The 138532-nt window shown below is 55.6% G+C and overlaps 9 protein-coding genes across 13 annotated transcripts; 5 read left to right on the plus strand and 4 right to left on the minus strand.

Moving 5' to 3' along the window:
• Positions 1 to 6: 6 nt before the first annotated feature.
• On the plus strand, positions 7 to 4458 carry PLP2 (proteolipid protein 2). The gene is made up of 5 exons (XM_064737745.1): positions 7 to 95; positions 2353 to 2505; positions 2995 to 3090; positions 3540 to 3627; positions 4073 to 4458. Exons 1-5 carry the CDS (start codon positions 9 to 11, stop codon positions 4090 to 4092), a joined length of 444 nt encoding a protein of 147 aa, XP_064593815.1. The 5' UTR covers positions 7 to 8; the 3' UTR covers positions 4093 to 4458.
• Positions 4459 to 5361: 903 nt separating this feature from the next.
• On the plus strand, positions 5362 to 13361 carry FTSJ1 (FtsJ RNA 2'-O-methyltransferase 1). The gene is made up of 11 exons (XM_064737749.1): positions 5362 to 5508; positions 6545 to 6698; positions 7149 to 7218; positions 7642 to 7738; positions 8733 to 8811; positions 8914 to 8966; positions 9086 to 9139; positions 9252 to 9354; positions 9450 to 9533; positions 11955 to 12058; positions 12785 to 13361. Exons 2-11 carry the CDS (start codon positions 6578 to 6580, stop codon positions 13304 to 13306), a joined length of 1287 nt encoding a protein of 428 aa, XP_064593819.1. The 5' UTR covers positions 5362 to 5508; positions 6545 to 6577; the 3' UTR covers positions 13307 to 13361.
• A 30-nt stretch (positions 13362 to 13391) lies between these two features.
• PQBP1 (polyglutamine binding protein 1) lies at positions 13392 to 22580 on the minus strand. 4 transcript variants are annotated; one of them, XM_064737750.1, is made up of 7 exons: positions 22485 to 22580; positions 21148 to 21336; positions 19913 to 20024; positions 16764 to 16873; positions 16107 to 16199; positions 15379 to 15439; positions 13392 to 14523 (listed from the first exon to the last, which is right to left on the minus strand). In XM_064737750.1, exons 2-7 carry the CDS (start codon positions 21212 to 21214, stop codon positions 14373 to 14375), a joined length of 594 nt encoding a protein of 197 aa, XP_064593820.1. In that variant the 5' UTR covers positions 21215 to 21336; positions 22485 to 22580; the 3' UTR covers positions 13392 to 14372. The 4 variants fall into 4 exon arrangements, with proteins under 4 accessions (XP_064593820.1, XP_064593822.1, XP_064593821.1 ...); XM_064737752.1 differs by having other exon boundaries at positions 22465 to 22485; XM_064737751.1 differs by lacking the exon at positions 22485 to 22580 and adding an exon at positions 22392 to 22413.
• Positions 22581 to 22866: 286 nt separating this feature from the next.
• PRICKLE3 (prickle planar cell polarity protein 3) lies at positions 22867 to 43087 on the minus strand. 2 transcript variants are annotated; one of them, XM_064737747.1, is made up of 9 exons: positions 43038 to 43087; positions 41774 to 41850; positions 40088 to 40268; positions 36475 to 36588; positions 34401 to 34538; positions 29645 to 29860; positions 25806 to 25989; positions 24412 to 24696; positions 22867 to 23027 (listed from the first exon to the last, which is right to left on the minus strand). In XM_064737747.1, exons 1-9 carry the CDS (start codon positions 43077 to 43079, stop codon positions 23017 to 23019), a joined length of 1248 nt encoding a protein of 415 aa, XP_064593817.1. In that variant the 5' UTR covers positions 43080 to 43087; the 3' UTR covers positions 22867 to 23016. The 2 variants fall into 2 exon arrangements, with proteins under 2 accessions (XP_064593817.1, XP_064593818.1); XM_064737748.1 differs by lacking the exon at positions 25806 to 25989.
• A 753-nt stretch (positions 43088 to 43840) lies between these two features.
• LOC135460809 (5-aminolevulinate synthase, erythroid-specific, mitochondrial-like) lies at positions 43841 to 68826 on the plus strand. The gene is made up of 11 exons (XM_064737743.1): positions 43841 to 43911; positions 46732 to 46826; positions 49414 to 49539; positions 50876 to 50953; positions 55225 to 55432; positions 58348 to 58532; positions 61125 to 61304; positions 62367 to 62531; positions 64222 to 64490; positions 66850 to 67009; positions 68216 to 68826. Exons 2-11 carry the CDS (start codon positions 46739 to 46741, stop codon positions 68368 to 68370), a joined length of 1614 nt encoding a protein of 537 aa, XP_064593813.1. The 5' UTR covers positions 43841 to 43911; positions 46732 to 46738; the 3' UTR covers positions 68371 to 68826.
• A 475-nt stretch (positions 68827 to 69301) lies between these two features.
• On the plus strand, positions 69302 to 77338 carry LOC135460815 (vasopressin V2 receptor-like). Its single transcript, XM_064737754.1, has 4 exons — positions 69302 to 69307; positions 71934 to 72350; positions 74076 to 75036; positions 76709 to 77338. The coding sequence occupies exons 1-4, from the start codon at positions 69302 to 69304 to the stop codon at positions 76852 to 76854; spliced, it is 1530 nt and encodes a 509-aa protein (XP_064593824.1). The 3' UTR covers positions 76855 to 77338.
• An 11127-nt stretch (positions 77339 to 88465) lies between these two features.
• On the minus strand, positions 88466 to 107470 carry SPATA16 (spermatogenesis associated 16). Its single transcript, XM_064737744.1, is given in 13 exon segments — positions 88466 to 88672; positions 92463 to 92540; positions 94266 to 94430; positions 97604 to 97716; positions 97943 to 98083; positions 98458 to 98605; positions 102205 to 102289; positions 103476 to 103565; positions 104370 to 104515; positions 105542 to 106015; positions 107099 to 107175; positions 107357 to 107422; positions 107425 to 107470. Coding segments are annotated over 13 exon segments (1836 nt in total).
• An 11926-nt stretch (positions 107471 to 119396) lies between these two features.
• On the minus strand, positions 119397 to 123803 carry LOC135460808 (zinc finger protein 3-like). The gene is made up of 3 exons (XM_064737742.1): positions 123726 to 123803; positions 120789 to 120933; positions 119397 to 120635 (listed from the first exon to the last, which is right to left on the minus strand). Exons 2-3 carry the CDS (start codon positions 120838 to 120840, stop codon positions 119878 to 119880), a joined length of 810 nt encoding a protein of 269 aa, XP_064593812.1. The 5' UTR covers positions 120841 to 120933; positions 123726 to 123803; the 3' UTR covers positions 119397 to 119877.
• Positions 123804 to 126326: 2523 nt separating this feature from the next.
• Positions 126327 to 132241, plus strand: LOC135460807 (zinc finger protein 551-like). Its single transcript, XM_064737741.1, has 3 exons — positions 126327 to 126382; positions 130458 to 130523; positions 130676 to 132241. Exons 2-3 carry the CDS (start codon positions 130502 to 130504, stop codon positions 131851 to 131853), a joined length of 1200 nt encoding a protein of 399 aa, XP_064593811.1. The 5' UTR covers positions 126327 to 126382; positions 130458 to 130501; the 3' UTR covers positions 131854 to 132241.
• The last annotated feature ends 6291 nt before the right edge of the window (positions 132242 to 138532 follow it).

The raw sequence follows: 138532 nt of genomic DNA on the forward strand, positions 1-138532 counted from the left end.
GTCCCGCCATGGAGTCCAGCGGGGCCCAGAGCTGCCCCGCCACCTGCCTCGCCTTCAGCCGCACCCGCAAGGGGCTGGTGCTCATCGGCGAGATCGTGAGACACGGGGGGCACCAGGCTGGGGGACCGGGGTGGGGCATAGGGGGTGGGGGATCCAGCGGAGTGGGCACCGAGGGGGCGGGGGGGACACACCGGGACATGTCTGGGTCCTGCTGGGGGCGGGGGTGGGCCGGGATGCCCCGGTCCCTGTTCGGAGGGGCACGGTGACTCGGTGCCCGGTTCTTTGGGGTGCGGGGGACACGCCTGGGCGCTCAATGGAGGCCAGGGGGATCCGTGAGTCCCGGTTTGGGGCGGGGCAGAATGTCTGGGATCACCGGTTTTGGGGGGGGGGGGGGCAGCAGGATACCTGGATCCCCGTTTTGGGGGGCCCGGGGACACCCCGACACGTGGGTCCCCGTTTCTGTGCAAGGGCGGAGGAGCGGGATGGCGGGAGCGCGGGTTTGCCCGGGTCCCTGCTTTGGAAGGGATCGGGGGTACCGCGACACCCGGTCCCCATTCGGGGGCAGCGAGACCCCGGCTCCCCTCGGGGGATGCCCGGCTCCCGAAGCGCTTGGGACGACACGTGCAGCGCGGGAGCCGGGTGCCCGGGGGTGGGTGACACCCCGCAGTGTCCCCGTACCGTGGGACACCGCCGGCACCGCTCCCCCGCCGCTCCCGGTGCCGTTTCGGGCGCGTGGAGGGGCAACGCCCTGGGAAAGGGGGGTGGGGCGGGGAGGGAAGGTGAGAAGGGCGGGGCCGGGGGCCCTGGCTGGGACGGCGGGAGGGAGCCCGGATGTCTGAGCCCTGCCCGGGGACAAGCGGGGTTCGGGCGGTGCCCGGCGCGCCGTGCCAGCCGTTATTGCGCCAGCCCGGGCGGCGCTGGCCGCGTCACGGCGGGAGCGGCCCCTTTAAGGCACCCCGACCTCTGCCCCTTTAAGAGCCCCCAGCCCGGCGGGCCCCACCCACGCCATCGCCCCTTGAAGGGCGGGTGGGGGGGCGTTGTTGTGCCGTTGCCATGGTGACCGTTGCCTGGAGACGGCCCCGCCCCGGCGCTCCCACAGCGGCGCCCTTGTCCCGCCGCCCACGCCGGGACGGGGCCGGGACCCACGGGGGAAACGGGGAGGGCCCACAGGGGGCGCTATGGGGGAAGGGGGTTCTGTAGGGGATCCTATAGCGGCCTGTTGGGGGCGGGGTCTATAGGTGACCCCACAGTGGCCTACTGGGGGCACTGTGGGGGGTTGAGGGGGTCTTACAGGGGATCCCACAGTGCCCTGTCAGGGGCGCTGGGGGTGGTGGGTCTATTGGTGACCCCGCAGTGGCCTATTGAGGGTGCTAAGGGGGTCTATAGCGTGACCCCACAATGGCCTATTGGGGCGCTATAGGGGAGCTGTCTATAGGTGACCCCACTGCAGAATCAAGGACATGCTGTAAGAGTCTTTAAGCAACAGCCCAAAACCTGTAGGGCCCTATAGGAGAATGTTCAGGATCTCTATAGGGGCCACTACAGGCGTTCCCCTGGCAGCCATACATGGGGTCTGTATGCAGCGCTATAGGAGTCTCTGAGTGCACCAGAGGGTCCCTACTGACCCTTAATGTTCCTTTAGGGAGCCTGGGTGGAGCACACACACCAGGCCTATAGGGCACACAGCACACACCCCATAAGGGCTGTGTGTGTAACAGGGTACACATCTCTGTGGCTGTGGGGGGATCCCCTATGGATCCCATACATCCCTGTCCCCAGGTGCTGTGCCTGTACAATGGGGTCTCTGTGGGTGTGGGGTTATCCCCTATAGATCCTATCCATCCCCAGGTGCTGTGCCTGTACAATGGGGTCTCTGTGGCTGTGGGGGATCCCCCATAGATCCCATCCACCCCGAACAGGTGCTGTGCTGTATAACGGGTTCGTCTCTGTGGGTGGGGTGACCCCCATAGTTCCCATCCATCCCGTCCCAGGTGCTGTGCCTGTACAATGGGGTCTCTGTGGGTGGATCCCCATAGTCCCAAGTCCAACCCCAGGTGCTGTGCCTGTAAAGGGGTAGCTCTGTGGTGTGGGTGGATCTCCCATAGATCCCATCCATCCCGGTCCCAGGTGCTGTGCCTGTACAATGGGGTCTCTGTGGCTGTGGGGGATCCCCCATAGATCCCATCCATCCCCGTCCCAGGTGCTGTGCCTGTACAATGGGGTCTCTGTGGGTGGATCCCCCATAGCTCCCATACGTCCACACCCCAGGTGCTGTGCCTGTATAACGGGGTACAGGTCTCTGTGGGTCTCTGTCGGGGTACCCCCCATAGCTCCCATCCGTCCCCTCCCCAGGTGCTGTGCGCGCTGACCCTGGTGTGTTTCGCGGCGTCCCGCACGGGCTACGTGGGGTTGGCAGTGGTGGAGTTGGTGTTTGCTGCGCTGGTGCTGCTGGCCTGGAGCTGCCGCCTGCCGCAGCGCATGCAGCTGCTGCACTGGGGCTGGAGCGTGAGTGCCGGTGCAATGGGGGGCTGGGGAGGGGTTTGGGGAGATTGCAGGGGTTTGGGGAGCACTGGGGGGCTGGGGAGGAGTTTGGGGGCATTACAGGGGGTTTGGGGGACTGGGGGGGGTTACAGGGGTTTGAGGGGCACTGGAGGGGCTGGGGAGGAGTTTAGGGGGATTACAGCAGTTTAGGGGACTAGGGAGGGGTTTGGGGGGATTTTAAGGGGGTTAGAGCACTGGGGGCGGTGATGGGTTGGGGCCTTGGGAGGATTACAGTGGGTTTGGGGAGGAGTGTGGGGGCATTACAGGGGTTTGGGGGGCACTGGGGGCTGGGGAGGGGTTGGGGGGCTGTGGGGAGGGTTGGGAGTTCCTTCAGTGGCTGGACCCTGGGGATTGGAGGTTCCCAGAGTCTGGGGGTACCTGGGGGGAACCTCTGGAGGTGGGGTGTCCCCAGCAGGTTTGGGGGTCTCTGAGGGGTCCCATGTGTGCCCCCAGGACTTCACACGCTGTGTCATTGGGGCCGTGCTCTTCCTCATCATCTCCCTCATCGTCATCGTTGGCCACCACAACGGGGCCGGCATCGCGGGAGCGGTGAGGGGGGAATCTGGGGGGCTGGCTTGGGGGGCTCTGATCCCCCCTTGGTGTTGGGGCTCCTGACCAGGGGGTTGGGGGGTACGGGGGGGGGTTGAGGGTCTCTGACCCTTCCAGGTGTTTGGGCTCCTGGCTGAGAGGTCTTTGTGGGTGTGTGTGGGGACTTGGGAGGTACAAAGGAGGGGTTTGGGGGTCTCTGATCCCCCAAGTCTTGGGGCTCCAGGCTGGGGTGGGGGGCTTTGGAGGTCTTTGATCCCCCTGCCCCCCCAGTCTTGGGCTCTAGGCCAGAGTGAGGGGGGTTTGGGGGTACAGGGGGAGCTTGGGGGTCTCTGAACCCCCCAGTCTTTGGGCTCCTGGTCAGGTTGTAGGGAGGGGCTTGGTTGGGGGGTGAGGGGGGTTTGGGGGTACAGGGGAAGTTGGGGTGTCTCTGACCCCCCGTATCCCCCCAGGTGTTCGGGCTCCTGGCTGGGATCCTGCTGGGATACGACGCCTACATCACCTTCCCCCTACGGCAGGGCCACACGGCCGCCCCCACTGGTGCGTACTGGGAGCACTGGGAAGGGGCTGCTGCATGTGGGGGGGTACTGGGAGCACTGGGAGGGGATTGCTGCCCCGTGGGGGGGTACTGGGAGCACTGGGAGGGGATTGCTGCCCCGTGGGGGGGTACTGGGAGCACTGGGAGGGGGTTGCTGCCCCGTGGGGGGGTACTGGGAGGGGATTGCTGCCGCTGTGGGGGGGTACTGGGAGCACTGGGAGGGGATTGCTGCCCCGTGGGGGGGTACTGGGAGCATTGGGAGGGGATTGCTGCCCCGTGGGGGGGTACTGGGAGCACTGGGAAGGAGCTGCTGCCCCGTGGGGGGGTACTGGGAATGGGCTGCTGCCCTATGGGGGGGGTACTGGGGGGAGACCCTGGGGTGGGGGATCCCCAGAGGGTTTGGGGGTCCCTGGGGGTGTAACCAATCCCCACTTTGTCCCCCTCCAGAGTCCCCAGAGGGTGCCTGAACAAGCCAAGACCCCCAACGGAGCCCTCCCCAAAGCTCCCCCCGCACAGGGGGACCCCCAGCCTTAAATTATTGAGGGGTCCCGACGCCTGGGTCCCCCCGGGGGGGGCAGGGGGTCCCTCAGGGGTTGCCCCTCCCTCAAACGCCTTTGCAAGTGCCTTGAACTGCCCGTGCCTCAGTTTCCCCCTGGGGAAACCCCCTCAGGTGTAAAGGTGCCCTTGTCCCTCACGGGTTTTGGGCTGCCCGCCTCAGTTTCTGGGGCGCCTCCATTTGTTTTTGGGGTGTTCCCCCTCCCCCGCCACTCCCCCAGCCTGCAGGAGGCTTTTGGGGGCAATATATTGGGAAATAAAGGGTTTTTATTACTGCATTGCCGGTTCCGGTGTGTCTGTCATAGTAACAGCCTGTGGGGGATGTCTGTAGATCTTGAGGGGACTCGTCCCAAAATGGACCCCAAACCCCACAGAGCACAGCACACCCCAAACCTTCCCATCACAGTTCTGCCTGGTGAGAAAATCCTCTCCCCTCATGGAAAAAGGGCGGGAGACTCCCTTGGCCCAGAGAAAAGGGAAGGAAAACCCTTCCCTCCTCTCCTCATGAAAAAAGGGAGGAAACTTTTCAGCCCCTCACGGAAAGAGGGAGAAAACCCCTCCACCCCTCATGGAAAAAGAGCGGGAAATTCCCGAACCCCTAATCACGAAAAAAGGGACAAAACCCTTCCAGCTCTCACGGAAAAAGGGAAGAAAAATCCTCCATCCCTCACGGAGAAAAGGGGAGGAAACCCCTCAATCCCTCACGGAAAAAAGGGAGGAAACCTCTCCACCCCTCACGGAAAAGAGCGGAAAACTCCCCGTCCCCTCACGGGAAAGGGGAGAAAACCCCTCCACCGCCCAAGGAAAAAGGGAGGAAACCCCTCCACCCCTCACAGAAAAACGGAGGAACCCCCTCCAGCCTTCACGGTAAACGAGAGGAACCCCGTCCAACCCTCACGGAAAAAGGGACGAACTCCCTCCACGCCTTACGGTTAAACGGAGGAATCGCGTCCAGCCCTCACGGAAAGAGGGAGGAACCCCCTGCACCCCTCACGGCCCCGCTCCCCTCACAGAAAAAGGAAGGAACCCCCTCCACCCGTCACGGCTCCTGTACACCGAAAGAAGGGCAGAAAAATCCCCGCTCCCCTCACCGAAAAAGGCGGGAAACCCCCACACAACTCGCGCCCCGCCCCGCGCATGCGCAGTGCCAAAAGGAGCTCCCCTCAACCCCCCCACGCGCCCTCCCTTCACGCTTCCCGCCGCGCGCACGCGCCCCACGCCCGCTGCCCGCCTCAGCCACTGCCGCCGCTGCGCCCTCACCTCTTTCCGCCGCGTCCGTTCCTCTTTCCTCCCGCCGCTGCTCCCCGGTCCTTCCCCGGCGCGTTCCGGTAGGGCGGCGGGCAGGAGGGGCCGGTCCGGGCGGCGGGGGGGGAAGGTTGTGAGGGGGAGGGGGAGAGGCGCGCGCCGGGCTGGGCGGGGCTGCGCGTGTGCAGCCGATGCGCCAGGGGGCGGTGACGCCGGGGTGGCGCATGCGCAGTGGCTCGGTGAGGGTTTGTGGTGAATGGAGGATTTGATTTAAAATTACCGCGAATTAAATGAAATTAATGGGATTTGAGGGGTTTGTAGTGGTGTGAGCATCTCCTGGGCACCCCACATAACCCGTAGGTGTGGGAGCCACAGGATCTCCCTGGATCCCCCCATTTTTTTGTGCCCCCCCATATAAACAGCGGTTTGTTTAGGGTAGGGCCAACAAATAAACGGCAGAACCGATAAATAAATAATAGGGCGCACAAATAACGAAATGTGTGGAGATTGCAGCGCCACGGGTAGGGGGTGTTATAACCCCGGCTGGGGCTGGGGGTGCCCCCGTTTGTGGTGTCCCCGTTTTTGGGTTTCCCCCGTTAGGGGGTGTCCCTGTTTGTGGATTCTCCCCGCTTATGGAGTGTCCCCGTTTTTGGTATGTCTCTGTTAATGGGGTACCCCCGTTTATGTGTCCCCGTTTTGGGGGTGTCCCCGTTTATGGGCATCCTCGTTTATGGTATCTCTGTTTACAGTGACAGGTACCCCCTCTTAAAGGGGTGTCCCCGTTAATGGGGTACCCCCGTTAATGGTGTCTCCCCTGTGTTTGGAGTGTCCCCGTTAATGGGGTGTCCCTGTTTTAGGGTATCCCTGTTAATGGGGTACCCCCGTTAAGGGGTCCCCCCCGTGTTTGGGGTGTCCCTGTTTTTGGAGTGTCCCCGTTAACGGTGTCCCCGTTAATAGGGTATCCCTGTTAATGGTGTCCCTGTGTTTGCGGTGTCCCCATTAATAGGTGTCCTTGTTAATGATGTCTCTGTTAATGGGGTGTCCCTGGTAACGGGGTGCCCCCATCAATGGGGTGTCCCTGTTAATGGGGTGTCCCCGTTAATGGGGTGTCTCTGTCAGTTTGGGGGTGTCCCCCGGCAGTTTTGGGGTGCCATGGGGCGCTCCTCCAAGGACAAGCGGGACATTTATTACCGGCTGGCCAAGGAGGGCGGCTGGAGAGCCCGCAGCGCCTTCAAACTGCTGCAGCTGGAGCAGCGATTCCAGCTCCTGAAGGGTACGGGGGGAACTGGGAATGGCAATGGGGGTACTGGGAATGGGAATGGGGGGAGTGGGGGTAATAGGGGCGTGCTGGAGGAGTGGGGGATTGGGGGGTGCTGGGGAAATGGGGGGATTGGGGGGAATGGGGAAATGGGGGGGATTGGGGGAGAATGGGGGGATTGGGGGAGTGGGGGGAACTGGAGGAATGGGGGAGATTGGGGAAATGGGAGGAGTGGGGAGAACTGGGGGGACTGGGAGGAACTGCAGGGATTGAGAGAATGGGGGGAAGTGGGGGAATGGAGGAACTGGTGGGGGTGGTCCCAGGGAGCATTGGTGTAACTGGGATCACTGGTGTAACTGGGATCACTGGTGTAACTGGTTCTAACTGGTGTAACTGGTCTCACTGGGCTCCCGGGGGTCTGGGATCACTCTGTAACTGGTCTAACTGGTGTAACTGGTCTGCCAGGGGTCCAGCGGGCCGTGGATCTTTGTGCTGCCCCCGGGAGCTGGAGCCAGGTGCTGAGTCGGCACCTCAGGTGGGACTGGGGGCACTGGGAGGGACTGGGGACAATGGGGGCACTGGGAGAGACTGGGGACACTGGGGGGAACTGGGAGGGACTGGGAGCACTGGGGGGAACTGGGAGCACTGGGAGGGCACTGGGAGTACTGGGAGTATTGGGGGCACTGGGAGCCCCAAACTGAGGGTCTGGGGGTGCTGGTTTGGGGGTCTTAGGCTGGGAATGGGAGCACTGGGAGTCCCACACTGGGGGTACTGGAAATCCTTTTTTGGGACCCAACTGAACTGGTGCTGCCAACTGGGTGAACTGGGAGGACTGGCATTCCCAGTTTGGAACTGGAGGGAGCTCAGAGAGGTTTGGTTGAGGGTCCCGGGGGGGCACTGGGGGTTTGGGGGGTCACTGGGGGGGTCACAGGGTTCCCATCCCCCCCTGCCCCCCCAGGGGCCCCGAGGGCTCCCCAGCCCCGGTGGTGGCCGTGGATCTCCAGGCCATGGCGCCGCTGCCGGGGGTGCTGCAGATCCAGGGGGACATCACCAAGGTGGGGACACCCCCAAAATCTCCTGAGCCCCCCCAGAACTCTCTGACCCCTCCCTGAGCCCCCCCAAACACCCCGAGCCCCCTAAATTCCTTCTGAGCCTCCCCATGGCCCCGTCATCCAGGGGGACACCCCCAAAAACCCCCTGAGCTCCCCATAACCCTCTGAGCCCCCCCCAGTTCCTCCTGAGCCCCTCAAAACCCCCTGAGCCCCCCCAAAAACCTCTGAGCCCCCGCAGATTCCCCTCGAGTCCTGCTATGGCCCCCTCATCCAGGGTGACAATACCAAGGTGGGGACCCCCCCCAAAACCCTCTGAGCCCCTCAAAACCCTCTGAACCCCTTTGAGTCCCCCCAAATCCCCTGAGCCCCCCAAAACCCTCTGAGCTCTCCTATATCCCCCCCATCCATCAAGGCCATCACCAAGGTGGGGACCTCCCCCAAAACCCCCTGAGCCCCCCAAAAAACCCCCCTGAGCCTCCCCAAACCCCTCTGAGCACCCCAAAACCCCCTCTGAGCGACCCCAACCCCATTTCTACCCCCAGACTCAATTGCCCCCAGACCTCAATTACCCCCCAGACCCCATTTCCCCCCCACCCAAACCCCGTTTCCCCCCGTGCCCCTCCGACCCCATTTACCCCCCAGACCCCATTCCTGACCCCCCAGACCCCATTTCTGCTCCCCAGACCCCATTTCTGATCCCATTTCACCCCCAGACCACATTCCTGAGCCCCTGACCCCATTCTTGCCCCCATTCCTGACCCCATTCCCCCCCCAGGCCCCCAGACCCCAATAACCCCCCAGACCCCATTAACCCCTTCCTGCCCCCATTCCAGCCCCCCAGACCCCATTAACCCCTTCCTGTCCCCCAGACCCCAATATGCCCCCAGACCCCATTAACCCTTCCTGCCCCCAGACCCCAATACCCATCCCCAGACCCCATTAACCCCTTCCTGCCCCTATTAACCCCTTCCTGCCCCCATTGCTGCCCCCATTCCAGGCCTCCACGGCCGAGGAGATCCGGCGCCACTTCGAGGGGCACCCGGCTGACCTGGTGGTCTGTGATGGAGCCCCTGACGGTGAGTTTGGGGGGCCTGGGCTCGAGGAGGCACCTGAACCCCAGAAACCCCCCAAAAAAACCCCCCCAAAAAACCCTCCTGACCCCCAAACTGCCCCCACAGTGACAGGGCTACACGACCTCGACGAGTACATCCAGGCCCAGCTGCTGCTGGCTGTGAGTGTGGGGGTTCAGCCCCCCAAACCCTCCCCCAAAACATCCTGGGGACCCCCCCAGAGCCCCCCAAACCCCCCCAACCCCCCCCAAGTCCCCTTTTGGGGTCTCCCCTCCTGCAGGCCCTGAACATCACCACCCACGTGCTGAAGAAAGGCGGCACCTTCGTGGCCAAGGTGAGTCCCCCCAAAACGAGGAGGGGTCTGGAGCCCCCCATCCCCAAAAAGGGGGTGCTGCCCCCCCTCGGCGGCCCCAAAAAGGGGGCGCTGACCCCGCTGTCCCCCCCAGATTTTCCGTGGCAAGGACGTGACCCTGCTCTACTCACAGCTGCGCCTCTTCTTCCCCGACGTCACCTGCGCCAAGCCCCGCAGCAGCCGCAACTCCAGCATCGGTGGGGCCCCCCCAAACCCCCGGGGACCCCCACACCTGACTGGGGACCCACCCTGAGTGTGGGGGACCCCCCCTGACCACCCCCTGTTTTGGCAGAGGCGTTTGTGGTGTGCCGTGGCTACAGCCCCCCCGAGGGCTTCGTGCCCAGCATGGAGAATCCTCTGCTGGAGCCCGAGGCTGGTGAGGGCATGGGGGCAGTTTGGGGGGTCTGGGGGGCACTGGGGGGGCTCTGGGGGCATTTTGGGGGGTCTGGGGTGCACTGGGAGGTGTCTGGGGATGTTCTGAGGGATCCCTCATGGGATTTTGGGGTGTTTGGGAGATGCCTGGGGGCATTCTAAGGTGTCTGAGGGGGATTTTGGGGTCCCTGGCAGAGATTTTGGGGGTCCCTGATGGGATTTTGGTGTGTCTGGGGGGCACTGGGAGATGCCTGGGGACGTTCTGAGGGATCCCACGGGGCTTTGGGGGGCCCTGGGGAGGTTTTGGGGGTCCCTGATGGGATTTTGGGGTGTCTGGGGCTATTGGGAGATGCCTGGGGGCATTCTAAGGTGTCTGAGGGGGATTTTGGGGTCCCTGGCAGAGATATTGGAGGTCCCTGATGGGATTTTGGGGTGTCTGGGGGGCACTGGGAGGTATCTGGGAACGTTCTGAGGGGTCCCAGGGGGAATTTTGGGGGTCCCTGTGGAGGTTTTGGGGTCTGTGATGGCATTTTGGGGTGTTCACGGGTCATTGGGAGATGCCTGGGGCATTCTAAGGTGTCTGGGGGGGGATTTTGGGGGTCCCTGGGGAGATTTGGGGGTCCCTGGGGGGCATTGGGAGGTGTCCGGGGACATTCTGGGGGGTCCCTGGGAAGGTTTTGGGTCCTGGTGGGATTTTGGGGTGCTCAGGGGTCATAGAGAGGTGTCTGGGGATGTTCTGAGGGGTCCTGGGGGGCATTTTGGGGTCCCTGATGGGATTTTGGGGTGTCTGGGGGGTCAATGGGATGTGTCTGGGGACATTCTGGGGGTCCTTGGGGGGATTTTGGGGGTCCTGGGGGAGTTGGGGAGTCCTGGGGGCATTGCCAGGGGTCACTGAGGGGTCTCTGTGGGAATTCTGGGGGTTCCTGGTGGGATTTTGGGGTCTCTGAGGGCCATTGGGGGATCCCTGCTGTTTTGTGGGGGGGAATTGGGATCCCTGAGGATTTGGGGTGCCCCAATGCCCCCCTTTGGGGTGGGGGTTGGACTTGGGGTGCCCCATCGGATTTGGGATGCCCCAGTGGGACTGGGGTGCCCCACTGGATCTGGGGTGCCCCAGTCAGATTGGGGGTTGGATTTTGGGTGCCCATGGGATTTGGGATACCCAGTGGGATTTGGGGTGCCCCAATTGGATTTGGGGTACCCAATGGGATTTGGGGTTGGATTTGGGGTGCCCCAGTCAGATCTGGGGTGCCCTGAGGATTTGGGGTTGGTATTGGGGTGCCCCAGTGGGATTTGGGGTGCCCCAATGGGATTTGGGGTTGGATTTAGGGTACCCAATGGGATTTGGGGTGCCCAGTTGGATTTGGGGCTGGATTTTAGATACTTGATGGGATTTGGGGTGACCCCCAGTGGTATTTGGGGTTGGATTTGGGGTGCCCATTCGATTTGGGGTGTCCCAGTCAGATTTGGGGTGCCCAATGGTAATGGGGGTGCCCCCAATGTTATTTAGGGTGCCCATTGGATTTGGGGTGCCCAATGTCATTTGGGAATGGATTTGGGGTGCCCAATGGGATTTGGGGTGCCCAGTGGGATTTGGGGTGCCCAATGGTATTTGGGGTGCCCAATGGTATTTGGGGCTCTCCCCAATGGTATTTGGGGTTCTCCCCAGTGTTATTTGGGGTGCCCCAGTGGGATTTGGGGTGCCCCAATGGGATTTGGGGTTGGATTTAGGGTACCCAATGGGATTTGGGGTGCCCACAGTATTTAGGGTGCCCAGTTGGATTTGGGGCTGGATTTTAGATACTTGATGGGATTTGGGGTGACGCCCAGTGGTATTTGGGGTTCTCCCCAATGGTATTTGGGGTGCATAATGGTATTTTGGGTTCTCCCCAATGTCATTTAGGATTGGATTTGAGGTACCCAATGGTATTTTGGGTTCTCCCCAGTGGTATTTGGGGTTGGATTTGGGGTGCCCAGTGGTATTTGGGGTGCCCAATGGTATTTTGGGTTCTCCCCAGTGGTATTTGGGGTTGGATTTGGGGTGCCCAGTGGTATCTTGGGGTTCTCCCCAATGTTGTTTGGGGTGCCCCAGTGGGATTTGGGGTGCCCAGTGGTATTTGGGGTGCCTAATGGTATTTTGGGTTCTCCCCAATGTTATTTGGGGTGCCCAGTGGTATTTGGGGTGCCCAATGTCATTTGGGGTTGGATTTGGGGTGCCCAGTGGTATTTGGGGTGCCCACGGTATTTGGGGTGCCCAGTGGTATTTGGGGTGCCCATGGTATTTTGGGTTCTCCCCAATGTTATTTGGGGTGCCCACGGTATTTGGGGTGCCCACGGTATTCGGGGTGCCCAGTGGTATTTGGGGTGCCCATGGTATTTGGGTGCCCACGGTATTTGGGGTGCCCCCCAATGCCACTCGGTGTCCCAGGTCTGGCCCTGTCCTGTCTCTCGGGCCCCTCCCGGGTCATCGTTCCCTTCGTGGCCTGCGGGGACCTGAGCGCCTTCGACCCCGACCGCACGTACCCGCTGCAGGTACTGGGGCAACTGGGATGGGAAACTGGGGAAACTGGGATGGACTGGGATGGGAAACTGGGATGGGAAACTGGGGCAACTGGGATGGACTGGGATGGACTGGGATGGGAAACTGGGGAAACTGGGATGGACTGGGATGGACTGGGATGGACTGGGATGGGAATGGGGAAACTGGGATGGGAATGGGACCTGAGCGCCTTCGACCCCGACCGCATGTACCCGCTGCAGGTACTGGGGAAACTGGGATGGACTGGGATGGGAAACTGGGGAAACTGGGATGGACTGGGGAAACTGGGATGGGAAACTGGGAATGGGGCTGGGAATGGGACCTGAGCGCCTTCAACCCCGACCGCACGTACCCCGTGCAGGTACTGGGGAAACTGGGAATGGGAAACTGGAGGGACTGGGATGGGAAACTGGGGGAACTGGGAAACTGGAGGGGGCTGGGGAGAGTGGGAATGGGGGATGGGACTCGGAATGGGAAACTGGGGGGACTGGGAATGGGACTGGGGGAGGGACTGGGAAACGGGGGGATTGGGGGAATGGAGGGGACTGGGAGCACTGGGGGGGACTGGGAGGGCCTGGACCATACTGGGAGGGACTGGGCCATACCGGAGGCAGTGGGCTGTACTGGGAGGCACTGGGTGGTACCAGGGGGCACTGGGCCATACTGGTCTGTACTGGGCTGTACTGGTCGCCCACCCCACCCTGTGCCCCCCTCCCCAGCTGGAGCCGTCCCGCCCGTACCGGTACACGCCGCCCCCCGCCCCGCCCATCGCCCCCCCCTACGCCCGGGCCTGCCGCCTGCGCCGGGGCGGGAAACCGGGAACGGACACGGAGGGGCACGGGGAGCAACCGGGAACGGACACGGAGGGGCACGGGGAGCAACCGGGAACGGACACGGGGGGGCACGGGGAGCAACCGGGAACGGACACGGAGGGGCACGGACAGAAACCGGGAACGGACACGGAGGGGCACGGACAGAAACCGGGAACGGACACGGGGGGGCACGGGGAGCAACCGGGAACGGACACGGACACGGGAGAACAGGGAGAGCAACGGGAGGAACAGGAAGGAGCCTCGTGCGAGGGGATGGGTGTGCAAGGAGCCCCCCAGGAGGACACGAGTGTGCAAGGAGCCCCGTGTGAGGGGGACGGAGCCTCGTGTGGGGTGGGTGTGCAAGGACCTCCTCAGGACGGGGAAGGAGCCCCGTGTGAGGGGCTGCACCAGCTCCGTCTTTTGGACTGAAACTTGGGTGTGCAAGGACCCCCTGGGTGTGCAAGGACCCCCTGGGTGTGCAAGGACCCCCCCCAATAAATCCCCCCTGCTCCACTCCCGGGGCTGCAGCGCCTTTATTGCAATGAAGGGGGGCTGCGGGATTTGGGGGGGACCCTCGAGGGTTTGGGATGACCCCAAATCTGGGGGGATTTGGATTTGGGGGACCCCTTGTGGTGTTTAAAAATCCCCCTGGGGTTTGTGGGAACGCCCTCAGCCTTGGGGCGCCCGGGGGAACTTTGGGGCTCCCTGGGGAACCCCTGAACTCTGGGGGGCCCTGGGGTTTGAGGGGTTCACCCAGGCTGGGGGCTGAGAGTGTGCCCGGAGCTTTGGGGGTTCCTGGGGGGGATGGTGATGGTTTTGGGGTGCCCCATTTTGGGGTGTCCCATTTCGGGGTCCCTGGAGCTTTGTGGGTTCCTGGAGGGGCTGGTGAGGGTTTTGGGGTGCCCCATTTGGGTGTCCCCATTCCAGGGGGCCCCATTTTGGGATGCCCGAAGCTTTGGGGGTTCCTGGGTAGGCTGGTGAGGGTTTGGGGGTGTCCCCAGTTTTGGGGTGCCCAGAGCTTTGTGGGTTCCTGGAGGGGATAGTGATGGTTTTGGGGATCCCTGGAGCTTTGTGGGTTCCTGGGTGGGCTGGTGAGGGTTTTGGGGTCTCTCCGGTTTTGGGGTGCCCCAGTTCCAGGGTGCCCCATTCTGGGCTGGGATGATGGGGGGGTTTTGGGGTCTCCCCAGTTTCGGGGTGCCCATTTTGGGGTTCCCGTGTCAGTCCTTCCTGTGTGAGGCCTCGGTGTTGGCGCGCAGCAACCGATGTTGGGGGTTCCTGGGTGGGATTACGGGGGTTTTGGGGTCTCCCTGGTTTCGGGGTGCCCATTTCGGGGTCTCCCCCATTTTGGGGTGCTGGTATCAGTCCTTGCCCCGCGAGGCCTCGGCGTTGGCGCGCAGCAGTTGGGGGTTCTGGGGGGGGGTTTATTGGGGGTTTTGGGGTGTCCCCGGTTTTGGGGTGTCCCCGGTTTTGGGATGAGGGTTTTGGGGGGCCCCTGTCAGTCCTTGCCCCGCGAGGCCTCGGCGTTGGCGCGCAGGACGGCGCCCGGGCTGGGGTACGGCCGCTGCTGGAACAGGGGCCCGGCCGCCGTCGTGTCCGCGCCCGTCTTGGCCTCGTTGCGCTTGGGCAGCCCCGTGGACCAGGTCCCGCTGGGGGGCACCGCGAGTGGGGGTCAGGGGGGCACCCCAAAACCTGGGGCACCCCCAAATCCCCCCAAAACCCGGGGCACCCCCAAATCCCCCCAAAACCCGGGGCACCCCCAAATTCCCCCAAATCCAGGGCACTCCCCAAAATCCCCCCCAAAACCCGGGGCACCCCCAAATCACCCCCCAAATCCAGGGCACCTCCCAAAACGCAGGGCACCCCCCAAATCCCCCCCAAAACCTGGGGCACCCCCAAATCCCCCCCAAAACCCAGGGCACCCCCCAAATCCTCCCAAAACCCAGGGCACCCCCCAAAACCCAGGGCACCCCCCAAATCCCCCCCAAAACCCAGGGCACCCCCAAATCACCCCCAAAACCCAGGGCACCCCCAAATCCCCCCAAAACCGGGGCACCCCCAAATCCCCCCCAAAACCCGGGGCACCCCCAAATTCCCCCCAAAACCCAGGGCACCCCCCAAATCACCCCCAAAACCCGGGGCCCCCCCAAATCCCCCCAAAACCCAGGGCACCCCCCAAATCCCCCCCAAAATTCGGGGCACCCCAAAACCCAAACCCCCATCCCAAACCCGGGGCGCCCCAAAATCCCCTCCCCAAACCTGGGGCACCCCAAAACCACCCCCAAATCCTCCCCCCAAACCCAGGGCACCCCAAAACCCCCCTCAACCCCCCCCCCCCAAACCCAGGGCACCCCAAAACCCGAGGCACCACAAAACCTCCCCAAACCCGGGGCACCCCAAAACCCGGGACACCCCAAAATCCCCCTCAACCCCCCCCCAACCCCCCCCAAACCCCTCCCCAAACCCGGGGCACCCCAAAACCCCGAGCACCCCAAAACCCGTACCGGGGCGCGTCCGAGTAGGCGCTGGGGTCCATCGGGTCCAGCTCCTCGTCCTTGCGGCCGCCTGGGGGGCACGGGGGGGTCAGCACAGCCCCAGAGCACCCCAGAATCCTGGGGGACCCCCCAGAATCCCCAGGACCCCCCTCGCAGCCCCCAAAATCCCAGGGGAATCCCCCAGAATGCTCAGAGCCCCCCAAAATCCTGAGGAATCCCCTAAAAACCCGAGGAACTCCTCCCCCAGAATGCTCGGAGCCCCCCAAAATCTTGGGGGAATCCCTGCCTGGAATGCTCAGAGCTCCCTGAAATCCTGGGGGACCCCTCCTCAGAATCCTCAGACCCCCCAAAATCCTGGGGGAATCCCCCTGGAACACTTGGAGCCCCCCAAAATCTTGGGGGATCCCTCTTTGGAATATTCAGAGCCCCCCAAAATCCTGCGACCCCCTGGAATGCTCAGAGCACCCTGAAATCCTTGGGGAACCCCCAAAATCCTGAGAGACCTCCACACCTAAAACACTTGGAGCACCCCAAAACCCCCAGGGACCCTCCCTGACCCCCCAAAATCCCAGGACTCCCTAAACCACCCAAAATCCGGAGATCCCCTGGAACGCTCAGAGCTCCCCAAAATCCCTGGGGAACCCCCTGAAATCCTGAGGGACCCCCCTGCCAAAACGCTTCAAGCACCCCAAAACTCGTGGGGACCCCCCCAAATTTCGGGGACCCCCCCCCGGTACCTTTCTTGCCCTTGGGGTACGGGGCCAGCTCCTCCCGCCGGTGCCCCCGGCGCTCCCGCGGCGCCTCCTCCTTCTCGGGGGGCTCCTCGGCCTCTGCGGGGGCATCGGGCGTCAGGGGGGACCCCAAATCCACTGGGGGGCCCCCCAAATCCCCCTCAGGGTTGGGGGACCCCGGATCCTCCCCAGGGTTTGGGGACGTCCCCCAGTTCCTCCCATGGGGTTTGGTGACTCCTCACATTCCCCCGTGGGGTTTGGGGGATCCCCCCCGGACACCCCTGCAGGGTTTGGGGACCCCCCAATTCCCCCTCGGGGTTTTGGGGACCCCCGAGATACACCCGTGGGATCTGGGAACCGCCCAGACCACCCGCCCGGGGTTTTTGGGGGCCCCCATCAGGTTTTGGGGACACCCCCTGGGTATGGGGACCACCCCAGGTTTTGGGGTTCTCACCAGTTCCCCCACCCAGTTTTTGGGGCCCCTCCCGGTTTTAGGGACCCCCCCAATTTTTGGGGTCCCCCCCCAGTTTTGGGGTCTCCCCAGTCCCCCCCCCAGGTTTTGGGGTTCCCTGCAGTTTCCCCCCCCAGGTTTTGGGGCCCCTCCAAGCTTTTGGGGTTCCCCCGGGTTTTGGGCCCCTTCCCCCATTTCGGGGTCCCCCCCACCTGTGCCCCCCCGCGCTCTCCGGGCGGGTTTGGTGATGACGGAGTTGGGGTCGCTCGGGGACAGCCACGACACCAGGTCCGTGTCCACGTTCCAGTAATAGGGCAGCCCGCTGTGGGGAATGGGGGGGTCCTGTGGATCCTATAGAGCCCCATGGACCCCATAGAGCCATGGGGTGCCCCATAGAGCCCCATAGAGCCCCATGGACCCCATAGAGCCCTATGGATCCTATAGAGCCATGGGGTGCCCCATAGAGCCCCATGGACCCCCATAGATCCTATAGAGCCCCACGGACCCCATAGAGCCCCACGGACCCCATAGAGCCCCACAGACCCCATAGAGCCCCACGGACCCACAGCCAGGGACAGCCACGACACCAGTAATAGGGCAGCCCGCTATAGGGAATGGGGGGGGTCCTATGGATCCTATAGAGCCATGGGGTGCCCTAGAGAGCCCCATAGGCCCCATAGAGCCCTACAGATCCTATAGAGCCCCATGGACCCCATAGAGCCCTATGGATCCTATAGAGCCCTATAGATCCTATAGAGCCATGGGGTGCCCCATAGAGCCCCATGGACCCCCATAGATCCTATAGAGCCCCACAGACCCCATAGAGCCCCACGGACCCCATAGAGCCCTATGGATCCTATAGAGCCATGGGGTGCCCCATAGAGCCCCATAGAGCCCCATGGACCCCATAGAGCCCCATGGATCCTATAGAGCCCTATAGATCCTATAGAGCCATGGGGTGCCCCATAGAGCCCTATAGACCCCATAGAGCCCCACAGACCCACAGCCAGGGACAGCCACGACACCAGTAATAGGGCAGCCCGCTATAGGGAATGGGGGGGGTCCTATGGATCCTATAGAGCCATGGGGTGCCCCATAGAGCCCCATGGACCCCATAGAGCCCCATGGATCCTACAGAGCCCTATAGATCCTATAAAGCCATGGGGTGCCCCATAGAGCCCTATAGACCCCATAGAGCCCCATGGACTCACAGCCGGGGACAGCCACGACACCAGTAATAGGGCAGCCCGCTATAGGGAATGGGGGGGGTCCTATGGATCCTATAGAGCCATGGGGTGCCCTATAGAGCTCTATAGACCCCACAGAGCCCTATAGATCCTATAGAGCCCCACGGACCCCACAGAGCCGGGGACAGCCACGCCCCCAGGGCCGTGGCCACGCCCCAGTAATAGGGCAGCCCCCTGTGTGTGGGGGGGGGGAAATGGGGCTGTGGGACCCCATAGAGCCCCATGGACCCTACAGAGCCCCATAGAGCCCACAGAGCCCCATGGACCCCACAGAGCCCTATAGATCCTATAGAGCCCCACGGACCCCATAGAGCCCTATAGACCCCATAGAGCCCCACGGACCCCACAGAGCCGGGGACAGCCACGCCCCCAGGGCCGTGTCCACGTCCCAGTAATAGGGCAGCCCCCTGTGGGGGGGAATGGGGCTGGGGGACCTATGGACCCTACAGGGCCGTGGGAAGGATCCTATGGACCCTATAGAGCCCAGGGGAGGTTCTATGGATCCTATAGAGCCATGGGGGCCCTACAGAGCCCTATGGACCCTACGGAGCCATGGGGGGCTATGGATCCTATAGGGCCATGAGAAGTGCCTTATAGAGCCCCATGGACCCTATAGAGCCCTACAGATCCTATAAAGCCATGGGGGGCCCTATAGACCCCATAGAGCCCTATGGATCCTACAGAGCCATGAAAGAGCCCTATGGAGCCATGGGGGGGATATGGATCCTATAGAGCCCTACAGATTCTATAGAGCCATGGGGGGCCCTGTAGACCCCAGAGAGCCCTATGGGGATCCTATTGAACCATGAAAGAGCCCTATGGATCCTATAGAGCCATAGGGGGCCCTATGGAGCCATGGGGGGGATATGGATCCTATAGAGCCCTACAGATTCTATAGAGCCATGGGGGGCCCTGTAGACCCCATAGAGCCCTATGGGGATCCTATTGAACCATGAAAGGCCCTATGGATCCTATAGAGCCATGAAAGAGCCCTATGGAGCCATGGGGGGGATATGGATCCTATAGAGCCCTACAGATCCTATAGAGCCATGGGGGGCCCTACAGAGCCCAGAGAGCCCCCTTTGGATCCTATAAAGACATGGGGGGGGAGGGGGGCATGGACCCTATAGAGCCATGGGGAGGCCCTACAAACCCTATAGATGCCTATGGACTCTATAGATGCCTATGGACCCTATAGAACCATGAAAGAGCCCTATGAACCCTGTAGAGCCATGGGGGGAACCTACAGACCCTATACATGCCTATGGACCCTATAGAGCCATGAGAGGGCCCTATGGAGCCATGGGGGCCCTATGGACCCTACAGAGCTCGGGGGGGACCCTACGGACCCTGCAGACACTGGGAGGGGCCATATGGACCCTAGAGATGCCTATGGACCCTATAGAGTCCTGAGGAGGCCCTATAGAGCCATGAGAGAGCCTATAGACCCTATAGAGCCCAGGGAGGGACCCTATAGAGCTCAGGGGGGCCCTATGGACCCTACAGCCCCTATAGGTGTTCCTGCAGCCCCTATGGGTGTTCCTGCAGCCCCTATGGGTGTTCCTGCAGCCCCTACGGGTGTTCCTACAGCCCCTATAGGTGTTCCTACAGCCCCTATGGGTGTTCCTACAGGCCCTGTAGGTGTTCCTGCAGCCCCTATGGGTGTTCCTGCAGCCCCTATGGGTGTTCCTACAGCCCCTATGGGTGTTCCTGCAGCCCCTATGGGTGTTCCTGCAGCCCCTATGGGTGTTCCTACAGCCCCTATAGGTGTTCCTACAGCCCCTATGGGTGTTCCTGCAGCCCCTATAGGTGTTCCTACAGCCCCTATAGGTGTTCCTGCAGCCCCTATGGGTGTTCCTGCAGCCCCTATGGGTGTTCCTACAGCCCCTATAGGTGTTCCTGCAGCCCCTATAGGTGTTCCTACAGCCCCTGTAGGTGTTCCTGCAGCCCCTATGGGTGTTCCTACAGGCTCTGTAGGATTCGGGAGGTCCCTATAACACCAGGGAGGTTCCTAGAGCCAGCAGGGAGATTTCACCAGGATGGGAGGGGTCTCCCTGGGTGGGAGGGGTCTCACAGGTGGGGGAGGGGTCTCCCTGTGTGGGGAGGGGTCTCACCAGGTGGGGTCGATGACTTTGTACCATGGCGGCATCAGCCCCTCGAGCCGTGAGGCCTCGTAATCCACGTGGGCATCGTCGTAATCCTCAGCGATGATCTCCTCCTCGGGCTCTGGGCGGGGCATTGCACTGACCACACCCACCATCCCAAACCCCGCCCACTGCCACGCCCACTGCCCAAAGCACTGCCACACCCACTGCCCAAATCCTCAGCGATGATCTCCTCCTCGGGCTCTGGGCGGGGCTGTGAGCATGGCCACGCCCACCATCCCTGACCCCGCCCACTACCCCAATCCTCAGCAATGATCTCCTCCTCGGGCTCTGGGTGAGGTATCAGCATGGCCACGCCCACCATTCCTGACCCCGCCTACTGCCAGACTCACTGCATAAGCCACACCCCCTGCCCCAATCCTCAGCGATGATATCCTCGGGCTCTGGGTGGGGCATCACACTGACCACACCCACTGCCACGCCCACCACACCAACCCCCACCCACTGCCACGCCCACTGCCCAAACCACACTCTCTGTCCAAAGCCCACCCCAAATATCTGGTGTAAATCTCAGGCTTTGGGGTGTGGCCATCAGCCTGACCCTGCCCACTGCCACACCCACAGCCACGCCCAATGTCCCAGCCCCCCTCCAGTGCTGGGCAATGGGCTGGGGTGGGGCTGGGATGAGATCCCCGCCCACAGCCCAGAGCCACACCCACCAATGAGCCACGCCCTGCCCAGAGCCACACCCACAGCCCAGAGCCACACCCACTAATGAGCCACGCCCTGCCCAGAGGCACACCCACCAATGATCCACACCCCCTGCCCAGAGCCACACCCACAGCCCAGAGCCACACCCAATGAGCCACACCCTGCCCAGAGCCACACCCACCCATGATCCACACCCCCTGCCCAGAGCCCCGCCCACAGCCCAGAGCCACACCCACCAATGAGCCACGCCCTGCCCAGAGCCACACCCACAGCCCAGAGCCACACCCACCAATGAGCCACACCCTGCCCAGCGCCACACCCATAGCCCAGAGCCACACCCACCCATGAGTCCCACCCTGCCCATAGCACCACCCACAGCTGAGACCACCACCCACAACTCAGAACCACGCCCACTGCCAATAGCCCCGCCCACTACCCCACCCCCACTTGGCAATCATTACCCGGGGTCTGGGGGCGGGCACACCCAGGCCACGCCCCCAGCCCCCACCCACCGAAGCCCCGCCCCCTCTCACCGGGCTCCACGTGCTTGAGCAGCCCCCGCTTGGCCAGGCGGGACTGGAGAGCCACGGGCAGCGGCATGGCCGGGGAACGGCACCGGGAATGCACCGGGAACACCGGGATCAGCACCGGGAATGCACCGGGAACACCGGGATCAGCACCGGGAATGCACCGGGAACGCTGGGCACAGCACCAGAGTCAAACTGGAGATAACACCAGGACACGGGGGTCAGCACCGGGACAGCACCAAGAGACAGACTGGGGACAGCACCGGCTGGAGGCACGGGACACCGGGGAGTCAGCACTGGGACAGCACCGGGACATGGGGGTCAGCACCGGGAATGCACCGGGAACACTGGGGACAGCACCGGGACACCAGGGACAGCACCAGACAGGGCTCAGCACCGGAACAACACCAACGGGAGACACGGGACAAGGGTCAGCACCGGGATAGCACCGGGACAGCAGCGGGAATGCACCAGGAACACTGGGGACAGCACCTGACAGGGGTCAGCGTCGGGATACCGGGGAGTCAGCACTGGAACAGCACCGAGAATTTACCGCAGACAGACTGGGGGCAGCAGCGGGAATGCACCGGGACACGGGGGTCAGCACCGGGACAGCACTGGGGCAGACTGGGGACCGCACCGGCTGGAGGCACGGACACCGGGGAGTCAACACTGGGACAGCACCGGGACAGCACCAGGAACACCGGCTGGGGGTACGGGACAGGGGGATCAGCACTGCGAATGCACCGGGAGCACTGGGAACACCCGGGAACACACCGGGAACCACGAGGAACAGAACGGGAACACACCGGGAACCCCGCAGAGCCCCGGACCCCGCTGCGGGCACAGCACGGAGCTGCTCAGTGCCGGGACCCCCCGAATGTTCCCGGGACCCTCAGAGCCCCCTCGGTGTCCCGGAAAACCCCTCGGGCACCGGGGAGAGGCCCGGAACCGGCAAAGGAGCCCCGAAACCTCCCGGGAACAGCGGGAACCCCCGGAACCACCCCGGGAACTCCAGTTTGGTCCCAGTTCCCCCAGTTCAGTCCCAGTTACCCCATTTCGGTCCCAGTTCCCCAAGTTCGGTCCCAGTTCAATCCCAGTTACCCCAGTCCGGTCCCAGTTCAATTCCAGTTACCCCAGTTCGGTCCCAGTTCAATCCCAGTTACACCAGTTCAATCCCAGTTCAGTCCTAGTTCAATTCCAGTTACACCAGTTCAATCCCAGTTCAGTCCCAGTTCAATCCCAGTTACCCCGGTTCGGTCCCAGTTCAATCCCAGTTATCCCAGTTCAATCCTGGTTCGGTCCCAGTTCAATCCCAGTTACCCCAGTTCGGTCCCAGTTACCCCGGTTCAATCCCAGTTCAATCCCAGTTCGGTCCCGGCTCCCACCGGAAGCTGCCGCCGGCCTCGCACCGCTCACGTGACCGCGCTGCCCCTTTAGCCCCGCCCCCGTTGCCCCGGTAACAGCCGGCATTTCCGCTGACCACGTGACCCCTTTCGGCCAATCAGCCGCGGGCTGGCGCGGGCCCTCGGCCAATCAGCGCGCGGGAAGGCGGCGCGCGCGACGCGGGACCCGCATGGGCGCCGCCATGTTGGGGGGGCGGCGGCCCCGCGCTGTTTTTGGGGGGTCTCCGTTCAAAATGGCGGCCCTGGGGGCTCCGGGCCCCTTCCGGGCTCACCCCGAGCCCGCCGCGCCTCCCTCCCCACGGCACCGGGGCTCCAAAGACACCGGGAACCGAACGGGGGCTCTGCCCCTTTATTAAAACTGTGCTCGAGGGGTCAAAGGTCACCGGGCACGGGTCGGGAGGTCCCTGAGGCGGCCACGGGGGTCACAGTGCAAAGGTCACGCCCCGGAGGGGGGGACAGAAGTCAAAGGTCAGCAGAGCCCTGAGGGGGCAGAGGTCAAAGGTCAGCAGCAAAGGCCCCAGAGGAGAGCAGAGGTCAAAGGTCAGCAACAGGAGGTCACCAGGAGGTCCCTGAGGTTGGGGCCACCAAGAGAGGTCAGAGGGCCAGCACAGGGGTCAGCGGGGTCACAGAGAGGTCAGGGGTCAGAGAGAGGTCAGGGGTCACAGAGACATCACAGAGGTCCCACAGAGATCAGAGGCTGCAGGCAGAGGTCAGAGGTCACCCAGAGGTCAGAGGTCACAGGGTCAGGCCAGGCGGCAGCCCCGGGAGCGGGGCCGGGGGCGGGGCTGGGGTTGGTGGGGGGGGTCCGGGGAGGCCCCGGGGGGGCGGAGCTGTGGAGGGAGGGGGATGGGCTCCCCCAGGAATAGCCCCTCCCACGATGATGACGATGATGATGATGATGATGAAGGCCAGCGGGGGCGGGCCCGGCCCCTCCCCCTCCGCAGCGCTGGGGGGGAGCCCCGGGGGGGGGAGGGGCCAGGCCTGGAGGGGTGAGGGGAGGGGGCACAGGGGGTGGGGGGAGGGGAGGGGCCGGCGCCCAGGTCGGGCAGGGAGTGGCGGTGGGAGGAGGGGCCAGTGGGGGAGGGGCCATGGGGGGAGGGGCCGGTGGGGGCGGGGCCATGGGGGGAGGGGCGGGGCGTGGCCCCCAGCTCGGGCAGGGAGTGGCGGTTGGGACCCCCCCGGCGGAACCGGGGCTGCCAGCCTGCGATGGAGGGGCCGGTCAGCCCAGTTAGCCACAATTAACCCCAGTTAACCTCCCCAGTTAGCCCCAGTTCATCCCAGTTAACCTCCCCAGTTAGCCCCAGTTAGCCCCAGTTAACCCCCCAGTTAGTCCCAGTTCATCCCAGTTAACCTCCCCATTTAGCCCCAGTTCATCCCAGTTAACCCCCCCAGTTAGTCCCAGTTCATCCCAGTTACCCTCCCCAGTTAGCCCCAGTTCATCCCAGTTAACCTCCCCAGTTAGCCCCAGTTCATCCCAGTGAGCCTCTCCAGTGCTGCCCCCAGGGCTCCCAGTAATCCCCCCACTGCTCCCAGTTCCCCACAATCCCAGTCCCCCCCAGTGCCCTCCAGTCCCTCCCAGTTCCCCCCAGTGCTCACCCAGTTCTCCCCAGTGTCCCCCCAAGTCCCTTCCAGTTCCTCCCAGTCCATCCCAGTTCCCCCCCCAGTGCCCTCTGTCCCCCCCCACACCCTCTCAGTGCTCCCCCAGTCCCTCCCAGTCCCCTCCTGCCCCCCCCCCCATTCTCCACCAATGCCCTCCCAGTCCCTTCCAGTTCCCCCCCAGTCCTCTCCCATTCCCAGTTCCCTCCCAGTCCCCCCCATTCCCCCCCAGTCCCTCCCAGTGCCCCCCAGCCTCTCCCAGTCTCACCAGCCGGGGGTGCCCCTCCCCAGGATCGCCTCCGGGGGGCGCTGCGGTGCCCGAGGCTGTTGCTGTTGGGGCTGTTGTTGCTGTTCCCGTTCCGGGTACTGCCGTTCCCGTTCCCGGTGCTGTCCTTGTCGTTGCCGGGGGCACAGCGGGGGGAGCAGAAGATTTGCCCCCCCCGGGGCAGGAAGGGCCGGCCCAGCAGGGGGCGCCCGCAGGGGGCACAGCGGAAACAGCCGGGGAGGGGGTGCCAGTGCTGCCCCCTGTGGGTGACGTGGGGGTCCTGCAGCTCTGGGGACAGACAGGGGACAGTGAGGGACATTGGGGACCCACTGGGGACAATGGGGACAGTGAGGGACACTGGGGGTGCCAGTGCTGCCCCCTGTGGGTGACGTGGGGGTCCTGTAGGCCTGGGGACACACAGGGGACAATGGGGACAGTGAGGGACCCCCACAACCCCCCCCCCCGAATCCCCTTAGGACCCCCTGGGACCCCCAAAACTTCCCTGGGGACCCCCACACTGCCCCTGGGGACCCCCAAACCACTCCTGGGACCCCTAAACCCCCACTGGAGTCCCCCTAAGTCCCCCCTGGGACCCCCAAACCCCTCCGAGGACACCCTTAGGACCCCCTGGGGACCCCCAAACCCCCCCGGAACTGCCAAATTGCCCCAAGGGACTCCCTCAGGACCCCCCGGGACCCCAAACCCCCGGGGACCCCCAAATCTTCACCCAGGGAACCCCAACCCACCCCCAGGGACCCCCTAGGACCCCCAAACTGCCCTGGGGACCCCAACACCCCCCCCAGGGACCCCTAAACTGTCCCTGGAGTCTCCAATAAACCCTCCTGGGGACCCCAAAGCCCCAGAAGGACCCCCAAACTGCCCCGGAGACCCCCTTAGGAGCCGCTGGCAACCCCCTACGACCTGCTAGGGACCCCCAAAACTTCCCCTGGGGAGCCCCAAACTGCCCCAGGGACCCCCAAACCCCTCTGAGGACCCCCCTAGGCCTCCCAAACCTCTCCAAGGACCCCTTTAGGACCTCCTGGACACCCCCAAACCTCTCCAAGGACCCCTTTAGGACCCCCTGGACACCCCCAAACCTCTCCAAGGACCCCTTTAGGACCCCCTGGACACCCCCAAACCCCTCCAAGGACCCCTTTAGGACCTCCTGGGACCCCCAAAACTGCCCCTGAGGACCCACAAAACTTCCCCTGGTGCCCCCAAATGCCCCATGGAGACCCTGAAACTGCCCCTGGGACCTCCTTAGGACCCCCAAACCACTCTGGCAACCCCAAACCCCCCTTGGAGACCTCCATTAACCCCCCTGGGGACCCCCAAGTCCCCCTTGGGACCCCCCAAACTTCCCCCCAGGGACCCCCCGTGCCCCCCCCGCCCCTCACCGATGGGGTCCCCGCAGGTGTCGCACAGGTGGGCGCGGCGGGCGCGGCAGGGGGGGCACAGGGGCTGCCCCTCCCCCCCGGGCACGCTCTGGGGGTCCAGGGCCCCCTCGCACTCGAGGCAGCGCAGGTGGCGCAGGTGCCAACGGCGCCCCCCGGCCTCGGCACAGGGACCCCCGAAAATCAGCTGGGAACGGGGGGGAAATGGGGGGGTCAGGGACACAGAGACCCCAGAGCCCCCAAAAATCAGCTGGGAACGGGGGGGAAATGGGGGGTCAGGGACACAGAGACCCCCAGGGACCCCCCCTCCCAAAATCCCCTGGCCTCGGCACAGGACCCCGAAAATCAGCTGGGGAGGGGGAAATGGGGGGTCAGGGACACAGAGATCCCCAGGGACCCACCCCCCAAAATCCCCCTGGCCTCGGCACAGAGACCCCCAAAAATCAGCTGGGAATGGGGGGGAAATGAGGGGGGTTAAGGGACACAGAGACCCCAGGGACCCCACCCCCCAAAATCCCCCTGGCCTTGGCACAGGACCCCGAAAATCAGCTGGGAGGGGGAAATGGGGAGGTTAAAAGACACAGCCCAGACCCCCAGGGACCCCGCCCCCAAAATCCCCCTGGCCTCAGCACAGGGACCCCCGAAAATCAGCTGGGAATGGGGAAATGAGGGGGGTTAAAGGACACAGAGACCCCCAGGGACCCCCCCCAAAATCCCCCCGGCCTCAGCACAGGGACCCCCGAAAATCAGCTGGGAACGGGGGGGAAATGGGGGGTCAGGGACACAGAGACCCCCAGGGACCCCCCCCCAAAATCCCCCTGGCCTCAGCACAGGGACCCCCGAAAATCAGCTGGGAATGGGGGGGAAATGGGGGATCAGGGACACAGAGACCCCCAGAGCCCCCCAAAAATCAGCTGGGGAGGGGGGAAAAGGGGGGTCAGGGACACAGAGACCCCCAGAGCCCCCAAAAATCAGCTGGGGAGGGGGGAAAAGGGGGTCAGGGACACAGAGACCCCAGAGCCCCCAAAAATCAGCTGGGGAGGGGGGAAAAGGGGGGTCAGGGACACAGAGACCCCAGAGCCCCCCAAAAATCAGCTGGGGAGGGGGGAAATGGGGGGTCAGGGACACAGAGACCCCCAGAGCCCCCCAAAAATCAGCTGGGGAGGGGGGAAAAGGGGGGTCAGGGACACAGAGACCCCCAGGGACCCACCCCCCAAAATCCCCCTGGCCTCAGCACAGGGACCCCCGAAAATCAGCTGGGAACGGGGGGGAAATGGGGGGGTCAGGGACACAGAGACCCCCAGGGACCCACCCCAAAATCCCCCTGGCCTCGGCACAGGGACCCCCGAAAATCAGCTGGGGAGGGGGGAAAAGGGGGGTCAGGGACACAGAGACCCCTGGGACCCCCAGAGCCCCCCTAAGAGACCCCCCAGTGCCCCCCAAAAATCAGCTGGGGGGCACCAAGGGGAGATGGGGGAGAGGGGGGGCCGGCCCAGCACCCAAAGAACCCATCGGCCCCCCAAAACCACCCAGAGCACCCCATAACCACCCCATAAGCACCCACAGCACCACAAAATTCCCTGATAACCACCCCATAACTGCTCCCAGCACCCCACAACCACCCTCAGCACCCCATAACCACACCCCAACACCCCATACCCACCCCATAACTGTTCCCAGCACCCCATATCCACAATGAGCACCCCATAACCACCCCATATTCCCCATGCCCACCCCATATCCCCCACACCCTGTCACAGCCAGGGCAATGGTGTCACATGCTGTCCCCATGGTGCCGCCCCATACCCACACTGAGCACCCCATAACCACCCCATAACTGCTCCCAGCACCCCATAACCCCCTATAACCACACTGAGCCCCCCATAACCACCTCATAAACTGCCCATAGCACCCCATAACCACTGATAGCACCCCAAAACCACCCCATAACTGCCCATAGCACCCCATAACCACACTGAGCACCCCATAACCACTCCGTAACCGCACTGCAGCACCCCATAACCACCTCATAACTGCTCCCAGCACCCATAACCCCCTATAACCACACTCAGCCCCCCATAACCACCTCATAAACTGCCCATAGCACCCCATAACCACTGATAGCACCCCAAAACCACCCCATAACTGCCCATAGCACCCCATAACCACACTGAGCACCCCATAACCACCTCATAAACTGCCCATAGCACCCCAAAACCACCCCATAACCACCCCAAAACCACCCCATAACTGCCCATAGCACCCCATAACCACACTCAGCCCCCATAACCACCTCATAAACTGCCCATAGCACCCCAAAAACACCCCATAACCACACTGAGCACCCCATAACCACTCCGTAACCGCACTGCAGCACCCCATATCCGTCCCTAACTGCTCCCAGCACCCCAGAACCACTCCATACCCTCCCTCAGCACCCCATGACTACACTGAGCACCCCATAACCACCCCATAACTGTTCCCAGCACCCCATAACCACACTGAACACCCCATAACTGCCCCTTAACCACCCCATAACCACAGTGAGCACCCCATAACTACCCCATAATCACATCCCAGCACCCCATAAACACACTGAGCAGCCCATAGCCACCCCACAACTGCTCCCAGCACCCTATAACCACCCCATAACCACAGGAGCACCCCATAACCACATCCCAGTGCTCCATAACCACCCCATAATCATTGACAGTACCCCAAAACCACCCATATCCACCCCATAACCACTCATTGCACCCCATCCTCATCCCATAACCACCCATCCTCACCCCACATCCCCCGTATCTCGTCACACCCGGAGCAGTGGTGCCGCCCCACAACCACCCTCAGGACCCCATAACCACACTGAGCACCCCATATCCCCCATATCTCATCACAGCCAGGGCAGTGGTGCCGCACACTGTCCCCGTGGTGCCCCCAAAACCATCCTGAGCGCCCCATAACCACTGATAGCACCCCATAACCACCCTGAGCACCCCATAACCACTGATAGCACCTCATTGCCACCCCATAACTGCCCATAGCACCCCATAACCACAGCCTGAGCACCCCATAACCACAGCCTGAGCACCCCATAACCACTGATAGCACCTCATTACCACCCCATAACCGCCATAGCACCCATAACCACCCTGAGCACCCCATAACCATCCTGAGCACCCCATAACCACTGATAGCACCTCATTACCACCCCATAACTGCCCATAGCACCCCATAACCACCCTGAGCACCCCATAACCACCCTGAGCACCCCATAACCACTGATAGCACCTCACTACCACCCCATAACTGCCCATAGCACCCCATAACCACCCTGAGCACCCCATAACCACCCTGAGCACCCCATAACCATCCTGAGCACCCCATAACCACTGATAGCACCTCACTACCACCCCATAACCACCCTGAGCACCCCATAACCATCCTGAGCACCCCATAACCACTGATAGCACCTCATTACCACCCCATAACAACCCTGAGCACCTCATAACCATCCTGAGCACCCCATAACCACTGATAGCACCCCATAACTGCCCATAGCACCCCATAACTGCCCATAGCACCCCATAACCACACTGAGCACCCCATAACCATCCTGAGCACCCCATAACCATCCTGAGCACCCCATAACCATCCTGAGCGCCCCATAACCACTGATAGCACCTCATTACCACCCCATAACTGCCCATAGCACCCCATAACCACCCTGAGCACCCCATAACCACTGATAGCACCTCATTACCACCCCATAAGTGCCCATAGCGCCCCATAACCACCCTGAGCACCCCATAACCACCCTGAGCACCGCACACCCCCCGTACCTCATCGCAGCCGGGGCACCGGTGCCGCACGCTGTCCCCGTGGTGCCGCCCGCACAGCAGCCGCGCCCCGCCGCTGTCCCCGGGGCAGAAGTAGATCAGGTCCACGAGGGGCTGCTGGCACTGCTGGCACCGGAAACAGCGCGGGTGCCAGCACAGCCCGAGCCCGGCCCGCGCCGCGAACACGGCCAGAGACCCACCGCGCACGGCGGCTCCGCACTGAGGGAGAAACGGGAAACGGGGGGGAATTGGGGTGTGATACCCCTGTTACAGCCCCCCATCCATCACAACGGGGTCAGGGCCCCACCGCGCACCGCGGCCCCGCACTGAGGGAGAAACGGGAAACGGGGGGGAATTGGGGTGTGATACCCCTGTTACAGCCCCCCATCCATCACAACACGGCCACGGCCCCGCCGCGCACGGCGGCACCGCACTGAGGGAACAGTGAGATCAGGGGGTACCCCGAAATTTGGGGTAACATCCCCGGTTATAGCCCCCAATCCATCACAACACGGCCACGGCCCCGCCGCGCACGGGGGCACCGCGCTGAGGGAGCAATGGGGAAACGGGGGGCTGGAATTTGGGGTAACAGCCCCGGTTACAGCCCCCATCCATCACAACACGGCCAGGGCCCCGCCGCGCACGGCGGCTCCGCACTGAGGGAACAGTGAGATCAGGGGGTACCCCGAAATTTGGGGTAACATCCCCGGTTATAGCCCCCATCCATCACAACGGGGTCAGGGCCCCGCCGCGCACCGAGGCCCCGCACTAGGGAACAACGGGGAAACGGGGGGGGAATTGGGGTGTGATATCCCGGTTATAGCCCCCCCATCCATCACAACAGGGGGTCAGGGCGCGGCCCCGCACTGAGGGAACGACGGGAAACGGGGGGCTGGAATTGGGGTGTGATCCCCCCCGTTACAGCCCCCCATCCATCACAACAGGGGCCAGGGCCCCGCCGCGCACGGCGGCACCGCACTGAGGGAGCAACGGGGAAACGGGGGGCTCGAAATTTGGGGTAACAGCCCCGGTTACAGCCCCCAAACCCTCAGCCTGGGGGGGCCAGGGGGCGGCCCCACACTGCGGGATACACGGGGAAATGGGGCTGGAACTGGGGGGGTGAGACCCCGGTTATAGCCCCTCACCCATCACAACAGGGTCAGGAGGCGGCCCCGCACTGAGGGAACGACGGGAAACGGGGGGCTCGAAATTTGGGGTAACACCTCCGGTTATAGCCCCCAAACCCTCAGCCCAGGGGGTCAGGGGGCGGCCCCACACTGAGGGATACACGGGGAAATGGGGCTGGGAATTGCGGGGTGATACCCCCATTTTACAGCCTCCCACCCATCAGCCTGGGGGGTCGGGGGGGGCCCGGACTCGGGGTGTGATCCCCCCATTCACAGCCCCTCATCCATCACAACAGGGGGGCAGGGGGGGCACAGAATTTGGGGTGTGATGCCCCCATTCTACAGCCTCCCACCCCTCAGCCTGGGGGGTCGGGGGGGCCCGGAATTGGGGGGTAACACCCCCGGATATGGTCCCCCATCTCTTAAAAGAGGGGGTCACAGGGCGGCCCCTCACTGCAGGGAAATGGGGCTCAGGGGAGGCACCGGGATTTGGGGGATAACACCCCGGTTATAGCCCCCAACCCATCACAACAGGGGTCTGGGGGGCACCAGGAATTGGGGTGCAACCCCCCCATTTACAGCCTCTCACCCCTCAGCTGGGGAGTCAGGGGGTGCCGAGAATTGGGGTAACACCCCCGGTTATAGCCCCCATCCATTACAACAGGGGGGCAGGGGGTACTGTAACCCCCCAGTACAGACCCCCACCCATAACCCTGGGGGGGTCAGGGGAGGCACCGGGATTTGGGGTACAACACCCTCGGTTACAGCCCCCCACCCATCACAACAGGGGGGTCAGGGGGTGCCCTGAACAGGGGTCAGGAAATTTGGGGTGTAGCAGCCCCATTTTACAGCCCCCCACCCATAAACCTGGGGGGGTCAGGAGGGCACCCCCACACTGCGGGGAAACAGGTCAGGGGGCTGGAATTTGGGGTGCAACCCTCCCTGGTACAGACCCCCCCCCATAAACCTAAGGTGGTCGGGGGGGGCCGGGAATTTGGGGTTTAACCCCCCCCCATTGTAGCCCCCCATCCCTCAGCCTGGGGGGGTCAGGGGGTCGGGAACTGGGGTGTAACCTCCCCATTTACAGCCTCCCACCCCTCAGCCTGAGGGGGTCTGGGGGGCACCGGGAATTGGGGTGTAACCGCCCGGTTATAGCCCCCTACCCATCCCCACAGGGCTCAGGGGCCCCAGGAATTTGAGGTGCATCTCCCCTTCCACCCAGTTATAGCCCCCCACCCCAGTTTTGCGCTTTTCTTCACCATTTTTGGGCACCCCCACAAACATTCCAATCCCCGTTCCCCCCTTTTTGGGGTTCCACCCTCACAATGGGGCACCCCCTGCGTTTGGGGTGCTGAGAGTGAATATGGGGCGGTGATGGGGTGGATGTGGGGTGGTTATGGGGTGCTATAGAGTGGATATGAGGTGGTTATGGGGTGCAGTGGGTAGTTATGGATGGTTATGGATGATTGTGGGTGGTTATGGGGTGGTTACGGTGTGCAATGGATGGTGATGGGGTGGTTGTGGGTGGTGATGGGGTGGATATGGGGTGGATATCGGGTGCAATAAGTGGTTATGGGGTGGATATGGGTAGTTATGGGGTGCAATAAGTGGTTATGGAGTGGTTACGGGTGATTATGGGGGTGCAATGGGTGGTTATGAGTGGATATGGGGTGCTATGGATGGTTATGGGGTGGATATGGGTGGATATGGGGTGCAATGAGTAGTTATGGATGGTTATGGGGTGGTCATGGGGTGATTAGGGGGTGCTGAAGGTGGATATGGGGTGGTTATGGGGTGCAGTGGATGGTTATGGGTGGTTATGGGTGGATATGGGGCAGTATTGGTTCATTGGGTGGTTATGGGGTGGGTGTGGTGGTTATGGGGTGCAGTGGATGGTTATGGGTGGTTATGGGGTGCAATGGGTGGTTATGGGGTGGATGTGGGTGGATATGGGGCAGTATTGTTCATTGGGTGTTTGGGTGGATTGGATGGATATGGGCAGATATTGTTCATGGGTGGTTATGGGTGGTATGTGGGGGTTTGGGGTGCAATGAGTAGTCATGGATGGTTATGGGGTGGTTATGGGGTGCTGAGGGTGATTTTGGGACTGCCAGGACCCCCCCTCACTGCAGGCAAACGGGGGCTCAAGGGGCACCCTGAGACTTTGGGGTGCAACCCCCAAAACCAGCACCCCCCGCTTTTGGGTGCCGTTTTCAGGGTGTCATTTTTAGGGTGCTCATTTTAGAGATGCCATTTTTAGTGTGCCCGTTTTTGGGGTGCCCATTTTAGAGGTGCCATTTTTGGTGTGCCCAGTTTTAGACTGCCCATTTTGGGGGTGCTCTTTTTTGGGGTGCTCATTTTTGGTGTGTTCATTTTTGGGGTGCTCATTTTTGGGTTGCTGTTTTAGGCTACCGTTTTTGGGGTACCCGTTTTCCACCCGTTTTGGGGTGCCATTTTTAGGGTACCCATTTTTGGAGTGCTGTTTTTAGTGTGCCCGTTTTTGGGGTCCCATTTTAGTGGTGCAATTTTTAGGGTGCTCTTTTTGGGGTGCCGTTTTTGTGGTGCATGTTTTCAGCCCATTTTGGGGCACCATTTTTAGGGTGCTGTTTTAGGCTGCCATTTTTAGTGTGCCCGTTTTTGAGGTGCTGGTTTTGGGTTGCCCATTTTTGGGGTGTCTGTTTTTAGGGTGCCGTTTTTGGGGTGTCCGTTTTCAGCCTATTTTGGGGTGCCATTTTTAGGATGCTCTTTTTGGGGTGCTGTTTTAGGCTGCCATTTTTAGTGTGCCCATTTTATGAGGTGCTGGTTTTGGGTTGCCCATTTTTGGTGTTCATTTTGGGGTGCCCGGTTTTGGTGCTCATTTAGGCTGCCATTTTTAGGGTCCCCATTTTAGTGTGCCCATTTTAGTGTGCCCGTTTTTGGGGTGCCATTTTTGGGGTGCTCATTTTAGAGGTGTCATTTCTGTGGTCCCGTTTTAGGGGTGCCCATTTTTGGGTCTCGTTTTGGGTGCTGTTTTAGGGGTGCCCATTTTAGAGGTGCCATTTTTGGGGTGCCCATTTTCCGCCCATTTTGGGGTCCCCTTCTTGTGTTGCTCATTTTTTGGGGTACCCATTTTTAGTGTCCCCTTTATGGAGTGCCCATTTTTGGAGTCCCATTTTTGGGGTGCTGTTTTAGAGTGCCCATTTTTAGTGTGCCCATTTTTGGGGTGCCATTTTTAGGGTGCTGTTTTAGGCTGCCATTTTTGGGGTGCTCATTTTAGAGGTGCCATTTCTGTGGTCCCGTTTTAGGGGTGCCCATTTTCTGGTGCCCATTTTTGGGGTGCCCATTTTCTGCCCATTTTGGGGTGCCCATCTTGGGGTGCCCATTTTTGGGGGTGCTCATTTTTGGGGTGCCCATTTTTGGGGTCCCGTTTTTGGGGTGCCCATTTTCTGCCCATTTTGAAGTGCCCATTTTTGGGGTCCCGTTTTCGGGGTGCTGTTTTAGAGTGCCCATTTTTAGTGTGCCCATTTTTGGGGTGCTATTTTTAGTGTGCCCGTTTTTGGGGTGTCATTTCTGTGGTCCCGTTTTAGGGGTGCCCATTTTCTGCCCATTTTGGGGTGCCCATTTTTGGGGTCCCGTTTTCGGGGTGCCCCCACCTGCTGGCACACGGCCCCCTCGCTGGTCAGGGGCAGGGCCCGGACGCTCCCTTGGCCCAAATTCTCCCGTTTGCGGCGTTGGGCGAAAAGTTTCAGCTCCCGACGCTCGGCCTCGTCCAGGTCGTGGCAAAACTGGGGCTGGGGAGGGGTGGGGGAACCTCAGACCACCCCAAAATACCCAAAAATCCCCAAAATACCCCCAAAATATCCCAACACTACCCAGAGACACCAAACCCACACCAAAACTACCTAGGAACACCAAATCCACCCCAAAACCACCCTCGAACAACCCAAATCACTCCAAAAATACCCTTGAACAATGGAAATCCACCCCAAAAATGCCCTCAAACAACCCAAACCCAACCCCACCCTAAAAACACCCTTGAAGAACCCAAAACTGCCCCAAAAACACCCTCAAACAACCCAAAGCCACCCCAAAAATGCCTTAGAACAACCCAAGACCACCCCAAAACAACTCAAAAATACAACAAAACATCCCAAAACACCCTGAAATAACCCAAATCACCCAAAACACCTCAAATACCCCAAAAATCCCCAAAATACCCCCAAAATATCCCAACACTACCTAGAGACACCAAATCCACCCCAAAACCACCCTCGAACAACCCAAATCACTCCAAAAATACCCTTGAACAATGGAAATCCACCCCAAAAATGCCCTCAAACAACCCAAACCCAACCCAAAAGCCCCTCAAACCCAAACCCGCCCTAAAACCACCCTTGAACAACACAAAACTGCCCCAAAACCACTCCTGAGAGACCCAAAACCACCCCAAAAATCCCTTAGAACAACCCAAGACCACCCCAAAACAACTCAGAAATACAATAAAACATCACAAAACACCCTGAAATAACCCAAATCGCTCAAAACACCCCAAATCACTCCCCTAAATAGCCCCAACCCCCCCCAAAAACCCCTTTCTACCATCCAAAACCACCTCAAATACACCAAAACCCCCTTTGTTGCATTCAAAACCACCCCAAATTCCCCAAAACCCTCACCAAAATCCTCTTTGTACCATCCAAAACTGCCTCAAACACCCCCAAAACCATTTTGTACCATCCAAAACCCCTCCAAATACCCCAAACCCCCACCCAAAAAACACTTTTACCATCCAAAATCTCCCCAAATTCCCTATAAAGCCCCCCAAAAACTGCTTTGTACCATCCAACCCTCCCCAAAAACCATTGCGTACCCTCCAAAATCTCCTCAAATACCCCAAAATCTGCCCCAAAAACTGCTTTGTACCCTTCAAAACCACCCCAAATACCCCAAACTCCCCCCAAAACCCATTTGTACAATCCGAAACTGCACAGATTAAGCACCCCCAAAGCCCACTTAAGAGCATCCCAAAACCCCCCAAAAACCACTTTCTGCCATCCAAAGTCTCCTAAAATACCCCAAAATCTGCCCCAAAACCACTCTGTGCCATCCAAACCCACTCCCAAATACCCCCAAAACTACTTTGTAGCATTCAAAAATGCCCAAAAAACCACTTTGTACCGTCCAAAAATGCCCCCAAACCCCCTAAAAACCACTTTGTACCATCCAAAATCCCCTCAAATACCCCCAACCACCCCCCAAAAAACACTTTATACCAACCAAAACTGCCCCAAATTCCCCAAACCTCCCCCAAAACCACTTTGTACCATCCAAACCCACCCTAAACCCCCCCAAAACCACTTTGTACCGTTCAAAAATGCCCCAAAACCCGCTTTGTACCATCCAAAACTTCCCCAAATTCCCCAAAACCCTAAAGACCACTTTGTACTATGTAAAACTGCCCAAATACCCCAAACCCCCCCCCCAAAAAACCACTTTGTACCATCCAAAACTGCCTTAAATTCCCCCAAAACCCCGCAAAACCGCTTTGTACCACACAACCCCACCCCGAACATCACTTTGTAGCACCCCAAAACCGCCCCAAATACCCCAAACCTGCCTTTAAAACCCCCAGAAAAAGCCCCAAAATCAGCTCCAAACGGCTCAGGACGCCCCCAACCCGCCCCCCGGACCCTCCCGGTGCCCCCCGGTGCCCCCGTTCCCGCTCACCTCGAGGTCGTGCGGGGGCAGCTGCCGCAGCAGCTCCCGCAGCCGGTGCCGCTCCCCGGGGCTGCGAAGCCGCGGCACCAGCGCGGGCGGGAGCAGCGAGAAGTACTGACACACCTGAGGGGGCGGGGCTTAGTGTGGGCGGGGCTTAACGGGGGCAGCGAGAAGTACTGACACACCTGAGGGGGCGGGGCTTAGTGTGGGCGGGGCTTAATGTGGGCGGGGCTTAACGGGAGCAGCGAGAAGTACTGACACACCTGAGGGGGCGGGGCTTAGTGTGGGCGGGGCTTAACGGGGGCAGCGAGAAGTACTGACACACCGGGGAAGGGCGGGGCTTAGCGGGGCGGGAGCAGCAGAAGTACTGACACACCTGGGGAAGGGGCGGGGCTTATATGGGCGGGGCTTAACGGGGGAGCAGCAGAAGTACTGACACACCTGAGGGGGCGAGGCTTAATGGGGCGGGGCTTAATGTGGGGGGCTTAACGGGGACAGCGAGAAGTACTGACACACCTGAGGGGCGGGCTTAATGTGGGCGGGGCTTAACGGGGGCAGCGAGAAGTACTGACACACCGAGGAAGGGACGGGGCTTAACGGGGCGGGGCTTAACGGGGGCAGCAAGAAGTACTGAGACACCTGGGCAAGGGGCGGGCTTAGTGTGGGCGGGTCTAACGGGGCGGGGCTTCACGGGGCGGGAGCAGCAGAAGTACTGACACACCTGGGGAAAGGGGCGGGGCTTAATATGGGCGGGGCTTAACGGGCGGGAGCAGCCAGAAGTACTGACACACCTGAGGGGGCGGGCTTAGTGTGGGCGGGGTCACGGGGCGGGGCTTAAACGGGGCGTGAGCAGCGAGAAGTACTGACACACCTGAGGGGCGGGGCTTAGTGTGGGCGGGGCTTAACGGGAGCAGCGAGAAGTACTGACACACCTACAGGGGGCGGGGCTTAGCGGGGCGGGAGCAGTGAGAAGTACTGACACACCTGGGGGCGGGGCTTAATGGGGGAGGGGCTAACCGGGAGCAGCCAGAAGTAATGACACACCTGGGCAAGGGGCGGGGCTTAGCGTGGGCGGGGTTAAACGGGGCGGGGCTTAAAGGGCTGGGAGCAGCGAGAAGTACTGACACACCTGGGCAAGGGGCGGTGCTTAGTGTGGGCGGGGCTAAATGGGGCGGGGCTTAACGGGAGCAGCAAGAAATACTGACACACCTATAGGGGGTGGGGCTTAATGGGGCAGGGCTAAACAGGGCGTGGCTTAACGGGAGCAGTGAGAAATACTGACACACCTGCACAGGGGGCGGGGCTTAACAGAGCGTGAGCAGCAAGAACTGACACACCAGGGCAGGAGGCGGGGCTTAATGGGGCGGGGTACCTGGGGGCGGGGCTTAATGGGAGCAGCAAGAAATACCGACACACCTGGACAGGGGGTGGGGTTTAATGGGGCGGGGCTTAACGGGAGCAGTGTAAAGGACTGGAACACCTGAAGGGGTGGGGCTTAATGGGGCGGGGCTTGATGGGAAATGTGAGAAGTACTGGCACACCTGGGGGCGGGGCTTAATGGGGCAGGGTGTAACGGGAGCTGCGAAAAGAATGGGCACACTTGGGTGGGGCGGGGCTTAGCAGGGTGGGGCTTAGTGGGGTGTGGCACAAGGGGTGGGGCTATGTGGGAAAAGTACTGGGACACCTGGAGAGGGCGGGGCTTAGCAGGGCAGGAGACAAAAAGGGCGGGGCTAAGATGTTTGCCATGGGTGGGGCTTCAGAGGGGTGTCCAATTATGGGTGGGGCTTGGAGGGGTGTGGCCCAGTGGGCGGGGTTTGATGGGACAGGTGTGAGAGGCACAGGGTCACTGTTGGGGAAGGGGGTGGGGCTTAAGTGCGTGAGACTGGGCAGGGTGGGGCTGATTGGCTGGGGCCTCATTGGGGGTGTGGCTTCACCATAGGGTGGGGCAGGTGACAAAATCTTGAGCAGGGAAATTGGGCGGGGCTTCACCAGTGGGTGGGGCCTGGAGGGGGCGTGTCCCACAGGAGGGTGGGGCTTTCACAGGCTGGGGCTTCACTGGGGGTGGGGCTTCAGAGGGCAGGGGTGAGAAACCCCTGAGGGGAGATGGGGCGGGGCTTATGGGGCCAGGGCCTCAACAGGGTGGGACCTGCTGCGCAGAGGAGCTTCCTGCAGAAGGGGCGGGGCTTCAGAAGGGGGGTGGGGCTTGATTGTAATAGCATGGCCTGGGCAGGGGGCGGAGCTTGGCTCAGGCAAGGGAGGGGTCTGTGGGGTGGGCGGGGCCTGGGTAGGACTGGGGAGCCCCAGGAGGGGTCTGGGGGGGGTCAGGGCTCTATTGGGGGGGATCCCAGGGGATGTGTGGTCTGTGCAGGGGTCAGGGGGTTCTGGGGGGGGTCAGAATTTAGGGGGACATGGATGGGGGGGTCTCCATCTCTTGGGGGTTTTGGGGGTCCCGGTGGGGGTGGGGAGCACAGATGGGGGGGTTCTCCATCCCTCAGGGGACTTTGGGGGGTCCCGGGGGGGGTTGGGGCCTGTGCAGGGCTCTATGGGGGGCCAGAACATTTAGGGGGGCACAGACAGGGGGTCTCCATCCCTCAGGGGATTTTTGGGGTCCCAAGGGGTTTTGGGGTCCCGGGGGGGAGGGGTTCAGAACATTTTGGGGGACATGGATGGGGGGGTGTTCCATCCCTTGAGGGGTTTGGGGGTCCCAGGGAGAATCTGATCATTTTAGGGGGCACAGATGTGGGGCTCCCCATCCCTGGGGTGTTTTTGGGGTCCTGGGGGGATGGTGGGGGCACAGATGGGGGTGGTCTCCATCCCTCAGGGTGTTTTGGGGTCCCGGGGTGGGGTCAGCACATTTTGGGGAGCACAGATGGGGGGTCTCCATCCCTGGGGTGGTTTTGGGGGTCCCAGAGGGGTTTTGGGGGTCCCAGGGGGTGAGAGGTCACAGATGGGGGTCTCCATCCCTTAAGGAGTTTTTGGGGTCCCAGGGGGTGTTTTTGGGGTCCCGGGGCAGTTTGGGGGTCTCGAGGGTGTTTTTTGGGGGTCCCTGGTGTGTTGTTTTGGGGGTCCCTGGTGTGTTTTTGGGGGTCCCTGGTGTGTTGTTTTCGGGGTACCTGTGTGTTTTTTTGGGGGTCCCTGGTGTGTTTCTTTGGGGGGTCCCTGGTGTGTTTCTTTGGGGGTCCCTGGTGTGTTGTTTTCGGGGTCCCTGGTGTGTTTTTGGGGGTCCCTGGTGTGTTTTTTTGGGGGTCCCTGGTGTGTTGTTTTCGGGGTCCCTGGTGTATTTTTTGGGGGGTCCCTGGTGTGTTTTTGGGGGTCCCTGGTGTGTTGTTTTCGGGTCCTGGTGTGTTTTTTGGGGGTCCCTGGTGTGTTGTTTTCGGGGTCCCTGGTGTGTTGTTTTGGGGGTCCCTGGTGTGTTGTTTTCGGGGTATCTGTGTGTTTTTTTGGGGGTCCTGGTGTGTTTTTTTGGGGGTCCCTGGTGTGTTGTTTTCGGGGTCCCTGGTGTGTTTCTTTGGGGAGTCCCTGGTGTGTTTTTTGGGGGTCCCTGGTGTGTTTCTTTGGGGGGTCCCTGGTGTGTTTCTTTGGGGGGTCCCTGGTGTGTTTTTGGGGGTCCCGGGGGCGTTACCTGGTCAGGGCTGAGGCCGGGGGGCGCCCACGCGAACTCGTCGGCCGAGCACCCCGAGTCCTCGGAGCCGGGGGGGGGGTGGGAGTCGGGGAGCAGCCGGGCCAGGACCCCCTGCAGGGCCGGGGGCACCCCGCCCCCCACGTGCTCCCCCCGCGGGCACTTGCAGTGCTGGCACAGCTTCCTGCGGATGGGCACCCCAAAAACCGGTCAGGGACACCCCGAAATAGGGCCGGGAGCACCCCAAAATCTGGGGAAAGGGCACCCCAAAAATCGGTCAGGAACACCCCGAAATAGGGCCGGGAGCACCCCAAAAATTGGTCAGGGACACCCCGAAATAGGGCCGGGAGCACCCCAAAATCTGGGGAAAGGGCACCCCAAAAATCGGTCAGGAACACCCCGAAATAGGGCCGGGAGCACCCCAAAATCTGGTCATGGGCACCCCAAAATTTGGTAATGGGGCACCCCGAAATACGGTCAGGGGGTGCCCCAAAATCTGTGGATAGGGCACCCCAGATACCGTGAAGGGACTCCCCGAAATATGGTCGGGAGCACCTCAAAATCTGGTCATGGGCACCCCAAAATCCAGGAATGTAGGACCCCACAATATGATAATGGGACACCCCAAAATTCAGTCAGGGGGCACCCCGAAATAGGGCCGGGAGCACCCCAAAATCTGGTCATGGGCACCCCAAAATTTGGTAGTGGGGCACCCCGAAATCCGGTCAGGGGATGCCCCAAAATCTGTGGATAGGGCACCCCAGATACCGTGAAGGGACTCCCCGAAATATGGTCGGGAGCACCTCAAAATATGGTCGGGGGGCTCCCCAAAATCCAGGAATGTAGGACCCCAAAATATGAAAATGGGACACCCCAAAATTCAGTCAGGGGGCACCCCGAAATAGGGTCAGGGACACCCCAAAATCTGGGGATGGGGCACCCTAAAATCTGATCATGGGGACACCCTAAAATTTTTGTAGTGGGGCACCCCAAAATATGGTCAGGGGGCACCCCGAAATTCAGGAATTAGGACACCCTAAATTCCATAAAGGGGCACCCTGAAATACGGTCAGGGGACACCCCAAAATTTGGGGATGGGGCTCCCCAAAATTCATCATGGGGCGCCTCAAAATGTGATAATGGGACGCCCCAAAATATGGTCAGGGGGCACCCCAAAATCTGGGGATGGGACACCCTAAAATCTGGTCATGGGGACCCCAAAATTTGGTAGTGGGGCACCCCAAAACACAGTCAGGGTGCAACCCAAAATCTGAGAAGGGTCACCACAAAATCTGTAATGGGACACCCCAAAATGTGGTCATGGGGTGCCCCAAAAACCAGGAACGGCACACCCCAAAATCTGATAATCGGGGGCACCCCAAAATTCAGTAATGAGGCTCCCCAAAATCCGGTAATGGGGACACCCCAATATCCCCTCCCAGCTCAGGGGCACCCCAAAATCCAGCAATGGGGCACTCTAAAATCCGGTAATGGAGGGACCCCAAAATGTGATAATCGGTGGCTTCCCAAAATCCGGGAATGGGGCACCCCACAATTCCCCTCCCACCCAGGGGGACACCCCAAAACCCCCATCCCATGCAAGGGGGATGATGTGGGACACCCCAAAATTCCATCCCGGGGTACCCCAAAATCCCCTCCCACCCCGGGGTGCCCCCAATCCGCTCTCACCTCCAGGGGTGCTCCTGGAAGCCCGGGCACAGCTCCCGGCACACCCGGCACGGCCGGCCCCGCTCGGGGTCCTGGGCCTGGGGAAACAGGGGGTCAGGGGCACCCCAAAAATGGTCTGGGGGTAAAGGGGGACCCCAAAATCCCCTTCCCATCCCAGGGGGGCACAGGGGGACCCCAAAATCCCCTTCCCATCCCAGGGGAGACCCCAAAATCCGCCTCCCATCCCAGGGGGTACAGGGGGACCCCAAAATCCCCCTCCCATCCCAGGGGGGCACAGGGGGAACCCCAAAATAGCCTGGGGGGCACAGGGCAGGAGGGATACCCCAAAAACGGACTGAGGGGGTCAGGGGGACCCCAAAAACGGTCTGGGGGGCACAGGGGGGTCATGGGGACCCCAAAAACGGCCTGGGGGGCACAGGGGGGTCGGAGGGGGCACCTCAAAATCTCCTTCCCATCCCAGGGGGGTCAGGGGCACCCCAAAAATGGTCTTGGGAGTCGGGGGGGACCCCAAAAACGGCCTGGGGTAGAGGAGGTCAGGGGGGACCCCAAAAACAGCCTGGAGGGGTCAGGTGCACCCCAAAAATGGACTGGGGGGTCGGGGGAGTAGGGGGACCCCAAAATGGCCTGGGGGGCACAGGGGGGTCGGGGGGGGCACCCCAAAATCTCCTTCCCATCCCAGGGACACGTTATGGGGGACCCCAAAAACTGTGGGGGGGGGACACCCCAAAACCAGCCAGGAGGGGTGCCAGGGACACCCCAAAATGCTGAGGCTGGGGGGGCTGAGGGGCCCAAAAATGGGGTCCGGGGGGGGCTGGGCAGGAAAAAGGGGGCGCAGTAAATGGGGTGAAGGGGCTGGAGGGGTCACCCCGGAAATGGGGTCTGGGGGTGGGCACACGTGGGGTCAGGGGGAAACCCCAAAAACGGGGTCGGGGATGGGTGGGGGGAAGCCCAGAAATGGGGAGGGGGGTTGGGGGGCTCACAGCGGCTGGGGGGGATTCACCCCACAACCACCCCAACCCTACAGCCCCCCTTAACTCCTCAGCTCTTTCCTGGAGCTCCCTTTGAGACCCCCGAGCCACAGACCCCCCCCAAATCCCCAGGGAACCCCTCCCCATGAGCGCCCCAAAACCCCAAAACGCCCCCAAAGCGCCCCCAAAGCTGCTCCAAAGCGACCCCAAAAACCCAGAGCCCCTCGGGCTCCCCAAATCGCCCCCAAAGCGCCCCCAGAGCCCCCCAAAACCCCCCCGGTCCCCCCGCCCCTCACGGCTCGCTCCGATCGCCGCCGCCGGGACCCCCGCGTGAACATGGCGGGCCTTGGCCACGCCCCTTCGCGCTGGCCACGCCCTCACCTGCGAGAGGCCTCGCCCCCTTCAGGTAGACGGCGAGGTAAGCCCCGCCCATCCACACGAGGCCACGCCCCAATCGAACGGGGCGGGGGCAACCTCCAAACCCCGCCCCCAGCACCGCTGGCCACGCCCACCGCGTTGGCCACGCCCCTCTGTCAGGGCTGGGGGGATCGGGGGCTCCAAGGGGGGGCGGGGGTTTGGGGGTTCGGGGGGTTCAGGGCTTTGGGGTTTGGGGGTTTTGGGAAATTTGAGGTTTGGGGTCTTCGGGGAAGTTTGGGGTTTGGGGGATTTGAGGTTTAGGGGTTCGGGTTTTGGGGGGCTCTAAAACCGGGGGCTCAGGGGTTGGGAGGGTCGGGATTTGAGGGGTTCGGGGGGTGTCCGGGGTTTAGGGGTTCGGGGTTTGGGGTTTCGGGGATTGTGGGGTTCGGGGGGTTTGGGGTTTGAGAGATTTGAGGTTTGGGGGTTCGGGGCTTCTGGGGGCTCTGAGATGGGGAAAGTTCGGGGGATTCAGGGGTTTGGGGGTTTTGGGGGGCTCAGAGGTTTTGGGGGGCTTTGGGAGCTCGGGGGATTTTGGGGTGCTCGGTGGGACCAGGAGGGTTTGAGGATTTGGGGGATTTTGGGGCCGTTCCGGGCATTTTTGAGGGTTCGAGGCCAATTTGCACAGGTGGGCGTGGCCGTGGGCGTGGCCTCCTCTCCCCAAGCCCCGCCCCCCGGGGTTTATCGGGGTTTTTGGGGGGCCCCGGTTTGGGGGGGCCCCAGTGCTCGGTGTTCGTCCTCAGTGCGGGACAACAGGTGGGGAACGGGGGGTTTGGGGGCGATTTTGGGGGGATTTTGGGGGATTTTCGGGGATTTAGGAGATTTTGGGGCGATTTTTGGGGGGTTTTGGAGGGAATTTGAAGGGTTTGGGATGTTTTGAGGGGATTTTTGGCCGTGGTTTGGGGACATTTTGGGAGGATTTGGGGGATTGTGGGGAGATTTTGGGGGAGTTTTGGGGCATTGGGGGGGTTTTTGGAGGAATTTGTGGAGATTTGGGATATTTGGGTGAGTTTTGGGGGTTTTTGGAGGAATTTGTGGAGATTTGGGATATTTGGGTGAGTTTTGGGGGGATTTTTGGCAGTGGTTTTTAGGGGATTTGAGGGATTTGGGGAATTTTGGGGACATTTAGGGGCATTTTAGGAGGATTTGGAGGTTTGGGGTGATTTTGTGGGGTTTTGAGGGGATTTTGGGGGATTTTCGATGGTGGTTTTGTGGGGATTTGGGGAAATTTTGGTGGATTTGGGGGATTATGGAGAATTTTGGGGGGATTTTGGGGGTCTGTGGGAATCCCGGACCCCCTCCTTGAGATCCCCCAGGAATTTTGGGGTCCCAGCCCCCCCCCAAATCCCCCTCGGACCCCCCAGAATCCCCAAAAACTCCCCCAAAAATCGCACAGGGGACAAGAAAAGGGAAATTTTGGGGTCCTGCACCCCAAAATCCGCCCGGGGACCCCAAAGTGCCTCCGGGATCCCGTTTTGGGGGATTTTGGGTTTTTTTGGGGGGCTTTTTGGGGTTTTTGGTTTTTTTCAGGTTTTGTGGGTTTGGGGTTTTGGGGATTTTGGGGGATTTTTTGGGGGGTTTCTGGGTTTTGGGATTTTTTGGGGTTTTTGGGGTTTTTTTGGTTTTTTGGGGGGTTTTGAGGGGTTTGGGATTTTGGGGGGTTTTGGGCTTTCGGGAGTTTTGGCGGATTTGAGGTTTTTTGCGGAGTTTTATAGGGTTTTGGGGGTTTTTGGGGATTTCTTTTGGGTTTTGGGGTTTTGGGGGGTTTTGGGATTTTGGTTTTTTTTGGGGGATTTCTTTTTAGTTTTGGGGTTTTGGGGGGTTTGAGGGTTTGGGGGAATTTGGGATTTTTTTGGGATTTTTTTATGGGGGTTGGAATTTTGCAGGGTTTGGGGTTTTTGGGGGGTTTGGGTTTTTGGGCTTTGGGGGGTTTTGCCGATTTGGGGGTTTTGGTTTTTGTGTTTTTGGGGTTTTTTTGGAGGGGGGTTTGGTTTTTTGAGGTTTTGGGGATTTCTGGGTTTTGGGATTTTGGGTTTGGGGGGTTTTAGGCTTTTGGGGGTTTTGGCGAATTTTGGGTTTTTGGTTTTTTTGGGGATTTGGGGTTTTTTGGGGTTTTGGCGGCTTTTATGGGGTTTTTGCAGCTTTTGGGATTTTTTGTTTTTGGGTTTTGGGGTTTGTGGGGGTTTTGGGGAATTTGGGATTTTTGGGTGATTTGGGGGTTTTTTGGGTCTTTTGGGGGACTTTGGGATTTTTGGTGGTTTTTGGGGACTTTGGGATTTTGGGGGTTTTTGGGTTTTGGGATGTTTGGGGGTTTTTGGGGTTTTTTGGGATTTGGGTTCTTTTGCGGTTTTGGGGGGGATGTTTGGGATTTTTTTGTTTAGTTTTGGGGTTTTGGGGTTTGGGGGGGTTTTGGGGTTTGGGGTTTTGGAGGTTTTGGGAATTTGGGGGATTTGGGGTTTTTTTTAGGTTTTTTGAAGGTTTTTAGGGGTTTTGGGTGGGACGCCCCAAATTCCCTCCCCCTGGTCACGTGACCCGGCCCGCTCCAGGTGTCGGGGGCTGATAAGGGGGGTGGGGGAGGAGCCACACCCACCCCAAAAAAACCCAAAAATGGGGTGGGGGAGGGGCCTGGGTGGGGCTGATTGGGGGGGAGGGGCAGATTTGGGGGTGGGGGTCCCAAAAATCCCCCCCCCCACCCCCTGAGGGACCCCAAATCCGCCCCAAAAAGGGGCTCGGGGGGATGGGGGGAATTTGGGGTCCCCTTTTCTCGCCCCCTCCCCCGCTGTGGTTTTGGGGTCCCGGGGGGGTTTTTGGGGGTCCTGGGGGGGGGTTGGGGGTGCAGGACCCCCCTGACTCCCCCTTTTCTATCCCCTCTCTGCGATTTGAGGAGATTTGGGGGAATTTTGGGGGATTTTGGGGCTTTTCTGGTGGATGGGAAGGACCAGGGGAATTTTGGGGGAGTTTTGGGGTTTTTGGGGTGCAGGACCCCCCTGACCCCCCCCCCCTTTTTATCCCATCTCAACGATTTATGGGGTTTTGGGGGGATTTGAGTGGATTTTGAGGGATTTTGGGAGGATTTTGAGGAATTTGGGGACTGTTTGGGGGATAAGAAGAACGAGACGGATTTGGGGGATTTTGGAAGGTTTTGGGGTTTTTGGGGTGCAGGATTCCACCTGACCCCCCCCCCCCGTTATGTCTCTTCTCAGCAATTTAAGGAGTTTTGGGGGGATTTGAGTGGATTTGGGGGGATTTTGAGGGAGATTTTTGGGAATTTTGTGGGATTTTGGGGCTGTTTCAGGAATGAGAAGCACCTGCTGGATTTGGGAGTTTTTAGGGGGGATTTCGGAGTTTTTGGGGTGCCGGAACCCCCTGGCACCGCCCCTTTTTATTTTGTGGAGTTTTGGGGGGATTTGAATAGATTTCTGAGTGGATTTTGGGGGAGTTTGAGTGGGTTTTGGTGGATTTTGGGGCTGTTTCAGGACTGAGAAGCACCGGATGGATTTGGGGTTTTTTTGGGGGGGATTTTGGGGTTTTTGGGGTGCCGGACCCCCCCTGACCCCCCGTTTTTTGCCCCCCCAGCACCCCCATGGCCGCCCTGCTGCGCTGCCCCGTCCTGGCCCGGAACCCGCGGCTGCTGCGGGCGATGAGCACGGCCCCGGCCCGGCCCCAAACCGGTACCCCAAAACGGAGGGACCCCAAAACTGGGGACACCAAAACGGGGGGACATCGACATTGGGGAGACCCCAAAATGGGGGGGACACCAAAATGGGGGGACCCAAAATGGAGGGACACGAATATTTGGAACCCCAAAACGGGGCGACGCCAATGTGGGGGGACCCCAAAATGGGGAACCCCGAAATGGGGGGACACCAAAATGGGGGGAAACCCCCCAGCCCCAAATTGGGGAATCCCGACCCTCAAACGGGGAGAACCCAAATTGGGGAACCCCAAAATAGAGGAGACCCTAAAATGGGAGAGACCCCAGAATGGGGGAGACCCCAAAATAGGGAACCCCCCTGACCCCCAAACTGGGGACCCCGATCCCAAAATGGGGGAGACCCCTAAAATGGGGGAGACCCCTAAAATGGGGGACCTCAAAATGGGAACACGACCCCAAAACGGGGAGACCCCAAAATGGGAGGGACCCCAAAACGGGGAACCCCAAAATGGGGAGACACCAAAATGGGGGGACCCCAAACTGGGGGAGACCCCGAAGTGGGGAAGCCCCCTGACCCCAAATGGGGACCTCGACCCCAAACTGAGGGAACCCAAATTGGGGGTAACCCCCAGACTCCAAATTGGGGGAATCTCCTGGCCCCAAATTGGGAACCCCAACCCCAAAATGGGGAACACAAATTGGGGGAACCCCCTGACCCCAAAATGGGGGATCCCCGAACCCAAATTTGGGGAACTCAAATGGGGGAACCTCGACCCCACACTGGGGGGAAGCCTCGACCCCTTAACAGGGAGCCCCGACCCCAAAATGGGGACCCCGACCCCAAAATGGGAAACACAAATGGGGAGGAACCCCCTGACCCTAAATTGGGAACCTCAACCCCAAATTGGGGACCCCGACCCCAAACTGGGGGAACCCAAATGGGGAAACTCTCGACCTCATAACAAGGAACCCTGACCCTATATCGGGAACCCCCAACCCCAAATTTGGGGAACTCAAATGGGGGAAGCCCCCGACCCCAAAATGGGGGAATCCCAAACTGGGAACCCCCACCCCAAATTGGGAACCCCCTTACCCTATATTGGGAACCCTGACCCCAAATTTGAGGAACTCAAATGGGGGGAACCCCCGACCCCAAATTGCAGACCCCAACCCCAAAATGGGAAACCCAAACTGGGGGAACCCCCTGACCCCAAATTGGGGAGATCCCAAACGGGGCGGAACCCCTTGACCCCAAACTGGGGACCCCGACCCCAAAATGGGGAACACAAATGAGAGGAAACCCTGACCCCAAAATGGGGACCCAGACCCCAAACTGTGGACCCAAATTGGGGGAACCCCCCGATTCCAAACTGGGGGAACCCAAACGGGAGGGAACCCCCCGACCCCAAATTGGGAGGAGCCCAAATGGGGAACTCTGACCCCAAAATGGGGAACCCAAACTGGGGGGAGCCCCCCGACCCCAAAATGGGGAATGCCCGACCCCAAAGTGGGGGGAACCCCCTGGCCCCAAATTGGGAATCCTGACCCCAAATTTGGGGAACATAAACTGGGGGAACCCCCTGACCCCAAAATGGGGGACCCCAAACCCAAATTTGGGGAACTCAAATAGGGGAAGCCTCGACCCCATAACAGGGAACCCTGACCCCAAAATGGGGAACACAAATGGGGGAAACCCCCTGACCCCAAATTGGGGAACCCTCTGACCCTGTATTGGGGACCCTGACCCTAAAATGGGGAACCCAAATTGGGAGGAATCCCCTGACCCCAAATTGGGGACCCCGACCCCATAACGGGGAACCCCGACCCCAAACTGGGGGAACCCCCTGAGCCCCCCATTGGTCGTTTTGGGGGGTTTGGAAGGGTTTGGGGGGTGTTGGAGGAGTTTTGGGGATTTTGGGGTGTTTGGGGTGGGTGGGGAGGAGTTTTGGGGTGACCTTGGGGGAGTTTTGGGGTGGTTGGGAGGAGTTTTGGGGGATTTAGGGCTGGGGGGAGGTTTTAGGGTGGGGGGGGACTTTGGAGGAGTTTTGGGGGATTTTGAGGAATTTTTGGGGTTTTGGGATGAGTTCTAGGGAAGTTTTGGTGGGGTTGGAGGAGTTTTGGGGTATTTGGGTTTTTTCGCTTTGATTTTGGGGGTTTGGGGGATTTTTTGGGGTGATTTTGAGGGTTTTTTTTAGCAAGTTTTGGGTGATTGGGGATTTTTTGGGGGTGATTCTGGGATTTTGAGAAGTTTCATGGTGTTTTGGGGTCATTTTGGGCGTTTTGGGGGTGATTTTAGGGTTTTTTTGGGGTGATTGTGGGTTATAGAGGAGTTTTGGGGTTGTTTTGCGTTTTGGGCATGATTTTATGGTTTTTTGGGTGGTAATTTGGGAGTTTTTGAGGATTTTTGGGGTGATTTTTTTGGGGCATAACTTTGGTAAATCTGGTAAATTTTCAGCACTTTTGGGGCGATTTGGGGTTTGTTGATGAATTTCGGGTGCTGGGATAATCCCGCGGTTTTTTGGGGGATTTTTTGGGGTTTTTTGGGGGGATTTGGGGTCTCCGCCCCCCCCCGTGCCCCCCCCTGACCGCCCCCCCCCCCCCAGGCGCCCCCCCCGCGGGGTCCCCGTGTCCGTTCATGGCGCTGGGGGCGCGGGGGGGGGAGGGGCCCCCGTTCGTGCAGCGCGCGGCGCCGGAGCTGCAGGAGGACGTGACCCCCCCCGAGGAGGCAGGTGAGAATTGGGGACCCCCCGGTGACGTCATCAACTTGGGGACCCCCCCCCCGGGGACGGGTTGGGGGGTTTGGGGGGGGGGAATTTTGGCTTTTTTTTTGAGGAGTTTTGGGGTGATTTTAGAGTTTTGGGGGGTTGCGATCATTTTGGGGAACCCCCCCTTGAGGCAGGTGAACATTTTGGGGACCCCCCCGGTGACGTCATCAACACTTGGGGACCCCCCATCCCCCCCGGGGACAGGTTGGGGGGTTTGGGGGGGGGAATTTTGGCTTTTTTTTTGAGGAGTTTTGGGGTGATTTTAGAGTTTCGGGGGGGATTTGATCACTTTGGGGAACCCCCCCCTTGAGCCAGGTGAGGATTTTGAGGACCCCCGAGTGACGTCATCAACTTGGGGACCCCCCATCCCCCCCGGGGACAGGTTGGGGGGTTTAGAGGGTTAATTTTGGCTTTTTTTTTGAGGAGTTTTGGGGTGATTTTAGAGTTTTGGGGGGATTTGATCACTTTGGGGAACCCCCCCTTGAGGCAGGGGAACATTTTGGGGAACCCCCCCTTGAGCCAGGTGAGGATTTTGAGGACCCCCGAGTGACGTCATTAATTTGGGGACCCCCCCCCCCCCCGGGGGATTTGATCACTTTGGGGACCCCCAATTGAGGCAGGGGAACATTTTGGGGAGCCCCCCTTGGACAGGTGAGAATTGGGGACCCCCCCGGTGACGTCATCAACTTGGGGACCCCCCCCCCTTCCCCCCGGGGACAGGTTGGGGGGTTTGGGGGGGGGAATTTTGGCTTTTTTTTTGAGGAGTTTTGGGGTGATTTTAGAGTTTTGGGGGATTTGATCACTTTGGGGAACCCCCCTTGAGCAGGGGAACATTTTGGGGACCCCCCCTTGAGCCAGGTGAGGATTTTGAGGACCCCCGAGTGACGTCATTAATTTGGGGACACCTCCCCCCCCCGGGGGATTTGATCACTTTGGGGACCCCCAATTGAGGCAGGGGAACATTTTGGGGAGCCCCCCTTGGACAGGTGAGGATTTTGAGGACCGCCGAGTGACGTCATCACATTGGGGACACCCCCTCCCCCCCCCCCCGGGGCAGTTGAGAATTTTGGGGACCCCCCAGGGGTTCGTGATCATTTTTGGGGACCCCCCCCCTTGAAACAACTGAGAATTTTGGGGAGCCCTCCCTTGAAACAGGTGAGAATTGGGGACCCCCCCCCCCCGGGGGATTTGATCACTTTGGGGACCCCCCCGAGTGACGTCATCACTTTGGGGATCCCCCCCCCCCGATGCAGGTGAGGATTTTAGGGACCCCCCCTCAATGACCTTTGACCCCCCACAGAGGCGCTGGATTGGCTGCTGGAATTTGGGGACCCCCCCGAGGACCCCCCCGAGCGGCGGCCGGAGGAGAATCTGCCTGGTGAGGATTGGGGGGCTTGGGGGGATTTTGGGGGGATTTTGGGGTTCGGGGGAATTTTTGAGGGGATTTTGGGGTGCTCGGGCAGATTTTGGGGGATTTGGGGATTTTGGGGAGTTCCGGGGAGTTTGGGGGATTTTTGGGGCATTTTTTGGGTGAGATTTGGGGGCAATTGGGGAGATTTGGGGATTGAGGAAGAATTTTGGGGAATTTGGGTTCGGGGTTCGGGGGGATCTGGGAGGATTTTGGGGGATCCGGGGGGATTTTTTAGGGGTTTCTTGGGGGATTTTGGGGAGCATTTTTTAGGGATTTGGGGCGGCTCAGGGGAGAATTTTGGGGAATTTGGGGTTTGGGGGATTTGGGGGCATCCTGGGAGATTTTGGGGGGGAATTTGGGGTTCGGAGGAGTTTGGGGGGATTATGGGGCGTTTTTTGGGGATTTTGGGGGGGCTCCGGGGGGATTTTGGGGGATTTGGGGTTCGGGGGAACTTTTGGGGGGATTTATGGGGGGGCTCCGGGGGGAATTTGGGGGATCTGGGGGGATTTTGAGGGGTTTGGGAAGATTTGGGGTTCGGGGGGTTTGGCGGGGATTTTGGGGCATTTTTGGGGACTTTTGGGCAATTGGAGGAGATTTGGGGGGGCTCCAGGGAGAATTTTGGGGGGATTTGGGGTTCGGAGGCATTTGGGGTTTGGGAGGATTTTTGAGGAAATTTTGGGGGATCCGAGGCGATTTTGGGGCCTCTGGGTTTGGGGGGATTTGGGGAGGCTTTGGGAGGAATTTGGGGGGTTCCGGGGCGATTTGGGGGAATTTGGGGGATTTGGGGGTGCAATCAGGCCTCGGAGGGGCTTTGGGTATTTTGGGGTCCCTCCCAAACAAGGCCCTTCCCCCCACGGTGCTTTTGGGGTGCCATAGGGGATTTTGGGGCGCCAGGGGGGGTCGGGGATGTTTTGGGGGCCCCCCTGACCCTTCCCCCCCCTCCAGAGGACGCCTTCTCTACCAGGCGGTTTTTGGGGTGATGATGAATTTTGGGGGGCTCGGGAGGGTTTTGGGGCGCATTTTTGGGGTAGGGAGATTTTTGTGGGGTGCGGTTTTAGGGTCGGGAGGGTTTTGGGGTGCAGATTTTGGGGTGCAGATTTGGGGGTTTCTGTAGGGTTTTGGGGTGCAATTCTGGGGTGCACTTTTGGGCTGGGGGTTTTTTGTGGGGTGCGGTTTTGGGGTGCAGTTTTTGGGTCTCTGGAGGGTTTTGGGGTCACAGGGGGTTTGGGGTGCAGTTTTGGGATGTCTGTACAGTTTTGGGGTGCAGTTTTGGGGTCTTGGGCGGGTTTTGGGGTGCACATTTCAGATGCACTCTTGGGGTGGGGATGCAGTTTTGGGGTCTCTGGAGCATTTTTGGGGTGCGGTTTTGGGGTCCCTGTATGTTTTTGGGATGCAGTTTTGGGGTGCACTTTCGGGGTACAGTTTTGGGGTGTCTGGAGCATTTTTGGGGTGCGGTTTTGGGGTCTCTGTAGAGTTTTAGGGTCCGGTTTTGGGGTGCAGTTTTGGAGTCTTGGGAGGGGGTTTGGGTGCGGTTTTTGGGTCTCTGCAGAGTTTTGGGGTGCAATTTTGGGGTCTCTGTAGGGTTTCAGGGTCGGGGCAATTTTGGGGTGCAGATTTGGGCTCCGAGCAGTTTTGGGGCTCCCCCTGACCCCGTTACCCCCAGGAGGACGCGTTCCCGTACGAGGCGCTGCTCGGGGTGTGCTGTGATTTTGGGGTCTCTGTCGGGTTTTTGGGTGCATTTTGGGGTCTCTGGACGGTTTTGGGGGGCACTTTCAGAGTGTAATTTTGGGGTTTCCTGAGGGTTTTGGGTCGCAGTTTCGGGGTCTCTGTAGGGTTTTGGTTTGCAGTTTCGGGGTGCAGGTTTTGGGTGTGGGGTTTGGTTCTCTGTAGAGTTTCAGGCTCGGGATTTTTTTGGGGTACGGTTTCAGATTCGGGGCAGTTTTGGGACTCCCCCTGATCCCGTTTATCCCCCAGAGGACGCGTTCCCGTACGAGGCGCTGCTCGGGGGCTCTGCAGGGTTCGGGGTGCAGATTTGGGGTCCCTGTAGGGTTTGGGGTGCAGTTTCGGACTCGGGGTTTTTTTGGGGTGCAGTTTTGGACTCGGGGCTGTTTTGGGCTTGGGGCTCTTTTGGGGTGCGGTTTTGCAGTCTCTGTAGGGTTTTGGGTCGCAGTTTTGAGGTCTCCGTAGGGTTTCAGGGTCGGAGCAGTTTTGGGGTGCAGATTCAGGCCCGGGGCAGTTTTGGGGCTCCCCCCTGACCCCGTGTCCCCCCAGAGGACGCGTTCCCGTACGAGGCGCTGCTCGGGGTGTCTGTAGGGTTTGGGGTGCAGTTTCGGGTTCAGGGTTATTTTGGGGTGCAGTTTCGGGTTCGGGGTTTTTTTGGGGTGCAGTTTCGGGTTCGGGGTTTTTGGGGGGCAGTTTTGGTTTCAGGGTTATTTTTGGGGCTCCCCCTGACCCCGTGTCCCCCCAGAGGACGCGTTCCCGTACGAGGCGCTGCTCGGGTGTCTGTGTAGGATTTTGGGGTCTCTGTAAAGTTTGGGATGCACTTTTCGGGTTTCGGGGTTATTTTTGGGGTGCAGTTTCATGGTCAGGCCGCTTTTGGGGCTCCCCCGTGACCCCATATCCCCCCCAGAGGACGCGTTCCCGTACGAGGCGCTGTTCAGGGTGTCTGTAGGATTTTGGGGTCTCTGTAGGGTTTGGGGTGCAGTTTCGGGTTCGGGGTTATTTTGGGGTGCAGTTTTGGTTTCAGGGTTATTTTTGGGGCTCCCCCTGACCCCGTTTCCCCCCCAGAGGACGCGTTCCCGTACGAGGCGCTGCTCAGGGTCTGTGTAGGATTTTGGGGTCTCTGTAGGGTTCGGGGTGCAGTTTCGGACTCGGGGTTATTTTGGGGTGCAGTTTTGGGTTCGGGGTTTTTGGGGGGCAGATTTGGGTTCGGGGTTATTTTTGGGGTGCAGTTTCGGGTTCGGGGTTATTTGGGGTGCAGTTTCGGGTTCGGGGTTTTTGGGGGGCAGTTTTGGGTTCGGGGTTATTTTTGGGGGGCAGTTTCGGGTTCGGGGTTTTTTTGGGGTGCAGTTTTGGGTTCAGGGTTATTTTTGGGGCTCCCCCTGACCCCGTGTCCCCCCAGAGGACGCGTTCCCGTACGAGGCGCTGCTCGGGGTCTGTGTAGGATTTTGGGGTCTCTGTAGGGTTTGGGGTGCAGATTTGGGTTCGGGGTTTTTTTGGGGTGCAGTTTCATGGTCAGGCCGCTTTTGGGGCTCCCCCTGACCCCGTGTCCCCCCAGAGGACGCGTCCCCGTACGAGGCGCTGTTCAGGGTGTCTGTAGGATTTTGGGGTCTCTGTAGGGTTCGGGTGCAGTTTCGGGTTCGGGGTTATTTTGGGGTGCAGTTTTGGTTTCGGGTTATTTTGGGGTGCAGTTTCGGGTTCGGGGTTATTTTTGGGGTGCAGTTTCGGGTTCGGGGTTATTTGGGGTGCAGTTTCGGGTTCGGGGTTATTTTGGGGTGCAGTTTCGGGTTCGGGTTATTTTTGGGGCTCCCCCTGACCCCGTTTCCCCCAGAGGACACGTTCCCGTACGAGGCGCTGCTCGGGGTCTGTGTAGGATTTTGGGGTCTCTGTAGGGTTTGGGGTGCAGTTTCAGACTCGGGGTTATTTTTGGGCACAGATTTGGGTTCGGGTTATTTTGGGGTGCAGATTTGGTTTCAGGGTTATTTTTGGGGTGCAGTTTGGTTTCAGGGTTATTTTTGGGGCTCCCCCTGCCCCGTGTCCCCCCAGAGGACGCGTTCCCGTACGAGGCGCTGCTCGGGGTGTCTGTAGGGTTTGGGGTGCAGTTTCGGGTTCGGGGTTTTTTTGGGGTGCAGTTTCGGGTTCGGGGTTTTTTGGGGGGCAGATTTGGGTTCAGGGTTATTTTTGGGTGCAGATTTGGTTTCAGGGTTATTTTGGGGCTCCCCCTGACCCCGTTTCCCCCAGAGGACGCGTTCCCGTACGAGGCGCTGCTCGGGGTGTCTGTACGGTTCGGGGTGCAGTTTCGGACTCGGGGTTTTTGGGGTGCAGTTTTGGGTTCAGGGTTATTTTTGGGGCTCCCCCGTGACCCCATATCCCCCCCAGAGGACGCGTTCCCGTACGAGGCGCTGCTCGGGGTGTCTGTAGGGTTTTGGGGTGCAGATTTGGGTTCAGGGTTATTTTTGGGGTGCAGTTTTGGTTTCAGGGTTATTTTTGGGGCTCCCCCTGACCCCGTGTCCCCCCAGAGGACGCGTTCCCGTACGAGGCGCTGCTCGGGGCGCGCCTGGCGGGGCTGCGCCGCTCCCACACGTACCGCGAGTTCACGGCGCTGGCGCGGCGGGCCCGGGACCCCCCGAGCGCCCTCCTGGGGACCCCCCCCCGCCCGGTGCAGCTCTGGTGCTCCAACGATTACCTGGGCATGAGCCGGCACCCCGAGGTGCTGCGCGCCGCCAGGTGGGCACCCCGAACCCAGACACCCCCAAGGCCCTGAGGTTCCATGAGATTCCCTGAAATTCCCTTCAATAGCTCCTGAAATAGCACCAAAATCCCCTGAAATTCCCTTCAATATCCCCTGAAATTCCCTTAAATATTCCCTGAAATTCTCTGAAATTCCCTTAAATATTTACTGAAATTCCCTTCAATATTCCCTGAAATATTCCCTGGAATTCTCTGAAATTCCCTTCAATATCCCCTGAAATTCCCTTAAATATCTCCCGAATTTCCCCTGAAATTCCCTTAAATATTCCCTGAAATTCCCTTAAATATCTCCTGAAATTCCCTTAAATATCTCCTGAAATTCCCCTGAAATTCCCTTAAATATTCCCTGAAATATCCCCTGGAATGCTCTGAAATTCCCTTAAATATTTACTGAAATATCTCCTGAAATTCCCTGAAATTTTCCTTAAATTTCCATAAATATCCCCTGAAATTCCCTTAAACATCTCTTGAAATTTCCTGAAATAGCTCCAAAATCCCCTGAAATTCCCTTAAATATCCCCTGAAATTCCCTTAAATATCTCCTGAAATTCCCCTGAAATTCGCTTAAATATTCCCTGAAATATCCCCTGGAATTCTCTGAAATTCCCTTAAATATTTACTGAAACTCCCTTAAATATCCCCTCAAACAGCCTCCGAAATAGCACCAAAATCCCCTGAAATATCCCCTGAAATGCCCTTAAATATTCCCTTGAATATCTCCTGAAATTCCCTGACATATGACCCGAAATTCCCTGAAACTCCCCTAAATATTTCCTGAAATCCCCTGAAATATTTCCTGATATTCCTTTAAATATTCCCTGAAATATCTCCTGAAATTCCCTGAAATTTCCCTTAAATTTCCTTAAATATCCCCTGAAATTCCCTTAAACATCTCTTGAAATTTCCTGAAATAGCCCCCAAATCCCCTTAAATATCCCTTAACTATCCCATAAATAGTCCCAAAATCCTCTGAAATATCCCCTGAAATTCCCTGAAATTTCCCATAATCCCTCCCAAAACCCCAAATCTCCCCTCAAAGCCCCCAAATCTCCCCCTGCAGTCCCTGCCAAACCTCCTCAACCCCAGCTAAAATGCCCTCAAACTCCCCAAATTCCCCGAAATTCCCCCAAATCCTCCCCCAAACCCTCCAAGTTCCCCTCAACTCCCCCAAAATCCCCTTCAAGCCCCCAAAAATCTTTCCCAAATCCCCCTCAACCCTCGAGATTCCCCCCAAATTCCCCCTAAATCCCCTCAAACCTCCCCCAAATCCTCCCCAAATCTCCCCCTAAACATCCCCAGATCCCCTTCAGCCCCCCAAAATCCTTCCCAAATCCTCCCCAACCCCCCCAAATCTCCCCCAAATCCCCTCAAATGCCCCAAATCCTTTCTAAATCGCCCCAAAATCTTTCCCACATCCCTTCCAACTCCCCTCAAACCACCCAAAATCGCCCCCAAACCTCCCAACTTCCGCAAATATCTCCCAAACTCCCCAAATCCTCCTCAACCCCCCAAAAATCTTCCCCAAATCTCCCCCAACCCCCTCGAAATCTGCCGCAAATCCCCACCAAACGTGCCCAAATCCTCCTCAAATACCCCCAAATCCCCTTCGAATTCCCCCAAATCTCCCTCAAGTCCCTGAAATCCTTCCCAAATCCCCTTCAAATCCACCCAAATCTCCTCCAAACCCCCCAAAGCCCCCTTGAACCCCCCCCAAACTTCCTCAATCTTCCCCAAATCTCCCCCAAACCCCCCAAAATCTTCCCCAAACCCGCCAAATCTTCCCCAAATCCCCTTCAAGCCTCCGAAATCCTTCCAAAATCCCCCTCAAATCCATCCAAACACCCTCAAATCTCACCCTAATCTCCCTCAGACCCCCCAAACCGCCCCCAAATCTCCCAAAAATTCCCCTGGAAACCCCTGAAATCTTCCCCAACCCCCCAAATCCCCTTCAACCCTCAGAAATCCTTCCCAAATCCCTCTCAAATCCATCCAAATCCTCTTCAAACCCCCCCAAATCTCCCCCAAACCCTCCCCAAATCCCCTTCAAGTCACCCAAATCCCCCTCAAATCCATCCAAATCCCCTCAAACACTCCCCCAAATCTCCCCCAAACCCCCCAAAATCCCCCTCAACGCCCCAAATCCCTTTCAACCCCCGAAATCCTTCTCAAATCCCCCTCAAATCCATCCAAACCCCCTCAAATCCCACCCAAATCTCCATCAGACCCCCCCAAACCGTCCCAAATCTCCCAAACCCCCCCCTCAAAACCCCCGAAATCTTCCCCAAATCCTCCAAATCTCCTCCGAACCCCAGAAATCCTTCCCAAACCCCCGAAATCCTTCCCAAATCCCCTTCAAAACCCCGAAATCCTTCCCAAATCCTCCTCAAATCCCCTTCCAAGCGCCCTAAACCGCCCCCAAATCTCCCCCAAAGTCCTCAAAATCTTTCCCAAACCCCCTCAAATCTCCTCCAAACCTCCCAAAATCTCCCCCAAACCCCTCGAAATCCTTTCCAAACCCCCCTTAAATCCCCCAAATTCCCATTCCAGGGCAGCGCTCGTTGCCCACGGGCTGGGCACGGGGGGCACCCGGAACATCGCGGGCACGGCTCCGCTGCACGGGGCACCCAAATCCCCTCAAACCACCCCAAAATCCTCCCGAAATCTCCATCAAACACCCCGAAATCTTTCCCAAACCCCCCGAAATCTGCTCCTAACACCCCAAATTTCTGTCTCAGGGCAGCGCTCGTTGCCCACGGGCTGGGCGCGGGCGGCACCCGGAACATCGCGGGCACGGCTCCGCTGCACGGGGCACCCAAATCCCCTCAAACCACCCCCAAATCTCCCCCAAACCCCCCGAAATCTGCTCCTAACACCCCAAATTTCTGTCTCAGGGCTGCCCTGGTTGCCCACGGTCTGGGCGCGGGCGGCACCCGGAACATCGCGGGCACGGCTCCGCTGCACGGGGCCCTGGAGCGCGCCCTGGCCCGGCTGCACCGCCAGCCCCGCGCCTGCCTCTTCTCGTCCTGCTACGCCGCCAACGACACCGCGCTGGCCACGCTGGCGCGGCTGCTGCCAGGTACCCGCACCCCTAAAACCGTCACGGTACCCCAAAAACCGACAGGGTACCCCAAAACCTGCAGGGAGCCTGAAAACAACGGGGCGGGATCCGTGAATTGGGTGGGAACCGCCCCAAAAATCCCCGCCCTGATGGGAGTGAAAAGTCCTGATGTTCTTGTTGTGGGAACCCCCAAAAACCCTCTTGGGAACCCCAAAAAATCCGTCAGAGCAACCCAAAACCCGCAGGGAACCCCAAAACCTGCCCCGGTACCCCAAAACCTGCAGAGAGCCAAAAAAATTCTGAACAGGATCCGTGAACTGGAGGGGAACTGCCCCCAAAATCCCCGCCCTGATGGGAGTGAAAAGTCCTGAGGTTCTTGTCATGAGAACCTCTTGGGATTCTCGTGGGAACCCTAAAATCCCTCTTTGGGACCCCCAAAATCCCTTTTGGGAACCCCAAAAACCGCCAGGGCACCCCAAAAACCGCGGGGAGCAAAACAAATCTTGAACGGGATTTGTGAATTGGGTGGGAATCGCCCCAAAAAAAACCTCACCAAAAACCCCGTCCTGAAAAGTTGGGAGGTTCTGGTTGTGAGGACCTCAAAAACCTCTTGAGAACCCCAAAAAAACCTGTCAGAGCACCCCTAAACTCGCGGGGAACACCAAAATCCACAGGGAGCCAAAAAAATCCTGAACAGGATCTGTAAGTTGGGTGAGACCCCCCCAAAAATCCTGCCCTGGTGGGGAGTGAAAAGTCCTGAGGTTCTTATTGTGGGAACTGCCAAAACCCTCTTGGGAACCCCAAAAAATCCACTGGGAAGCCCCAAAACCCGTGGGAAACCCCAAAAACCGCCAGGGCACCCCAAAAACCGCGGGGAGCAAAACAAATCCTGAAGAGAATCCGTGAATTGGGTGAGAACTGCATCAAAAATCCCCGCCCTGGTAGGAGTGAAAAGTCCTGAAGTTCTGGTTGTGAGAACCCCAAAAACCCTCTTGGGAACCCCAAAAACTCCATCAGAGCACCCCCAAAACCACGACGGAACCCCAAAATCTGCCACGGTACCCCAAAGCCTGCAGAGAGCCAAAAAAACCTCGAGCGGGATCTGTGAATTGGGTGGGAACCACCCCAAAAAAAAATCCAAAAAACCCCGTTGTGAAAAGTTGGGAGGTTCTGGTTGTGAGAACCTCAAAAACCTCTTGAGAACCCCAAAAAACCTGTCAGAGCACCCCTAAACTCGCGGGGAACCCCAAAACCCACAGGGAACTCCAAAACCCACAGGAGCCAAAAAAATCCTGAACAAGATCCGTGAATTGGGTGGGAACTCCCCCAAAAACCCCACCCTGATGGGATTGAAAAGTCCTGAGGTTCTGGTTGTGAGAACCTCAAAAACCTTCTTGGGAACCCCAAAAACCCGTCAGAGCACCCCAAAACCCGCTGGGCAACCCCAAAAATCCACTGGGAAGCTCAAAACCCGCGAGGAAGCCACGTAACCCCAAAATGTGTGGGTAACCCATGGAGAACCCCAAAACTCAACAGAACACCCCAAAACCCGCGGGGAACCCACGTAACCCCAAAACCTGTGGGTAACCCATGGAGAACCCCAAAACTCAACAGAACACCTCAAAACCCGCGGGGAACCCCAAAACCCACAGGACCCCCAAAATCCTGAATGGCTTTGGGTGGACTTGGGATGGGGTTTTTGGGGAGCTGAGGGGTTTTGGGGTTTTTTGGGGTGCTGATGGATCCGGGTCAGTTTTGGGGTGGCTTTTTGGAGGTTCCCATTAATCAGGTGGGGTTGTTTTGGGGCGCTGAGGGTTCAGGAAGGTTTTGGGGTGGATTTTTTGGGGTGCTGATGGGTTTTGAGGCTTTTTGGTGTGCTGAGGGTTTCGAGGAATTTTGGGGTGGGGTGTTTTGGGCTGCTGAGGGGTTTTGGAGGGTTTTTTTGGGTGCTGACGGTTCCGGGGGTGTTTGGGGTGACTTTTTGGGGTGCTGATGGGTTTTGGGGTGATTTTTGGGGTGCTCAGGTTCCAGGGCATTTTGGGATCGGGTTTTTGGGGTTCCCATGAATCAGGTGGGGTTTTTGGGGTGCTGAGGGGTTTTGGGATTTTTTTTTCGGTCCTGAGGATTCCAGGCGTCTCCAGGATGGGTTTTTGGGGTGCTGAGGGTTCCGGGGCCGTTTTGGGGTTGGTTTTTAGGGGGTCTCATTAATCAGGTGGATTTTTTGGGGCTCTGAGGGGCAGGACGATTTTGGGGATGGGGTTTTTTGGGGCATTGATGGGGTTTTGGGGTTTTTTGGGATGCTCAGGGGCAGGGCAATTTCGGGGAGGTTTTCTTGGGGATTTTTTTGGGGTGCTGAGTGTTCCGGACAATTCCAGGGTTGTTTTTTTTTTGGGTGCTGATGGATTTTTGGGGTTTTTTGGGGCACTGACAGGCAGAGCAATTCCAGGGTGGGTTTTCTTAGGGTTTTTTGGGGTGCTGAGAGTTCTGGGTGATTCCAGGGTGAATATTTTGTGGCGCTGGTGGATTTTTGGGGATTTTTGGGATGCTGAGAGGCAGAGCAATTGCAGGGTGACATTTTTGGGGCGCTGACGGGTTTTGGGGTACCCCCAGGCTGCCATTTCTTCTCGGACGCGGGGAACCACGCCTCGATGGTGCAGGGCATCCTGCGCAGCGGCGCCCCCAAACACGTCTTCCGCCACAACGACCCCCAGCACCTGGACGAGCTGCTGGGGCGCAGCCCCCCCGGGGTCCCCAAAATCGTCGCCTTCGAGTCCGTCCACTCCATGGATGGTCAGTGAGGGGAGCCCCAAAAACCCCCAGGGCGCCCCAAAACCTCCCAGGAGACCCCAAAATCCCCTGGGACACCCCAAAACCCCCCAGGGCACCCCAAACCACTCAGGATACCCCAAATTCCCCTGAGATCCTCCCCCCAAAAGCTCCCTGTTCACCCCCAAATCCCTCCCAGTTCCTACCAAGGTCCCCCCCAAATCCCCTCAAATGTCCACAATCCCCCTCGGTCCATCCCAAATCTCCTTGTGTCCCCCAAAATCCTCCCCAGATCCCCTCAAGTCCTTTTAAATCCCCCCCCGAACCCCCAAATGCCCCAAGGTTCCCCCAAAATCCCCTCCTAAATCCCCCCAAAATCCGCCATTATCCCCCCAATTCTCACCAATGCCCCCCCCATTCCTCCCCAGTTTCTCCCCCAAATGCTCCCAAAGCCCCCCAAATCTCCCGCAAACCCCCCCAGTTCCCCCTTTATCCCCCCAAACTCCCCCAAACTCCCCCAGACTCCCCCAAGCTCGAGAGCGCCCCCTGGTGGTGCCCTGTGCCATTGCACCCGCTTGCCCCAAAATCCCCCTAAAATGGCCCAAACCCCCCAAAATACCCCCAAAATACTCCAAATGCCCCTCAAATCCTGAAAATCCCCCTAAAACCACCTCAAAATCCCCCAAAATCCTTCCAAATTCCCCATAATCCCTGAAAAATCCGCCTCAAATCCTTCAAGATCCCCCAAAATCCCCCCAAATCCGTCCAAAATTCTCCAAAGCCCCTCCTGATGTCCCCATGCCGCCGCCAGGCTCGAGAGCCCCCCCCGGTGGTGCCCTGTGGCATTGCACCTGCTCACGCCAAAATCCCTCAAAATCCCCCCAAAATGCTCCCAGACCCCCCAAAATTCCCCCGAAATGCCCCCAAAATCTCCCCAAACTGCCCCAGACTCCTCCATGCCCCCTCCCCCCGGCTCCAGAGCGCCCCCCATTGGTGCCCTGCGCTCACCCCAAACCATCCCAAATCTCCCTAAAACCCCCCCAAATCCCCTAAAATCCCCCCAAAATCCCCCCAAATCCCCCTCAGGCTCCATCGCGCCGCTGGCCGAGCTGTGTGACGTCGCCCACGCCCACGGCGCGCTGACCTTCGTGGACGAGGTTCACGCCGTGGGGCTCTACGGGGCGCGGGGCGGCGGCATCGCCGAGAGGGACGGGGTCACCGCCAAGGTGGACGTGGTGTCCGGGACCCTCGGTACGGGCAGGGGATCCCGAAAATTGGGGAGGGGGACCCCGAAAATGGCGGGGAGGAATGGAACCTGGGGTGTCCGGGACCCTCATTATGGGGGCACACCGAAAGTGGGGCGGTGAATCCAAAAAATGGGGAGAGGGACCCTCGGTACGGGGGGCACCGAAATGGGGAGGGGGACACCCAAAAATGGGGGAGACGGGGAGCCTGGGGGTGTCCGGGACCCTCGGTACAGGGGGGAGGGAAAATGGGGAGGGGGACCCCGAAAATGGGGGGAGGGACCCTCAGTACAGGGGACGCAGAAAATGGGGAAGGGGACTCCCTGAAAATGGGGGTGGAACACCCCAAAAATGGGGGAGAGGGACCCCAAAAATGGGGGGGAACACCCCAAAAATGAGGGGGACTGGGAGTCTAGGGTGTCAGAGACCCTTGGTGCAGGAGGGCACCGAAATGGGGAGGGACCCCCGAAAATGGGAGAGGGACCCCAAAAATGGGGAGGGGAAATGAGGCCTGGGATGTCCAGGATCCTCGGTACAGGGGGGACACCCCGAAGATGGGGGGAGAGACCCTCGGTACGGGGGGACCCCAAAAATGGGGCAGAGGGAGCCTCGGTATGGGGGAACATCTGAATGGGGAGGAACCCCAAAAATGGGAATAAGTACCCTCGGTATGGGGGGACCCCAATAACGGGGAGGGAACCCCGAAAATGAGGAGGGGACAGGGAGTCGGGGGTGACGAGGACCCTCAGTACGGGGGGGACCCCAAAAATGGGAGGGAGGAACCCTTGGTACTGGGCGGGCACCCCAAAAATGGGGGGGCGGAGGGACCATGTGGGACCTGGGGACCCCCGACATGGGGGGGACCATCCCAAAAATGAGGGGGGAGAGACCCTGTGGGACCTGGGACCCTCGGTAGGGTGGGGGGAACACCCCAAAAACGGGGGGGCCAGGGCCCACACGGGTGTACCCTGCGGCAGGGGGGTCTGGGCGGGGTCCTTCGGGGTTCGGGGGGGTCCGTAAGGGTCTGGGGGTTTCCTTTGGGATTTCGGGGGTCTCCCTGCTGACTTTGAGGTCCCCCCCGCCCTGCTGTGCCCAGGGAAGGCACTGGGGGCCGTGGGGGGAAACCCCAAAAATGGGGGGGGACACCCCAAAAACGGGGGCGGGCAGAACCCACATGGGTGTAACTTGTTGTGGGGGGTCTGGGGGTTCCCTTTGGGGTTTCGGGGGGCTCCGTAAGGGTCTGGGGGTTTCCTTTGGGGTTCGGGGGGCTCCATAAGCATCTAAGGGTTTCCCTCAGGTTTGGGGGGCTCTGTAAGGGTCTGGGGGTTTCGGGGGTCTCCATAAGGGTCTGGGAGTTTCCTTCGGGGTTCAGAGGGCTTCGTAAGAGTCTGGGGGTTTCCTTTGAGATTTCGGGGGTCTCCCTGCTGACTTTGGGTTCCCCCCCGCCCTGCTGTGCCCAGGGAAGGCGCTGGGGGCCGTGGGGGGGGACACCCCAAAAATGGGGAGGGGGCAGAACCCACACGGGTGTAACTTGCCCTGGGATGGGTCTGTGTGTTTCCTTTGGGGTCTGGGGGTTCCCTTTGGGGTCTGTGGGTTCCCTTTGGGGTCTGGGGGTTCCCTTTGGGGTCTGGGGGTTCCCTTTGGGGTTTCGGGGCTCTCCGTGCTGATTTCGGGGTGCCCCCGCCCCGCTGTGGCAGGGAAGGCGCTGGGCGCCGTCGGCGGGTACATCGCGGGCAGCGACGCCCTGGTGGACGCCGTGCGCTCCTTCGGCCCCGGCTTCATCTTCACCACGGCGCTGCCGCCGGCCGTGGTCGGGGGGGCGCTGGCGGCGCTGCGGGTTTTGGGGGGCCCCGAGGGGGGCGCCCTGCGCCGCTCGCACCAGCGCAACGCCAAACACCTGCGGGTGCTGCTGCGCGACCGCGGCGTGCCCGCGCTGCCCGCGCCCAGCCACATCGTGCCCGTGCCCGTGAGTGCCCGGGGGTTTTGGGGGCGGTTGGGGGGTTTTGGGGGGTTTTGGGGGGGATTGGAGTGATTTGGGGAGGGTTTGGCGGAAATTTGAGCGGATTTTGGGGGGTTTGAGGGGGAGTTATGGGGGGTGCCCTCACTGCCCGCACCCAGCCACATCATCCCCGTGCCCGTGAGTGCCCAGGGATTTGGGGCGTTTTGGGGGGGGATTTGGGGTCGTTTAAAGGGATTTTCGTGTGGTTTAGAGGAAATCTGGGGGGCTTCGTGGTGAGTGGGTGCAATGGCGCGGGGCACCACCTGGGGGCGCTCTGGAGCTTGGGGGCGTGGGGGAGTCTGGGGGGGATTTTGGGAGGATTCGGGTGGGTTTAGGGGGAGTTTAAGGGGAGTTTTGGGGCATTTGTGGGATTTTGGTGGGGGGGTGGGGGGATTGGAGCAGTTTGGGGAGGATTTGGGGGGATTTTGGAGGGATTTTGGGGGGGTTGAGGGGGAATTTTGGGGCTGCTCGCGCTGCCTGCGCCCGGCCACATCGTACCCGTGCCACGGGGATTCTGGGGGGGATTTAGAAGATTTGGGGTCGTTTAGGGGGAGTTTGGGGGGGTTTGGGGTGGGTTGATGGGATTTGAGGGGGGGTTTTGGGGCGTGCCCACGCTGCCTGCGCCCGGCCACATTGTGTCCATGCCCATAAGCGGGACTGGAGATGGGGTTTTGGGGGAGTTTTGGGAGGATTTGGGGGGATTTTGGGGGGATTTTGGGGCAGTTTCAGGGGGATTTCAGGGGGATTTTGGGGCGGTTTTATGGCGAGCGGGTGCAATGGCGCAGGGCACCACCGGGGGGCGCTCTGGAGCTTGGGGGGAGGAGTCTGGGGTGGATTTGGGGGGATTTTGGGGGGATTTGGGGGGCTCTGGGGCGGGTTTGGAAGGATTTTAGGAGGATTTGAGGGAGCCTGAGGGCGTGCCCGCACTGCCCATGCCCGACCACATCATGCCTGTGCCCGTGAGCGCTGATTCTAGCTGATTTTGGGGCGATTCTGGCTGATTTTGGGGCGATTCTGGTTGTTTTAGGCTGATTTGGGAGTGATTTCAGGGTTATTTTGGCTGATTTCAGGGTTATTTTGGGGTGATTATTTGGGGGTTATTTCAGGGTGATTTTGGGCTGATTTTGGCTAATTTTGGTTTTATTATTTTGGAGTTATTTTGGCTGATTTTAGGGTGATTATTCCAGGGTGATTTTTGGGTGATTTTGGGGTGATTCTGGCTGACTTTGGGGGTGACGATTTTGGAATTATTTTATGGTGATTTTGGGCTGATTATGGCTGATTTTTGGGCAGGTGGGTGATGCTCTGGCCACCACCCGTCTGAGCTGGGCGCTGCTGGAGCGGGGAATGTTCCTGTGGGGTGGGACGAGGTTGGGGGGATTTTGGGGTGATTTTGGGGGTGATTTGAGGTGATTATTTGGATTATTTTTGCTGATTTGGAGTGATTTTGGTGATTTGGGGTTTATTTTAGGGTGATTATTTTGCTATTATTTTAGGGTGATTTTGGAGTGGTTTTGGCTGATTTTGGGGTGATGATTTGGGATTATTTCAGGACGATTTGAGCTGATTCTGGGTGATTTTCTGCAGATTTTGGGCTGATTTTGCGTTTTTTGGGCAGGTGGGTGACGCGCGGCCGCCACCCGTCTGAGCTGGGCGCTGCTGGAGCGGGGAATGTTCCTGTGGGGTGGGACGAGGTTGGGGGGATTTTGGGGTGATTTTGGGCTGATTCTGAGGTGATTATTTTGGGATTATTTTTGCTGATTTTGGAGTGATTTTGGCTGATTTGGGGTTTATTTTAGGGTGATTATTTTGCTATTATTTTAGGGTGATTTTGGGGTGGTTTTGGGGTGATGATTTTGGGATTATTTTAGCGTGATTTTGGGGTGGTTTGGCTGATTTTGGGGATGATTTAGGATTATTTCAGGACGATTTTGGTGATTCGGGTGATTTTCTGGCAGATTTTGGGGCTGATTTTGCGTTTTTTGGGCAGGTGGGTGACGCGTGGCCACCACCGTCTGAGCTGGTGTGCTGGAGCGGGAATGTTCTGTGGGGTGGGCGAGGTTGGGGGGATTTGGGGTGATTTTGGGGTGATTTTGCTGATTTTGGCTGATTTGGGGTTTATTTTAGGGTGATTATTTTGCTATTATTTTAGGGTGATTTTGGGGTGGTTTTGGGGTGATGATTTTGGGATTATTTTAGCGTGATTTTGGGGTGGTTTTGGCTGATTTTGGGGTGATGATTTGGGATTATTTCAGGACGATTTTGGGCTGATTCTGGGTGATTTTCTGGCAGATTTTGGGGCTGATTTTTGCGTTTTTTGGGGCAGGTGGGTGACGCGCTGGCCGCCACCCGTCTGAGCCGGGCGCTGCTGGAGCGCGGGATGTTCGTGCAGGCCATCAACCCGCCCACGGTGCCGCGGGGGGGGGAACTGCTGCGCATCGCCCCCACCCCCCAGCACAGCCCCGAGATGATGGAGCGGCTGGCAGGTGGGGGAGGGGCACCGGGGACATGGGGGGGACACCGGGACACCGTGGGGGGGGGGAACCGGGGGGAGGCACCGGGGCAAGAGGGGGGGACACTGGGACATGGGGACATGGCGGGAGACACCGGGACACGAGGGGGGACGGACACTGGGACAAGGCGGGGGGTGGGCACGGGGGAGGGAATGGGGACATGGGGGGGGATTGGGACACGGGGGGGTGGGCACCGGGACAAGGGGAGGCACTGGGACACCGGGGGGACACAGGACACGGGGGGGATACCGGGACATGGGGGGGCACCGGGGGAGAGCACTGGGACATGGGGGGGCACGGGGGGGGGACGACACCGGAACGGGGGGGGCACCGGGACAATTGGGGGGAACGGGACACGGGGACATGGGGGGTACCGGGAATCGGTGGGGGGACACGGGGGGGGGGAGACGACACCGGAATCCGGGGGGCACCGGGACAAGGGGGAGACACTGGGGGGCACGGGGGGGGGAAGCACTTGGACATGGGGACAGGGGGGGAACACGGAGTGGGGGCACCGGGAACTGGGGAGGGGAACGGGGACATGGGGAGCAACGGGACACCGCGGGAGGGACACTGGGGGGGCACGGGGGGGCTACTGGGGGGCATCGGGAATTGGGGGGGCACTGGGACAATTGGGGGGAACGGGACACGGGGACATGGGGGGGTACCGGGAACCGATGGGGGGACACGGGGGGGGGGGGACGACACCGGAATCCGGGGGGCACCGGAACAAGAGAGGGAACGGGAACCAGGGGAACGGGGGGGGACACGGGCGGGGGCACTGGGGGGACACGGGGATGGGGGGGGTTGGGGCTTTGGAGGGGTGGGGGAGAGGGGGGGACATTGGGGGGGTGGGTCACAGGGTGGGGTCCCTGAGTGACACCGGGCCGGTGCTGCCCCGGTCACTCGGGGGTCACTCGGGGGGGTCACTGGTCGGACGGGGGGGGGTGTCATTGGTCATTCGTGGGAGTCGCTGGTCACTCGAAGGTCAACCAGGGGGGGTCAGCGGTCACTCGGGGGTCACTCGGAGGGTCACCGGTCACTCAGGGTCGCCAGTGGTCACTCGGGGGGGGGTCACTGGGGGGGTTCGGGTCACCGCTCCCTCAGGGCTTCGCTGGGGTCGCTGGGGGGGGGTCACTCTGGGGGTGTCCCCTCTCACCGTGTCCCCCCCCCCCCCAGACCAGCTGTCCGAGTGCTGGGGGGCGCTGGGGCTGCCCCGGGACTCCCCCCTGGGCCCCTCGTGCGCCTCCTGCCAGAGACCCCTGCACTTCTCGCTGATGAGCGCCTGGGAGCGGCAGCACTTCCAGCAGGGCGAGATCCCCGCCACGGCCTGAGACCCCCACCCAAAACAGCCTGAGACCCCCGGGAACGGCCCCAGCGCCCCCAGAAACCGCCTGAGCCCCAAAACCCCCTGAGACCCCAACCCAAACCCACCTGAGACCCCTGCACTTCTCGCTGGTGAGCGCCTGGGAGCGGCAGCACTTCCAGCAGGGCGAGATCCCCGCCACGGCCTGAGACCCCCACCCAAAAATGGCCAAAGACCCCCAAAAGCCGCCGGGAAGAGCAGCCACCCCCCCGCCACTGCAGCCCCCCCGCGCTCGCCACGGTCCCCCCCAGTGCTCCCCCCAGTGCTCCCAGTTGAGGCATGACCGCCTTTCGGGACTGGGGGGCGCCCCCATCTCTCTTTTGGGGGGGGGGTCCCCTCATTGCCCCTCCCTCCCCTCAATTTTCCCCGTTTTCCTCCCTCCCGGTGTTCCCAGTACAAACGCCAATAAACCAGTATGGGCCTGGTGCTGTTCCCGTCTCTTTATTTTGGGGTTCGGGGGGGGTCCCCAATTCCTCCCCCCCCCACCCCCCGCAAATTCCTCCTCCACAATTTCCGCCCCTCCCCCAACTCCTGGATTTCCCCCTTCCCCTCCTTCCCAGTGCTCCCAGTTCCGGACCATCGACCATTATGGGATGGAGCCCGAGGCCTCTCTCCGGGGGGGTCCCCGCTGCCCCCCGTGGCCCCCCCCGGGGGGGTGGGGGAGGGGCTGCCCCGGCTCTTTCCCTGCCCTTATCAAGATTTTGGGGAATGAGGATGGAATTTGGGAATTTTTGCCCCCCCCAGCGATGACGTCACTCCCGAGGGGGGGGGTGTCCCCCCCACCCCAGCGCTCCCAGTCCCGCAGGGCCGTTCCCAGTGCCACCAGTGCCCGCTGAGCTGGTGCCGAGGTGTGCGGGGAACGCCCCCTCCCCAGAATTCGGAGGGACCCCACAATTGGCATGGAGGTACCGGGGGGGGAGGGGAAAAGGGGAGGGGGGGTCCCAGTCCTGCCTCAATCCCCCCCCTCACCCACCCAGACCACCCCCCCTTGCCCCCCTCTCCCAGTCCCCCCAGCCCCCCCAAAGCCCCGTACCCCCCCAGCCCCCTTTAACCGCCCCCAAGTTTACCCCCCCCCTCACCCCGGACACCCCCAGAGCCCCCAGCCCCCCTTAAACCCTTCCCTGCACCCTCATTCCCCCCCCCTTAACACCCCCTGCCCCCAGACACCCCTTGGCACCCCCAGACCCCGTTTACCCCCTGTGACACCCCCAGACCCCATTTACCCCCTGTGACACCCCCAGACCCCGTTTACCCCTGTGACACCCCCAGACCCCATTTATCCCCTGTGACACCCCCAGACCCCATTTATCCCCTGTGACACCCCCAGACCCGTTTACCCCTGTGACACCCCCAGACCCCGTTTATCCCCTGTGACACCCCCAGACCTCATTTATCCCCTGTGACACCCCCAGACCCGTTTAACCCCTGTGACACCCCCAGACCCCATTTATTCCCTGTGACACCCCTAGATCCCATTTTACCCCCTGCGACCCCACCAGACTCAAATTTACCCCCATGAAACCCCCACACTGAGACCCCCATTTGGCCCCCGTGCACCCCCCATTCATCCCTTGACCCCATTTACCCCCCATTTACCCCCCCATGACCCCCAGACCCCCTTCATGACCCCCCAGACCCCATTTAACCCCCATTTCCCCCTGAGACCCCACTGACCCCCCATTATTACCCCCAGACTTTATTTAAACCCAATTCCCCCCGGCCCCCATTACGACACCCCCAGACCCCGTTACCCCCCCAGCCCCCACCGACCCCCCTTTTCCCCCATTCCCCCCCTACACCCCCATTATGACCCCCAGACCCATTTCCCCCCCACAGACCCCATTTCCTCCCCCGACTCAATTTCCCCCTCGCATTTCCCCCATTCCCCCCCAGATCCCATTTCCCCCTCAAGACCCCCCAGACCCATTTCCTCCCCATTTTCCCGCACTGACTCCCCATTTCCACCCTTTCCCCCCATTTCCCCCCCAGACCCCCATTATGACACCCCCAGACCCATTTCCTCCTCATTAGCCCCCATTTCCCCCTCCCAGACCCCATTTCCTCCCATTGCCCCCCATTATGACACCCCCAGACCCCATTTACCCCCATTCCCCCCACTTCCTCCCCATTTCTCCCCCCGACCCCATTTCCTCCCTATTTCACCCCCATTTACGCCCAATTTACCTCCCCAGATCCCCATTATGACACCCCCAGACTCAATTTCTCCCCCCTAGACCAAATTTCTCACTCCATTTCCCTCCTGTGATACCCCCAGACCCCATTTCTGCCCCCCAGACCCCCATTATGACACCCCCAGACCCATTTCCACCCCCTAGATTCCCATGATGACACCCCCAGACTCAATTTCTCCCCCGCAGACCCCATTTCCCCTCCATTTCTCCGCCTAGGTCCCCATTATGACGCCCCCAGTCCCATTTCCCTCCCATTAGCCCCCATTTCCCCCCATCATGACACCCCCAGACTCAATTTCTTTCCCCCCAGACCCATTTCCCCCCATTTGCCCCCGCTCACTCCCGCTCCCCCCCGGGACGCGGCTCTGGCTGTGGCTGAAGTCTCCGTCCTGTCCCTCCTCCTCCTCCTCGCCGTCACCAGCAAGTGCTGGTGCTGCTGGTCCTGCGCCCCCTGCCCGAGCCCCCAGACCCATTTACCCCCCCCATTCACCCCCATTTCCACCCCCCAGACTCCCCTTATGACACCCTCAGACCCAATTTCGTCCCCTCAGACTCCATTTACTCCCCATTAGTCCCCATTTCCCCCTCATTTCCTCCCCAGACCCCCATTATGACGCCCCCAGACTCAATTTCTCCCCCGCAGACCCAGTTCTCCCCCATTTCCCCTCCATTCCCCCACTAGGTGACCTATTAGGTCACCATTAGGACACCCCCAGACCCAATTTCTTTCCCCCTAGACCCCATTTACCACCATTTACCCCCATTCCCCCCCATTATGACGCCCCCAGACCCATTTACCTCCCATTTTCTCCCCATTTCCCCCTCTGCTGACCCCATTTCCCCCCATTATGACACCCCCAGACCCAATTTCTTCTCCCCCAGACCCCATTTACTCCCCATTTCCCACTCTGTGACACCCCCAGACCCCCGTTATGACACCCCCAGACCCCATTTCTCCTTCCATTTACCCCCTCTGACACCCCCAGACCTAATTTAACCCCCATTTCTCCCCCCCAGACCCAATTTTCCCCCCATTAGCCCCCATTTCCACCCCCTAGACCTCCCATTATGACACCCCCAGACCCCATTTCTCCCCTCGGACCCTCCTTTATGACTCCCCAGACCCATTTATCCCCCAATTTCAGCCGCTAGACGCCCATTATGGCACCTCCAGACTCAGTTTCTTCCCCCCAGACCCTTTTCCCCCTCATTTTCTCCCCACTTCTTCCCCCATGACCAAATTTTCTCCCCGTTTCCCTCCCTTATGATCCCATTTCCACGCCCTAGACCCCCATTATGACACCCCCAGACCCAATTTTCTCCCCATTTTTCCCCCCAGACGCCCCCCCCGGTCACTCCCGCTCCCCCCCGGGACGCGGCTCTGGCTGTGGCTGAAGTCTCGGTGCTCTCCCTCCTCTTCCTCCTGGCTGTCACCAGCAACCTCCTGGTGCTGTTCGCGCTTCGCCCCCCTCCCCGCGCCCCCCGCGGCCCCGGGCAGCCCCCGGCCCGCCCGGCGCGGCCGCTCCGCCGCTACCTGCGGCACCTGAGCCTGGCGGACCTGGCGGCGGCGGCGGGGCTGGTGCTGCCGCAGCTGCTCTGGGACCTCACGGACCGGTTCCGCGGCCCCGACCCGCTCTGCCGCCTCACCAAGTACCTGCAGGGCGTCGCCATGTTCGCCTCGGCCTACGTGGCCGTGGCCATGGCGTGGGACCGGCACCGGGCCATCTGCCGGCCCTTGGGGACAGCGCGGGGGACAGCGAGGGGGACAGGGAGGGACAGGGAGGGGAGCGGGTGGAGGTGGGGCAGGGGGAAGGGGGACACTGGGAGGGTTGGGGACATCGCGAGGGACACTGGGGACATCAGGACACGAGGACACTCCGCGTGCTGGAGGTGGGGCAGGGGGCACGGGGACACCGGGGACACTGCTGGGGACACCGCTGGGGACAGTGGGGACACCCAGGGAGGGACACGGAAACAAACAGGGGGACATGGGGACACTGGGGACACCAGGACATGGAGACAAACTGGGGGACACAGGGACACTGGGGACATTGGGGACACCGGGATGCGAGGTCACTCCGGGTGCTGGAGGTGGGGCTGGGGACGCAGGGACATTGGGAGGACTGGGGACACTGGGGACACTGGGGACACCGGGAATGGGGGACACGGGGACACTGGGATACGGGGACAGTCCAGGTGCTGGAAGTGGGGGCAGAGAGGGCCTGGGGGTGCTGGGAGTGAAGTATGGGGACACTGGGGACATGGGGACACTGGGGACACTGGAAGTGGAGTGCAGGGACATGGCGACACTGGGGACACTGGATACACCAAGAGGGGGACACAGAGACAAACTGGGAGACACGGGGATACTGGGGACACTGGGGGCATTGGGAATGGGGTACAGGGACATGGGGACACTGGGGACACCCGAGGAGGGACATGGAGACAAACGGGGGGACATGGGGACACTGGGGGTGAGCTGTGGGGACATGGGGACACTGGGAGTGGCAGGGGCTGGGGGTGGCAGCGGAAGGGGATTGGGGACAGCAGGGGCACCAGAGATGGGGACGCACGGGGACAGGGAGGTGGGGACACTGGGGACACTGGGAGTGGCACAGGGGGACACTCGGGGTGCTGGGGATGGGGACACAGGGACACTGGTGACACTAGGGGTGTGACACAGGGAGCCAAGGGCTGCTGGGGGTGGGGACACAGGGACAGCGGCAGGGACACGGGGCCACAGGGACGCAGGGACACCTGGGATGGCACCTGGGAACCGGCCGGCGGCTGGGGACATGGGGACAGCTCTGGGGACAGTGGGGACAGTGCTGGGGACATTGGGGGCAGTGGGGACAGCAGGGACAGCACCACTGCCACATCCCCCCTGTGCCCCCCAGGGCCCTGTGCCACCCCAGTGTCCCCAACCCTCCATGTCACTCCAATGTCCCCAACCATCCACATCACCCCAGTGCCACCAAGTCCCAATGGCAGCCCAATGTCCCTCCATGTCACCCCAATGTCCCACTGTGTCACCCCAGTGTCTCCAAGCCCCAATGGCACCCCAATGTCCCATCGTGTGTCCCCAGTGTCCTTCCATGCCACCCCAATGTCCCACTGTGCCACCCCAATGTCTCTAAGCCTCAAAGGCACCCCAAAGTCCTTCCATGTCACCCCAGTGCCACCAAGCCCCAATGGCAGCCCAATGTCCCTCCATGTCACCCCAATATCCCTCCATGTGTCTCCTCCAAGCCCCAATGTCACCCCAGTGTCCCCAAGTGCCAACGGCACTCCAGTGTCCCTCCATGCCACTCCAATATCCCACTGTGTCACCTCAATGTCCCCAAGCCCCAATGGCAGCCCAATGTCCCACCATGTCACCCCAATGTCCCTCTGTGTCACCCCAGTGCCACCAAGTCCCAATGACAGCCCAATGTCCCTCCGTGTGTCCCCAGTGTCCTCATCACCCCCCTTGTCACCCCAGATGCCCACCAGGTGCCTGTCACAGGCCACCTTGGGGGGTTCCTGGGCCACCATGGGGGACTCTGGGACCACCATGAAGAGGAACCGGGCCACCACGGGGGTCCCTCAACCCACTCCAGATGGGGACTCTGGGGCCACCACAGCAGAGTCTGGGGCCACCCCAGCTGGATCTGGGGCCACCACGGCGGGGCCTGGGGCCACCATGCAGGACTACAGGACCACCACAGAGGGGACCGGGACCACCATGAAGAGGAACCGGGCCAGCACGGGGGTGCCTCAATCCACCCCTGCTGGGGACTCTGGGGCCACCATGGAGGGGTCTGGGGCCACCACAGCTGGATCTGGAGCCACCATAGGGGACTCTGGGACCACCACAGAGGGGACCAAGACCACCATGAAGAGGAACCGGGCCACTACGGGGGTCCCTCAACCCACTCCAGATGGGGACTCTGGGGCCACCACGGCGGGATCTGATGCCACCACAGCTGGATCCGGTGCCACCAGGCGGTGGTGGGGGGTGGCAGCGGGCCGGGCTCGCTCGGTTCTCTCCCGGTTCCGCTCGGCTCTGTCCCGGTTCCGCCGCCGCTGGGACGCTCTGGCCACGGCCTGGGCCCTGGCTCTGCTCTTCGGGCTGCCCCAGGTCGGCATCTTCGGGCAGCGCGAGGTGGGCCCGGGCGAGAGCGACTGCTGGGCGGCGTTCGCGCAGCCCTGGGGAGCCCGCGCCTATGTCACCTGGGTGGCGCTGGCCGTGCTGGTGGCACCGGCCGTGCTGCTCGGGGTGCTGCTGGTGGCCGTGGCCCGGGCGCTCCGAGGCTCCCCCGGCGGTCCCGGCGGGCTCGGCCGGGCCCGCGCCAAGAGCCACCGCATGGCCGTGGTGGTGCTGGGAGTGTTCGTGCTCTGCTGGACCCCATTCTTCTGTGCCCAGCTCTGGGCCGTGTGGGACCCCCGGGCGCCCCGGGAAGGTGAGAGGGGACAGGGGACACGTGGGGACACAGGGACATGGGGACATGGATGGGGACATGGGGACAGGGACAGGGGGACAGGGACATGGGGTCACAGGGACACAGGGACATGGGGACACTGGGAGTGTTCGTGCTCTGCTGGAGCCCCTTCTTCTGCGCCCAGCTCTGGGCCGTGTGGGACCCCCGAGCGCTGCGGGAAGGTGAGAGGGGACAGGGACAGGATGGGGACATGGGAACATGGACAGGAACATGGGGTCACAGGGACATGGGACAGAGTGGGGACATGGGGGACATGGGGACAGTTGGTTCTCTGCTGGACCCCCTTCTTCTGCGCCCAGCTCTGGGCAGTCTGGGACCCCCAAGTGCCACAGGAAGGTGAGAGGGGACAGGGACAGGACGGGGACATGCGGACAGGGGTCACAAGGACATGGACATGGGGACACAGACAGGAACATGGGGACAGGGGGATAGGGGACACAGGGACATGGGGACAGTTTGTGCTCTGCTGGACACCCTTCTTCTGTGCCCAGCTCTGGGCTGTGTGGGACCCCGAGCGCCACGGGAAGGTGAGAGGGGACAGGGACAGGATGGGGACATGGGAACATGGACAGGAACATGGGGTCACAGGGACATGGGACAGAGTGGGGACATGGGGGACATGGGGACAGTTGGTTCTCTGCTGCACCCCCTTCTTCTGCGCCCAGCTCTGGGCAGTCTGGGATCCCCCAAGCGCCCCGGGAAGGTGAGAGGGGACAGGGGGACACACGGGGACAGGGACACGGGGACAAGGGTGGGGACATGGGGATATGGGGACAGGGGGACAGGGACATGGGACACAGGGCAGGGTGTGGACATGGGGACAGGTAACATGGGATCATGGGGGACATGGAGATGGGGTGGTGGGGACACGGGGACACAGGGACTGGGAGTTATGGGGACAGGGGGACATGGGGATGGGATCACAGGGACAGGGTGGGGACATGGGGACAGGGGAACATGGTGACATGGGGACACAGGGACATGGGGACATGGGGACAGGGGACATGGGGACAGGAGACACAGGGACAGGGGGACATGGGGACAGGGAGATGGGGGTCACAGGAACAGGGTGGAGACATGGGGACATAGGGACAGGGGACATAGGGACAGGAGTGGGGACAGGGGGACATGGGGACCCAGGGATGGGGGTTACAGGGACAGGGGACACAGGGACATGGGGACAGGGTCACAGGGACAGGGGACATGGGGACAGGGTTGGGGTGGGGACATGGGGATGTTGGGGACAGAGAGGTGGGGCACATGAGGACAGGGTCACAGGGACTGGGGACACGGGGATGTGATGGGCATGGGAGAATGGGGATGGGGGACATGGGGATGTGGGGACAGGGAGAAGGTGACAGGGACACAATGATGGCGACATAGGGATGGGGTTGGAGCTGTGGGGGACATGGGACTGGGGCCATGGGGGTGACAGGGCCATGGTGTGGGTGACAGGGCCAGGGAGGTGACAGGGCCATGATGTGGGTGACAGGGCCAGGGGGACACTGGGACAGCCAAGGGTGACCCCGATATTTTCCCATGCCTGGCTGGGCTCTGCCTGGGGGTGGGTGTCACTGGATGTCACCCTCCCAGGGGTGTTCCCAGTGTCCCCAACTGTCCCCAATGTCCCCAGGGCCCGCGTTCACCATCCTGATGCTCCTGGCCAGCCTGACCAGCTGCACCAACCCCTGGATCTCGGCCGCCTTCAGCACCAGCCTGGCCCGGGCCATGGGCAGGCTCCTGTGTCCCTGCCGCCACCGCCATGGGGACACCGGGTGACATTGGTGACACCGGGTGACACAGGGCCATGGCCCGGCTGCTATGTCCCTGTTGCCACTGTGGGGACACAGGGTGACACTGAGTGACATCGGTGACACCGAGTGACACAGGGCCATGGCCTGGCTGCTGTGTCCCTGCTGCCATCATGGGGACACCGGGTGACATCGGTGACACCGGGTGACACAGGGTGACACAGGGCCATGGCCCGGCTGCTGTGTCCCTGCTGTCACCAGTGCCGTGACACCAGGTGACGCTGGGTCACATGGGGTGACATGAGGTGACACAGGGTGACACAGGATGACACAGGGTGACACAGGGTGACAGGGCCATGGCCCATGGCCTGTGTCCCTGCTGCTGCTGCTGCTCAGGTCACACGGGGTGACAGGGGTGACACAGTGTGACACGAGGTGACACAAAGGCCTGAACGAGGATGGGGCTCACACTGGTGACTTGTGTGACACGAGGACACGCAAGAGACGCACAGGGGGACATGGGGACACACGTGGGGGGTCTCGTGTCACACGGTGGGGGTCACTCGAGTGTCACACGGTGGGGGTGCCACAGTGGGGGTCACATGAGTGTCACACGGGGTCACTCCAGTGTCATTGTTGGGGTCACACAAGGACTGAAATCTTGCACTGGGGGAGGGGTCGCACAAGGTTTGGGGCTCTGGGGGCGGGGCTTGCACGAGTGGGCGGGGCCACACCTGAGCCTCGTGCAAGGGACAGGGGGACACACCTGGGGACATAAGGGGAGGGCCAACCTCCCCCGCTCTGTGGAAAGCCAATCACCAATAAAGCAGATTTTTACCCAAATTCCTGGGTTTTTTTTTGTGGGACACAGGAGATAAATAAAGAAGCCCAGGAGATAAATATAGGTAGCCTCAAAATCGAAAGAAATCAGCTAAAAAAAGGAAAAAAAAACCCCAAAACTGAGAGAAATCAGCCCAAAAGGGAAAGAAAAGGAGGAGGATCCCAAAAATAGAAATCAGCCCAAAAAGGTGGAGAAGGATCCCAAAATAAAGTGTAATTAGCCCAAAAAGAGGGGGGAAAAGGAGGGGGAAATCCCAAAAATTGAAGGCATCAGCCCAAGAAGTGGGAAAGATCCCAAAAATCAAAAATCAGCCCAGAAAGTGCGAAAAAGGAGGAAAAGATCCCAAAAATTGTGAGAAATCAGCCCAAAATGGAAGGAAGATCCCCAAAAAGGAAAGAAATCAGGCCTAAAAAGGGGGAAAGAAGACCCTGAAAAATATTTCTCAAAATAAAGAGAAATCAGCACAAAAATGGGGAAAGAAGACCCTAAAAAATTGAGAAAAATCAGCCCAAATAGGGGCAAAGGATCCCAAAAATATAAATAAATTAGCCCTAACAAGGGGAAAGATCCCAAAATAGAGAGGAGTCAACCCAAAAAGAGGGAACTGTCCCAAATATCAAAGAGGAATTAAGAAGGCCAGCAGGTGGCCTGGAAGCCTCAGAGTACAGGTAACCCTGACCATAACTCAACCAGTCTGTGCCGTTAAAGCAGAAGAAATCAATGTTAATATTAATTAAAATAACAACAACAAAAAGACCTCCCCTCAAAAAAAACCCCAAAAAACAAAAAAAACACCCAAACCAAACAACCCAAACTAAAACTACCAGCAGCAAAATAAACAAGTAAAAAAACCAGAAACTCAAACCCTCACCCAGCTCCAGAGGTGAAACATGATAAACATGTTAAACATGATAAACCGGCCCCAGTGAGGTTTTGGGGTGTCAGATGTCTCTGCCTCATCCCCCACAGGTGCTGGCGCTCCATGCTGGCCTTGCTCGTCCTGCTGCTCTTCAAAATGCTGCTTATTGAATGCAAAATGGAGTTTATTGTATACAAAATGCAGGTCATTGTATGCAAAATTGAATTTATTGTATAAAAAAATGCAGTTTATTGCATACAAAATCCTGCTTATTGTATATAAATGCAGTTTATTGCATACTAAATGCCATTTATTATAAACAGACTGCAGTTTACTGTATACAAAATGCTGTTTATTGTATACAAAGTACTGCTTATTGTGTCCAAAATGCAGTTTATTGTACACAAAGTGTTGTTTATTGTATACAAAATGCTTAATATTGAATATAAAATGCCGTTTATTGTATACAAAATGTTGCTCGTTGTATACAAAAGGCTGTTTATTCTATACAAATTGCAGTTTATTGTATACAAAACACTGCTTATTGTATACAAACTGCAGTTTATGATATACAAAATGCCATTTATTGCATACAAAATGCAGTTTATTATATACAAAATGCCATTTATTGTATACAAAACACAGTTTATGGTATACAAACTGCAGTTTATTATATACAAAATGCCATTTATTGCATACAAAATGCAGTTTATTGTATACAAAATGCAGTTTATTGTATCCAAGAGGCCACAGCAGTCCAGGGTCGTGGGTGGCAGAGCCTGTGCCTACAGCTGTCAGCTCCAGCCAAGCCTGGAAACCCTTCAGTTTTGGTTATATTGCATTATATATTTTCCTTTGCTGAGCATCTTAATACATAACAACCAATCTATCCCTTTACTTTTACCCATAGCCTGTCATACCTACTGTCATTACCATGGTATGGTTAATTCTATCCAATCACTGAGTTAGTACATTACAGTTTAAGCTTAAAGTTGCTTTTCAGTTTTCTTGCAGTGGAAAATTCTGAGACCTTTTTTCTACTTGCCCCACCAGCATGTTTGTTTGCCTGTGGTGCCTTTCTGCTTGGCAAAAATCTCCTTTTGTTTGTGCTCAGCTTATCCTTTGCTCTAAGTCACAAAACCTCTTCCCAACTCAACATAACCTTGGCTTTCTCAGTTTTTGTGAAAAATGTAAATTATATGATTGGATCTTTGCAAATATTAAAATAAATATTACATGTGTTATGTTAGAAAGTTATGCTGTGTTAAGTAATGGGGTAAATAGAGTTTTTAGGCTAGAGCGTAATATTAAAATAGAAACTATGCAATGTAAGATACTTTTTGTAATTAGCTCAAGGAAATTCTTCACACAGAGATAACAGCAACAAGACACCAAGAGTTCAAGAGGAGAATTATTGCCTCCTTACTGGGAAAAGCCAGACTTCAATCATCAAGGTGATTGATTTACAAGATGAGAGAGGAAGTTGACAATAAACAGAAAAATCCATGGTTTGAAAGGGATGTTTGCATCATGTATGAGATATATGAATATGCAACAGGCTGTTGCTTTTAAGGGCTTATGCTTTGTTAGTGAGCAATGCTTTTTGGGGGCTTAATGCCCAGGAAGCATCTGGACATCCATAATTCTTTGCTTTTATTGTCCTTTATTGTCCAAACTCTGATTGTCCAAGTTCTTATTGCTCTAATATGTATTACTATTTTTATAACTATTTATTACTATTAAACTTTTAAAAATTTTAACACAGGAGATTGGTGTTTTTCACAGTTTCCCTGTAAGACTGGCTCAGCAATTGTCAATTTACACATCTGTTGTTCTTCTGTATCAAAACTTGCTTCCATCTCTATTTTTTTCTCAGGTTCTGCATTCAGAGATCTTTCTGCCAAGCACACAAATATCTGTGAGGTTTCTTTGTCAAACTTTCGTTCTTCCCAGCTCCGAGGGACAGGGAGCTGGCAGAGCCTGGGGACAGCAGAGCTGTCACCTGTGGCATTCACATTCTCTGGAAAATCCCTTCACCCAGGATTTTTTCTCGTGGGAAGCTGAAAAACCTGAGAGAAAAAGGAAAACAAGAATTATCTCATTTGCTTCTCCTCTGTTTTGCTCATGTGGAGTGTGTTTGGAGATTGTTTACCCACAGGTGATTGTTTCATTGGATTCTGCTGTGAGTTATTTTGACTCATTGGTCAATCAGGGCCAAGCTGTGTCAGGACTCTGGAGAGAGTCGCGAGTTTTCATTATTATCTTTTTAGCATTCTGTAAGTGTCCTTTCTGTATTCTTTAGTTAGTAGAATAGAATAGAATAGAATAGAATAGAATAGAATAGAATAGAATAGATAATAAACTAATAAATTATCCTTCTGAGAACATGGAGTCAGATTCATCATTCCTCCCTGCCACAAGGGTCCCTGCAAATAAAATTTTTACCACCCTGGGTGGCACTGGGGACCCTGACTGCTGCTGGGGACACTGGGACTGGAGTTCTGCTGACACCCAAGCAAAGGCCAGCAGCAGTGTTCCCTATTGGATTGGAAAGTTACATACTTGTCAGGAAGTTAATCCACAAACACCAGAGGTTTATGTCCAAACAGGAGACAGAGGAGTTCTTTGACTTTATTTGAATAAAGGGAGAGACCATGGGGCATTCCCCTGGGGTCTCTCCAGTTTTTGGAGGATGCAGCCTCCTTTTTATCCCAATTTCCCTTCTCTCTTTCCCCATTTCTGGGGTACTTGAGAGGTACAGACTCTCCAAAACCAAAATCTGATACCAAAGATTTCCCTCTAATATATAACACTCCCTTTTAATTTTTAATTCTTATGGAATTTAAGGCTTTCCCCCATTGTTTATTTCATCTTTCAATATCCAATTTAATTTATCAGCAAACCTAAAGTTTATTTGTAAAAGCAAATATCTTTTTCCATTCATCAATCAGTGGAATCCTTCCCATTGCTTCTTTTATCTCTCAGTGCTGGTTTTATCTAGCAGCAGACTCACAGTTGGTTTGGAAAGACAAATCCCTCATTCCCCTCACTCCAAGAAAGATGAGAATGAGGGGTGTGCGATAAATCAATGTGATTCGTGCTAACAATTGTAACTATATAGATATTTTAGAAAATATTTTTTAAAAAGTAATGGAAGAAAAGGATATGTAATTAGTGTTAGATGTTTTCAGATGTTCATGAGAAAATAGGATGCAGGATGTAGTTTGAGATAAGTAACATCCCAAATGGAATAGACCTTGGGATAATTAGAGAATTGGCCTTTAAATGGGCAAAATTGAGATGGTTCCAGGTATCTATGAAATGATGAGGGTTATTTTTGGGATATAATGCTGGCTTCCGTAACACAAGAATTGGGGTGCATGTGCAGCCTGTGGGGTTGTTCAAAGGACAGTGACAATGATCAGAAGCCTTTGTCAAAAGCCAAAGGAAAATTGCTGCTCAATTAAAATGGCTGCTAAATGTTAATTTTGTGGTTTATTGAATTGGACATATGGGGACCTCATTCATAGCAGGTGGGAGCTGCTGCCCCCGGAGCAGCTGGAGGAGAGGCTGCAGGAAAGGCTCAACGCTTCCACAAACTTCCGTGACACCTCAGGGACCTCCTGGCTTCCACGGGGACCCACAGTGTCACACGGGCCCCTCACAGTGTCACATGGGCCCCTCACACTGTCACAGTGTCCCCCTCAGTGTCACACTGTCACACTGGCTCTTCACAGTGTCACACTGGCTCCTCACAGCATCACACTGTCACTGGCCCCTCTCAGTGTCACACTGTCACACTGGCCCCTCACAGTGTCACACTGTCCCCTCACACTGTCACACTTGCCCCTCACACTGTCACACTGTCACACTGTCACACTGTCACACTGTCACACTGTCACACTGTCACACTGGCCCCTCACAGTGTCACACTGACCCCTCACACTGTCACACTGTCACACTGTCACACTGTCACACTTGCCCCTCACAGTGTCACACTGACCCCTCACACTGTCACACTTGCCCCTCACACTGTCACACTGTCCCACTGTCACACTGTACCCTCACACTGTCACACTGTCACATGGGCCCCTCACTTCCACGAGCCCCCAGAGTACCCCAGTGGCCCTCAGGTTCCATGAGCAGGTGGCTGGCTGTTTGGTGGGTGGGTTGGGTGGTTGGTTGGTTGGGAGTTTTTGGGGGGCCTGTGGAGGGTTGTTTTTATTTTGTAAGACGTGCTGAGGGGTTGGGAGCTGCTGTGGGTGCTCTGGCAGAGCTCCAGCATGGGCAGGGCAGAGCAGGCTGGGCTGAGGGGGCCAGAGTGGCCGTGTGAGGTCGTGGCGGTGCCGCAGGAACTGCAGGGCCGCTGGGCAGGGGGAGCTGCCCTGGAGCCCAGCCAGGCACAGCGATAGCATCGGGGCACTGCTGAGCACGGCTGTTCCCAGGGCCTTCCCGGAGCATCCCTGGGACTGCAGGGCTGTGGTGAGAGAGTGGGCCAGGGCTCGGGGCTCTGGCTCACAGTTTGGGGCTCGGGGCTTGGGCTTGGGGCTGGGGCTCGGGGCTCAGGGTTGGGGCTGTGGTGAGAGCGTGGGCTCAAGCTCAGGCTCAGGGCTGGGGCTCAGGGCTCAGGACTCAGAGCTTGGGGTTGGGGCTCGGGGCTCAGGGTTGGGGCTCGGGGTGCAGGCTTGGGGCTTAGGGCTCGGGGCTTGGGCTCGAGGCTTGGGCTCAGGCTCAGGGCTCGGGGCTCAGGGTCGGGATTCAGGGCTCGGGCTTGGCACTTGCCACTCACTGCTCGGGGCTCAGGGCTCAGGGCTCGGGCTTGGTGCTCGAGGCTCGGGGCTCAGGGTCGAGACTCAGGCTCGGAGCTCAGGTTCAGAGCTTGGGGCTGGGGGCTTGGGGCTCAGCGCTCAGGTTTGGGGTTCAGGGTCGGGCTTAGGGCTTGGGGCGTGGGGCTCGGGGCTCAGGGCTGGGAGCTCAGGGTCGGGGAGCTCGGGGTCGCAGCTTGGGGCTGGTGCTCAGGGCTGAGGCTCGGGATTCAGGGCTTGGGCTCGGCGCTTGCCGCTCGCTGCTCGGGGCTCAGGGCTAGGTGCTCAAGGCTCGGGGCTCGAGGCTCCGGGTCTCGGGCTTGGGGCTCGGTGCGCAGGCTCGGGCTCGGGGCTCGAGGCCGGCTGTGAGGGCCGTGCCGGGCGGGCAGGGAGCGGAGCGGGGCTGTGCTGGGGGTGGCCCTGGCTGGGCGGACCGGACTCGCTGCCGAACACCGCCTCCTTTCCCGGAGCCCCGGGCAGAGCTCCGTGCTCGGGGCCGGGGCCCGGGGAACGCTCTGAGGCCTGAGGGCTCCCGCCCCCCAGAGCGGGCCCCAAGGCCCGGCCGTGCCGTGCGGGGCCTGGCGGGGCTCGGGGCCTGCGCTGAGCTGGGCTCCGAGGGAAAAGGCTGAGGGAGAATGGTTGAAGCATTTTCACAGATCCAGCGGGAAACTCTCTACAGCACCGTGGTGTGTTACAGACAGTATCCAGTGGACGGCGATTCCTTCAAGACTCTTGAATTAAGAGTTGGTTTAAACTTTTTGTGGGCTTGTAAAAAGTTTCTGTTGCCATGCGGCTCCCAGGCAGCCCCAGGAGCTGCTGTTCACGAAGCCTCCTCGCAAGGGAATCCAGGGAGAATCTGGGAAGATCCACAGGCAGAGGCACCTCAGCTCCACACTGTGTCTCACTGGGGCTTGTTCTGGAAAAACAACCTGGGAACAACCTGGGAACTCAGCGTGCACTGGAACTGTTGGAAGGGATTAACTAGTGCAGCACGGTAAGGCCACTTCCTTCTGATACCCAGAAAAGGCTGGAAATAAATCCCTATAGGTCGATATCTAAAGAGCAGGTATTGTTTATTGCAGTGCTGGTGGTGAGGGTGATAGCTCCACCTAACTCACCCACCCTTGTCATGTGATGTAGTTTATTTATATGGTAATTATTGCTTAATATTGTAATGTCATTATAACACAGTCTAATTTACATAATCTACACAATTTACATAGTTTACATAATTTACATAATTTACTAATGTTATGGAACTAATTTACATAAAATTATCTCATAGTTATAATTAGTTCTTCTGTACTGCGCTTGCACTTCCCCAGTTTAGGTGGTCTTGGGGGTCTTCTTCAATGAAGACTCAAGGTTTCCCCGAACGTTTCAACTTTGTCTTCGGAGCATGCACAGTTATGGTATTTCTTGGTCTTTCTGGACCTAACCTAAACTCTCCATTTTGTGGCTAATTTGCCTTACATTTGCCAGTTTCTCTTTAGTACATCCTGCTGCTGCCCAGTATAGCTAAACTTGTCCATTTTTGAGATTATTCCCTTGGTGAGTTTCTGTTTATTTAAGCATAAAGGGACTAGTTAACCATACACTGGCTATTACATTGTATAGAAAGTTATGACTCAGGTTATATTATATATATATTGGTTGTATATATAGGTATCTTATAACTCAAGCTATGTAAGTATCTTGTAACTTTGACCCAAGTTATGTAGGTATCACCTCCTATTAAGAAGATTTGTTTAAGATTTTCCAAAATGTGTGTTGTGACTCTGTGATCTGTGGAGAGCATCTTTGTGTGTTGGTGCAGGTCTGCCCATCAGGGATGATCATTTTCCCTGGGTGTCATAAAACCTCCCTTGATAAAAACCAACTCCACGGTGAGATAATGCCATTTCCAAAGAGCAAAAATTCTTCCTCTTCCTGTCCTGAATGTTTAAGGAGCTCAGATCTTTGCAAAACTGTTTCTTTCTAGTTACTCCTTGAACAATGAACAAAGGAACACCGAGGGTTTGCCAGTTCTTTCTTAGTTTATCCAAGTTCTTTCTGAGAGCCTGGGAGATTGGTCTGGCAGCTGAGAATCTGTGGGGTTGAGACTGTTGTTTGTGATAAAAGTCCATGGGAATTAGGTGGCTCAATATGAAAAATGCCAATTACTTGTTTTCAAAATTTTAAAAGTTGAATAGTAATAAAATGGTTATAAAAATAGTAATACAGTTAGAGTAATAATAATTTGGACAATTTGAATTAGGACAATATGAAACAATAGAAACAAAGAGTTAGAGACAGTCTGGGTACCTTTTTCTGGGCAGCACGAGCCCAAAAAAGGACAGAGGATTAACCCTTAAAAAAATAACCTGTTGCATACTCATACACTTCATACATGATGCATAAATTCCATTCAGGATTCTGTCTGGTCAGTGCCACCTTCTTCCTTTGAATCCTAACAGCGCCTTCAAGGCGGGAAGAAGTTTGTTTCTTCAGATAAGAGGGCAATAACTTCTTTTTCTCTGAAAGATTTAGGTGTCCTGTGGCTTCTATCTCCCTGCAAGTCCTTTCTTTAGAAAAGAAGTATCCTACATAGCATAGTTTCTATTTTAACATTTTGTTATAACCTAAAACTATATCTACCACACAACTAAAGAGAATTAATACAGCATTACTTTCTAACACACAACGCATGTAATATTCATTTTAATATTTGCGAAAAGCCAATCATAAAATAGGCATTTTTCACACTTTATCTCTGGGAAAGGCAGGGCTGTCCTTTGATTCTGGGGAAAGCCTCCTATTGTGTTTCAGTGTCCCTTTCTCCCGTTCCCTTCCTGTTGTTTGTTTCCCTTTCTCCTGTTCCCCTCTTCCTGTATTTCTGTTTCTGTTTCCCTTCTCCTGTTCCACTGCTGTCTTTCTCTTTCTCTTTCTCTTTCTCTTTCTCTTTCTCTTTCTCTTTCTCTTTCTCTTTCTCTTTCTCTTTCTCTTTCTCTTTCTCTTTCTCTTTCTCTTTCTCTTTCTCTTTCTCTTTCTCTTTCTCTTTCTCTTTCTCTTTCTCTTTCTCTCTTTCGCTCTCTTTCTCTTTTCTTTCTCCTTCTCCTGTTCCCCTCCTGTTGTGTCCCTGTGTCTGGAGCTGCTCGGGCCATGCTCAGGCCAGCAGGATGTCCAGCACAATGTCCAGCAGGATGGGATGTCCAGCAGGACATTCAGCAGGATGTCCAGCAGGATGGCCAGGGGTATGTCCAGCAGGACATCCAGGAGGATGGCCAGCAGGATGGCCAGTAGGGTGACCAGCAGGACATCCAGCAGGATGGCTAGGAGAATGGCCTGGAGGATGGCCTCAAGGATGGCCAGCAGGATGACCAGGAGAATGGCCAGGAGGATGGCCAACAGGATGACCAGGAGGACGTCCAGCAGGACATCCAGCAGGATGGCCAGGAGGATGGCCAGCAGGACATCTAGCAGGATAGACAGCTGGATGGCCAGCAGAATGTCCAGCACATTGGCCAGCAGGATGACCAGGAGGATGGCCAGCAGGATGGTCAACAGGACAGACAGAAGGATGACCAGCAGAATGGCCAGCAGGACATCCAGCAGAGTGGCCAGCAGAATGTCCAGGAGGATGCCCATCAGGACAGACAGCAGAATGACCAGCAGAATGACCAGCAGGATGGCCAGCAGGAAATCCAGAAGGATGGCCAGGAGGATGGCCAGCAGGACAGCCAGCAGGACATCCAGCAGAATGGCCAACAGGATGTCCAGAGGACATTCAGCAGGACATTTAGCAGGACATTCAGCAGGATGTCCAGCAGGATGGCCTGGAGGATGGCCTTGAGGATGGCCAGCAGGATGTCCAGCAGGACATCCAGCAGGATGGGCAGGGGGATGCCAGCTGGATGACCAGCAGGACAGACAGCAGAATGACCAGCAGGAAGTCCAGAAGGATGGCCAGGATGGCCAGGGGAATGTCCAGTAGGACAGATGGCAGGATAGTCAGCAGGATGTTCAGCAGAATGGCCAGCAGGACAGACAGCAGGACTGACAGCAGGACAGACAGCTGAATGGCCAGCAGGATGACCAGCAGGACAGCCAGGAGAATGGCCAGGGGGATGGCCAGCAGGATGTCCAGCAGGATGGCCAGGGGAATGTCCAGCAGGACAGACAGCTGGATGTCCAGCAGGATGGCCAGCAGGATGGCCAGCAGGATGTGACAGAGTTTGGACACAGGACATGCCCAGAGCAGAGGGCTGGTGTTGCTGGCAATGTTACATTAAATACAGCGTAGTAAAATTTAACACAACTGAATAAAATTTAAATTGAAATTTATACAACTCACATTTTATACCATTAAGTACCATTTACTACAACTGACATTTAAACAGATACAGCTTAGAAGTTTATAACTTCAACATGAAATACAATTTAAATTGAAATTCATACAACTTAAAATTAATATAAGTAAATCTAGTTCAATACAATGTAAGCCTTATTTCATGTAACTTAAAGTTAATGCAAGTAAATACTATTTAACATAATTTAAATTTAAACTGATACAACTTAGTTTTATGCAATTAAATAAAATTTAATAGAATTTATACATATATACTATTCATATTTTGAATTCATACAACCTAAAGTTAATGCAACTATATATTGTTCAATAGCATTTAAGGTAATACAACTTAAATTTATACAGCCAAATACAGTTTAATACAAGTTGAAATTCATACAGCTTTAATACAAGTAAACACAAATGAATGCAATCTGAATTTAAATTGGTACAATTTAAAGTTAATGCAGGTAAATACTATTTAATATCACTTAAATTTAAAAGGATACAACTTAAGTTTATACAGTTAAATACAGTTTAATGCAATATAAGTTTAAATTCGACTTAAAATTACTACAAGTAAATACAAATGAATGCAATCTGAATTTAAATTCGTACAACTTGAAGTTAATGCAAATAAATACTACTTAATACACTTACATTTAAACTAGTACAAGTTAAATGTACATAGTTAAATACAATTGACTACAACTTAAATTTAAATTAATACAACTTCAAGTTAACGCAATGCAAAATAAGATTAACATCTATCAAACTTGTATCAATAGCTACAAAATACCTACAAAATCAACTTTTTGCAAAAACTATGCGTCTTTTCTTTGGCCCTGTGGCCAGGCTTCGTGGGTTGGGAATGAACATGTTTGTGTTTTCCAGTCTCAGGTATTTCTGCCTCCTTGGAGTCCAGTTGATGTTTTCCATTCCAGGGATTTGCACGCGTGAGGTCTTTAAGAAATGCTCTTCTCCTTCCCTCAGGAACTCCTCAATCAGTGCCACCTGCAGTTAGAGAGAAATGCGGTCACAAGCAAGTCCATTCCCCTCCATAAAAACTATAAAGCTGCTGCAATAAATTTATTTCCAAACTAATAATCATTAGAAACCAAAATACACAAAGACTCCGCTTGCACAGCTGGTTGGTGCCTGACTTTGTCATTATTTTTGTTTTCTCCATTTCTGTTTGGATTCACTTCCTTCTTTGCTGTGGAACAGAGCTCTACTCAAGATTCACACCATGGAAGAATCTAAAGACTCCATCTGCCCATTGTATTTTAAGCTGAAATAATTTTAAATTAAAAATCCTGCCCTGCTGAGCTGACAGGCATTGGGTGGAGTGTGGCTTCGTCAGGCACAGCACAGAGGAAAGGTGTGGTAGCTGAGATGGAGACAATACAAACAACACACTCCATTTTCAGAAGGCTTCAAAGCCAGTTTTTATTCTAGCATGCATGCTTTTTATACATTCTTAAAAAATTCCTAAGTTTACTCATTGGTCAGAAGAGACAAACTTCTTATTGGAATAGAGAGTTGCATGTTTCTCTTATTTATCCTTCTTTTTTCTTTCTTGGTTTCTATGTCCACAACCTTGGTAGGAAATTCAGGGATAAACCTGGATCCTCCCATCAAACTGCTCTCTAGCTCAGAGAAATGGCTGCAAAACCTCTTCCACAGAAAGGACTGGGAATTAATCCAGGCGTGGCTTCCTCTTGTATTGACCCTGGGCTGTCCCTGAGGTGTCCTCAGCCCTGGCTGGGACTGGAGCTGTGCCAAAAACTCGGGTTTGGGTCAGTGGAGGGGGAGAGGTGTATTTTTGGGTTGGTGTTTTTGAGTTTTGGTGGTTTTGGGTTGGTGTTTTTGAGTTTTGGTGGTTTTGAATTGATGTTTTTGGCTGTGGCTGCCCCTGGATCCCTGGAAGCATCGAAGGCCAGGCTGGACCAAGCTTGGAGCAACCTGGGATAGTGAAAGGAGTCCCTGCTCATGGCAGGGAGTTGGAACTAAATTATCTTGAAGGTCCCTTCCAACCCAAACCATTCTGTGATTCTATGATTCTAAACTCATGAAAATCTACAGTTACAGGCACATTACAACATAAAATATAAAATATATAAAATACACAGTTACACAGGCACGTAGCAACATATTACAGTGCTACAGATGCATGATTCGTGCCTGCTTGTGTATGGTGGGGGATGTTTCTGAGAGAGGCAAGCAGGAAAGTTTATTCACACTTCCATCTGCTGCCCTGGGGTGCTGAGGGCACAGAGAGTCTGGGAGAGAAGCTTTGTTTTCTCCTCCTCCTGCCCATGGAGTTCAGGGGATGGGATGCACGTGGCACCGTGGATGATGCCATGGGAAGGAGTTTTGTGCTGTGCTGGTCAAACTTTGGTTCCTGTGCTGCCAAGAGATCGCTGGCACAGGAGCAGGGGGAGCTTGGGGCTCTCAGCCTTGTGGGTTGGCTCTGCTGTGATGTGCTCAGCTTAGAAACATGCAGAGGATTAGAGAGAGGACTCCTGGTGGCAGCCTGGGTTTGGAGAAGTTGAGATAAAAGCCTGGGAAATCATGGACCAGCCAAAAGCATTTGGGGGTGTCGGAACTCAGGACATCCCTCTGGGTGTCTGGAGTTGCCAGAACCCCTGAGAGGGGGCTCAGAGCCCCTGGCACACAGCCCAGAACACCTGTGGGTTTGATTATGACTCGCGGAGCAAATTACCTGCTTTGTATGAAGACCTGAAAGCCACAGAAGTTTAAATAGTGTAATAATAAAATTATCACTAGAAAAAGTAGATTTTGGGGGTTTTAGAATAGGGGTTTTGGGGACAAGATGGAGGGACTTGGGTGTGTCCAGCCTTTCTTCTTCTTCTCTATCTCCATCTTCTGCTGTGATGTTGGCACTTTTGGATTGGTTTAGAGTAGAAGCTCACTGTCTAACATAGGTGATAGGTATTGGAAAGTAATTCTAAACATTGTACGTAGGTTTTAGTATACAGAGATAACACTGCCCCAGAGGCAGTCAGTGTGCCTGGAATTGTCCTGCTGGACAGACCTTGGCAGGGCAGGAGAAAAAATTTTATAGATAAGATACAATAAACAACTCTGAGGCTGAGAACTGAAGAGCTCTGACTCATTCATCGAACGTGTGGACCAAAACAGAGACTTTTCACGTGTCTCAGGGCTGCAATAAACTGCAACCTCCCGAGATGGGGAGGCTGGGGAAGGCTGATCCCATAGGGCAGGGCCCAGTGCAGGGCTTGGCTCTGCTAACCACAACCACTGAGCCTGCAGGGCTCTTCAGCCAGAGACCAAATTAAAGTGTCTGCACGACTTTCCTGCCCATTAAAAGTGCCTGTTCTATTCTGGAGGCAGTGCTGGTGTCTACCTTAGCACAAATGGCAGAAAGAGGCAGGAAAACAGATCCCAGGTGCTGGGTGGGATGTGGGGTGAGTCTTTTAGGAGTCAGTCTCATAATCTGAAGGTTGTGATTTCAATCCTCACACAGGGCACCAGAAACTTCCTTTGTGGATGCCCTGGATGGGGAGACCCCTAAAAAGTTCTGTGCCAGGAATGAGGGATGGACAGGACTTTGGGTTTTTTGGTCTTGAGGTTGTTGTTTATTTTTTTCTCATCAAAGGTTTGGTACCTCACCTACATCTCAGATTTAGTGTACAAAGAGAAGGCACCAGAAGTCACAGGACACACAGATTTAAGGTCTTTTAAAGCTATTTTGTCCAATTAACTCTTAGAATGTACTTTATTTCTACTTTTTTACTAATAGCTAATTATTTTTCTGTTCACACAACATCTGTATTGAGGTTCTTTCTAAACAATCACTTTGTGTTCCCAACTGCAGAAAATGGAGTAGATAAAGAACAAGAAGGAGATTAGACAATGCCCCAAATCCTCTATCTTGTCTTCTATCCACCTCCATATTAAAAACCCAAAACTCCAAGTTTTTCACCCTGTGATAAACTATACTGTTATCTATTTCTCACACTTGTAGATTCCAATTCATCCCAACTCTTGGAAGCTTTCTCCCTGGATGAAGGTTAAAAGTGTTCCCTTGAGGGTCAGGACTTGTCAGGACAGGCAGACAAATATTCCCAGTGCCCTGGGTTCCAACCCAAACAGGACACCAGAGCAGCAGCAGGATTTACAGCAGCTCTGGACAGTGTCTGTGCTGCTGGGGATGCCAGCAGGCAGCAGCAGAGCAATGATGGAATGATGTTCCCGCATGGAACTTTGTGTGGGAATGATGTTCCTGCCTGGAACTTTGTGTGGGAATGATGTTCCTGCCTGGAACTTTGTGTGGGAATGATGTTCCTGCCTGGAACTTTGTGTGGGAATGATGTTCCTGCCTGGAACTTTGTGCAGGAATGATGTTCCTGCCTGGAACTTTGTGTGGGAATGATGTTCCTGCCTGGAACTTTGTGTGGGAATGATGTTCCTGCCTGGAACTTTGTGTGGGAATGATGTTCCTGCCTGGAGCCGTGCTTTGGCATGGTCTGCCTGTGCTTTCCATATTTATAGAACAGAATAAATTCTATTTATTATAGAATAAATGTGGGTTCCCCGAGTTGGAGCTGCTCTGGCACGTCAGCTGCTGCCATCACTGCAGTTTCTGGTGCAGCACATCAGCTGCACTGTTGCTTGCACAGCAAGGATGCAGCCAGAGCCTCACAGGCCCCACAGACACCTCCCGGGCACCTCCTCTCTTTTCTGCCATTTGAACAGAGCAGACTCAGGGATGTTTCCTGCCCAAGGAGCGAGCTGCTCTCCTGACCTTTGCTGTTACCTTCTGTATTTTGGTCCACACACGCTCTCCAGTTTTTCCTGCCAGGATGTCCATGGCATCTGCCATCAGTGACTGCAGCTGTGGCACCAAGATACAATCAGTCAGTGTGGAATTCACTGAGAAATCATTTCTCTGAATACACAAATTAAACCCTAATTCAAATCCTTGGCACTCTGATGATTTTGTGACTCATCTTGCACACGGTGAGCATGGCAAACTCATCTTTGCTGCAGTCCTTGCATCCTTGTGGGTCTAAAATAATTTATTGTTGCCTCCCCACAGTCCCCTTCCAGGGCAGTCCTGGCACCCTGCACCCTTCCCAACCCCTGGAAAATGTTCAGATACTCTTAATTCAGAGACAGAGAGACAAGGGTTGGGTCCAGGGTGTGCTGCCCTTAGCATCAGTGTTGCAGACAACTTTTATGAAAAATCCTTTCCTTACGATTTTTCCTCCTGAGAAGCTGAGAGGCCTCAGGAACAAAATGTAAACATTGATTATCTGCTGCTGTGGAATGCAACAGGTGGATCTTTGGTTGGGCCATGTTGGATGTTTGTAATTAATGGCCAATCCAAGTGAGCTGGCTCGCACAGAGAGCCGAGCCACAAGCCTTTGTTATCATTCTTTGCTATTCTATTCTTAGCTTGCCTTCTGATGGAACCTTTTCTTCTATTCTTTTAGTATAGTTTTAATGTAGTATATATAATGAAATAATAAATCAAGCCTTCTGAAACATAAAGTCAGATCCTCGTCTCTTCCCTCATCCTAAAACCCCTCTGAACACCATCACACATCAGTGTTTAGGAACAAACTGGGGAAAACTGGTACTTGAGAGCTGTGCTATTGCTGCACTCCAAACAATTCTCTTCCAAAATGCTGGGTTGAGTTAAAGGGATTGCAAACACAAGTTTTTGGAGTCTCTTCACAAGTGTTTCACACAAGGAATGAAGATCTCCTAGCACTGTAGGTGTCAGCATTCCTGGGGTGTGCTCGAGGCACAGGGCTCAGCCAGAGGTGTCCCCTCAGGGGAGAAGGAGAGGCACCAGCTGCCCACTGCTGCACACAAGCAGGAGATGTTTCCCCCTCCTCTTTTCTCCCCAGCCCCCTTGGACACCATCACTTTTGGCTGCAGCAATCCTCCCAGTGCTGAATGTGGAGCTGGGCTGGGGCAGGGCCCAGGCTGTGCTTCTCAGCAGCCCCAGGGATTCTCCACCAACCTGGGGCACCTCTGCAGCAATCCTGACCAGGAGCAGGCAGGCAGGTTTGTTCTGAGGCAGGAGCTTGTGGGGCTGGGACCCAGCACAGAAAATCAGTTTTCCCTCCTTTCCCCCTCCCCTGATTCAGGCTGGTTTGCTGCAGGTGCCTTCTGAGGTCAGAGGTGTCAAGGCAGCAAGAGCTGAATCATTGCAATCATTTTTCCAGACTGATCTGGGGAGGTTTTGGGGCAGAAAAGGGATTTTCAATAGGTATTGACAGGTGAGTCCTGGTGGTTCTGTCACCAGATCAGCTCCTCCTCTGTCAAAGCACTGAAGGAGGATTTGAGAACTCTTTTAGATCCCCACATTGGATAAAGGACTTCCAGAGCACAGGGCGTGTTGGATTAAACTCTTTTCTGACCCAAAGATGGGGCAACTGAGAGGCATTTTAAAAACCTTTATTCTAATTTTTCTATGTAAACCTTCTATCAAACTTCAAGAATTCTCTACAAATCCATTTCCCACAAGGGTGGAAGTACAGAACTCTGCCCTGGCCCTTCCTGCTCTGTCTCCCAGCCTCCAAAACAAGTGTTGGAAATCAAAACCTACCAGCTCGTCATCCTCCTGGGAGATTCTCTGCAGGTAGGGAGCAGTGGCCAGCTCAGCCATGGCCTGGGCCATCACCTGGGCCTGCTCCTCCCCTCTCTGCAGGTGGCTGAGCAGGCTGGCATGGTGGAACTGCTCAATGGCCCGGGCACAGGGGCCACGCTCGTCCTGTGGGGCCAGGGAAGGAGAGGAGGTGAGAGGAGAGGCACAGGGAGCACCCTGATCCCCTCGGGGTCCTGGGCCTCCAGGCTTCTCCTCAGTGTTTGTGCTGCTCCTGCTCTCAGCACCTCTCGGCCCTGCTGCTGGGACAGGCTCCAGAGAGGCAGCAAGGGCTGGGAAAATAAAGGTGTCATGATGGATGGGAAGGGGAGACAGCAGATAACAAACACAAACAGTTTTCTCCTTTGGAATTGGCTTTTCCATCAGCCCCTCCATTGAACATTGCCTGACTTTCCTGGGTGGCTTTTCCAACCTCAGCTCGTGGTTTGGGTGCCAACCCATGGTTTGAAAGACAGACCCTGGAGGAACTGAAGCCTGCAGGGGTGGTCTCTGGCCACCAGGCAGCCAGGAACGTGGCACAATTGAAGCATGTTCCAGCTTTCCCAGCTTAGCCAGATCCATGTGTGTGTAAATAATGTAATGAACTTGAGGCTGCGTGGCTGCAAAACAAAGGGGGCAGAATTGACTTCTCTGAAGTGTTGCCATGGTTTGGTCAGCTTGGCTTTGGCACTGAGCTGGTTTGGTCAGAACCAGCCTGAGCAGAGCAAGAAGCTGGATTGCAGATGAGGAAGAGAGCAGCAGAAAGAAATGTTTGTTCTTTTAAACCCCAAAGATATTATTTTTTCCTCTCCAAGTAAGTTATAAGTCTTGAGTCTGTAGCTGAAGTTTGGCCATTTTTAATTTAGCTTAGGTGTGATGGAAATAAGATGGAATCGTGTTTGCAGCTTGGAGACAATTGTGGAATACTTAAAAAGAAACAGAAGTGGCCCAGTCTCAGTCAGGGCCATACAGAGAGGTCAGTGCCCAGCAGCAGAGCAGCTCTGGCTCCCAGGCAGAACTGGCACTGACTGCCCTCTGCTCCTTGGGGCAGAGGTTCCATCTTGCTGGGATCCCTGAATGCTCTGAAAACCGAGGGGAAAGGGAATATGTTTCCCCTGACAATGGACATGGACCTGGCAGCTGTTTTTTCCTACCCAGTGACTCTCTTTTCTCTCCTGGGGCTTTCCTGCTCTCCCTGGCAGCTCTCACAGCAATCCCTGGGGCTGGTTATGAGCCCACAGGCCCCCAGTTCAGCCCAGTTCAGCCCAGTTCAGCCCAGTTCCCTGCCCTTGCTGCTCTGGAGGTGGCACCAGGGCACCCCTTGCCTAAATTTGCACTTTGTATACAATAAACAGCATTTTGTATACAATAAACTGATGTTTGGATACAGTAAAGGCTGCTGCCCTACGGGGTGCTGGGATTTCACCTGGGTTTTCTGGGAGTGCACTTGGGTTTCAGCAAGAATATTTGAATGTCAGAGGGGAGGTGTAGAGCTGATAGGAAATGCTGCTGTGTGGGAACAGTGCAAATTCCTGCAGTGGAATTTACAGCAGCACTCTGCTCTCATCTCTGACAGGATGAGTTTCTTTTCCCTGTGTCCTGAAAACCAAATCTCTCTGCTTATCTCTGCTGGAACTGTGTGCTCCTGTTGCTCCAAATTCATTTACAGAGGAGGGGAGTCATGGGCAGTGCAAAACCTGCCTGATTTCAAAGATTTTCCTCTTTCTGTTACTCTTTTGAGACTGCAGTAGTTGCAGTAGAAGAATCTCACCTCCAAAAGCAAAGAGAGAAGTGGGGGGGGGGATAAAAAATTTTTTTAAAATTGCAGGTTTTCCGGGGCTTTCAGAAAGACCAGGATTTGGTTGTGTTTCCAGTGTCCAAGCCACACTCTGTTTGTAGTTGTGGTTTTGAAGGGAATGCTCCCAGCAGGAACAGATCCTCCCTTTTCCCAAAGCTACCACTTTTATGACTCTGAACATCAGGAGCTGAAAACTGAAGGAGCAGGAAAACTGAAAAGCAACTTTAAGCTTCAACTGTACCATAGTAACTGATGTGATTGGATAGTTTTGGTCATCCAGAGCCAAGAGCAAAGGGCTTCAGGAAAGCCCTGCAGAGAAGCAGCTGTGTTTCCTCAGGGCTGTCTGCCCTCCATCCACCTCACTTCCCTCAGGCCACTGGGATATTGTCACTGACGTTTGATGAAAATCCTTTCGCTAGGGTTTTTCTCCTGAGAAGCCTCAGAAAAGAAATGTAAATAATAACTATGTGATGGCTGTGGGATGTGGTTTGGAGGTTGCTTACCAACAGTGCATCTTTGATTGGTCGCATGTGAATTGTTTATAATTAATGGCAAATGGCAGCCAGCTGTGTCAGACTCTCTGGGTCTGTCACAAGATTTTATTATTCCTTTCCTTTCTAGCCTTCTGATGTCTCCTTGCTCTTTAGCATAGTTTTAGTATATAATTTTCTTTTCATAGAAGAATATTAATAATATTTAATACAATATACTATAATAAAATAATATAATATATTAATATATTATAGTATCGTACATTAATTATTACATACAATCAATATATATTATACTCTTCTATATTAATAATAATATTAAATTATTATATAGTAATATATTATTATATTTTATATTAATACTAATATAATATATAAATAATTGTTAATTACACTATATTATAATGTATTAATTATAATATATAATCAACATATTATATAATATATTAATTATGATATATAATTAATATATTAATATATCATATATTTATAATACAATAATAAAATAATATATTAATGATATTAATAATTGATTATAATTATACAATACTATATTAATTATAATATAATAGTATAATATAGTAATACAGTATTAATATAACATTATATTATATTATATTATATTATATTATATTATATTATATTATATTATATTATATTATATTATATTATATTATATTATATTATATTATATTAATAAATCTGCCTTCTGAAACATGGAGTCAAGATTCTCATCTCTTCCCTCGTCCTGGGGACCCACAAACTCCCCCCCAGGCAATGAAGATGGGATAAATTGCATGCAGAGGGACTTTGAGAAGCTGTGGCCGCTGTTAAGGACCACAGTCAGGTCCTTTTCATTTGGACTCGTTCTCAAAAGAGTCTGAACGCAGCAGACCCCTGTTCTAATTGACAGAGCGTTTCTGGACACTGCAGGAGCAGGGGCAGCAGGAATTACCCCCAAAGCACATCCCAGACACCACACACCCCAATCCAGCAGGGAATGGGATCCTCACCTTTATCTTGGAGCTTCCTATAAAAGCCATGGCTGCCATGATCCTTTTCCCAGTGTTCTGCCAAAATGTTTCTGCTTCTTCCTCCATGCTGGGACTGAAAGTTGTTTTCTGTCCTAGGAAGTGAAATCACAGAGCCACAGAGGCTGTGATTATTCATCTCCATCTTGTAGGGGATCTGGCAGGATGTTGGGTGAACTGGGGGATGAGTGAAGGGGATGGGAAGATCTGCCTGGGCTGTCAGCGCTGGAAATGGGTCCCGAGACACCCCTTCCCCCACATTTAGGAAGGATTTTGGGGGTCACCCCCAAGCCAGACCAGTTCTTGAGCAACTTGGCACACCTGGAAAGACTGGCAGGTTTTGAGTTACAAACTTCTCCACAGTTTTCCCAATCTCTTTGTTTCTGAAGCCCAGAGTCAGTAAGTACTGCTGGCCAGGATGAGACTCAGCCTTCTCTGGCAACAGGTGAATTCCATGAGGATCTGCACAGGGAAAGGAAAATAATTCCCACTGTCATATTTCTTTTCAACTGTAAGAGAAGTTCCTATTGTGGAGAAAAATATGAGAAGTCTAAGGGGTGAAATAGTCTCCAGGAACCTTCCTAAAACTCAGAGAACAAAACCAACACATCCAGCCCTCACTGGGCTTTGAATCTTAGGGCTCTGCAGCCTTTTGCATCAACAGCTTCAATTTTGCTGATGCCTGAGATGAAGCATCTTCTACCCAGCTCCCCACAGTGCTGTGGAAGTGTCTGAAGGCCAAGCAGCCCAAACTCTCCAATTCTCTCCAGCTCTTCTGAATTCAGCTGCACAGACACAGGGCACAGTGCTTGAGGGCAGCTGAAACCTGCTGTCACCTGTAAATATGTGCTGCACATAATCTGGGTGCTTCTCTGCAAAGGCTTTGGTGGCCTCCTTTATCTTGTCAGCCTTGTCCTCTTTCTCAAAAGGTGTGTACAGAACAGAAAAAGAGACTTCTCCACTGAGGGCTTCTTGAGTCATAGCCTGAAAAAGGGCAGAGAGAAATTATAAATTTAATGTTGGGTAGAGGCTGTTTAAAAAAACCCAAACTAAACAACTCAGTGGTTTGGAAGGAGCAGTTGGACAGCATGCTCAGGTGCAGGGAATGGCCCTGTGCAGGAGTTGGGCTCAGCCATCCTTGGGCGCCCTCCCTGCTGGGAAGGATGAAAATTCAACAGGAAAATCTCACAGATATGTGTGTGCTTGGCAGAATGATCTCTGAATGTGGAACCTGAGAATGGAACAGAGATGGAAGCAAGTTTTGATATAGAAGAGCAACAGATGTGTAAATTGAGGTTTGCTGAGCCAATCTTGCTGCACAACTAAGAAAGCCAAGGTTCTGTTGAGTTGGGAAGAGGTTTTGTGACTTAGAGCAAAGGATAAGCTGAGCACAAACAAAAGGAGATTTTTGCCAAGCAGAAAGGCACCACAGGCAAACAAACATGCTGGTGGGGCAAGTAGAAAAAAGGTCTCAGAATTTTCCACTGCAAGAAAACTGAAAAGCAACTTTAAGCTTAAACTGTACCCTACTAACTCATGTGATTGGATAGTATTAACCATAATATGGTAATGACAGTAGTTATGATGAGTTACAGGTAAAAGTAAAGGGATAGATTGTTTGTTAGGTACTAAGATGCTCAGCAAAGAAGAGTTTATATATAATGCAATGCAACCAAAACTGAAGGGTCTGCAGGCTTGTGTGCAGCTGGAGCTGACAGCTGTGGGCACAGGCTCTGCCACCCACGACCCTGGACTGCTGTGACCTCTTGGATACAATAAACTGCATTTTGTATACAATAAACTGCATTTTGCATACAATAAACAGCATATACAAAATGCAGTTTTGCAAAAGAAACTTCATTTTGTATTCAATAAACTGCATTTTGTATACAATGAACTGCAGTTTGTACACAATCAACTCTGTTTTGTATGCAATAAATATCAGTTTGTATACAGTAAACTGCAATTTGAATACAATAATGAACTGTAGTTTGTATACAATAAATAGCATTTTATACACAATAAACAACATTTTGTATACAATAAACTCCGTCTTGTATACAACAAATAGCAGTTTGTATACAATAAGCAGCATTTTGTATACAATAAACTGCAGTTTGTATACAATAAGCAGCATTTTGTATACAACAAGCAGCATTGTGTAGACAATAAACTGCAGTTTATATACAATAAACAGCACTTGGTATACAATAAATGGCATTTTGTATACAATAAACTGCATATACAAAATGCAGTTTTACAAAAGAAACTTCATTTCATATACAATAAACAGCATTTAGTGTACAATAAACAGCATTTTGTATGCAATAAAATGCATTTTGTATATAATAAATGGCATTTTGTATGCAATAAATTGCATATACAAAATGTGTTTTTGCAAAAGAAACTTCATTTTGTATACAATATACAGCATTTCGTATACAATAAACAGCATTTTGTATACAATAAACTGCATTTTGTATACAATAAATGGCATTTTCTATGCAATAAACTGCAGTTTGTATACAATAAACTGTATTTTGTATACAATAAAGGGCATTTGGTACACACTTAACTGCATTTTGTATACAATAAACTGCATTTTGTATACAATAAACTGCATATACAAAATGCAGTTTTGCAAAAGAAACTTCATTTTGTATACAATAAACTGCATTTTATATATAATGAACTGCAGTTTGTGTACAATAAACTGCATTTTGTATACAATAAGCAGCAGTTCAAATACCATAAATTGCAGTTTGTATACAATAAACTGCATTTTGCATACAATAAACTGTAGTTTGTATACAATAAACTGCATTTTGTATACAATAACTGGCATTTTGTAGACAATAAACTGCAGTTTATATACAATAAGCAGCACTTTGTATACAATAAACTGCATTTTGCATACAATAAACCTAATTTTGTATACAATAAACTGCTGTTTGTATCCAATAAGCAAAATTTTGTGTACAATAAACGGCATTTAGTGTACAATAAACAGCATTTTGTATACAATAAACTCTATTTTGCATACAAAAAGCAGCATTATGTATACAATAAACAGCAGTTTTTATACAATAAATGGCATTTTCTATACATTAAGCAACATTTTGCATACAATAAACGGCATTTTGTATAAAATAAACTGCAATTTGTATACAATAAGCTGCGTTTTGCATACAATAAACTGCAGTTTGTATCCAATAGACTGCAGTTTGTGTGCAATAGACTCCATTTTGTTTACAATAAGCAGCATTGTGTATACAATAAACTGCATTTTGTATACAATAAACTCTATATACAATAAGCAGCATTTTGTATACAATAAACAGCAGTTTGTATACAATAAGCATCATTTTGTATTCAATAAACAACAGTTTATATACAGTAAGCAGCACTTTGTGTACAATAAGCTGCATTTAATATACAATAAACTGCAGTTTTCACACAATAAAAACTGCATTTTGTATACAATAAGCAGCATTGTGTGTACAATAAGCAGCATTTTGTATACAATAAACTACAGTTTGTGTACAATAAATAGCATTTTGTATACAATAAACTGCAGTTGGTATACAATAAGAACAATTTTGTATACACTAAACTGCATTTTATATACAATAAACGTTGTGTGTACAATAAGCAGCATTTTGTGTACAATAAGCAGCATTGTGTGTACAATAAACACAGTTTGTGTAAAATTAAGCACCATTCTTGTCAATAAGCACACTGTTGTACAATAAGCACATTTGTGTGTACAATAAGCAGCATTGTGTGTACATTAAGCACCATTCTGTGTTCAATAAGCACCATTCTGTGTTCAATAAGCACCATTGTGTGTACAATAAGCAGCATTCTCTGTTCAATAAGCAGCATTTTGTGTACAATAAGCAGCATTGTGTGTACAATAAACAGCATTGTGTGTACTATAAGCAGCAGTTTGTGTACATTAAGCACCATTCTGTGTTCAATAAGCAGCAGTCTGTGTACATTAAGCACCATTCTGTGTACATTAAGCACCATTCTGTGTTCAATAAGCAGCATTGTGTGTACATTAAGCACCATTCTGTGTTCAATAAGCACCATTCTGTGCTCAATAAGCAGCAGTGTGTGTACATTAAGCACCATTCTGTGTACATTAAGCACCATTCTGTGCTCAATAAGCACCATTCTGTGTTCAATAAGCAGCAGTGTGTGTTCAATAAGCACCATTCTGTGTACAATAAGCACCATTCTGTGTACATTAAGCACCATTCTGTGCTCAATAAGCAGCATTGTGTGTACATTAAGCACCATTCTGTGTACAATAAGCACCATTCTGTGTTCAATAAGCACCATTCTGTGTTCAATAAGCACCATTCTGTGCTCAATAAGCAGCAGTGTGTGTACATTAAGCACCATTCTGTGCTCAATAAGCAGCATTGTGTGTTCAATAAGCACCATTCTGTGTACATTAAGCACCATTCTGTGCTCAATGAGCACCATTCTGTGTACATTAAGCACCATTCTGTGTACATTAAGCACCATTCTGTGCTCAATGAGCAGCATCGCCGCCGTGGCTCCCCGGGCCGCACCTGCCAGTAGAGCTGCAGGAGGTCGCTGGTGTCCGGCGCCGCGCCCTCGGCCAGCACGTACAGACACTGCGCCACCATGGCGCTCCTGGGGACACAGTGTTTGAATGAGAGCTTGGCTAGGCCAATGTTCAAGCAGCAATCAATTTATTAATTAATATGGTGAAGTATGAGCAATACAGCGCTGGGTACGGTGGGGGAAGTTTTCCCTCCAACTTCACACCAATAATTGATGGTTACAGGTATTTATAGGGGCACTCATCAGCTTTCTCAGCAGTTTCTATTCCAATTTTTACTCATCAGCAGTTTTTATTCCAAATTTTTACATCACAATTCTATACACTATTGTGATTTAGTTTTTTTTATGTGTTTTGCTATTTTTATAACCGTTTTTTAAGGAACATTAATCCAGAAACACCAGAGGTTTATGTCTAAAAAGGAGACAGAGGAGTCCTTTCTGGCTTTATTCCAATAAAGGGAGAGGCGGTGGGGCATTTCCCTGGGATGTCACCAATTTTTGGAGGATGCAGCCTCCTTTTTATCCCAATTTCCCTTCTCTCTTTCCCCATTGGCTGAGGTACTTGAGAGGTTCAGACTTCCCAAAACACCTGATACCAAAGATTTCTCTCTGATGTATAACCCTCCCTTTTAATTTTTAATTCTTACTGAATTTAGAGATTTTTCTTCCCTATTGTTTCTTTCATCCTTCAATGTCTAATTTCATTTATCAGCAAACCTAAAGTTTATTTGTAAAGCAAAATATCCTTTTTCCATTCATCCATCATTGGAATCCTTCACGTTGTTTCTTTTATCTCCCAGTACTAGTTTTATCTACCAGCAGATCCACATCTTGTTTGTAAAGTCAAATCCACTATTCCTCTTAATTTTATTACTATTAAACTTTTAACATTTTAAAAAGAAGTGATTGGTGTTTTTCACACAGGGAAGGGGCTCTGCAGCCAGGCTGGAAGGAGGTCCTGTTCAAAGAGCGCCAGGTGAGCTTTATACCAAAGCTTACACAGGACTTGTCCTTGCCAGCCTTTAGACAAGCATCAGCAAACACATTTTTAGCTCCCTGAGCTCCCTGCCAGCCCCAGATGTCATTTAGGGCCACAATTGGAATTTTTCACGTTACAGCAGCTGGGAGCACTGGAGCTCTGCTGCCCCTGAGGTCACACACACACAAGGCAAGGATTTGGGCAAAGCCTGGAGGATGTGTGGCTGCTGGGAGCTGTGGGAAGGGATGCACGGGAGCTCTCTGGAAGCAGAAATACCTGGCAGCCTCCGAGTATCTGTGCAGGCACCGAAAGCAGGCGGCTTGGCGCAGGTGGTTGCAGAAGTGAGAGGGGTTCTGGATGATGCTCCTTGGGGAGAGAACAGGCATGGACAAGGTTAGCCTGGCATTTTTTACACCACTAAAGCTCCTAAGAATCAAGTGGTGCCTGAGGCAGGCTCCAAATGCACTTCTGCTCTATAACTCAGTGCTACATGTCAAATGTCAGGTGAGCTCTCGGTCTCTGCCTCCCTCTCCCTCTCTCTACAGCTGTGATTGATGAAGAAAACATTACTAAAACTATTACTTAAAGGTTCTTTTCATTGTGGTTTCTCTCCCTCTCTCTCCAACTTTGATCAGTGAAGAAAACATTACTAAAAATATTACTTAAATTGTGGTTTTATCCTAAATGCAATTTCATTAGGGGTTTGTGTATTGCTCTAGAAAAAATGCTCCAGGGGTAATATTCTCTCTTGCCTTTGGCATCATTCTCTCTTGCCTTTGGCGTGTAGGTATCATAAGCAAAACTGCCACAGCACAAGTTCTTGTTTACCCCCAGCTGCCCAAACAGGAGCAGCAGGTGTCTGGCCCATCTCCCTGAAGCACTGTGCACCTGGAATGTATCACAAGGTGAACCTAAGATAGTTTTAAATACTAATAATTTTAATATTTTAAAAATTAATAGTTTTAATACTTTCTGTACAAGGCATAGGTACAGCATGGGTGAACCTTGGTCTGTGTGTCAGACCCTTCAAGAGATGCTGTTAGTCCAACTTAAACATCAACTCCACCTGTGTGTTCTCTTGATTCCTCTTCTCTCACTCATTCATTCCTAGCCTTGGTTTCAGTTTGGATTTCAGTGTGAGCACTGAATCCAACCCTTGTTTTCCCTTACCTGTGGGAGTGATGCAGAGCAAGGCCAGGCTGCCCCAGTTTTAAGTAGCAGATGACAAGCTTTGACTCGATCCAACTGGCGAGCCTGGAAATATCATCTGGGGAGGACTTCAAGGGATCCTCTAGAGCAAAGCCTTTGCTGCAAAGCTGCACATGAAACAAAACCATGATTTCCAAATATCAGAATACACCACTTGCTGGGTGGAAGCACTTTGGGGGGAGAAAACTGAGGTCTAACAGGCTTGGGCTTTAACTAAAGTCAGCATTACAAAAGCCAATACAGAGGACAGAAGGGTCTTTCAGGGATTCTCTGTGTTTTTGGTTTTTGAGAGCTGGATTTAGGGGCTGCTGAGGAGGGCCAGCCCTGCAATTCTGTGATGTCCCAATCACTCTGTCCACAATCCCAGGGATGAATTCCCTCATGCATTTTCCTGGTATGTCTGTTCACCAGCCTTTCCTCTCTGGAGGAGACAAGTCCTCCTTTCTTCTTAAGTGACCTGTGGTGCTGTTCCTACCACAGCTCATTTCAGAATATAGGGGGCAAAAAAGCACTTAAAAAGGATGACACTTTATCATTTTACTCACTGACTGCTATAATATTTATGGCTTTAAAAAATTACTTCAGTTTTGTAGGAAAAAAAAAGGAATAGGATATTGACTTGTGAACTGGAAAGCCCTAATATTTGACAAATGCTTTTGAATGAAGTTTGGCAGAGCAGTGCTAAAAAAAGTGCAGTCCCTTTCTCAGAGTTTGAAGAAGCTGAAGGTATTGGAGTCAGGGTGGAGAGAAAGTATTAGCTAGGGCAGAGTGAAAACTCCCCAGTTATTGAGAGGGCATTTGTTGCTGATAGAGCTAAGATTAAAGAAGGAGCATTTTTTCCACTCTGTTGGATTTCAATATCCTCCACACATCAATACAGTTAAGAACTTGCAGAAAAGCACAAAACTACCTGACATTCTTTGGTTCAGCCCAACACTTCCCCCCTCCTGTGGTTTATTTCCAACTCCCAATTCTCAGATTTCGGGCGAAATCACATCTCAGCATTTCTCTCCAACCCTGGGCACTCCAGGTTGGTGCCCCTGGTTCCCTTTGCCATTCCTGCCCCAGGGGGTGCCCTGGCTTTGCTGCAGGGGTCCCAGCTGCCCTGGGCTCTCAGCCCTTTAGCTCCATACCTCCAGAGCCGTGGAGAACTTGGCAGCGGCCGCGGCGAAATCGCGCTGGCGGCACCGAGCGCTGCCGTCCCGCAGGGCCGCCCGCAGCCCTGCTCCAGCACGGTGCCACCGGCTGTCCCCAGGGCCTTGGGCAGGAGCCTGAGCCTCTGCTGCTGCTGGCCCTGCTGGTGGCCCTGCTGCTGGTGGCACCGCTGGTGGCCTTGCTGGTGGCACTGTTGGTGGCACTGCAGGCGCCACTGGCTCGCCAGACTCGAGCTCGGTGTCCACCTCATCGGCGCAGATCAACTCTGCTTCTATTTCCCAGAGTCTGGAGAGAGGGATGAGAAGTGGAGGGCTGGGCAATGTCCCTGTGCTGCTCTCTGCTGCTGCTGTTTCTGCTTTTGTCCCCGACACGTTGCCATGGGTTCCTGCTTTCCGCTTACGGCTCGCTCTGTCTGCGCCGCCCTGGGGTCGTTCTTGGGCTTCTTTTGGCTCCTGCCACACCTACAAGAGAGGGAGTGGGAGGTGAGGGGAGAATTGTGGGATTTAGAGTCATTTCAGAGAATCCAATCCAATCCCAGAATAGTTTGGGTTGGAATGGATCTCAAAGATCATCTCATTCCATCCCCTGCCATGGGCAGGGACACCTCCTGCTATCCCAGGCTGCTCCAAGCCTGTCCCACCTGGCCTTGGGCACTGCCAGGGATCCAGGGGCAGCCACAGCTGCTCTGGGCACCCTCACAGCCAAGAGTTTCTTCCTTATGTCCAATCTAAATCTCTTTCTGCTTAAAGCCGTTCCCCCTTGTGCTTGTCACAGCTTGCCTCTGCAAAATGCCCCAGGAGAGCTTTGTTTTGTTCCCAGAAGTGACTTCTGACAATGCTTTACTGTGGATTTTAGCACCAAACAAAATGACATCAAGGGGAAATATTTTGAAATTAGTTGCCTTCCATTGTTTTAACTTTACTGGATGCATTGGGATAAATAGGTTTGGAACATATTATTAAATTAAATTGGATGAAGAAAAGAAAACAGAATTAAATAAAATGCAAGTATCTGGGGAAAAATGTCTTTTCACAGTCTGGAGTAGAGATCTGATGTTCCTTCTGTGCTTTGTCCTGCTAAGAGGAGGGCAGGTGTCCTGCCCTATTCCAAAGTACCATCTGAGGTGCCTCTTCTGATCCCAACAAGAATGGGTGTTCATTCATGGAGAACCGATTTCACAATCTGCTCAAACAGATTAAATCTATTTCTACTCTGAGCACTTCGCTTGTGCTTAGGACACGTATTACTGTGATTACAATGAAATTAAATAACACATCAGAGATCAGATTCTTGTTCTATTTGTTCATGTTCACCACCAAAGATGTTGTTAAACTGATGGAGCAGAGGAAAGAAGTCTCTTTTGGGGTGAAATGGGGATCCAGGAATCAGGCACAGAGAAATGAACCCCCCTCAGGGGCTCTCAGGAGAGCCATGGCCCAGCAGCTTCTCCCTTGCAGGGCTCCTGCAGTTCTCCTCCCCTCAGGGAATTCCCATTTCACAAGGGTCCTGAGCCAGCTCAGCACAGCTGGACTCACCTCAGGGGCTCTTGAGGAAGGTTCCTGTTGCAGAAACATCTGGGAAGGGAACTGCTGGCTCAGTCCAAGCTCCTGGAAGAACACAGGGATGAGCACACTCAGGTTTGCATGGCTGTCCCTGAGGACGTTGTTTTCCCTCAATGTTTTCCCAGCCTATCCCAGCTCAGGAATTCCAGCTCGGCTCTTCCTCCCCTGCTTGGGAATCCTTTCACCCCTGGCCTTTGAAAACGGAACAAACACAACCTGCTGGAAGAGGCCTTACTTGATGAGAACACCAGAAGGGAAGTTGTTCTGAGCCCCTTTCTGCCTGGCCTTGAACACTTCAGGGCAACCTCTGTTTGCTGTGGGCAACAAGCCCACCCTCCTCACCATTCCTCCCTGGAAAGGGAGGAATTTCTTCCCAAGATCCAGCTGAACCCTGCCCTTTGTCAGCTGGAGGCCATTCCCCCTTGTGCTGTCCCTGCAGGTCCTTGTCCGAAGTCCCTCCCCAGCTCTCCCTGAGTCCCTCCAGGGGCTGGCAGAAGCTCTGAGGTTTCTCCTGAGCCTTCTTCAGGCAGAGGGGTCCCATCTCTCACAGCCTTTCCCGCAGCAGAAATGCTGCAGCCCCCCCAGCACCCTCTGATTCCTCCTGTGGCTCCTCCGGGCCACAAGGAATCATCTGGGAGGGGACTGGGAGAAACCCATGGCGGTGTCGGGGCAGTGCTGGGGCTGGGCTGTGAACTGGGGTGCTGGGAATGCAGGGAAAAGCTGCTCCCTCCTTAGTGCCTGCAGGGATGGGAGATGTGGGTGTGCCCTGGCATGGCCAGCGGCCCCAGGTCTGGCATGGCCAGGAGTCTCAGTTCCCTGGCATGGCCAGCAGCCCCATTTCCCTGGCATGGCAGCCCCAGTTCCCTGGCATGGCCAGCAGCCCCATTTCCCTGGCATGGCCAGCAGCCCCATTTCTGGCATGGCCAGCAGCCCAATTCCCTGGCATGGCCAGCAGCCCTGGCATGGCCAGCAGCCCCATTTCCCTGGCATGGCAACCCCAGTTCCCTGGCATGGCCAGCAGCCCTGGCATGGCCAGCAGCCCTGGCATGGCCAGCAGCCCCAGTTCCCTGGCATGGCCAGCAGCCCCATTTCTGGCATGGCCAGCAGCCCAATTCCCTGGCATGGCAGCCTCATTTCCCTGGCATGGCCTGTCCCCAGGGCCAGCACCAAAGCTGCCACCAGCTCCAGAACAGCCCCCTGGGAATGCCCTGGTGTTCCCAAAGAGATCCATTCCCTATGGGACATCCCAGGCCCCCCCAGGCCCCCTCTGGGCCCGGCACAGGGGGAGCTGCCCCTTCCCCACTCACCTGCCAGGGCTCCATCGGCCGTTCTGGCAGTTGCTGGGCTCCAGTTCCACATCCAGGGCAGTTGGAGAGCTCTGCCCTGCCCAGCTGCCCCCGCCCCAGCCCAGCTGCCCCCCAGCCCTTCCCCACCCCTGGGGCACACCGGGCACCGCTCCTGCCCTGCTGGCAAGGTGGGGATGGCTCCAGGCCAGCCCCCCTGAGGGCACCCAGGAGCTTCCAAACCAATCCTTCCTTCCCCTCCTGGGGCTCACCTGCAGCTGGGCTGGGCTTGTGCTACAAATGGCCACAAAGATGATTTGGGAGCAGCAGCTGTCACCGTGCAGGCAGGGGATGGTGCTGAAGGGATGTGAGCCAGCTCCAAACACATCTCTGCCATTGTGGGCCCAGAGCTGCTGAACACAGCTCTGCCAAAGCTAAACCCAGGCTTTGGGGCAGGGGCTTGGAAAGACAAACTCAGAACCGGCAACAGCTCTCGTCTGGTGTCTGGCTGGTCCAGCTCTCATCAGGTCTCTTCTGGTTGTCCAGAATTAGATTTAAGATTTTTTTTCGATTTTGATGTGAAAGGGGATTTCTATGTGTTCTTTCTGCACTTATTGCAGGCAGGTGATTAATTTTATTTGTGCTTTACCTTCAAGCCTGGGAGTATCTGACTTTAGTGAAAGTCATTTTTAAATGAACCTGAAAACTTAAATAACTCAAAGCATCTTTCTTCCCAGCAAGAATATAATAGGTCTTTGGTGCAATCCGCCTTACAAAAATGGAGGATGACCATGAAAAATATCTTAGAAAATATGGATTTATGTGTTTGTTCCTATTTTGAATGGCCAGCTGGACAAACCTTGCTGTGGTTTGCTGGAGAAACTCAAGTCAGATTTCTTTTGTACCTCTGAACTTGTAGGATGATTTGATGGTTTCTTTCAGGAGCCTCATGACAGTAAAGAAAAATGAGGTTTTGGTATATTTTATTATTTTATACATTATTTATTTATTTGTTTATTTATTTATATTTTTCAAGACTCTTAAATCTTGCACTTTATAAATAGCAGCTACAGTGAAATTAAAATAAATGCTTCAGTGCAATGGAAAAGTTATAATGCTGGCAGCTGCTTGCCCTGCCCTGTTCTGTGTCATTGCTTTGTGTGAAGCCTCTGCTGCTGGGGTCCCTCTTTCACTGGTTTTGGAAATCTGATGGAATTGCTCACACGTTAGAGAGATAGGGTTCATTCCAATTAAATTTATAGCCTGAGCTCTTCTAGGCCAAGTGCTTGAAGCTTTTTGTGAGAAATGATGCTCAGTTTCAAAAATTTAGAAGGTTTATTGAGACCTTATCAAAAACCAACAGAAGACTGAATAAAGAAAATAATACAGCACCAAGAGCAAAGGATTCAATCTCCATCTGTTCGTCTACAAAAATGGATGTTCTGTCCTTTATACCTCTAGCCCCTCTTAACAAAAATTTAATATTTGCTCTTAAATTATGAGAAAAAAACATCTCATTACTCATCTACAGCATCGTTTTCTAAAGTTGCCTTTTTCAGCTTCTGTTAATACTTGTGATTTTATAACAGAATGTTCTTGGATGGGATTTTGCAAGATTCTGTCATCAGCTTTCTGTTTTGTTCTTGGATTTCTTAGTGCTGGGTCAGAACTGAATGCAGCATTTTGGGAGGGAAGCTGTCAGCCTCAGTGGGGCTGGGACCTGTGGGGCTCTGAGGGGTCCCTGGTGTGAGAATCCCCAATCACTTGTGTTAAAATTTTAAAAGTTTAATAGTAATAAAATGGTTATAAAAATAGTAATACAAATTAGACCAATAAGAATTTGGACAAGCAGAGTTAGGACAATAAAGGACAATAAAAAGCAAAGAATTACAAATGTTTGGATGCTTTCCTCTTGAAAGCATGGCTCGCTAACAAAGCATTAACCCTTAAAAGCAACAGCCTGTTGCATATTCATATATTTCAGACACGATGCAAACATTCCTTTCAAACTAGGGATTTTTCTGTTTATTGTCAACTTCTCCCATCTTATAAATCATAGTTTGGCTCTGTGGAGTCTGAAAGGAGGTAGAAGAGGTCTGGTTCTTCCTGATAAGTAGACAATAATTCTTCTCTTTGGGATTTTAGTGTCATGTTGCTGTTATTTCTGTGCAAAGAATTTCTTTATTATCTTATCCACTCTTTGAGCCAGTTAAAAGTATCTTACATGGCGTGGTTTCTATTTTAATATTATGTTGTAGCCTAAAACTATATTTATTACACTACTGAAAAAAACACAGTACTACTAATTAATACAACATAACACATATAGTATTGCATTTAATATCTGCAAAGAGCCAGTCATGTAATATGTACTTTTCACACATAACTACGTGAGAGAAAGGTCTGGGGCAGAGGGGATGAGCAGAGTTGTCCATCCCGTGTTGAGGAATTGTTTTTCCACTGGGCATGGTCTCCTCAGCACACCCTGGATCAGTGCCAGTGCACTGTGCTGTTATCGCCTCTTCAGAGTGGGCACTGCAGCCTCCACCTCCAGCCCTCAGCCCTCTCTAATGAGCTGTGCAGGTGTTGAGGGCTGGACAAAGGGGAAGGTTGTAAGAGCCTAAATGAGGGATGTGGGACTCCAGGCAGCTCTCCAAAATGCAGTTTATTGTATACAAAATGCAGTTTATCGTATAAAAAATGCAGTTTATTGTATACAAACTGCAGTTTATTGTATCCTTGATATAACAGCAGTCCAGGGTCGTGGGTGACAGAGCTGTGCCTACAGCTGTCAGCTCCAGCTGCAGACAAACCTGGAGACCCTTTAATTTTGGTTACAATGCATTATATACTCTTCTTTGCTGAGCATAAAGATTTTTTTCACTAACTGGAGAGCTTAATTGGATAATCCTTAAATGATGAAATACATAACAGACTGAAAGGGCTCTATGAAGTCAAGTGTCATTATTTTATCATGTGATAAAATGGTGTGAGTATTGAAATTTCAGATTTTAGGGTGCAGGAGAAATTACAGGACTCTCCCAGGGAGCCTGTACTCCTTTATTTGCAGTATACGAATAATTTAATACAGCTGAACCAATCTATACCTTAACTTTTACCTATAGCCTAACTACTATGTCATATGATATCATATCATATAAATCATATCATAATCATATCATTATGATACCTACATCATAACTTCTATAATTACCATGTTCATGTTACTATTCTCCAGTCACTAAAAGTTAGTACATTACAGTTTAAGCTAGAAGTTGTTCTTCAGTTTCCTTGCAGTGGAAAATTCTGAGACCTTTTCTCTACTTGCCACACGTCTTATTTGCCTGTGTTATCTTTCTGCTTGGTAAAAACATCTTCTTGTTTGAGATGGGTTTATCCTTTGCTCTAAGCCATAAAAACCCTTTCTAACTAACATACCCTTTGCCGCCTTGGTTATCCAGTGAGACTGGCTGAGCAATTCTTTTCTTCTGTATCAAAACTTGCTTCCATCTCTATTCCGTTCTCAGGTTCTACATTCAGAGATCTTTCTGCCAAGCATGCACATGTGTGAGAGTTTCTTGTCCAACTTTCATCCTTCCCAGCAGGGAGTCTGTGGTGTTGTGAGGTTCCCAGGGCAAGGTGAGAGATGAGAATTTCACTCCATGTTCTCAGAGGGCTGATTATATTATATTATATTATATTATATTATATTATATTATATTATATTATATTATATTATATTATATTATATTATATTATATTATATTATATCCCTTCCATGAACTCCTCTGGCCTGCTGCTCCTCCCAGTCATCCAGGAGACCCCAGCATGAGGCAGAGATTTTTTACAAAAAATCTGGTGGTGAAAGTGAGGAACAGGCTGCCCTGGGAGGTGTTGGGCGCCCATCCTTGGGAAGATCCAGAGCAATGTTGGAGGGGCCTTTGAGCAGCTCCCTCTGGTTGGAGATGTCCTTGTCCATGAGCTGCCTCAGATGATTTCTACCCTCTCATGGGAAATGTTATTCTCCTGGATTCACCTGAGATTCCTCCCAGGATTCTCCTGGAGTCTTTTGATCTCTCATTTTGTGACCTGATTTGATAACCACAGGCCCACAGTCTTCCAGGAAAGGTTCTCAGTATGTTTGTTCTCCTTTGGAGTTTTCACTCTAGAATCCACTTGTGGCTGCTCCCAGGTATGTCCCAGCATCTTCACACCTCCTCGAGGAAGCAGAGCTCCGAAGAGACAGCCCCAGGTTCCTCCAGGGAAGGTTCCCAAGATGGTTTTGCTCATTTGGAAGCATTTCTCTATGCCAGGATGCACCGGAGACTCCTCCTGGCATCTGCCAGAGTCTTGTCACTGGTTTAGGCACTTGATATCCCAGGCAGCAGCCCCAGACTGCTCCAAGGCAGGTACCTGAGGAGATTTTTGTCTTTTCCTCTTTTTCTCTTTTAAATTGGATCTTTGGTGAATCTACCCGACAATATTCCCAGGCATCTCTCAGAATCTCAACCTCCAGTTCCAGGACAAGAAATCCTGTCTGACAGCCCCCAGTTGCTCCAGGGAAGCTGACCTTGATCAGTTTTTGCTTTTGCAGTGAACCTGCATCTTTCAGGATCTCCCTGAGGTTCCTCCCAGGCATCTCCTGGAGTCTTTGACACACAGAGGTGGAAGGAGCTGAGATCCTGGGTGGCAACCTAAGATTCCTACAGGGAAGATTCCCAAGATGATTTTGCTCATTTGAAAGCATTTCTCTATGCCAGGGTGCACTGGAGACTCCTCCTGGCATCTCTCAGAATCTTTTCCTCTCAGGTTTAGGCACTTGATATCCCAGGCAGCTGCCCCGGAGGTCTCCAAGGCAGGTATCTGAGGAGATTTTTGTCTTTTTGCTGAAGTTGTATCTTGTGTGATCTACCTGAGACTGTTCCAAGGAGTGTCCCACAGTCTTGACCTCCAATTTCGGGATGGCAAAAATGTCTAGCAGCCCCAGATTGCTCCAGGGAAGCTGACCTTGATGAATTTTTACTTTTCCATTGAACCTGCATCTTCCTGGATCTCCCAGGTAGGCACCACCTGGAGTCTTGGACACACAGAGATGGAAGGAGCTGAGATCCCGGGTGGCAGCCCCAGAGGGCTCCAGGGAAGCTGCCCGAGGGGATTTTGTGTCAGGGAAGAAGGAGCTGAGCAGGGCTGCAGGAGCACAGGAGCAGCCCAGGGTGGGGACACATGTCCGTGTGCCCCGCTGGGCACTGTGAGGAGCAGCTGGACGTGCCCGTGGCTGCAGGCTCTGGGTCTGGGCTGCTGCTGGCTGCCTTGGCCACCTGGGCGTCCTGGTGTGGGGCGGGTGAAGGGCCGGGCAGGGCCCTGTTGGTGGCGAGTGCCGGGCAGGCCTGGCTGGGCAATAGCAATGGCCGGCAGGGCTGACTAGGGCTGTGGCGATGGCCAGGCTGTGGCAATGGCTGGGAATGTGACACTGGCCGGGCTGTGGCACTCTCTGGGGCTGTGGTAATGGCCAGGCTGTGGCTCTGTCCAGGGCTGTGGCACCGTCTGAGGCTGTGGCAATGGCCAACCTGTGGCACTGTCTGGGGCTGTGGTGCTGGCCAGGCTGTGGCAAAGGCCAGGCAGGGCTGGCCGGGCTGTGGTAATGGCCGGGCTGTGGCACTGGCCAGGGCTATGACACTGGCCCGGGCTGTGGCGATGGCCAGGGTGTGGCACTGTCTGCGGCTGTGGCGCTGTCTGGGGCTGTGACCCTCTCTGGGGCTGTGGCAAAGGCCGGGCTGTGGCACGTCCAGGGCTATGGCACTGTCCGGGGCTGTGACCCTCTCTGGGGCTGTGGTTATGGCAGGGCTATGATAATGGCCGGGCTGTGGTGCTGTCCGATGATGTGGTGCTGGCCGAGGCTGTGGTGCTGGCCGGCCTGTGGCACTCTCTGGGGCTGTGGCAATGGCCGGGACTGTGGTGCTGGCCGGCCTGTGGCACTCTGTGGGGCTGTGGCAATGGCCGGGACTGTGGTGCTGGCCGGGGCTGTGGGCCTGGCAGAGCAGGGCTGGCTGGGGCTGTGACACTGGTCGGGCTGTGACACTGTCCGGGGTTGTGGCACTGTCCGAGGCTGTGGTAATGGCCAGGCTGTGGCGATGGCCGGGTTGTTGCACTCTCTGGTGCTGTGGTAATGGCCAGGCTGTGGCGATGTCTCTCGGCTGCCCTGAGACTGCGAGCCCCAGCCAGCACAGCGGCTGCCCCACTGCGGCCATTGTGTCCCCGCCAGGGCCCCTGGGCCGGGCCGCGATGGCTCCGCTGCTGCTGCTGCTGCGGGAGCTCAGGGGCTGCGGCGCCAGGGCGGCCTGGCCCTGTCCGCATGGAAGGACCAGGCCCGGCCTGGGCTGCCCTGAGGGCGCCGTTGCTGCAGCTGAGAGCACGGCAGGAGGAGGAGGGGCAGGAGGAGGAGGAGAAGCAATCAGATAATTATTATTTACATTTTTCTCTGAGGCTTCTCAACTTCTTCCCAGGAGAAATCCTGACGAAAGGATTTTTCAGAAAACATCACAGTGACACTGTCCCAGCTGCAGGATCTGCTTCCCATCAGCCCTGAGCCCAGCCTGGTGCTGAGCAAAGGGGCTGGGCTGGGGTCATCCCCTGGTGGGGGCTGTGCACCCCCTCTGTCCCCTCCCCAAATTCCCTCTGGGGAGCAGGAGCTGGGGCAGGAGCCCTGTGGGGAGGGACAAGGGGGTGACACCGGCATGGGGGGGACACACAGCCCCTGGGGACCCCCCTCACCTGCTGCTGCAGCACCAGGAGGATGAACCCCAACATGGAGCCACAGAGCCCTGACAGCATCTTGGGGGTGGGGTCTGGTGGCTGCTTTGGGGGGTCACATCTGCCCTAAAACCCCTCCCAGACCCCCAAACCACCCCACAGCTCCTGGCCTGGACTCCCCCAAAGCACTCCCTGTGTGCTGGTGTTTGAGGGTGCCCAGGACGAGGGAAGAGATGAGAATCTTGACTCCGTGTTTCAGAAGGCTGATTTATTATTTTATGATATATATTATAAGAAAATGATAAATTAGAACTACACTAAAGAAAGAGAAAGGAGACATCAGAAGGCTAGCAAAGAAAGGAATAAAATCTTGTGCCTCCTCAGAGGCACAGCTGGACCTATGATTGGCCATTAATTAAAAACAACCACATGAGACCAATCAAAGATGCACCTGTTGATAAACCATCTCCAGACCACATTCCACAGCCATCACAGAGTTATTGTTTACATTTCTCTTCTGAGGCTTCTCAGCGCCTCAGGAGAAAAATCCTAGCGAAAGGATTTTTTAGAAAATATGTGCGTGACACTCCCTGCAATGTAAATGGCCCCAAGAGCCACCAAACCCCTTCCCATCTGCCCTAAAACCCACCCAAGTTCTCTCCAAGCCACACAGCCCAGCCAGGACCCCAAACCCCTCCCAGCACCACAAACACCCCAAGAGCCACAGAAGCCTCTCCCCATTCCCCCAGGACCCCCCAAACCCCCTCCCACCCCCCTGGCACTGACCAGGAGAGGTTGGTGGGCAGGAACATCCCCAGCCAGGAGCAGCCCAGGCACTTCAGCAGCGATTTGGGCACTTTGGGGGGACACCCCAAACAGGGAGAGCCAGGCCAGGGACTGGGACAGAACCAGAATTCCTGGAGAACAGATGGGCTCAGGGGGACAAACTCTGCCAGCACAGCTACACGATTGTGGCCCCACAGCCCTACAAGACCCTCATCCTCCTGGATATTCCTCTGAAACCCAAATTCACCTCCAAATCCCAGTGAAGTGGTGCAGCTTTAGATCTCTTTCTTTAATTTCTTTATTTTTACCTCAATTCTGGGTGTTTTGATGGGATAAAGATGGAAATTATTTAGGTTGGAAAAACCTCCAAGGATCATCCAGCTATGCTCAATGCCACCAGAAGAAACGATTGGACAGAGCAGAATTTTTAGGGAGCAAAGGTATGTTGGGGGGTCCTTTTGTTCCTTTTTACTTAGAGAATTGCTAGGAAACACTAACAACTGGATACTTCAGAAAACAAAAGATGTGATCAAGCTCAGGGACGAGGGCACCTGGCTGCACTTCTCTTATTTGGGAGTTTCTCCCCGGCCCAGCCCAGAGCTGCTTCTCCAGCTGTGGGTTAGAAATTTAACTCAGGGTAGAAACCAATTTTAGATTTAGCTGAAGTCTGCTGTTTAATCTCCTGTAGTCTGTTAACTTGTGTGCTCCCAAAAAAGCCTGCAGAGAAAACAAAGGAGATTCAAGGCTACCTAGAAAGGAATGCAAACATCCAAGCTGAAGAGAGATAAGGAGAGGGGGCCCCCACCGACCCTGGGGCTGAAGCAGATGGAAAAACTGGATCTGGGTTACAACTATGTGACTGAACAACTGGCAGGCTCATAGAATTTATAAGACAGTTTAATACACATGTGCCAGGAAAATGAATCCACAAACATCAGAGGTTTATGTCCAAAAAGGACACAGAGGAGGCCTTTGACTTTATTTGAATAAAGGGAGAGGTCACGGGGCATTCCCCTGGGGTCTCTCCAATTTTTGGAGGATGCAGCCTCCTTTTTACCCCAATTTCCCTTCTCTCTTTCCCCAGTGGCTGAGGTACTTGAGAGGTACAGACTTCCCAAAACATCTGATATCAGAGATTCCCCTCTGATGTATAACCCTCCCTTTTAATTTTCAATTCTTATGGAATTTAGGTTTTCTTCCATTGTTTCTTTATCTTTCAACGTACAATTTCATTTATCAGCAACCCTAAAGTTTATTTGTAAAAGCAAATATCTTTTTCCATTCATCAATGATTGGAATCCTTCCCATTGCTTCTTTTATCTCTCAGTGCTGGTTTTATCTAGCAGCAGACCCACAGCTGGTTTGTAAAGACAAATCCCTCATTCCTCTCATATGCACATGTCTTTTATGCATATGCAACAAGTTAAGAGGTAAAATAGACTTGGGAATTTTCGGGGGTGCCCATGTCCTTAGGGCAGCATTGAAATCAATCATACTGGCTTTACAGCTTCTACAAATTGCAGGGTTTTTTCTGCAAATCAGGGTGAGCCTCTGCTGTGAGACTGCACTGGGACCTTATTGCGAAAAATGCATGTATCTTATGATTGGCTTTTCACAAATATTAAAATGAATATTATATGTGTTGTGTTAGAAAGTAATGCTGTATTAATTCTCTTAAGTACTGTGTTAAATATTGTTTTAGGTTATAAAAAATGTTAAAATACAAACGATGCTATGTAGGATACTCTTTTTAAAGAAAGGACTCACAGCGAGATAGCCACAGGACACCTGAATCTTTCAGAGAAAAAGAATTTATTGCCCTCTTATCAGAAGCAACTTCTTCCCACCTCCAAGGCACCCTTAGGATTCAGGGGAAGAAGGTGGCACTGACCAGACAGAATCCTGTGTTTGAATGGAATTTATGCATCATGTATGATGTGTATGAATATGCAACGGGCTATTCTTTTTAATGGTTAATCCTTTGTTAACGGGTGTCCTTTTCTGGGCTTGTGCTGCCCAGAAAAAGGTACCCGGACATCTGTAACTCTTTGTCTCTATTGTCTCATATTGTCCTAATTCAAATTGTCGAAATTGTTATTACTCTAATTATATTACTATTTTTTATAACCATTTTATTACTATTAAACTTGTAAAATTTTAAAAACAAGTGATTGGCATTTTTCACACTTATTAACACCCACCTCCATAGAAGAGGGACCCATCCCCATCTGCCTGGGACCCTGAGCTCGGCTCTCCCTGCCCTGCAGCCACTGTTATAGATACATATTATAATAGTGGCTTTTCACAAATGTAAAAATGGATTTTATATCTGTGGTGTTAAAATAACTTTGGTATATAGTTTCTGTTTGTGTTGTTAATTAAGGTTAGACATAGTAGTGAAATAGCTAATATAATTATGCTTGTGCTAAAATGCCTGTTTGGGTTGGGATAACATCCAGTTGAGAGGAACAGCAGATTTGTCTTTACAAACCAGCTGTGGGTCTGCTGCTAGATAAAACTAGCACTGAGAGATAAAAGAAACAATGGGAAAGATTCCATTGATTAATGGGAAAAAATATTTGCCTTTGCATATAAACTTTAGGGTTGGTGATAAATGAAATTAGACATTGAAAGATGGAAGAAACAATGGGGAAACCACTAAATTCCATAACAATTAAGAATTAAAAGGGAGGGTTATACATTAGAGGGAAATCTTTGGTATCAGATGTTTTGAGAAGTCTGTACCTCCCAAGTACCTCAGCCAATGGGGAAAGACAGAAGGAAAATACAGCTGGGAAACTGGGATAAAAAGGAAACTGTGTCCTCCAAAATTTTGAGAGACCCCAGGGGGATGCCCCATGGCCTCTCCCTTTATTTGAATAAGTAAAAGGACTCCTCTGTCTCCTTTCTGGACATAAATCTCTGATGTTTGTGGATTAATTTTCCTAACACAATGAACACAGGATGAAGATAACCTGTACAGATCTGCCAACCACTGTCTGAAGGCAGTGTGGACTGGGGCCAAAATGAAGATGATGATAAAAAAAGGACTAAAACCACAAGGCAGGAATACTCATGCTCTAAAAAGGCAGATCCAAAGAGGAGATATGCTAAGGAGTTCTTGGAACATGTAAACTAGCTTGGGGAAATGTTTACTATGTATAAGGGTCTATAAATATACAAAAGGTTGGTGTAAGGCAGAAGGTATTTAGGGGCATCCCCAGCTGAGTGCCAAGATGCACCTGGCTGGAATTACCTTTGCTCTATGGTCCTTGTTTCCTATTGTCCTTTTTTAAATTTTCACAGGAGACTGAATGTGTTTTTCAGACCCCACACCCCCTGCCTGCTGACATATCTTGCTAGCCCAGCCTGGTGCTGCCCAAGCCCTGCTGGGGCACCTGGATCATCCAACCCACCCCTGTGGGTTTGTGCAGCAAAGCCTCTGTCAGTGCTGTAGTTGTTCTTTGTTTGCTTTATTATACACACCAGTAAATAACTGTTATTCCTATTCCCATATCTTTGCCTGAGAGCCCTTAATTTCGTGATTCTAATAATTCAGAGGGAGGGGGTTTACATTTTCCATTCCAAGGAGGGCTCCTGCCTTCCTTAGCAGACACCTGGCTTTCAAACCAAGACAAGGTAAAAACTCAGCTCTTCCCAAGGGGTTTCCAATATGGAGCTGAGACCCAATGGATGTTCCTGCCCCAGTGTTGAGTCAGGTGCCTACTGGGATCCAGGATGATGTGGAGACCACCAGCCAGGCGTCTTCCCAACTTGGATTATTGGGAATGTGGATCAGCAGGGCTTTTCCAACTTGGATTATTGGGAATGTGGGACACCAGGGCTCTCTGCAATGAGGGTTCTCTGATTGAGGATGGAGTTGGAGCAATGCATGAAGCTCCTCCTGCAGCTGGGGCACTTGCAGGGCTTCCCTTAGCGGTGCCTCCACTGGTGTTGATTCAAGACTGAGCTGGTCCTGAACCTCTTCCCACACTCCGGGCACTCGTAGGGCCTCTCCCCGGTGTGGATGCGCCGGTGCCTGGTGAGGTGGGAGTTGTGCTTGAAGCCCTTCCTGCAGATGGGGCAGCGGAAGGGCCTCTCCTCGGTGTGAATCCGCTGGTGGGTGAGGAGAAGGGAGCTGGTTGGAAACGATTTCCCACACTCAGAACACTCGTAGGGCCTCTCCCCTGAGTGGATCTTCTGGTGGGAAGTCAGGTGGGAGCTCTGGAGGAAGTTCTGGCCACATTCCCAACACTCGTAGGGCTGCTCCCCGGTGTGGATGCGATGGTGGATGGTGAGCTGGGGGCTGTCTCTGAAGCCCTTCCCACACTCAGGACACTCGTAGGGCTTCTCCCCAGTGTGGATCATCTGGTGGCGGAGCAGGCGGGACCTCCAGCTGAAGCCCTTCCCACACTCCAGGCACTTGTGGGGCTTCTCCCCATCATCGAGCTGCTCATGGAGCACCAGCTCCGAGCTCTGGCTGAAGCTCCGTCCACCTTCCTGGCACAGACTGGCTCTTCCCTCCGCAGAGCACCCTGGGCTGGGTTTGCAGCCCTTCCTCCTGGGGGATCTCTGGGGCTTTTCCTCCCTATCGGATTCCTGCACCAGGGAGTCACTCAAAACGGCCTCTTCCATGAGGTTCTGCTGCCCTGGAGATTTGTCCTCCCTGCTCTCCATGCTCAGCTCCTGCTCTGCGGGAGGAAGGACAAGGACAGGATGGGATTTGCCTCCGTGCCACAGGCAAGGGCAAGGAGATCCCCCCAGGGCTGAGCTGCAGCTGGGGCCGTGCTGGGCTGGGAGATGGAGCAGCACAGAGGGGAAAGGGGCACTGACTTCCTCCTCACCTGCCTCAGTGTCCCGGGGCATCTTCCTCTTCCTTGCAGCCTCCTCCTCCATCCAGCCAAGGGTTGGGAATGGGAAATCCTGGTTTGCATGGAAAACAGGGGATGAGCACACAGAGTTTCAAGGTCCTTCTGCCCAAGTCCATCTCTAGAAGTCATCAGGCATAAAAACATCACAAACAGCAAGATTTAGCACTGAAATTGACTCCCAGGTGTTCTGTCTCTGTGGTCTCTCCCCTTTAGCGTTTGGGTGTTCCCCCTATCCCAGCTGCTTGAGGGCACACTTGCATTGGGGGGTCTCCCATCTACTCAGTCCCTATGGTCCCAAATCTGCTGGGAGTCCCACGAATCCAAAAAACAACAATTCCTCCCTTTTCCATCTCTCCATCATCTGGGATGATTGGAGTTTTGGGCTCCTGGGGTCCCTACTCCCCTCATTCTCTGCTTTGGGCTGCAGGGGATCCAAGGAGTCCCCCCTGCCAGGGACTGGTTTGTACTGGGGGAACTAGGAACGACTGAGAATAACTGTGAGCATGCTGAGGGACACTGGGATATACCAGGAGTGTCTGTTAACCATACTCAGGTGACTGGAACCACACTGGGAACAGGTGGGACCATGCTGGGAAGAACTGGGACCTCATTCTGGGGGCAATTGGGAGCGAGTGGGAATGACTGGATGTACACTGGGGATAACTGGGCATGACTGGGACCACGCTGGCAGAGACTGGGATCATCTATGGATTGGTTGGCACCATTCTAGGGACAACTGGGATCACACTGAGAGGAACAGAGACTGGAACCGTGCTGGGGGCTACTGGGATCCTACTGGGATGACAGGAGGAGAAGCTGGCCAATGCTGGGAGTCACTGGCAGCATACTGGATCATACAGGCAGCAACTGGGACTGCACTGAGGGTGACTGGGAGTGGCTGTCAGCAACTGGCATCAGGCTGGAAGCAACTCAGGGCAACTGGGAGTGACTGGGAACATGCTGGGAGTAACTGGGATATACTGGGAGAGACTGAAACCACCCTGGGGGTAAATGGGAGCAACTGGAACCACACTGGATGATCATGGGAGCAGCTGTGCCCATGCTGGGATCATACTGGGATCATACTGGGAGTGACTGGGAAGGTGCTGGCTCTGACTAGAACCATACTGGAAGTGACTGGGAGCAACTGGGACCACACTGGGAGTGCCAGGGAGTCACTCTGAGCATGACTGCAATAATGCTGGGAGTATCTGGGACTGACTGGGGTCATACTGGGGGTGACTGGAACCATACTGGGAGTGACTACTGCTCCTGCTGGGGTCATCCTGGGAGCCACTGGGATCACACTTTGGGCAACTGCCAGAAACTGGGATCATGCTGGAGGCAACTGGGAGGAACTGGGAAAGACTGGGATCACTCTGAGCTAACTAGAACTGTACTAGGCACACTGGGATATGCAGGGAATGTCTGTGACCACACTGGGGGGGCTGGAAACATACTGGGAACAGCTGGGACCATGCTGGGGGCAACTGGGAGTGAGTGGAACGATGCTGAGAGGGACTGGGACTATTCTAGGCACAACTGAGATCATACTGGGAGGAACTGGGAACAATTTGAATTATGCTGGAGGCAACAGGGATCATACTGGGATGACAGTGGCAGTAGCTGGGTCCATGCTGGGTGACACTGGGATCACACTGAGGGTGACTGGAATCATACTGGGATTGACTGGCAGTGGCTGTCAGCAACTGCAATCATGCTGAAAGCAAGTGGGGGGAAGTGGGAGTGACTGGGAGCATGCTGGGGGTAACCGGGATATACTGGGAGAGAGTAGAAGTCACTGCTGGCATTGACAGGGAGCAACTGGGATCACACTGGGGGCCACTTGCATCATACTGGGACTGACTGGGATCATACTGGGAGTAGCTACAATCGGACTGGGATTGTAGGGGGTGTGATTGGTCCCTGTATGGGGGGTGCTGGGAGTTGCCAGGTGCATGCTGGGAGCCGACTGCCCAGCCACTGGGAGGAACTGGGAGCAACTGGGAATGGCAGGATGCAGCTGCAGCAGCGGCAGCTCCCCGGTGGCCCCGTGCCAGTGCCGCTCATGGTGCCGGCTCTGGCTGTGCCGAGATCCCGCTGGAAGGGGATCCCAGCCAGGGACCCCACGGATACCAACCGGGGGAACCCCGGGCCGGGCTGCGACAGCGCCACGGGCAGGGAACGCAGGGACAGGAGAACTGGGGGGACACCGAGATTTGGGGGCTGGGGGGCACGGGGGAACCAAAGGGGGAACCAAAGGGAGAGCTGGGGGAGCAGGGAATGGGGTTTGGGGGTTCCAGGACTGAGAAAAGGGGAGGCTGCGGTGGACAGAGGGGGGACGGGCTGGGCTAAGGGGGTTCCTGCATGCAGGAAAGGGAGCTCCAAGGGTCCCCAGTGTTCCCCACTCCCAGCAAAAGGTGGGAAAACCCGGGATGGCTGGGAATAGGGGTCTCGGGTGTCCTCGGTGTGGAGGAGGGGGTGGGGAATGGGAAAGGCAGGAATTGGGGTCCAGGGGGTCTCTGGGTGAAGGAAAAGGGGGCTCTGGGGGCTGGGAGAGGCGGGATGGCCGGGAAGGGGGTGCGGGGTGGATCCCCTGCCCGGGAATGGGGGTGCGGGGGGATCCCGGTGCCCAGGAATGGGGGTTCAGGGGCCCCCCGGTGCTCCGGGATGGGCGATCAGACAGTCCCGGTGCCGGGGGTCCCCCTCACCTCTCGCCGCCCCCCGGGGCCCCAGGAGCGCCCCCAGCCCCAGCGCTGGAGCCATCGCGCTGCTCCTCCTCACTCCCAGTGTGATCCCAGTACAGTCCCAGTAGAACTCAGTCACCCGGGAGCTGCTCCCAGGATGATCCCAGTACAGCCCAGTCACTCCCACTGCTGCCATCCCCCCCACCCCTCGCTCCGTTCCGACCTGGCCCGCCTCCATCCCCGCTCCTCCCGCCGGCTGCGAGGGCTCCGGGACCGGGGGAGGAGGAGGAGGGAGGGAGGAAGAGGCGGAGCGGCAGCAGGAAGCTGTGGGAGCACACGACGGCGAGAATCGATCGGCTCCGGCGCTGCCTGAACTCCGGACCCCGGGAGCATCGCCCCCCATCCCGCAGGTGCCGGGGGAGGTTCCCCCCTGTCCCCGCTGCTGGGGTCACACTTGGACTGGGGCTCCCCCTTCTCGTCGGTGCCCGCCCTGCCCAGGCTGCTGGCAGTCCCAGCAATGCCAAAAGCTCCCCCTCTTGGCTCTCCCCATTTCGGGATGCCGGGGCTCTTTGGGCTCCCGGGCTCCCTTCTCCCCTCATTCTCTGCTCGGGGCTGCAGCGGCTCCAAGGAGTGCCCCCTGCCCCTCTCCAGGCTCTTGAGGCTCCCGCCAATGGCGGCGCTCCCCCCTCTCTGGGCTCCCCCCTTTGGGCTCCTGGGGGACACAGGGCTCTGCTCCTCCAGGCTGCCTCTGCCGGCAGCCGCCACCGGCACCCCCCGATGTCCCCCGAGGGGCCTTTTCCGCTCAGCCTTGGACTGCTTCATTCTCCAAACATCCCCCCAAAAACCCAACTGGGAGTGGCTGAGAACATGCTGGGGTGAACTGGGCTACACTGGGAGATACTGGGAGGGACTGGAACAAAAGTGAGTGTGAAAGAGAGCAACTGGAACCATGTGGAGCACAACTGGTTCATACTGGCAGGGACTGGGAGCACACTGGGCTCATGTTTTCACCATACTGGGAGGGCCTGGACTAATACTGGGAGTATCTGAGAGCGACTGGGAACACATCCTGCACATCATCCCCCATACTGGGCCTGACTGGGAGCAACTGGGAGCACGCTGGGAGCAAATGGCATCATACTGGGGCTGACTGGGTTGATCTAGAAAGCAACGGAAACCATCCTGGAGGCAGCTGGGACCATACTGGGAGAAATTGGAAGCAACTGGGACCACAATGGGAGGGCTGCCATGTGACTGGGATCAAACTGGAGCTTGCTGGGATCATACTGGGGTCAAAGTGAGTGACTGAGATCACACTTTGGGCTACTGGGAGCAACTGAGAGAAACTGGGATGATGCTGCAAGCAAACTGGAGGAACTGGGTAGGACTGGATGCATACTGGAGGCAACTGGGATATACTGGGCATGACTGGGGGATCATACTGGGAGAACTGACACCTTACTGGGGCCACTGGCAGTGTCTGGAAATGACTACAGACATGCTGGGGGCAACTGGGATATACTGGGAGTGTCTGGAACCATACTGGGGGGACTGGAACCACACTGGGAACAGCTGGGACCACATTGGGGGCAACTGGGAGTGAGTGGGACCATGCTGGGAGGGACTGGGATCATATGGGGAGTGACTGGGACTAGAGCAGGGACAACTGGCTTCAACTGGGACCATACTGGGAGTGTCTGTAACCACAGGGGAGCGATGGAAGCACACTGGGAACAGCTGGGCCCATGCTGGGAGCAACTGGGATCACACTGGGGGCACTGGCATCAGACTGGGAGTGACTGGGAGCAACTGGGATTAGACTGCAGGTGACTGGAATCATACTGGAGTGGCTACACTCATACTGGGATTATACTGGGCATGAATGGAACCTGACTGGGGCTTACTGGGAGCTACTGGGCCCATGTTGGGAGGAAAATGGGCATATATTGGGAGAAACTGTGATCGGCTGGAAGGTTCTGGAACCATGCTGAGAAGACTGAGACTATAACTGGGGCAACTGGGACTTACTGGGAATGCCTGTAACCATACTGGGGAGACTGGAACCACACTGGGAACAGCTGGGGTCTTGGTGGGGGCAACTTGGGCCACGCTTGGAGCAACTGGGCATGACTGAGACCCTGTTGGGAGGGACTGGCACAAATCTCAGGTTAACTGGGATCGTAATGGGAGGGACTGGGAACAACTGGAACTCTGTTGGGGGCAAATGGGATCAAACTTGAATCAGAGTGAGAGCAGCAGGGTACATGCTGGGTTAGACTGGGATCACACTGACAGTGACTGGAATCATGCTGGGATTGACTGGGAGTGGCTGTGAGCAACTGGTAGAAAGTGGGAGTGACTGGGATATACTGGGAGAGACAGAGAGTCACTGGGATCACACTGGAGGCTCCTGGGGTCATGCTGGCATTGGCAGGGGGCAACTGGGATCACACTGGGGGCACTGGTATCAGACTGGCAGTGACTGGGATCATACTGGGAGTGGCTACAATCATACTGGGATTAGAGTGGGTGTGATTGGACCCTGACTGGGGGTTACTGGGAGCTACCAGGCCCATGCTGGGAGCCAACTGGGTCTCCCAGCAGCCTGGGGAGGGCGGGCAACGAGTGGACAGGGGACCCCCAGTCCAAGTGTGACCCCAGCAACTGGGACAGGGGGGAACCTCCCCCGGCACCTGCGGGATGGGGGGCGATGCTCCCGGGGTCCGGAGTTCAGGCAGCGCCGGAGCCGCCCGATTCTCGCCGTCGTGTGCTCCCACAGCTTCCTGCTGCCGCTCCGCCTCTTCCTCCCTCCCTCCTCCTCCTCCCCCGGTCCCGGAGCCCTCGCAGCCGGCGGGAGGAGCGGGGATGCAGCCGGGCCAGGTCGGAACGGAGCGAGGGGGGGATGGCAGCAGTGGGAGTGACTGGGCTGTACTGGGATCATCCTGGGAGCAGCTCCCGGGTGACTGAGTTCTACTGGGACTGTACTGGGATCACACTGGGAGTGAGGAGGAGCAGCGCGATGGCTCCAGCGCTGGGGCTGGGGGCGCTCCTGGGGCCCCGGGGGGCGGCGAGAGGTGAGGGGGACCCCCGGCACCGGGACTGTCTGATCGCCCATCCCGGAGCACCGGGGGGCCCCTGAACCCCCATTCCTGGGCAGGGGATCCACCCTGCACCTCCTTATCCGACACCAGTGACACCCGCACCCCCTTCCCGGCCATCCCGCCTCTCCCAGCCCCCAGAGCCCCCTTTTCCTTCCCCCAGAGACCCCCTGGACCCCAATATCTGCCTTTCCCATTCCCCACCCCCTCCTTCACACCGAGGACACCTGGGACCCCTATTCCCAGCCATCCCGGGTTTTCCCACCTTTTGCATGGAATGGGGAACACTGGGGACCCTTGGAGCTCCCTTTCCTGCATGCAGGAACCCCCTTAGCCCAGCCCGTCCCCCCTCTGTCCACCGCAGCCTCCCCTTTTCTCAGTCCTGGAATCCCCAAACCCCGTTCCCTGCTCCCCCAGCTCTCCCTTTGGTTCCCCCTTTGGTTCCCCCGTGCCCCCCAGCCCCCAAATCTCGGTGTCCCCCCAGTTCTCCTGTCCCTGCGTTCCCTGCCCGTGGCGCTGTCGGAGCCCGGCCCGGGGTTCCCCCGGTTGGTATCCGTGGGGTCCCTGGCTGGGATCCCCTTCCAGCGGGATCTCGGCACAGCCAGAGCCGGCACCATGAGCGGCACTGGCACGGGGCCACTGGGGAGCTGCCGCTGCTGCAGCTGCATCCTGCCATTCCCAGTTGCTCCCAGTTCCTCCCAGTGGCTGGGCAGTTGGCTCCCAGCATGTGCCTGGCAGCTCCCAGCACCCCCCAGACAGGGACCAATCACACCCCCTGCAATCCCAGTCCGTTTGTAGCTACTCCCAGTATGATCCCAGTCAGTCCCAGTATGATCCCGGTCACTCCCAGTATGATCCCGATCACTTGCAGTGTAACTCAGATCACTCGCAGTCACTCCCACTCTGATGCCAGTGGCCCCCAGTGTGATCCCAGTTGCTCCCTTTCAATGCCAGCATGACCCCAGGAGCCTCCAATATAACCCCAGTGATTCCCAGTCTCTCCCACTCTATCCCAGCCACCCCCAGGTTGCTCCCGGTCACTCCCACTTCTTTCCAGTTGCTCACAGCCACTCCCAGTCAATCCCAGTATGATTCCAATCACCCTCAGTGTGATCTCAGTCTCACCCAGTATGGATCCAGCTGCTGTCACTGTCATCCCAGTATGGTCCCAGTTGTCTCTAGAATAGTCCTAGTCCCTCTCAGCATGGTCCCAATCACTTCCAGTTGCCCCAGCCTGGTCCAACTCACTCCCAGTTGCCCCCAGCATGGTCCCAGCTCTTCCCAGTGTGTTTCCAGGACCCCCCATAAGGTCACAGACACTCCCAGTTAGCCTAGTACAGTTCTGGTTAGCTCAGAATGATCCCAGTCTTTCCCAGTTCCTCCCAGTTGCCTCCAGCATGATCCCAGTTTCTGGCAGTTGCCCAAAGTGTGATCCCAGTGGCTCCCAGGATGACCCCAGCAGGAGCAGTAGTCACTCCCAGTATGGTTCCAGTCACCCCCAGTATGACCCCAGTCAGTCCCAGATACTCCCAGCATTATTGCAGTCATGCTCAGAGTGACTCCCTGGCACTCCCAGTGTGGGCCCAGTTGCTTCCAGGCACTTCCAGTATGGTTCTAGTCAGAGCCAGCACCTTCCCAGTCCCTCCCAGTATGATCCCAGCCATTTCCCATAGGATCCCAATATGACCCCAGCATGGGCACAGCTGCTCCCATGACCATCCAGTAGGGTTCCAGTTACTCCCATTTACCCCCAGGGTGATTTCAGTCTCTCCCAGTATATCCCAGTTACTCCCAGCATGTTCCCAGTCACTCCCAGTTGCCCTGAGTTGCTTCCAGCCTGATGCCAATTGCTGACAGCCACTCCCAGTCACCCTCAGTGCAGTCCCAGTTGCTGCCTGAATGATCCAGTATGCTGCCAGTGACTCCCAGCATTGGCCAGCTTCTCCTCCTGTCATCCCAGTAGGATCCCAGTAGCCCCCAGCACGGTTCCAGTCAATCTCTGTTCCTCTCAGTGTGATCCCAGTTGTCCCTAGTATAGTGCCTGCCAATCCATAGATGATCCCAGTCTCTGCCAGCGTGGTCCCAGTCATGCCCAGTTATTCCCAGTAGAAACCAGTCCCAGTGCTGCCACTGCTGGGATCCCCCAGCCCTGTGTGCGTTCCCCCCTGGCGGATGTGCCGAGAGGAGCCCCAAGGGCTGGCAGTGGCCAGGCAGGGTCCCCAGCAAGGCCCAGTTTGGATGTGCAGCCCCCAGTTTGCCCAGTTTGCCTCTCCTTGGCCCGGGCCGGGTTCCCCCTGCCCGCAGCGGCTGGGAGCAGCCGAGAGCCCCGCGCTGCCCATCCCGACCTGTCCCGGCTCCATCCCCGCTCCTGCCTCGGGCTGCGAGGGCTGCGGGAACGGGGCAGCGAGGGTGTGGCTGCTGCTGGGGGAGGAGGAGGAGGGAGGGAAGGGCAGGGATGGAGGGGGAGGAGGAGCAGGGGTTAGGGGTGAGGAGGAGGGAGGGAAGGGGAAGGATGAAGGGGGAGAGCCAGAAGGGATACAAGAGGAGAAGGAGGTGGGCTGAGGGAGGAGGAGGAGAAGGAGGGATGGAAGAGGAGGGACAAAGGCAGATCGAGGAAAGTAGAAGGAAGTCCCAGCCCTGAAGCCCCCCCTCAGCCTGGACTGAGTCCCAGTGTGGGCAGCAGAGAAAGGGGGGATTCTGCTCCTCTGCCCCACTCAGGTGAGTCCCCACCTGCAGAGCTGCCCCAGCCCTTGGGCCCAGCACAGAAAGGATCTGGAGCTGCTGGATCTAGTCCAGATGAGGCACCAGAGATGCTCCAAGAGCTGGAGCCCCTCTGATCTGGAGCTAGGCTGGGAGAGCTGGGGGTGCTCACCTGGAGAAGAGAAGGATCCAGGGAGAGCTGAGATGTCCTGCAGCTCCCTCTGTGCTCTCAGGCAGGCAGAAGCAGGCTCTGGAGTCAGCCCTGGAGCAGGGCAGGTGTTGGGGGTGTGACATGAAGCTGCTCTCCTGTGGGATATCCCCTCCATGTTGCAAGCTCCTTGGTGGGAGAGTGAATCCAGGAATGTGGCTGTGGTAGTCTTTCCTTGTGGCTTGCCCCCAGCCCTGCTGTTCCCTTGGCCGCTCCTGTGGGAAACAGTGCAGGTTTAGGTGCCTCAGCACCACCAAACCCCTGAATTTGCAACCCCACCCATGAGATGGTGACTGAGGAGGGAGAGCTCGGCCCAGATATCCTGGGAGGGGTCTCTGCATTGGGTTTTTTTGGGGGGATGTTTGGAGAATGAAGCAGTCCAAGGCTGAGCGGAAAAGGCCCCTCGGGGGACACCGGGGGGTGCCGGTGGCGGCTGCTGGCAGAGGCAGCCTGGAGGAGCAGAGCCCTGTGTCCCCCAGGAGCCCAAAGTGGGGAGCCCAGAGAGGGGGGAGCGCCGCCATTGGCGGGAGCCTCAAGAGCCTGGAGAGGGGCAGGGGGGACTCCTTGGAGCCGCTGCAGCCCCGAGCAGAGAATGAGGGGAGAAGGGAGCCCGGGAGCCCAAAGAGCCCCGGCATCCCGAAATGGGGAGAGCCAAGAGGGGGGAGCTTTTGGCATTGCTGGGACTGCCAGCAGCCTGGGCAGGGCGGGCACCGACGAGAAGGGGGAGCCCCAGTCCAAGCGTGACCCCAGCAGCTGGGACAGGGGGGAACCCCCAAACACCCGAGGGGAGGGACCAGGGACGGGCAACTCCTGGGAGGCTTTTTCAGGGCTAAATCTTGGTGTTTGGGAGGTTTTTCTAGAGCCCAGGTGTCCAGTGACTTGTAGAGATGGACTTGGGCAGAGGGACCTTCAAACTCAACATGCTCATCCCTTGTTTTCCCCAAACCAGGATTTCCCATTCCCGACCTCTGGCAGGCTGTCAGGAAGAGGAAGATGCCCCGAGACACTGAGGCAGGTGAGGAGGAAGTCAGTGCCCCTTTCCCCCTGTGCTGCTCCATCTCCCAGCCCAGCACGGCCCCGGCTGCAGCACAGCCCTGGGGGGATCTCCTTGCCCTTGCCTGTGGCACGGAGGCAAATCCCATCCTGTCCTTGTCCTTCCTCCCGCAGAGCAGGAGCTGAGCATGGAGAGCAGGGAGGACAAATCTCCAGGGCAGCAGAACCTCATGGAAGAGGCCGTTTTGAGTGACTCCCTGGTGCAGGAAGCCAACGGGGTGGAAAAGCCGTGGAGATGCCGCACGAGGAGGGGCTGCAAACGCAGCTGGCGGGGATCTGAGGGGGAAAGAGCCAGCCTGGGCCAGGAAGGCAGCCTGGGATTGAGCCAGAGCTCAGAGCTGGTGCTCCATGAGCAGCTCCATGATGGGGAGAAGCTCCACACGTGTGTGGAATGTGGGATGAGCTTCAGGTGGCGGTCCAGCCTGAATCGCCACAAGAGGACCCACAGTGGAGAGAGGCCCCACGTATGTGGGGAATGTGGAAAGAGCTTTAAACTCAGGTCCTACCTGAGCATCCACCAGATGATCCACACTGGGGAACAGCCCTACGAGTGTGGGGAGTGTGGAATGAGGTTCAGATCCAGCTCTGACCGGATCCGCCACCAAATGATTCACACTGGAGAACGGCCTTACAAGTGTGGGCAATGTGGGAAGAGCTTCATGACGAGCTTCAGTCTGATCCAGCACCAGGTGATCCACACTGGGGAACAAGCCTATGTGTGTGGGGAATGTGGGAAGAGGTTCAGTTGGAGCTCTGGCCTGATCAGGCACCAGAGGAGCCACACTGGGGAACGGCCCTATGAGTGTGATCAATGCAGGAAGAGGTTTCCGACCAGCTCCAATCTCCTCCTGCACCAGCGCACGCACACAGAGGAGAGGCCCTTCCGCTGCCCCGACTGCGGGCAGGGCTTCAGGCAGAATATCAATCTTGTCAGGCACCGACGCATCCACACTGGGGAAAGACCCCACGAGTGTGAGGATTGTGGAAAGAGCTTCAGCCGGAGCTCCCACCTGATCCGGCACCAGAGGACCCACACTGGGGAACGGCCCCACGAGTGTGGGGAGTGTGGGAAGAGCTTCACCTTGCGCTCTAGCCTGATCTGTCACCAGCGCATACACACTGGGGAGCGGCCCTACAAGTGTGAGGAATGTGGGAAGGGCTTCACCCAGCACTCTAACCTGATCTACCACCAGCGCAGCCACACTGGGGAGAGGCCCTATGAGTGTCCCAAGTGTGGGAAGAGCTTCTCACAGCGCTCTAACTTGACCCAACATCAACGGAGGCACCGGTAAGGGAAGCCTTGTGAGTGCCCCGAGTGTGGAAAGAGCTTCGTGCGCTGCTCCACCTCCATCCCCCACTGGAGGAGGCACTTTGGGCACATCCGTGGTCACTCACATTCCCTGTAATCCATGTTGGGAACTGTGGTAGATAGGGACAGGCGATCGGAAGATCACGCGATGTGACGGAAAGCGGCAGGACTCCTTTTCCCCTAATCCCTTAAGATAAGAGATCACTCTAGGAATGTAACCAGGAATGTAGCCCCCCTAACAATAGTAGTGCTGGTAGCTTTCCACTCCTTACTAACCATAGATGGTACTGCAGACCCCTCTGACGTAGAGAGACCCCTTAGACTATAAAACCTCACGAGATGAGACAATAAAGGCTTTTGACCATCTACCACATTGGTGTCTGTGTGTGTCTCTGGCCTGAGCAACCCTGGTGAGCTTTGGGTCGCCGTGCTGCTCGTCAAAACCAGGTCGCCTTGCCTTATATCAGAAGGCAGCAACTGGTGCCGAAACCCCGGGAGGGAGCTCGGGTAACGGGATTCACCTGGACAGAGGACAGCGGCTGCAGCGGTGGGACCGTCTGCAGCGGGGGGGACGCCCCCAGACCTGTGTGGACCATGGAAGCCATGGCGAAGTGAGTCAGGCTCACGAGCAATGGGGAATTAAATGTGAGCTCACGAATTTTAATCTTGCTATTGCAAGGCTCCTAGAGCTGGGGACGATCGAACGTCCGGTAGATATATTTGAAAGTGTGGGAGAAGCGCACTGCCGCCTTAGCAGAGGACACTAAGTCCTCAGGCAGTGGTAAAAGCCTCAAAGCGTGGGGGAAAGTAGAAGAGGCCCTGCGCAAGGCATTAGAAGAACAGGAGACGTGGAAAGCCGCACGCACATGATTATTAGCTACACCAAAGCTGGGGGTGGGGGCTGCAATGCAAACAACCTCTGAGAGCGATCTGATTGAAAGCGGGAATACGCGGGGGCCAGGCGTGTTCCACCCCTCCCCGAGCCCAGAGCCCCCAGGGGACCCTCGACCCTCCTGCGGAGCCCGCCGGGTCCCAGCCCCCCCGCAGAACCTTCCGAAAAATCCGCGGTTTCTTTATCCATCCCTCCCCCGCCGGTCGCTGATCCGGTGCAGGAGGCAGAGCAGCGCGCGCGGTCCTTTTGGGGGGAACTCGCGGAAGAAGCCCGAGATGCCGAGAAGGCGGCTAGCACGGACACGCGGGTGGCGGCGCCGCCACCGCCCTATACGGCAAAATATGGCGCCGGCGACCCAGGGGATGGAGCGTGCGAGTCCGCGGCAGGATAACCCCGGAGGCGCGAGTAGTCACAGATGCACATGCGCGGGAAACCAGCACAGAGCACATGCTCGGTCTAGAGCCGCGGGTCCCCGCAAGCGCGCATGCGCGGGGGAGCGACAAAGAGCGCATATTCGCTCAAGAGCCGCGCCCAATGCTGCTACCATATAAGGGAGAGATCCCTCCCTCCGGGAGGCAGGGCAAGCCCAGGCGGCGGGAGCAGCACCACCCCCAAAGGGAGAAGCGGGGTCGAAGCCGCACCATACGGCACGGAGCGCCAGAAATGTACCAGCAGTCAGCTTCCGGCTCAGAGTCAAGTAACAGCTGCTCAGACAGCTCGGAAGAGCCGAGTGAGCCCAGCTGGCACTCGAATGCTGAGAGAGCAGAGTTAATGCGGTTTCAAGCAAAACCGAATAAAGCTTTAAGCAATATCGGGAAACAATCGCAACACAAATTCACCGACTGGGGAAAAATAAAAATAGCTTGTGTGGACTGCGCACCGGCAGCCACGATACACGCCTTCCCGGTGAGGGTCACTGGGGCGCAGGGAAATAAACAAAGGGCATATACTCCAGTTAACCTAAAAGATGTGCAAGCGATTGTCAAAGCGATTTCAGAAAAAGGGATCAACTCAGCTGTAGTATCCACTCTTGTGGATGGCCTTTTTAGCAATGACGATCTGCTCCCTTTTGATATTACGCAAATAAGCCGCATGCCTTTTGATGGGTCGGGGCTGATTGTATTTAAGCAGGAGTGGCAGGACGACTGCATTAGCCCAGGCTTCTGGGGAAGGGCAGCAACTCAGCGAGCTGTCCCCAGCCGGCACAGCTTTCCCTTGCAGCACCCCCACTCCAAGCACGCCCGAGAGGGATCTGTTGAAGCTGCAGGAAGACACCTCGCTAGGGACTGTAGATCCCGGCCCCGGGGAAACGGGAGAGGGAGGGGGCGCATGGGCCATACTCAGCCTCCTCCCGCTGCGAATGCGAGACGGCCCATCTATGCCAACCCCCAGTGAGCAGGGGACTCTCCTACCCCATGCCCCCACAGGGAGCAGTCAGTTTCGCATCCCCGCCAGCAGCACAATGGCAGAGCTGTGCAGCACCACCAGCAGTACTCTCGCACCCCCCACCGCCACAAGCCGCGCCGGTGCCACAGGACCAGCAGGGGACCCCCCAGAGTGGAACCCCTGGGTGGCCCTGGCCATGGAAATAGGGAAGGAGCCCCTGATGGTGTGGGGGACATGCCGGCTTTATGGCAGTCAGGATCCCCACATCATAGGGCTTCAGTTTTGGGCGGACACGGGATCAGACTGCATGATTTTTCCCCAAGCACATTGGCCCGGACATTGGCAATTCGAAGAAGTCCCTCCAGTGAACGGAGTGGGAGGGCAGTCCTGGGAGCTGACACCGCAAGCAACGAGCTCCCTCGACTTCATCGAAAGCCAGATGTCCACTGGCACACTCGCCAGGTGGAACCCAGCCATGCCACTGGACCTATACGCCCACTTTACACCGAAGGGGGAAGTGGGAGCACTGGCCCAAGGACCGCCCGAAAAGTCCCGACCAATCCAATGGGTGGTCCTTGGAAGACCCGCTCGTGCATTTTCCCTGAGAATTGAATGCATCTCTAACCTCATCATGAAAGGCAGGAAACTCGCCTTGAAACACCTAGGAACCGAGCCGACAAGCATCCACCTTCCGTTTCGCAACTGACGACGGAGTCAGCCACAATATCGGAGTACCTAGCCCCTGCTCTCAGCGGCTTCGGAGGTGAAATCTCCTACTTTTCCAGACCACCCTGGACTAAGCTGCTGACCATTGTCGACATGGACATACCGCCAAAGGTCATGGACTGACCGCAGCCAGGACCAAGGGTCTTCACAGACGCTTCCTTCACAACTTCAACTGCAACAGCAGTGTGGAAGGCAGGAGAGCAATGGCATTGCGTCAAAGCGTGTGACCCCACACTGTCAGTGCAACAACTGGAGGCGACAGCAGTGGTCTTGGTGTGCGGACTCTTCCAAGATGAACACCTCAACATTGTAACGGACTCTATATTCGTGGCAAGGCTCTGCCTAGCCATGGCAGGACCAGGTGTGTCAACATCTGACGCAGCCCTAATGCTGGAAGAAGCACTCTCCTCGCGACAGGGCACCGTGTCAGTCATCCACATCAACAGTCACAACTCAGTCAAAGGTTACTTCCAGATCAGCAATGACAAAGCGGACGCCGCAGCAAAAGGCGTATGGACGTTGCAGGAAGCTCGTCAGCTGCACGAGTCGCTCCACATCGGAGTCAATGCACTGGCGAAGAGATGCGGGATCCCGACCGCAGACGCAAAACACCTGGTAGCCACTTGTCCTCATTGCCAGAAGTCACCCCTATGGACCTGTGGGGTCAACTTGAGAGGTCTCAAGCCTTCAGAGATCTGGTAATCGGACTTCACCTGGTGTGAACTACTGAAGCCCCAAGCGTGGCTTGCAGTGACAGTGGACACTTATAGTGGAACGATCATAGCCACACAGCACCCCAAAACAAACTCCAAGACCACAATTCAGCACTGGCTGACAGCCATGGCTTGGCTTGGTATTCCCAAGCAGATCAAAACGGACAATGGGTCCAATTTCACCTCCAAACCAGTACAGGAATTTGCCTCAAAATGGGGCATCACATTAGTGCAAAGTATCCTGTATAACAGTACTGGGCAGGCCATAGTAGAGAGAGCAAACCAGACCCTGAAAACCAAGCTAGAAGTATTGGCAAAGGCAGAGGGCTTTGCCAAAGCCATTCCCTCGGGAGATCAAGCGCGCATGCTGGCAACTGCTTTGCTAGCACTGAATCAGTTCCCCAGGGGAGACGAAACAAACAGTCCTGTTCAAAAGCACTGGGCCACCCGAGCGCTAGAGGAGGGCCCGCAGGTGGTAATTAGAAACGAGCTGGGCGAATGGGAACGGGGCTGGAGGCTGATGCTCACAGGGAGAGGGTACGCAGCTGTCAAAAGGGGCGGCAAAGTCAGGTGGTGTCCACTTAAGTCAATTAAGCCCGACCTTCATAACAAGCAGGATGAGACTGACGAAAATTGCGAGTTTCTGTTTACAGGACATGCTCATGGGACGTCCTCGTGATGCGTACATGCCCATTCCAGAGGAAAGTGACAGACCACCAAGCCGCCAGACAGCACCCGAGAGACCCGCATGGGTCAGACCCAAGCATCAACGGTGTTTCTGTGTGATTTTGCTGTTGGGGCTTGTTGCCAGAGGACAAGCCAGCCCAGATCACTACCCCCATTGGCCATTCAGGTGGGTCATGCGACACCTTAGTAGCAACAAGGTGCTCAGGGAAATCACCACACCAAACACCCCATCCTTCGTGCTCCACGTTACCGACCTGTTTCCAGGACAACCAAAGGTAGACCCCAATTCCCCACACGCCACACACATGTACCTATCCTACGGCAACGGGTGTCTCAGCCCTAGCGACACAGCACCAAGGACTGTCCCAGCTGCAAATGACCATCGATGAGGACCTGCAAAGGATCGAGAAATCCATTTCCTTCCTAGAGAAGTCAGTCTCCTCTCTCTCAGAAGTGGTCTTGCAGAACAGGCGAGGTCTGGACCTCCTGTTCATGCAGCAAGGAGGCCTGTGTGCCGCCTTGAGAGAGGAGTGCTGCTTCTATGCAGACCACACAGGAGTCGTAAGAGACTCCAGGGCGGAACTCCGAAACAGACTGGCTCAGAGGCAGAAGGACAGGGAAGCCCAACAGGGCTGGTTCTAGTCCTGATTCAATCAATCACCATGGCTAACCACTCTGATTTCTACCCTAATAGGACCGCTGGCATTGCTGCTTCTAGCGGTTACCTTCGGACCATGCCTGCTGAACAAGCTGGTCTCATTTGTTCAGACCCGCCTGGAACGGGCCAACATCCTGTTCATAGGCCGGCGAATCCAACCAGGGAACACTGCCAGCCACAAGTCCTAAACTTGACTGGCGAAAACTTACTCAGATTTACCAAACTCCCTTTTCCTTATCGAACTACAACCTTATACCTCCTTTCAGTACCTATGTATATGACTACCTCATTCATTTGTGAAAAAGCGGGGGGAGATGTAGCAGATAGGGTCAGGCGTTCGGAAGATCTCGCGATGTTACGGGAAGACAGGGCCCCTGTTCCCTTAGATAAGAAAATTAACATAGGAATGCAGCCCCCTAAACCACATGCCAGTAATTTTCCATTTACCCAGTAAGTTTCCATTCCCTACTAACCATAGATGGTAAAGACAGACCCCCCCAGACGTAGAAGCCCCTTAGACTATAAAACCCCACGAGAAGAGATAATAAAGGCCTTTGACCATCCGCCACATTGGTGTCTGTGTCCTCTTTGGCCCGAGCGACCCTTGAAAGAATGGGTCGCCGTGCCGTCTCCTCAGAACCAGGCCGCCTGCCTTGTATCAGAAGGCAACATGAGGTACAATGGTTCTTTCCCAGATCTGGACTCCAAGGTAAGTCCATGGCTAAGTGTACTGGATTTTGTCCTCATGAATTTCCATTCCTGCCTTTTCAATGACTTCAATAGTTTTAACCGTTTTGTCCAAGTAAGGTTTGTCTGAAGCACACACCAGAATGTCATCCATATAGTGATAGATGATAGCGTCTGGAAATGATTTCCGAATGGGAGACAGGATGTGAGACAAGTACCACTGGCAGATACTAGGGCTGTTTTTTAGGCCCTGAGGAAGAAAACTCCAATGACATCTTTTGAGCGGAGCCTCTTTGTTAACAGAGGGAACGGAGAAAGCAAACCATGGAGCATCCTCAGGGTGCAGTAGAATGCTGAAGAAACAGTCCTTAATGTCTATGATAGCAAGTGTCCAGTCTTTAGGCAGCATTGATGGGGAGGGCAGGCCAGGCTGAAGGGGGCCCATGTCCTCAATGACCTCATTGATTCTGTGAATGTTGTGGAGAAGCCTCCATTTGTTTGTCCCAGGCTTTGGTAGAACGAAGACTGGAGAGTTCCAAGGGCTGTCGGACTCCACTATGTGGCCTTTTTTGAGCTGTTCTTCCACAAGGGTGTTAAAGGCGCGCAGCTTGGCTTTCTTCAGGGGACACTGCTCCGTCCAGATTGGCTCGTGGCTTTTCCAGGTGAGACAGGGTGTTTCTGGCAGCATGCTCAACTCAGTGGCCCCAGTCAGAAATCCTGAATGGGAATACGTAGGGAAGCACCCTACTGGGATAAAACATCTCTGCCCCAAAGGGTGATGGGGGCCCTTACCACAAATGGACAGATGGTTGCCAGCTTGCCTTCAGGCCCTTCAGCAATGACAGTGTTCTTGCTCCTCATGGATACTGTAGTTCCACCAATCCTGGAAATCATGCCTGCAACAGGTTGTAGT

Source organism: Zonotrichia leucophrys, unplaced genomic scaffold (assembly GCF_028769735.1).
Source record: "Zonotrichia leucophrys gambelii isolate GWCS_2022_RI unplaced genomic scaffold, RI_Zleu_2.0 Scaffold_103_156682, whole genome shotgun sequence".
NCBI classification, from domain to species: domain Eukaryota; kingdom Metazoa; phylum Chordata; class Aves; order Passeriformes; family Passerellidae; genus Zonotrichia; species Zonotrichia leucophrys.

Coding starts and splice junctions, on each gene's coding strand:
- PLP2 (XM_064737745.1), top strand. CDS start 9: ATGGAGTCCAGCGGGGCCCAGAGCTGCCCCGCCACCTGCCTCGCCTTC. Junction 96..2,352: donor TGGTGCTCATCGGCGAGATC/GTGAGACACGGG, acceptor TCCCCTCCCCAG/GTGCTGTGCGCGCTGACCCT. Junction 3,628..4,072: donor CCACACGGCCGCCCCCACTG/GTGCGTACTGGG, acceptor GTCCCCCTCCAG/AGTCCCCAGAGGGTGCCTGA.
- FTSJ1 (XM_064737749.1), top strand. CDS start 6,578: ATGGGGCGCTCCTCCAAGGACAAGCGGGACATTTATTACCGGCTGGCC. Junction 8,967..9,085: donor AGGCCCAGCTGCTGCTGGCT/GTGAGTGTGGGG, acceptor CCCCTCCTGCAG/GCCCTGAACATCACCACCCA. Junction 9,534..11,954: donor TCTGCTGGAGCCCGAGGCTG/GTGAGGGCATGG, acceptor TCGGTGTCCCAG/GTCTGGCCCTGTCCTGTCTC.
- PQBP1 (XM_064737750.1), bottom strand. CDS start 21,214: ATGCCGCTGCCCGTGGCTCTCCAGTCCCGCCTGGCCAAGCGGGGGCTG. Junction 16,874..19,912: donor AAAGTCATCGACCCCACCTG/GTGAGACCCCTC, acceptor CATTCCCCACAG/CGGGCTGCCCTATTACTGGA. Junction 15,440..16,106: donor GTACCCCAAGGGCAAGAAAG/GTACCGGGGGGG, acceptor CGTGCCCCCCAG/GCGGCCGCAAGGACGAGGAG.
- PRICKLE3 (XM_064737747.1), bottom strand. CDS start 43,079: ATGTTCACGCGGGGGTCCCGGCGGCGGCGATCGGAGCGAGCC. Junction 36,589..40,087: donor CCGGCCTCAGCCCTGACCAG/GTAACGCCCCCG, acceptor CCGCCCCCTCAG/GTGTGTCAGTACTTCTCGCT. Junction 29,861..34,400: donor AGGGGGCCGTGTGCCAGCAG/GTGGGGGCACCC, acceptor TTTCTCCCTCAG/TGCGGAGCCGCCGTGCGCGG.
- LOC135460809 (XM_064737743.1), top strand. CDS start 46,739: ATGGCCGCCCTGCTGCGCTGCCCCGTCCTGGCCCGGAACCCGCGGCTG. Junction 58,533..61,124: donor GCTGGCGCGGCTGCTGCCAG/GTACCCGCACCC, acceptor GGGTACCCCCAG/GCTGCCATTTCTTCTCGGAC. Junction 62,532..64,221: donor CGTGGTGTCCGGGACCCTCG/GTACGGGCAGGG, acceptor CCGCTGTGGCAG/GGAAGGCGCTGGGCGCCGTC.
- LOC135460815 (XM_064737754.1), top strand. Junction 72,351..74,075: donor TGGGGACAGCGCGGGGGACA/GCGAGGGGGACA, acceptor TTGTCACCCCAG/ATGCCCACCAGGTGCCTGTC. Junction 75,037..76,708: donor CCCCCGGGCGCCCCGGGAAG/GTGAGAGGGGAC, acceptor CAATGTCCCCAG/GGCCCGCGTTCACCATCCTG.
- LOC135460808 (XM_064737742.1), bottom strand. CDS start 120,840: ATGGAGGAGGAGGCTGCAAGGAAGAGGAAGATGCCCCGGGACACTGAG. Junction 120,636..120,788: donor GCCCCGGGACACTGAGGCAG/GTGAGGAGGAAG, acceptor TTCCTCCCGCAG/AGCAGGAGCTGAGCATGGAG.
- LOC135460807 (XM_064737741.1), top strand. CDS start 130,502: ATGCCCCGAGACACTGAGGCAG. Junction 130,524..130,675: donor GCCCCGAGACACTGAGGCAG/GTGAGGAGGAAG, acceptor TTCCTCCCGCAG/AGCAGGAGCTGAGCATGGAG.